General features: G+C 43.9%; 9 protein-coding genes and 2 long non-coding RNA genes across 23 annotated transcripts; 6 read left to right on the top strand and 5 right to left on the bottom strand.

Moving 5' to 3' along the window:
* Positions 1-13,857: 13,857 nt before the first annotated feature.
* LOC4338712 (ARM REPEAT PROTEIN INTERACTING WITH ABF2) lies at positions 13,858-22,711 on the top strand. The gene is made up of 19 exons (XM_015785078.3): positions 13,858-14,249; positions 14,380-14,546; positions 14,885-15,057; positions 15,150-15,270; positions 15,390-15,464; positions 17,139-17,233; positions 17,545-17,620; positions 17,904-18,011; positions 18,926-19,054; positions 19,203-19,271; positions 19,353-19,412; positions 19,499-19,622; positions 19,713-19,852; positions 21,188-21,251; positions 21,354-21,433; positions 21,575-21,639; positions 21,783-21,900; positions 21,974-22,098; positions 22,202-22,711. The coding sequence occupies exons 1-19, from the start codon at positions 13,892-13,894 to the stop codon at positions 22,290-22,292; spliced, it is 2,238 nt and encodes a 745-aa protein (XP_015640564.1). The 5' UTR covers positions 13,858-13,891; the 3' UTR covers positions 22,293-22,711.
* A 1,731-nt stretch (positions 22,712-24,442) lies between these two features.
* LOC4338711 (cyclin-P3-1-like) lies at positions 24,443-27,806 on the top strand. Of its 5 annotated transcripts, none has more exons than NM_001420486.1 (4): positions 25,572-25,779; positions 26,158-26,213; positions 26,620-27,047; positions 27,191-27,806. In NM_001420486.1, exons 3-4 carry the CDS (start codon positions 26,635-26,637, stop codon positions 27,486-27,488), a joined length of 711 nt encoding a protein of 236 aa, NP_001407415.1. In that variant the 5' UTR covers positions 25,572-25,779; positions 26,158-26,213; positions 26,620-26,634; the 3' UTR covers positions 27,489-27,806. The 5 variants fall into 5 exon arrangements, with proteins under 5 accessions (XP_066166342.1, NP_001407415.1, NP_001407414.1 ...); XM_015784984.3 differs by having other exon boundaries at positions 25,640-25,779; positions 26,158-26,209; positions 27,191-27,706; XM_015784983.3 differs by lacking the exon at positions 25,572-25,779 and adding an exon at positions 25,947-25,970 and having other exon boundaries at positions 27,191-27,706.
* Positions 27,807-27,966: 160 nt separating this feature from the next.
* Positions 27,967-32,198, bottom strand: LOC4338710 (kinesin-like protein KIN-14J). The gene is made up of 13 exons (XM_015784981.3): positions 32,021-32,198; positions 31,799-31,912; positions 31,603-31,685; positions 31,418-31,511; positions 31,002-31,331; positions 30,500-30,779; positions 30,237-30,398; positions 29,844-30,059; positions 29,698-29,735; positions 29,433-29,596; positions 29,247-29,360; positions 29,110-29,151; positions 27,967-29,013 (listed from the first exon to the last, which is right to left on the bottom strand). The coding sequence occupies exons 1-13, from the start codon at positions 32,100-32,102 to the stop codon at positions 28,210-28,212; spliced, it is 2,523 nt and encodes an 840-aa protein (XP_015640467.3). The 5' UTR covers positions 32,103-32,198; the 3' UTR covers positions 27,967-28,209.
* A 1,393-nt stretch (positions 32,199-33,591) lies between these two features.
* LOC9271739 (uncharacterized) lies at positions 33,592-37,923 on the bottom strand. Its single transcript, XM_015784565.3, has 7 exons — positions 37,551-37,923; positions 37,065-37,145; positions 36,473-36,507; positions 35,255-35,334; positions 34,834-34,917; positions 34,510-34,618; positions 33,592-33,887 (listed from the first exon to the last, which is right to left on the bottom strand). Exons 1-7 carry the CDS (start codon positions 37,833-37,835, stop codon positions 33,749-33,751), a joined length of 813 nt encoding a protein of 270 aa, XP_015640051.1. The 5' UTR covers positions 37,836-37,923; the 3' UTR covers positions 33,592-33,748.
* A 129-nt stretch (positions 37,924-38,052) lies between these two features.
* Positions 38,053-45,414, top strand: LOC4338708 (preprotein translocase subunit SCY2, chloroplastic). Of its 9 annotated transcripts, none has more exons than XM_015784562.3 (13): positions 38,053-38,606; positions 38,742-38,830; positions 39,057-39,136; positions 39,249-39,338; positions 39,451-39,542; positions 39,867-39,950; positions 41,191-41,332; positions 41,760-41,879; positions 41,951-42,080; positions 42,792-42,915; positions 43,018-43,124; positions 44,357-44,491; positions 44,561-45,414. In XM_015784562.3, exons 1-12 carry the CDS (start codon positions 38,126-38,128, stop codon positions 44,444-44,446), a joined length of 1,629 nt encoding a protein of 542 aa, XP_015640048.1. In that variant the 5' UTR covers positions 38,053-38,125; the 3' UTR covers positions 44,447-44,491; positions 44,561-45,414. The 9 variants fall into 9 exon arrangements, with proteins under 9 accessions (XP_015640048.1, XP_015640042.1, XP_015640049.1 ...); XM_015784556.3 differs by having other exon boundaries at positions 44,345-44,491; XM_015784563.3 differs by having other exon boundaries at positions 44,357-44,477; positions 44,561-45,277.
* Positions 45,415-45,927: 513 nt separating this feature from the next.
* LOC9266835 (probable E3 ubiquitin-protein ligase LUL4) lies at positions 45,928-50,642 on the top strand. Its single transcript, XM_015784172.3, has 4 exons — positions 45,928-46,715; positions 47,756-48,245; positions 48,357-48,484; positions 50,315-50,642. The coding sequence occupies exons 1-3, from the start codon at positions 46,252-46,254 to the stop codon at positions 48,468-48,470; spliced, it is 1,068 nt and encodes a 355-aa protein (XP_015639658.1). The 5' UTR covers positions 45,928-46,251; the 3' UTR covers positions 48,471-48,484; positions 50,315-50,642.
* A 287-nt stretch (positions 50,643-50,929) lies between these two features.
* On the bottom strand, positions 50,930-54,798 carry LOC9270962 (uncharacterized). The gene is made up of 4 exons (XR_010741606.1): positions 54,322-54,798; positions 53,970-54,047; positions 52,753-52,857; positions 50,930-51,296 (listed from the first exon to the last, which is right to left on the bottom strand). It is a non-coding gene; the product is annotated as an uncharacterized lncRNA (long non-coding RNA).
* Positions 54,799-59,875: 5,077 nt separating this feature from the next.
* On the top strand, positions 59,876-64,008 carry LOC4338706 (uncharacterized). The gene is made up of 2 exons (XM_015781813.3): positions 59,876-60,249; positions 63,162-64,008. The coding sequence occupies exons 1-2, from the start codon at positions 60,112-60,114 to the stop codon at positions 63,465-63,467; spliced, it is 444 nt and encodes a 147-aa protein (XP_015637299.1). The 5' UTR covers positions 59,876-60,111; the 3' UTR covers positions 63,468-64,008.
* A 13,654-nt stretch (positions 64,009-77,662) lies between these two features.
* LOC4338704 (uncharacterized) lies at positions 77,663-80,046 on the top strand. Its single transcript, XM_015782390.3, has one exon. The coding sequence runs from the start codon at positions 77,904-77,906 to the stop codon at positions 79,707-79,709; it is 1,806 nt and encodes a 601-aa protein (XP_015637876.1). The 5' UTR covers positions 77,663-77,903; the 3' UTR covers positions 79,710-80,046.
* Positions 80,047-82,829: 2,783 nt separating this feature from the next.
* LOC136356773 (uncharacterized) lies at positions 82,830-84,667 on the bottom strand. The gene is made up of 2 exons (XR_010741729.1): positions 83,999-84,667; positions 82,830-83,867 (listed from the first exon to the last, which is right to left on the bottom strand). It is a non-coding gene; the product is annotated as an uncharacterized lncRNA (long non-coding RNA).
* Positions 84,668-108,002: 23,335 nt separating this feature from the next.
* LOC136356672 (hexose carrier protein HEX6-like) lies at positions 108,003-108,607 on the bottom strand. The gene is made up of 3 exons (XM_066310915.1): positions 108,488-108,607; positions 108,255-108,380; positions 108,003-108,164 (listed from the first exon to the last, which is right to left on the bottom strand). The coding sequence occupies exons 1-3, from the start codon at positions 108,605-108,607 to the stop codon at positions 108,003-108,005; spliced, it is 408 nt and encodes a 135-aa protein (XP_066167012.1).
* Between the last annotated feature and the right edge of the window lie 4,396 nt (positions 108,608-113,003).

Raw genomic sequence — 113,003 nt, 5'->3', positions numbered from 1 at the left:
TAATATAGCCCTTTGTGGCATTGATTTATTTTTCGTTTGTGCTTTGATGAGTAGTGATATAAACTCGTAATTTACTTGCAGAATTGTTTTTCTTTAACATTGTGTTACTACTGTATTAGTTGGCTGAATGAGTATTTCGGTCTATATAACTATGTGGTGGCGGGTAAACAGGCAAGCCCGCAAACGATAGGCATGGGCAACATTCCCTACCTATCATGGATTATCGGGCACGCCCATGACCAAAAATATTATCAGAGGCACATGCATAGGTAACCACTACCCATGTCCGTTGTGCTTCATTGACATCCTTGTTCTAAGCTTCTCGACGGTCTCTTATATGTGCATCAAATACTAATGTCATTCCCTAATGTGGGTAAGTATCTGAAATGTTCTAGATGATTTCAATGCCATCACATATATATCCCTCATTTGTCAACCGAAAGTAGTTGATTAGTCGTGATGGAGCTCGATTAGTAGCAGTAAACCTCAATTTTGGTGTGTGAAAGCCGATCGGTGTAAGTGGAGGAGCCAAGGTGGCTGGCATGGAGGTTTATGAGAGGCCACCAAAATGGGAGTGAGGGATGAGGCAACCAATCTGAGTGGAGGAGATTGCCGAGACATGGACTAGCAAGCTTGAGGTCAAACAGTCAATTGATTGGGTGATTGGGTGATTGGGTGGGATTATGTTCCGGATGGTCACTACTAGAAAAAGCATTTTTGCCGATGTTGGGTATTTATTTTCGCAGTCAAACATGATCCTCGGAGCCAAATAGCCACCTACAAAAATGCAAACCGGGGTGAAACTCGTTGTCCACATGCAAAAATACCCTTCATTTTTGCAGGCAGACCTCTTATATGGTCCGCTTGCGAAAATAGACTTGGAACATAAATAGAACTGACCTAGGCCAGATTTTTTCTAAGTCCTTAATCTCCCTCACCTCTCCTCTCCCGTGTCCCTCCCCTTCCCCCTCCCCTCATCTCTCCTCCTCTCCCCGGCCACCGACCGGAGGCGGCGACGGCTCCCCTCCCCTCCTAGATCCGGCCAAAGGGAGGCTAGGGGAGGGCGGTGGCGGTGAGGCGTGGGGACGGCCACGGCACGGGGTGGTGACGGCAACACCCGGCGCGGCTCCCGTCCCCTCCACTCCTAGATCCGACCGAAGGGAGGCCGGGGGAGGGCGGCGGTGGCGGTTCCCCTCCCTCCCAGATCCGGCTGGAGGGAGGGAGAGGGCGGGGGGAGTGGTGGTGCCCCTCACCACTCCCCCTCCCTCCCAAAACCCTAACCCTAGATCGGCTGGAGGTGGGTAGGAGCACGGGTGAGGGATGGCGGCGGTTTTTTTTTTCGTCCAGAGGATTTTCGCAGGCGGGTGACTGAGCCGCCTGCGATACAGGCGGACCATTGCCCCGCCTAGAAAAATGATTTTTAGCCGTCTGAAAAAAATGACTTTTCTAGTAGTGGGTGTAATGTCAACTATGAAACCTTTAGTATCAACCATTGGCATATTTGAAACAAGATAAAAATATATACAATTGGTAGCTCTGAAATTCCTTCTAAATTATACTGGCATACCGTACATGTTCCATAACTAAGTGGTATAATTTATCTTATTAAAAAACATGTTGTTGAACATGTTCTGTACCAAACCTCGAAAACTTCAAACATCACTAGCTTTTGAGCTAAATCAAATGCATGCAAATCATGTCTTTGGAATTTTTTTTCATTGATGTGTTTATAATGCTCGATCTCTACTGGTAGTAGAACCAATCACCGTCCATTTTTTTATAATCCAATAAATCATATATATTTATACTATATATCACATCAATTATTGGTGGTATAATAGCTTTTTTACTGATAGTAGAACTCATAAAACAACGGTGGAGATTAGTTCAATTCTAGTGCGATACTATAATGCATTCAAAATTTGTTGCATATTGTAACGACTCGCCTCTCCCAGTCTTTTATGCACACTTTGTCCTCACTCGTGCGCACTCGGGAAGAATTTCCTGATCGGTCACCCATCCCGAAATCGCTCCAGGCCAAGCACGCTTAACCTCAGAGTTCTTTCGAGATCGGTTTCCGAAAAAAAAGTTGCAATTTATTGGTATGAGTATTCTATTAATCCTGTTAAGCCCTGGGTCAGGATGTCACAATCCATATATACCCAACTCGTCGTGAATATTCACCACCAGTGCTACGTTTCAAAGACTTAATGATACTACGCCTGATTCATAGTATATTGAGTCTCTCAAATGAGCACTATCCTAGAATCTAACAAACAAAGAACAACGAATTTTATTACATTCAGGAAATAATATTATATTATTGGATATAATACTAACAAAAACTTTTTCAAATGTATATTAATTTTTGTATGCCGATATTAAACTAAACCCGTGTTCTGTGGCTAACTATTACTTTATTTCCTATATGAAGTTAGTAGGTTAGTCTACATATAAGTTAGTTGGGTCTCCAACTAAGAAAGGACACGGAGTGCTAATAAGATGGATTACTAATGGAAACATATGGAAAAGAAATAGAGTAGACAAAGGTATTTAGTAAAAAAGGGAGATAATATATTAAGCAAGAATTATAATAAGATGGAATAAGAAGAGTAATTCATCCTTAATTTTCCTATAGTCAAGTATCTTCTACGTACTTAGGTCCTAAAATCTTACAATGCTCTGATACCACCTGTAGCGACCCTAGTATTCCACTTCCAAGGTAGAATACCGGTCTACGGCTCATTCCTTAGTAAGAACCAACTTACCAAGAACTGAGCACACCATAATAGCATAGCAGAAACAATTGTAGCGAAACCCAATAAAAAAACCATAAGAAATTAGTTTTTATCAAAATAATAACACTAACAGCACCTTGCTCTTCTAGATCTTCATCACCTTCAACTCTCAGTTGATGTAAAAATATGGAACGATTCTTTGCTTTGATCTTGATCAATCATGTAGAACATTTATCCACCTAATTGTTAGCTCACACTACAAGGAATAATATATAGGGGATAAGTACGAATGGTACTCAACAAGTCCAACTATAGCAATCCAAATAATATATGCCCATAATCCACCTGCATAATACATATATCTCCAAATCCCATAATCCAACAAGGAATTTTATGCATGTTCATAAAACAGTGTAGTAAAAGCTCATATTAAGTAAATATGAAATCTACTGCATTAAGGCACCACAGGTATTAGAACCTCCGATAGGTTCCTTTCCTGCCGCGTTTGCAGTTTCTACCCGAAACAGGGAGTGACATATCACAATTTCACAATTCATACACTCTGCAAAGGTGTGTCGCTGTACCCACATCTATAGTATGACCGACTGCTCCACCAGTCAATCCAATCCATCAGCATATTTATTTTAATCATAGAAATTATAATTTAATGCAATATGATACATATAGATTGCAATTACAAAAATATAACAAGAGATGTTCAAAGATGTTGGACTTGCCTGAGATACCCGAAATCGAAGAACGAATAAACCAATGTAGAACTCCAAGAGTAGATAACATTAAGGCTAGGCATATCATGTGCATCGCATTCATATAAACATTATCTTATTTAGTTGTGTTTTATTGTTTCTTTCAGTTGGGCATTTATCAAGTGGTATCAGAGCCGACTCTCGCGGTTTCACGGGCGCGTATGTCGCAGTTGCGCAGGCATGAGGCGCGTGGCTGGTGTGGACCTAGAGTGGTCACACAACATGGCACATGCGCTGGCACTAGATGCACGGACGTGGCCAAGAGGGGACGCTCCTGGCCTGGGTTGATCGACGGGGACGTCGATCTCTCTTGAGGCCCGTCGATCTCTCTTGAGGGGGTGAGGATTGTGACATCCCGGCCCGGGGCTTAACAGGATTAATAGAATACTCATATCAACAAGTTGTAACTTTTTTTCCGAAAACCGATCTCGGAAGAAAAGACTTGTGTTGGTCTGTGAGGGCAGTCTATGACCTATAAAAGCTATCAGATGTAAGCAGGCCTGGCCTGGGAGAGGCGGGTCGTTACACATATTATGAAACTTCTTTGGAAAATGGTGAAGATTATGCCGATATCCGAAACATTATGTTCTCATAACCGCCGGAGTAACTCAATAGTCAGCATATGTGCCACTTCGACTTAGGAGAACTTCATGCTCGTTTTCCGATCCTTTGGTGCTATAACTAGACACCAATTGGGTATGACATTTAAAGCTAGTAAGAATTTTGCTAAGCTAATAGTCTTGCTCTTCCATTCCAGTTTGATCATCACCTAATTAAGCAAACGGCGTAGAGACTAAGGGCAAAAAAAACTTCATTGTTCTGGAACTAATCCTCATTAGTTAGGATACTCCATCGCTTCGTGTCCCGTGGATTGCGTCATGCTTAAAATATTGCATGGCAATGCACCAATAAAAATTAATTTTGGTTGTGCATGCAGCGTATTTAATGATACCCATTTAATCTTGCATAAACAAATAAAGAGATGATTTTTAGATGATGATCATTTTGGAAAGATCTCAAAACTCTTAGTTGATGATCAAACTGGAATGAGGGAAGTACATAAGTAGCTACACTAGTACACTATTAGTCTATTACTAGCCAAGCTGGTACAAATATCAATACTTGCTTTGGGAGTTAAGTTTTCTTTGTGAATGTTGTTGGTTTTCTGGAGACCAATTCAATTTAAAAAGAAGTAATATAACTAATCAGTATATCACAATTTGTCCTATAATATAATTATCTATATGCGACCAATTCAATTCACAAATGCATCCCATTAATATAATTATCTATATGTCCTGACCCAAACTTTTAAAGTTTTTGGCAACCAAATACGTCTTAATCATTGTGTGACGTGAGTACATGCTATATTTAGGGGTGGATGTCGAGCTGGCTCAGCTCAGCTTGGCTCAAATCGGTCTAGCTCGTTAGGATAATGAGCTGAGCTCGGTTCGTTATCCTAACGAGTTAGAAACCCAGCTCGGCTCGACTCGTTGCCCAGCTCGAGCTGGCTTGTTTGGCTCATGAGCCAAAGAAGGAAGGGAAAGCACGAGGATGAGGAAGCACGACCACACGGGCGTCGGACGGCGAGCATGCGGTTGACTTGGCGATTTTGCGAGGTAGGAGGATTGGTGGCTTGGGGCGGCCGGAGGCAGGCAGAGGAGACGGTGTTGCGATCTTGCCGGTGGCTAGCAGACGAAGGGATGGCAGCTACTAATGGCGAGGATGCAAGGTGGAGTGGGGTGATCGACGGCGAGCAAGGGCGCAAGGCGAGGTGGCGCCACAGGCTGTGACTTCTGGGCGGTGATATTGACAGGATGAGAGCGATTGCGGTGCTACGTGAGAAGGAAAGAAATGAACGGGATTGAGGAGGCAGGGAGAGATTTTAGGGTTAGACTAGTGGGTTTGTTGGGCACCGATCTCTACTTGTGGGCTTGTGATCTTGTCTCGTTGGCCTTGTTGGACTTTTGGTGCTTGGCTTGGCCTAGTGTTTGTTTTGGGCCTTGGCTCGTTTGGCTCGTGAGCTGGCTGTTATAGCTAATGAGCTAAAAGATTGGCTTGGCTTGTTAACAAATCCAAACGAGCTGAGCCAAGCGCAAGCTAACGAGCCACGGGTTTTTCGTCCAGCCCTAGCTATATTGAATCCACACTTAAGTACTTGGTTTACTTATCCCAAGATGGGTGCTGGCCAGATAACTGGCTGGCTGTTCTTGATATGCCATCAAATGAGAAATTCCTGATCTCCCTTTTCCTTGCTATATGAAGTATGTTATTCTACCGGGTTAACTAGAAAAATAGTGCACGCACAAATCGTAAAACTGATACCAATGTCATAGCATGATATCATGGTGTAGGCTACTTGTAAGTTCGAAGCTTGGATTTCATTTTTGTTCTTACAAGTTATAAGACTTGATAACCCCGCGTGGAGTCATGGGGTAGCCACAAACCAATACAACAAGCTTTCATCTCAAGAAAAGAAGAGGAACAATGACGTAGGCACTCACTACTCAGGATTGATTTGAGAAGTCCAAATCACTGGCTCATATCAGATGAGGTGGTGGTATTTAGATTCTGATTTTGCAAAACAACCCACAACCTATATACCCCAATTCAGGTGCTCAGCCATCCTTGCCTTTGGATAGGGATCAGGTGCTCAGAATCTTTAAAAGAAAAACTGTTATCTAAAACTCAAGACCAAATTACATTACAAAAACGAATCTCGAGAACCAAAAAATGGGAATTGGTTAGTTGGTTTAGTATTAACCGAAAGCAGTCGGAATTTACAGGTTTTCAATCAGTTTTTGGTAAACCGGTGAGGGGCGATTTTTCATTTCTAGAATAAAAAGCAAACCATGGTATTTGGTCATGACCAAAATATGTGATGGTTTTAGGAGCAAAACACCATACAAATCACAACAATATTTTGGTAATTCTTCCCCTCTTTTAGGACTAACAATTAAATAGCACAGGATAGTAGCAAACAATAAATAACACACCAATTCGAAAGATTAGCATCAATGTAGCTGTTCTAATTTCCAACTTAACACCAAATCATCAAGATTAAAATAGCTACTTGGGTTTCTTTCCTCATTGCAGTTAACTGAGGATGATGACCAAAATAATTGAATTAATTTCGATTAGTGAAAAAGCCTGATCGAAAATTTTGGTCTCAGTCATTTTGGTTTTGATATTAATTGGATAGATTCGGTGTTTTGGTCTTAGTTTTTTTTTTCCAACCTTGGTTTTGGGTGTCCATATGCGGTAAGCTTATGTCGCGCGTGTTTCTGGCCCATCCCTCGCACGCGGCCCAAATCCTCACACGACAGCCCATCGTTTCCTTTTTATTCTTTTTTTTTTGCTTTTTTTCTCCCGAGAAGACCACGTGTCGTTAACGCATAGGTTTAAAATCAGAATAAAAAATAATTAACATCGTGATTAGTGCTATAACTAGTTAGGTAATTAGGTTGTATTAGGAAATGTGATTAGTATCGTGATTAGTTTAGATTTTTTTTCTCTATATTAGCGATTGGTTGTTTTATTTGACTTTCCAAATATAATTTAAGACTATATTCTAAATTTAAGACTTTCAACTCTAATTTAAAAACTTTCAACTTTTCATCCCAAATTTAAAAAACTTTCAACCCAGATTTAAAAATTTTAAACCCACAATTAAAACTTTCAACTCAGATTTGGAAACTTTCAACCCACATTTAAAACATTCAACCCATATTTGAAAACTTTCAACCCAGATTTGAAAACTTTCAAGTCAAAATTAAAAACTTTCAGTTCTACATTTGTAAAGAGGTGATTGAAAAAAATCAGAAATAAACGGCAAAAAAAAAGAGAACGCGCACGTCAAAATCGGGGAAAAAATATGCGAACAGAAAAAAGAAAGAAAAAGGGCGAAAAAAGAAAAGGGGCGGGGGGCTGCGTGCGCCAGCTAAATTGCTGGCGTGTACGCGCGCAGTAGCACCCCCGTCTATATGGTGAGTGGACTACTGAAAATAGTTGACAAATCGATAATACGTGTTGAGGTGTTTTTGAATCTATGAATTCCAGTCAAAATTGATAAGCCATTTTAGGAATTCCAAAGAGAAAACTTCCAAGATTGGTTAAGACATCCAAAAGATTCTGATTCCAACCACAACCCAAAGATTTAAAAGCTGTCGTAGTGAATTATGTCACTTAAATCAAAATTAATTTTCAATTTTGAAAACAAATTATTTTATTTTTTACTCTTAACTCAACTTTGCATTCAATAACTTAAAAAGAGCCCTATTTACAAGATAAGGGTGTGTTTGGTTGGACTTTTCAACTTGCTTTTGTTTTTGTAAAAGTCAAAAGCCAACAAAAGGGCCCAAAAGTCATAAGTGCTTTTGCTCCAAAACTGCTTTTAGGCTCCGTTCGTTACCTCCCTTTCCCAACCTCCTCCCTCGTTTTCCACACGCACGCTTTTCAAACTATTAAATGGTGTGTTTTTTTAAAAAATTTCTATACGAAAGTTGCTTAAAAAATCATATTAATCTATTTTTTTAAAAAAATTAGCAAATACTTAATTAATCATACAATAATAGGTGCTTTGTTTTGCGTACTGGGGAGGAGGGGCCAAACACAGCCTTAGTGCAGTACAAATCCAAAAGGACCCCCTACCCCTTCTTTCACGGGCTTTTGAGGGAAAAAAAAATACCCACCTTTGCCATGATGGAAAAAATGGTTCGATATTATTTTCCCCGTCTCCTCCTTCTCGCGAGTCGCGACTTCACAGGGCGAGTGTCGGCCGTCAGGCGCATCACCGCCGGCTCCCCTACGGCTGGCCGGCCGCCACCCGTCTGCCCCGCTCGGCGCCGCCCCCGCCCTTCCCCAACCGACGCCGGCGCCGCTCCCGCCCTTCCCCGACCGGCGCCGCCCCCCTTCCCCAACCGACACCGGCGCCGCTCCCGCCCTTCCCGGCGCCGCCGCCGCTTCGCTTGTTGGCCATGGAGGCCGGAGACGAAGATGGTGAGGTGGCCGACGGCGGCGGTATCACTGCTGCCTCCTCCTCCCGGCGTTGGCGCCCCTCAACCCGTCGGCCTCCCCGCCATCGCCGCACCTCCTCGCCGCCGCTCCTCACTGCTGCGTGTCCTCCTCCTCACCGAACCGCCGCCGCCGCTCCTCCTCGCCGAGCCGCCAAGCCACCGCCGCCGCCGAGGCTGACGCCGCCGCCGCTGCCATCTCCATCTCTCCCTCTTCTTTTTTTTTTCAATGTTTGTATCACATGTAGGGCTCACTTGTCAGCGGGACTAGTTATTTCAAAAGCCACAGCTGTTGAATCAAAACGAGTTTTTTAAAAAGCCACAGTCAATATTCCACAGCTACTTTTTAAAAAGCCACGGCTCAACCAAACACACCCTAAGTCATATAGGTACATACTGCTCCTGCACGTGCATCGGAGAAGAGCTAGAATTACTTGCCAGTACCCCCAACCATAGACATCCAACCAGAGGAGCAAGCAAATGCACTAAAATAACTGTGTGTTTGCTTTTGATTCATCTAGCCAAATTAACAACCAAAGAATGACAAGCATACGTTCTCTACTAGATAGCACATGACGTTCATCCCTCGACCCCCCCCCCCCCCCAATGTAGTTAGACCATAAATGCAAATATTATGCATTGATATGCAATTCAACAAAACTTTTGTAACATGTGTAAATTAAATCATGTGCGAATGTTTCTCCTTCCAAACTTGAGAGTGCAATATGTCAATATGATGGTACACTAAATATATTTATCACGGTGCCCTTACATTTCTATCGTAATATAGTGGAGCCATATGGGTGCTCATAAGACCCGCTTTGTTTAGGATTAGGTTTTAAATCAGCTTTTTGGCTTATATGATTTATAAGCCAGTAGATTTGAAATCCTAAGTTTAGTAGTGAAGTCATATTTTGATCTCACATAAGAAAAAAAAGTTCTCCAACCTAACTTTGGGCTTAGGTCCTCTTTGTTTAATTTTATAAGCTAACTTTTGAGTTGAAAAGTCTAGGCTTAAACAAACAAGTTTCTTTTTCATTTTTTTTAAGCCATAAGCCACTCTTACACAAACCAAAAGCTAAGTTGAAGAAGTTTTTTTTTTTTGCCTTATATGAGATAGAGATATAACTCCACCATTATACTTAGAACTTTAAATATATTGGCTTATAAATCATATAAGTTAATAAATGTAAGTAAAAAAAATTAGAGACCAACAGTATTAGAGTAGCTTATGGTTTTAAAAAACTGAATGAAAAAACCTAAACAAAGAGGGCATAAATATAAATATCATTTCATACTAATGGCTCATTTAGAGTGCATGATTTTATTATTTTTTAGCAATTGGTTTAATTCATATTAATTTCCTCTATAGAAAGAAGTATAACAAAAGGAGAGCCTAAAGAGGTGATAGGATCTAGTTACGAAGACGCGAGTATATACTCCATTTGTGTGCATACAAGTTACAGTTGAGATCGATTGCAAGCGTTTTTACAGCAACCATCGGCTAAAATGTTTGTTGGAATTAATAGAAGGGCTAAGGCCCATTTGAAGATTAATTCTTTGGAAAATCACAAAAATCCACCTTATGGGATGGCATGCATGTGGAGTTTAGTACCACCTTGCTTATTCTAGGAGAGGGGGACCTCCTTAAAAGGGAGAATGCCCTCCTAGCCACTTGAAGCATGTGTGGTGGAGAGAAGAGGGGGAACACATGCGCGCGCTCGCCTCGCCGGGCAGGCGGCGTGCGTGCACGGCGTACGCGTCGAATGGTCCGCAAAATTGGCTTCTCACCCTTGCGCAGCGTGGAGTCCGGATAAGTTACGCGCGACTTATCCGGTTCGGTTACGCGGAGTGGAGATCGTGCGGGCGCCCTGATCAAGCGACCTATCTCTATATAAACCGAGCCGCCGCCTTCACGCAAAATACACGAAATCAATCTAGGGTTTGCCTCCTCCTCTGTGTTGCGCCGTCGCTCGTGGACTACTCCATCCCGCTCGCCAGCGTGCACCGATCGCCGCCGCCTTCACGCAAAATACACGAAATCAATCTAGGGTTTGCCTCCTCCTCTGTGTTGCGCCGTCGCTCGTGGACTACTCCATCCCGCTCGCCAGCGTGCACCGACGATCGGGAGAGCAGGTCTCCGGAACCTCTGCCTTTGACGTCCTGCACCGGGAGAAGGCGGCACTAAGGTTTTTGGGAAGCGCTTCGCGCGACTGCTCCCTGTTCATCCGCGACGGCTCGCCTTCCTATCCGCTCACGTGCTGCGCGCCTTCGTCGACGCTCGCAACCGCGAGTAGTTCCTGCCGAGCAGCCGGTCTTTCCGCCACCTCGGTACGTGTTCAACATGTTGCGCATATTTGATCTGTTCATGTTTTACTACTTAGTTTACATATGTAGATCTAATGATGCGTTAATGCTAGTATACATATGTAATGTCATGATTTATTTATGGAATATATTAAATCATTATATGCCTATATTCTCAACAATGTCTACGTACTATCTAGATCTAGGGTAGTGTTTGATTGTAAGAATGGGATAAGGCGAACCTACTTTTAGGGGTGTTTGGTTTAGGGGTGGGTGCGATGGGTTGGTCCCAGGAGAGAAATATTCCTCTCAGATCCAGGACCAACCGATCCATAAAAAACTGGCGGACGAACTTGTCCCACCTGGGACGAGCGAACGGCGTCACCGCGCCATCCGCCACCTCCGCGAGCGCTACCGCCTCCGCCTCCACGAGCGCCACCTCCGCGAGCGCCGCCGCCTCGTCCGCGCCTGCCGCCGCCTCCGCCTCGTCCGCGAACGCCGCCGCCTCGTCCACGAGCACCGCCGCCGCTCTTCTTAGATCCGGGAGCCGCCGCGCCTCCACGACCGCCGCCACCTCTGCCTCGTCTGCGACCGCCGCCGCCGCTACCTCCACGAGCACCACCGCCGCTCCTCTCAGATCCGGACGTCGCCGAGCTCCTCCGCCCCTAGACGGCACTAACCGTGAGTATAAATCCATCCATCCCATCCCACCTCAATCCCTTCTACCAAACATATAAAACTATAGCCATCCCATACCATAAACTAAACAGACAATTGGAACCATTCCATCCCACAAAACTAGGATAGGTCTAACCCATCCCACTTCGTCCCCAAACCAAACACACCCTAGTTTTATGATTTCAACTTACCATCTTTCCATGCTAAAACTATTTCCAATAAATTAAAAGAAGATAAAAAAAGCCAATGAAAAATAAATAATTTATTACTACAGCATTTCACATTTTTCTATCACAGGGTAAAATTTTTCGGTTTTCCACGTCAAAATTAAATTTTGCAATAGTTTTTTCTCTATATTTACGATTTTTACATATTTATTTTTCCTAATCTATCTATTATATTATTAAAACAACTTTGAAAGAAGGCACCACATTCGCTGTGGGGGCTAGAAATTCTCACATTAATCGGAGAAAAAGAAAAGAAGAGTTCAAGTAGAACACAATTTAGAAATATATGAAATTCGGAATTAAAAATAAGTAATATTAGAAGAAGAGTCCATATAGAACCGAATACGGCATTAATTAAAATTCGTAATTAAAAATAAAATAAATTCTGAAATTAGAAATAAAAAGAGAGTTCAAGTATGAGTACAATTTAGAAATATCTGAAATTCGGAATTAAAAATAACTAATATCTAAAGAAGAGTACAAATAGAATCGTAAATTATCTGAAATTCGGAATTAAAAATAACTAATATATAAAGAAGAGTACAAATTGAACCGTTTACGACATTAATTAAAATTCAAAAATAAAAAAATAAACTTTGAAATTAGAAAAGAAAAAATAGAGAGTTCAAGTAGGATACAATTTAGAAATAACTGAAATTCGAAATTAAAAATAAGCAATATTAGAAGAAGAGTCCATATAAGAACCCGATACAAGATTAATTAAATTTGAAATAAAAAATAAAGTAAATTACAAAATTGTTAGAACAATAAAAATATAGAGTTCAACTAGGAATACAATTTTGAAACAACTAAAATTAAAAATAAAAAAAGGAATATTGAAATAATAGTCTATATAGAACACAATACGAGATTAATTAAAATTTAAAGTAAAAAATAAAATAAATTAATAAATTAGAGAAAACATAAAATTTCATTACAATTTATATGTAACTAAAATTTGTAATAAAAAAGAATATTGAAAGAAGAGACCATATAGAACACATGACAAGATTAATTAAAATTCGAAGTAACAAATAAAATAAATTTCAAAAATAGAAAAATAACTATAAGAGTCAAGTAGGAATACAATTTTAAAAAAATAACAGTGTGAAAGATATGGAATTTTCCAAACAAAAAAGTCTGTCTAGAACACAACAATGACAAATGAGAGAGAAATAATAGGGTTGTAAAAAAGTAGAGTGGTGGAGGTTGATGAGACATCTAAAACTATAAGTAAAATCCCAAATAGAATCTCAATGACCATTAAGAGGAAGGACGATGAGTAGGCCATTAAGTTGACGGGTCTTATAAAAGTAAAAAATAAACCCCAATGATAATTATGTTCGATTTTAAAATCTCAATGACAATAGAGAGGGGAGGCTGTGGGCCGGCCGTAGAGGAGTATAGCGGCAAGTTTGACGGGGCTTCTAGAAAATAAAAAATGAACCCAAATGATAATTAAGTTCGATTTTTAAAACCCCGGTGACAATAAAGAGAGGATACAACGGGTGGGTCGTAAAGGAGTACAGCGACGGTGTTTGACAGAACTTTTAAAAATTATAAAAATGACAACCAAAGAGACGATGAACTATAAAAACTACTACGTCCAATTTTTAAAGGTCTTAAGAAGGATGAATAAAAACAGTGGTAGATCTACAAATAAATAAAGGGGTAGCAATTGGCGTGAGTTTTAAAAATATACTATTAGAAACACTTGGACGATAAAGTTCGGTCTTTCAAAGTCCTAATACAACGAGTTAGCTATTTAACAAAATTTAAGTAAAATTATATGTAAAAAGTAAATAATTTGTATGGGTGCTAGCCGTGTAATTATGCGGTCCACTAGCTAGTTTTATGTAAAATGAGCTTGCTTGAAAATTCAGTAGATTCTAACCTACAAATCCATCGAACGACTAATAATAGGAAGGTGAGTGTTATCGTCAAAAATATAAAATACCGGAGTGTTCCAACGGCGAGGAAAGAGCAAATATTCTCACGGTAAAAACTTGTAGTAAGTGTTCGATTTTAACCGATCACGAAATAAAATTCCTCTTTCGCTCGGGCGCACACACTTTGCTTCCTCCCCTCCCTCTTCCTCAACCTCCGACAAGCCCCTCCCCCCCTCCCCCTCCCCCTCCCCCTCGCCGTCCAACCCCCCTCTAATGGAGGCGGAGCAGCAGCAGCAGCCGCCGCATCGCCCGCGCCGCAAGGGGCAGAAGAGGAAGTTGGAGGACGAGGCCGCGGCCTCCGCCTCGGCCGCGGCGGCGGCGGCGGCGGCCGCCGCCGCCGCCGCCACCGCAACCCCGTCGTCGCTCGGGAGCGCCGGCGCAGACGACGACAACGAGGAGGAGGAGGACGGCTCGGCCGGGCCGGAGATCTGCTGCCGCCACTCCCAGGCGGCGCTGGCCCGCGAGGTCCGCACGCAGGTCGACGCCCTCCACCGGTGCTTCTCCTGGCGCCACGCCGACCGCGCCGCCGCCAAGCGCGCCACCCACGTCCTCGCCGAGCTCGCCAAAAACGGTAAACGCTCCCCCCACCACCCCGAACCCTCGCCGCACCGCACCGCGCCGCGCCGATCCGTGGTTTTCCGCGCCAGGCTTCCGGGCCCGTTCAGCTGAGGCGGATCTGGATGTTGTGTTTTTCTTCGCAGAGGAGGTTGTGAACGTGATCGTAGAGGGCGGCGCCGTGCCCGCCCTGGTGTGCCACCTGAAGGAGCCGCCCGCGGTGGCGGTGTTGCAGGAGGAGCAGCAGCCTCGGCCGTTCGAGCACGAGGTCGAGAAGGGGGCTGCCTTCGCTCTCGGCCTCCTAGCAGTAAAGGTTCCCTGTTCGTGCCGTACTAGTTTTTATTCCCATTTCATTGCAATTATTGGTATTTCTTTCTCACCTGAGTTATCCAAATGTATCATTCCATAATAAAATTAAGAGTAGCTTTGGATATGCCATCGTCTGCCAAAATTTAACCCGAGAACAACTACTGAACAAGATAGTAACACCTAGGAATTCGTTTAGTAGTTTTTATGTATACATGTTCCCTATCTCCCTTTAAGCGATTCATGGAAACTGGTGTTTTTGAGCATGACCTCAGTAATATGTTTTTGATCTAAGTTACTTTTGAGAAATTTAGTCATTAATTACTTAATGTGTTTGCATAACAGCCTGAACATCAACAACTTATAGTTGACGCCGGTGCCTTACCACTGCTGGTGAATCTTCTAAAAAGGCACAAAAATGCTACAAACTTGCGGGCAGTTAACAGTGTTATCAGGAGAGCAGCTGATGCAATCACCAATCTAGCTCATGAAAATAGCAACATCAAAACTTGTGTCAGGTGTTTTTTCTATATTTTGTTGATAGTCTGATGCTCCTTCAACTAGGGAACTTTTTATTGCTTAATGATGTTTTTATATTGGTTTACTGCAGAATTGAAGGCGGAATTCCACCTCTTGTTGAATTGCTAGAATCACAGGATCTCAAGGTGCAGAGAGCAGCTGCAGGGGCCTTGCGGACGCTGGCTTTCAAAAACGATGAAAACAAAAGTCAGGTGAGATATCAAAATTTCAAAATAACGAGGCCAACATTATGATATATTTTAACACCATAATGGTGCAGTTACATCCATATTTACTCATACTATTTTGTGTAATTTTCCCCTTAATGCAGATTGTTGATTGCAATGCGTTGCCAACTTTGATATTAATGCTTCGATCAGAGGATGCTGCGATTCACTACGAAGCAGTAAGACACTAGGAATTTATTTTTTGTGAATTATGAACCACACTTCTCTGGGAACTCTTTTATGTTAAGGTTGATGCTGACTGATATGCATTGATTGATTATGCGGTTAGTGTTGCAAATTTTCTAGTTATCAGCAATCTTGAGCAGCAGTTATCCTAATGTGTTCTAGAACATAAATTTCGAAGTGCTCATCCTTCATGGCCAGGGCCACAAAAATCACTTTGTGTTCTCCCAGAACAAGCAAACCCTGTTTTCTTGTTTACTGCAACAATTTTTATTTAAAGTTCTTTTTGTTGAATTCGATTCAGGTTTTCTACTATATCGGCCTCCAAACAACATATGGCAACAAATAACAACAAAATCAATCAACTACTCCAAAATAACATAGGGGAACTGGCAGCTACAGTGCTACTACAGTCATGGGGAATTTGTAACAAGCGTGTGACCATTATTTTGAACCCTCTCTACAACTTAACATTGAATATAGAACTACGGGTAATGTGTTACATAGAGAACCATGGACTACTAAACTTGATTGCTTGAAATGAACCTAGTGCGCTAACATATTAAAGAGTATAAACTTGCATGACTTGGACAAAGCATAAACAAGCATGCTGAAAAGTGAAAACTTAGCATGAAATTGGTCAACCGAGCCAATTAGGTCCATCCGCAGGTTTAATGAAGGTAAAAATGTCATGTTAGGCTGTTGGACCGATAAAACAAATTTAATACAGAGGTATTGATGCTTAAGATCCATATCATAGTTAATCATGTCAGTTTTCTACTTTTCTGGCACTTGACTGGAGGATGGGCATATCTAACTAACTGGTTCTGTAAGCAATTTGAGGGGACCTGCCAATCTAAAATTGAAATTCAAGAGCTTTTGTTACAGAGATCAACAAATTTGATGGCCTATTGACCTATTCCACCGTTTTAGAATTATTAGTAGCCAAATACCCGTGCACAGTAACGATTTAGAATAATTTACCAGAAATTCTAAACTTGAAAAAAAAATCAGTTGAACATCAATCTCCAAATAATTCGATCACAAACCACATGTGCAAATAATATAATTATCGAGGGAATATTCTTCAACCAGTAAAAACATATATGTATGTATCTATGCAGAGCACCCACCCGTTGTACTGGTGTGGGATGGCAGAGCCACCACCACTACTACCATCATTAGCTTCTTTTGTAATAGTAGAGATAAGCATGGTGAAAAAACATCAATTACTGCAAACAGCCTAACAATGCTAGTTATACACTTCATTGTCTTACATAGTAACTTGATCCTGTGATATCCACATAGAACAAGTAAATCGCATGATTATGGTCTTGACACTGACTCTTCTCCATCAAGTATTTCTATCAGTACTATGTATATTCATATAGTTATACACTTCATTGTCTTACATAGGAGTAACTTGATCCTGTGATATCCACATAGAACAAGTAAATTGCATGATTATGGTCTCGACACTTCCTCTACTCTTCTCCATCAAGTATTTCTATCAGTATTATGTATATTCATATCATTTTGGCTTTTTTGCACCTTGCAAGGCTTCCTGTCTGTATGAAGTCTTCTATTGATACAACAAGCAAGTTATTGAACTACACTTATGTACTATCTTTTTATAATGCATGCCAATAAGTACTCTGTTCACATGTCAGGTTGGTGTCATTGGAAACTTGGTTCATTCATCCCCAAATATCAAGAAAGAGGTTCTCAATGCAGGGGCCCTGCAACCTGTAATTGGGTTATTAAGGTATGATCGTCATATGCAGTTTAGGATCATATTTTTAAACTATCTTTGAAAATAATTGAATGCATTAGAAATATTTTATGTATTTGTTGAACCCTATTGCTGATGACTCAAATGTAATATATTTTTTTAGCTCAGCATGAGAACTTTTAACATTTCCAATTACTATGGTAGTAACTGCTTGCTTCATGGTACACTCCATACAATTACTTTGAATTGTACGCATGTTTCTGAATGATAGTTAGCTTACACCTTTACTGCTTTAAATTGAGAATATTAAGTTGGCTATTATCTTATGGCTGTTCATTTTGCAGTTCCTGTTGTACGGAGAGTCAAAGAGAGGCTGCTTTGTTGCTAGGGCAGTTTGCTTCGGCTGATTCTGATTGCAAGGTACTTGCTTGTTCTTCGTTCATTTTTAGCTGGCTTGTTTCTAATTCTTTTCTGATGAGTTAATGCAGTGGAGGAGCAAAAAACAAGCTTAAATAAGTTTCCCTTGATATAATATTCTGGTGTGAAAGAGATGACTGTTCTGTTATGTTTTGCTACTTGCTAAATATTTTATGTGCACAATAGAAGGTTTAAGCATGGAATTCTAGAATATATGAATGAAAAGAAGCTGATGTTTTCTTACCTTTTCGTTGTTTAACATCCTGTGCATGTGTATTCCCTACAGGTCCATATTGTGCAAAGAGGTGCAGTCCGTCCGCTGATTGAAATGCTACAGTCAGCTGATGTCCAACTTAGAGAAATGTCTGCTTTTGCCCTTGGGAGGCTTGCCCAGGTTTGTTAGCTTGTTTTACTGTGTGTAGTTTAGGGACAAAACACTGAAAAAGAACAACACTGACATGCCACTTAGTAACTTTGCTCCTCTTAATTCTAACAATGGCAGCTGTATGTTAGGACACAATTATAACAATAATTTTGAAGAAATTATAATGAGTCTTCACTCTTGAATGAATAGATATAGGCTCCTTACCGTGTGTTCTTTTGTTATTCGTCGGCACAGTAGTGACTTAACAACAGTTTAGGTATAATATATCTGAATAGCTAAAGTATCCCAGCTCATTCTCCATACAGGCAAACTTTTCATACTAACTTTTGAGCACCTGAGAGTCGTGCCTTTCAAATGTTCATTGCGCAGAGTATCCACTATCCTGTGAAGAGTAACACTGGATATTTTCTAGACCTGAATCTGTGCATGTGGGAATGGTCCTATAGTGAGGGCAAGATCCCATTTGGTCATTGGCTGATTCTTGCATAGTGATGACTTGAAGTCACCCATGCAAATACATCTGTAGAACCGAGAGAATAATTTCTGTCACTTGATTATTTGATTATATTTATGCAAGGGACAATCCACATGCAATCATACTAACATCTTAGAATGGTGATACTAACATATTTTGGTCTTTGTAAGCCAAAAGCTCTGCATATACCCAGATATCGCTTCATGCGTAATGCACCAGTTGAAACATGTCAAAATGATCATCGATATAACATGTTGGATATATTATTCTTTTGCCTATCAATTCTACTTTGCTCTCAGCAGAGCACATTCTGTATGTTAGTGATGAAGTCAGATATCTGAGACACAGACCTAGTTATTTTCTTCTCAAAACCCTAGGCTGTAAAGATATTAAAGAACTTCTATAACATGCACCGGTCAATTCACAGAGAAGTTCATTTGTTTCCCAGGACACACATAACCAAGCAGGCATTGCATATAATGGTGGTTTGGTGCCTCTACTAAAGCTTCTAGACTCAAAAAATGGATCTCTGCAACATAATGCTGCATTTGCCCTTTACGGAGTTGCTGACAACGAGGTAAATAATGATTATTCAAGCAAATGGTAACCCATTTGTGGATAGCTTGTTTTCCACTAGTAGGCTAATGATTCGATTTCGGAAAAGGAAACGATCTCTTACTTTATTTTTTTTTTCAAAATAAATGACTATACTCTTCTTATTGTAGGACTATGTGTCCGACTTCATTAAAGTTGGAGGTGTACAAAAGTTGCAAGATGGAGAATTTATCGTGCAGGTATGCCAGCCATCATATTATTGTTGGATTACTTTCAATGTAACTTGCAAGTGAGTTTAATTACGTAATTTTAAATTTCAGGCCACAAAGGATTGTGTAGCTAAGACCCTTAAGAGGTTAGAGGAGAAGATAAATGGACGAGTAAGCTGTGCTCAGTGCCCACCAGATTTTGCTTTTCCATCGCCACATTCTAGCATTTAGCTTATTTTGTTCCTGTATGACCGCAGGTGTTAAAACACTTGCTTTATATGATGAGAGTAGGAGAAAAATCTGTGCAGAGGCGGGTTGCTCTGGCCCTGGCACACCTCTGTGCGCCTGAAGATCAAAGAACAATTTTTATTGATAATAATGGTATGAGCAATTTTAAATGCACCAAAATGTGCTCCTTTGTATTACTTTTGTGTAATGTTTACCATTGATTAAGTTATTAAATTAATTCAGGCCTTGAGTTGCTTCTTGATCTTCTGGTTTCGGTGAGCCTGAAGCATCAGCTAGATGGTTCAGTAGCACTATACAAATTGGCCAACAAAGCTGCAGCACTTTCTCCCATGGATGCTGCACCTCCATCTCCAACACCACAGGTAGAGAATTGGTTCTTAATTCAACCCAACCTTTCCTTGTTTATGCCAAAGGCTTTATGAGTTGATTGTGGTGTGCTATGTAAAAGGTTTTCAATGTGATATGGACTGAACTACGATGTGGTAATGCCCATGCATTGATTTTATTTTGTATAATCAATGCATTAAAAGGGTTTTTTTGTTAGAAATAAACAAAACAGTACATGTTTAGGGGAAATTTGTGTAATGCAACAAAACTAGCTAATTGTTGGCTGACAATCTTGTTTGATTAGTATTTTGACAGGAAATTGGAGGTGGATGTATAATAGCTGTAAATAAATATGCAACACAGATTCTTGGCTTCTTGGTTGTGCGAATTATGTGATAGCTGCGGAAAATTGTTGCAAAATATTAACTAAAGGAACAATCCTGTACATTCATCGCCAATATTTCATTAAGAAGCTTAGGGTTACTAGGATGTGAATATTAATAGCTAAGTTTAATGCTAGTTTTAAGTTGAAAAAAGAAACATTAGTTTACATAACTTATAACATACTGTAACATTTCAGTTGAACCACCCAACAGTTTTTCAAACTTGTACTATCTTAAGTTAATTTTGGAGCAGTCTATGATAATAGTTTTTTAAGACCTATGTGTTATTTGACTCGTCAGTAGCGGTAACATTGCCTTTAATCATGTTCTTGTTGCCTTACCTCGAAATTTCAAAGTTTTTATCATGATATTGGTGGTACAACTGTTGCCATGAAATTCTAGAAGTATGATTGACTGATATTCCCCATGGCTCATGTAAACTAAATAATAGAAACATCTGTCATAAATACTGATATAAATGGTGCTTCATCTCGCAAATTGCACAACAGCCTCGTCACACTTTCACACTTATTTATATACGTTTCATCCTAGTCAACACTATGCATGATTTCCCATTCATGTCTTTTAAGATGTGTGACCTTCAGGCCATCTGCTTTCTGAGCAAACCAAGCATTTATTTCCTTTGTTAGGCTTTTGTAGGACAAAACTTTTAGGAACTTTGTCAGACATGACCAAGTTGTTGCAAGATTTGAATTCACTCAGGCAGTATGTATGCATCTGTGCATTTCTATGGATTATTTTTATCCTCAGCCTTCAGAGCATAGCGCACATAGAATTCAGATATACTGCCATCTGAATTTATATGCCGGATAGTCTGTTCCTAATTAGCAGTCAGTCCTATTAATAAGGTGTTATCTCAGTAAAACCTAGTTTGTGCAATGCTGGATTCGAATATATCATTTGGAGCAATTGGTCCATCAACAGTGCTGGCAATCCCTGATACTTAATGTATTTTCTTCATTGTAGGTTTATCTTGGTGAGCAATATGTGAACAGTTCGACACTTTCAGATGTTACCTTCTTGGTGGAAGGTTGGTATTTTATCTGTGGACCCAGTTGTCACCAGAAAGTCACTTTAGATACTTCGATCTTTTCCATAGAATCCATGTAAATCATATTCCTGTTGTCTCCAGGAAAGCGCTTTTATGCACATAGAATTGCATTACTTGCTTCTTCGGATGCATTTCGTGCAATGTTTGATGGCGGATATAGGGTGAGTCTTGTGTAGCATTTCTTTTTTCGTTTGGTACATGTGGATTTGTTTCTTAGTGGAACAATTCTTGTTGAGGTATATTTTTTCATTTTTTAAAGAACCTCAATGTGTCTTGACTCGAATACTATTTTTCTTAACCAGGAAAAGGACGCGAGAGACATAGAAATTCCAAATATCAGATGGAATGTGTTTGAACTCATGATGAGGTAAGTCAGCTTTGAGTTCTCTTCCTCCTTGGCCATGGACGCTTTGCTTCTGTGCACATATCTGTAATTGTTATTATTCTTTTCTGGTTTGTGGGCAAATGCCTGCTAAACTAGAGTCTGAATATCCTATTTGGTATATGCAGATTTATCTATACAGGTTCAGTGGAAGTAACTAGCGATATCTCTCAGGATCTTCTTAGAGCTGCTGATCAGTATCTATTAGAAGGCCTCAAACGTCTGTGTGAATATACAATTGCGCAGGTAATTAGGATTGTTACCTGTATGCTATGCTCAAAATGCTGGCTTGGTCTTATTTAATATATCTGCCTTGCAGGATGTGAATGTAGACAACGTTTCTGACATGTATGACCTATCTGAAGCTTTTCATGCAATGTCACTCAGACATACATGTGTCCTATTTATCTTGGAGCAGTTTGAAAAGATTTGCGTCAAATCTGGGTACACTTCCTCACCTAGTGTCCTGTTCCTAGGTCCAAATGTTTGTGTTATGTAACTCATTTTAGGTAACAGAAATCATTTGCCATGCCATTTTGCAATGCAGGTCAAGCCAGCTGATCCAGCGTGTCATCCCAGAGCTCCGCAACTTCTTCGCTAAGGCGCTAAGGCCAAGCCACAGGAATGCGCAGCCATGAGTCCGTGCCCCTTCCACAATCCTTGACACCACCCACACATCTGACAGTCGCTTCGGGAGATCTTGTACAGCTAAAAGTTTCTTTTTCTGGCGTTGGACATTGGCATTCGATGGCACCAACAACATTGTAACATCCTTTTATTCGACTAAAACAGAGCCCAAATCATGGTAAGAGCATATGGCTTAGCCAGCCATGTCTCGGACCAGCCTAGGCTGGGATAGGTTTACTTCGTTTCGCCTTGGCATAGTCACCGAGTTTAGGGCCACTTTCCCAGTCCAGAGCTCCGTGTATGTCCGTCTCTTTGATGATGCAGAGGATAAGATCGATCTGTGTATTAGTGCTGTAGTTGCAATCAGTTTCGTCTCCTTCGTGTTGTTTAACAATGCAGAAATGCTAATCAGATTGGCGTTTTCTCCCAACTTGTCCCTCGTCATGGTCCATGTATATACTGATATGCAGTAGATGCATATGGATTGTATTGCGGTCCAGCCTGACGTCGGTAGACGGGGACAAATACGGTGGCAGGCGCCGCCATCTCGTCAGCGGCTTAATCGGTTGTCTTTGTCCCACTGGATATTCGGCGGAAGAATAGCCGGATTTATTTTTCTGCCCTGCTCTAATAATTTCTGTATCTCTATTTAAATTTGTTTGCTTCTGTGATCTTCTTGGAAATATTCTGACATAGAAACAATAATATCAGCCGATTGATATTTAGAACAATACTACTACTAGTATAGTAGTATCAACCAACTGACCAAGCCCCATAAGCAATGCGCAAATGGTGTCGTGTTGTCCACTAATGTTCCGTTAAGTAACTAACCTCTTCGCATGTCTGAATTCTGAGAACACTAAAATTTCGATGAACCAACCACCCAAGTTTTCTAGGTAAGCTACCACTTGAAATGCTCAAGTAGAAAAAATGCATGGGCATTGACTTCCAAACTTCAACTCTATATTACAACTTCTATAAAACGCTTTCTAAACTGTTACTCCCTCCGGTTTCATTTTAATTGACGCTTTGGACAATGACACGCTCTACGAGACATACCTTTGATCTTATTTTTCTATTATAATATATACAATAAATAAATGCATGTTTACTTTTATTATAGTGTTTTGAAAGACAAATCTATATATGTTTTTATAGTTTCTTTAAACTAAATATTTTTAAAGTTATTGATGTCAAAGTTATAAAAGTTTAACCTCAACCTTGTCCAAAACGTCAATTAATATAGAACCAGAGGGAGTAAACGTTATGTTTTGTATAAAAGTTCTATATCAAGTCTTTTCAAAACTAACAAATCTATTTTTAAAAATTATAATGGGTAATATGTAACTAATCATGCGCTATTGTTTTACGTAGGGCCAATATGCTACTTCAATATGAAGTTTCAATATGCTCTAGTGCAATAGGGCATGTACAGGGTTTGTGATTTCGGTGGAAGACAGAAATTATGACTTTCCGGACCAGGTTGAAAGCACAAACCATCTGGTTTTTTTTGTCAAATTCAAAAAAAAAGTCAAAGTGAATTTAAATTGTTGACTGGATTTATCTAGATTTTATCGGATTGTTTCTTTATCAACGGATTCTCCAAAATCTGATGAGGCCAGTTTTAGCAGTGTCGGGATTACGAACACTGGGCATGCATCCTATATTCTTGCCCAGTTTTTGTCCAAACAATTAGGGCAAGTACAAAGGTAAAGACCGGTATGGTCTCTACGTTAATTAGAGACTATCACGTTACAATAGTTAAGATAATACGGTCTCTAACTATTAATGTACCAAAATACTTTTTTACTAGTCATCTTTCATTTATTAGACTCAATGCAACAAAAAATTTCCTAATAAATGCTAAGAGTCGACTTTATATCGTTGTTATGCGTAGCAACCATCTTCCTCTTTCCTTCTTCCTCTCTCTTCCACGTCACCAAATGTCTGCATAGCAATAAAGAGAGACGGCTAATAAAGACCATTTTACGTGCCCTCATTACCATGCTTTTAATTTCCGCCTAAAAAAGGCATGCTTTCACTTTCGATGTAGTAACGTGATGTCGGCGTTGGCCCTACCACAAGTCGATCCCGGCTTGGATAATCTTTTCCTTTTCCGATTAGGATACCACTACGATTAGTCGACTATTACGAAGCTTTATGTGCAGAGCAGAGGGAACGCATCGGTTTCCAATTTCTCCTGCCGCTCTTCGCCTTCGTCTCGTATCCTCGTGAGCGCTTTTTTTTTATATATACCTCTCCACCATAAAAAAAAAAACACCAGCAGATCTGGCTAATGATAGGTACTAGTGATTAGTGAAAGCCCTAGCTGAGTGGCCGTTCCCCTAATAAACCTTGCGTGCTCCTTTGCCCACCCTCCACTGATCCTCTGTATCACCGGCAGGCGATATCGCATCATCACAACCAGGACAGTAACAAAGGTAGGAACAATGCGCCTTGCTTTCCACACTCGTTTTTGCAAGTTTGCAACGCATGAGTTTTATGGGAAGCGTATTAATTTTCGTGTGTATTGGCAAAAGGAATTCTCAATTTTGAGACGTGAATTTTGTTTCTTTCGCTTAAGAATATTTCTGATGTATTGAGTAGGGTAGAATATGCTCACTCCCTCGAAGATGGGTAGAATATGTATGGGTACGTCTTATAGAGGTGAATGTATTCATTATCAGATAAAAACTGCTCATGATCTATACCTTGGGATTGTACGAAAACCATTGATAAACTGACAAAAACCAATAAAATCCATACAAATCTCGCTAAAATTTTAAAATTTAGTTTGGATTTTTTTTTGAACTTAATCGAAAAACTAGGTGGTTTGTATTTTGATCTAGTCTGAGAATTCCGCCGGTTTCCATCGGTTTTATAAACCCCCGGTATGTATGTTAATACGAGAGTATGTGGTGGCCCCTGTTTCGAAAAAACCAATACTCATTACGTTTCTTTATGTCGTTGATTTTTATATGATTTTAACCATTTATCTTATTATATAAAAAATGTAATTATTGATTATTTTGTTATGATTCGCTTTAGTACTAAAAGTATTCTGAACATGATATATATTTTTATATATTTGCAAATTTTTGCATGTGTATATAAAAGTCAAATGCGTAAAAGAAAAGGGGAATACTACTACTTGGCAGGTTACTAGTAAGATGACGGTAGATTAGCAGGTTACAAGATAAAGAGAAGCCACGCTAATGTTACTATCAGTGTCAGCAGATGATGACATGCCATTATGCCATATGTTGGAGATAAAAATAAAAAGAAAAGAATTCTCCTCTCTCTCTCTCTCTCTCTCTCTCGCTCTGTTACATCCTGCATCTTTGCTCTTCCAGGTTTCAGCATCCAAGGAGCAGCAGCTTGCTTGCTCTTCCCAAAAGGAGGAAGAGTCGAAGAGTGCGAGAGGCCCGAGCGCAAGCCTGAAGCCTCAAAGGCAAATCCTCCCCCACAGACTACCACAAGCTGAAGCTCGAGCGAGCTGTACGAATCCATATGCATCCCTTCAACTCCCTCCCCTCTCTTCCCTTTCTCGATTAGTGTTAGATCTGAGCTTACAGAGCTATAGCTCAAATCTGCGGCATTTGGGTTTTAGATGCGATCCTGGCTTTCGTGTCTCTTCTTCCCAGTTCGTTGTATTCCTGCTTCTTTTAGTCGATTTCGGACCAATTTAGGTGCGTGCAAGAAGCAGAAGTTTTACCTGTTGGCGTGTGATTGGGCGAAGTTCTTGGAATAGATTTGGGCGCAGAGGCATCGCGCAGCTATTCCCTGCCAAATCTTTACCCGTTTCGTTTTTTTTTTACTGTGATTTGGATTTATAAATGAGGTAAATATACCAAACAGTAGGATTTTTTTTTTCAGGAAGTCAGGATGAGATCATGGGAGAGGCGAAAATAATCAATAATGTGCCAAAGTGGGTATGAAACCCGACTACTAGTAGTTGACATCGTTGATTAGTGATTACTATGAAACAGCTTCGTGCTGTTGCATTTTTTGTGCTACTTGGCCACATATTTCAGAGTTTGTCGACTTGGAAATTGCACTATGAGTATATTGCGTGTTATAGAAAGCTAATTGCCTATTTTATGGAAGCACTTGGAGACCTCGAAAATCTTTTGTTGTCTCTTCATCCTACGTATTCTTTTTTTGCAATTCCATGGCCTATGCAACTTAACTGGGTTATCGAAATCTCACATCCTTCATTTTTTTATGTTAATTTATAAAATGAGGCAAGTTTTTTTTTTTCATTAGTTGCATCTTGACCTTATGAACTTTTTGTTGAACTGAAAATTTGTTGGGTAACAACTTCATTATCTTTTGCAGTTCTAATGTCTGGATATGGGTATGGGGACATTCACAACTGATGAAAGCGACAAACATGAAGAGAGCTACCTGTCGTTGGGTTTGACAGTATCACAGTCAAAGAAAAACAACACTGAATACCCCAAGGTTCTGTTGCTTCTGGCGGCTTATCTTGATAGATCAGTTCAGAAGAATGAAGACTTACTAGATTCCAATAAGATAAAGGATTCAAGCACCATCTTTCATGGTCACAGGGCTCCAGATCTTAGTATAAAGCTTTATGCAGAGCGCATCTTCAAGTACTCAGAGTGCAGCCCATCTTGCTTTGTGTTGGCCCTCATCTACATGGAGAGATATCTACAGCAGCCACATGTGTACATGACGTCCCTTAGCGTTCATCGCTTGCTAATTACATCTGTGGTGGTTGCTGCCAAATTTACAGATGATGCGTAAGAATTCCCTTCATCTGCTATTCAGTTACATTATATATGCATCTGCTTTGTAGTACGCTGTAGCATGATCTACGCCTTTGATAAATCTTAGATATTACATACATTGCTTCCCAATAACTTTCTGAATACATTTCTTGCAGGTTTTTCAACAATGCATTCTATGCTAGAGTTGGGGGAATCAGCACAGTAGAGATGAACCGACTTGAGCTGGATTTGTTGTTCAATCTGGACTTCAGGCTGAAAGTGGATTTAGAGACGTTCGGAAGCTACTGCTTGCAATTGGAAAAAGAAACAATGGTTCTTGTAATAGATAGACCTATTCAACAAGTTCACGGCGTCAATAGCACTAAAGATTTGAGTCGCAACAGTAGCATTGACGAGTCTTGCAAGAGCGAGCTGATGCGGTACAGCAGTCAGGCTCTCCAAGGATGTAGCTGACCAACTTGATTTTACATCCTACATTTTTCACCAAGGGTTAGGACCACTAGAAATTCTTTCAAGAGTAAACAATTGTGCTTCAGATTGTGTTTAACTGTTCTGGAGCTTTTGGATGATAGGGCCCTTCTTTTTTTATTGTACCACTGTAATTCTTTTGAACCACGATGTTTGAATTTTCACCAGTTTATTGAAAGGCAACAAGTCTGAACATTATTCAATCTAACCAAGCTCAATACTGTAACATCATGATTTCAGTGATTATGTTGAATACTAACATCATGATTTCAGTACTACACAAGTAATATCTATGGATTATCTACACAGTTGATTATGTGATCTTTTACTCAGTACTGGCACATTTTGTGCAATGAACGAATGATAATAGTACTGATCAAGCATGATTCCAAAAATTCACACGCATAATTCCAACTTTCCAAGATCACTACCTAGTTGTAACAGATGGTCTGTACCAACCGGATTACTGCAACTGTAACGAATTTATACAATAAAAAAATATCAAGGAACACTAACATCAATCATTTTAAGAAAAGAACTGATGAATGGGTACAACCCTTATCACAGACATTTTATCAACACAAAGCCACGAGTACAGATGGATGGCTTTCAACGGGTTAAACAAAGTAATCGTCAACATTCCTACTCTGCATCACTGTTTGAACATCCAAACATTGGTCTTCAGTTCTGGTCTGGAAAAGGTACTTCAGAGGACAGACTTCCTCCTGTTGGTGTTGAACACGCGCTGCGCATTCCCTATTTTCGCCGCCATCATTTTCTCGCGCAGAGCTGGATTGAAGATGCCAGTACCAGAGAGCAGACTGCTTTTCACTGGAGCAGGTGAACCTAGGATCACTCTCTTCTGAACACTGAAGCATATTTTGCTGGCATTTCCTGAGCCAGATGCTAGCCGCAGCTTCTGCTGAGGTGACAAGGCGTTATTCCTTGAGTTGAACCTGGCCAGCGCTGGAGGGCTTCTGAACTTGCTACTGCTGAACTCGATTCTCCTCAATTGCCGTGCTTCTGGGGTGCCATCAACCTGTTTATGTGCAGCAGCTGCTAATGGTGTTGCTGGAATTGAATTAAATGTTGCAATTGATCTCCTTGGCATCTGAATATGGGACAGACGGGACACTGATCTCTTATCAGGAAATATGGACAGCTGTTCTCTCTGGGTTGGTAGTACCGCGAGTGAGGATCGCCTCTTGGGCTGCAGAGGTATGTGTCGAATCACAGGAGTCAGAGAAACTCGCCGTGCCTTGCCAGCAACAGCCTTGCTGGTATCAGCCCCAGAGGATCCTTTGTTCAACATGACAGGAATGTTCTCTTTATTTTGAATTGTGGGTGCTTTACTGAGCCTCAGTCTAAGAGGAGCCTTAGGTGGAATGTGATTGCCAATTCTTCCAAGAGGTGGTCTCTGCCTCATAGGAGCAAGTGGTGGCTTTGTTGATCTAGCTGTATCCCTGGCAGCCTTCTTCTCATTGGCTAATTCATTTTCTAGCTCTCTAACCTGTACAAAAGAAAATGTCACGCACAGATAAGAATATTCAAATGCATGCAGAATCTGGTCTCTGATGAATTAAACAGAAGTGGTTATCCTACTTACCCGCTGCTGATAAGTTTTGGACGTTTGTTCAGCCTCCCTTATCTGTTCACAATATTCGTCGGGTTATTTGCCAGCATTTTGTTTCATAAGATATGCAAGGCCATCCAAGAGAATAACAATGAATCTAGCCAACATACCTTCTCTTGAAGTGTCTTGATGACATTCTCTCGAGAAGCATACTTAAGCTGCGTCAGTTGCAAGCTTTCAAGTAACTTTGCATTTTCCTTCTCCTCATGACGAATTTTCTCTGTCTGAAATGATGTTTCCAGTTAGTATCAGTTAAGTTGCATCGTAATTTTTTAGTATTGAAAGAATCAAATTACCATCTGCTTGAGCTTAAAAGTTTCAGCTGGATCTGCTTGTTTACGAGCAGGGCCATGATCTATAGCTCTAACTCTACTAGCAAAGTTAAGTGAGCAGAGAGTCTCTCCCGAGTCTGCAGAACTTGGACTTATCTGCACGAACATGAGTGTCTTGCAATCCCCACCTGTACAAGCCAACCATCATGAGTAATCTATCTACTTGCTAATTTGCTAATTCAATAAAAGAATTTTTAAGAACAATTGGTACCAGAAAAATTGAACTTACCTAAAGAGCTTTGGAGCAGATGAGTCAACTTGGAATTTCTATTGACAGAAAAAGGTAAACAGTGGTGAGACTGAGATGAAGCTATAGTTCTTGAAGTAGCTGGACAATACAGATGTTTAATTCTAAAGATATTAAATATTACTGACCTATAAGGAATGTGTGCATTTTTTGAGGCAAGGGCAGAAATAACATCGCCCAAAGCAGAGAGCGACTTGTTTATGAACTGTGACTCCTTTAGCCTGTCCCCTTCTACTTCTGTTTTATTCACACGCTCACTTCCAGCTAGGTCGACCAACCAGATATGGCTCCTCCACTTTTGCCCTGTCACCAGATGCTCACTCCTGACGGTAACCTTAACCAAGCTGCATATAGAACAGAACCACAAATACCATCATCAAATTATCATTACAATAACGTTGTAGAAGCACACTTTTAATTGAGGATGATCTATTATCAACATTGAAAAATAGCAGCAAATTCTAATATATAAGTTAAATTACTTTAAAGGGATACTGTCAATGAAACACAAAAAGCCTCACCTATGAGAGCGGCTGCTTAGTTCATTGGCACTAGTTGCTCCAACCGATCTATTTTTAGCTCCAACTTTCAGTTTCTCCCAAACACCATCTATAGTATAAATTGGAGCTTCAATCAAACCAGCCACCTCTTGTGTTCCATCAGCAGTTTGCTTTATGTCCAATCTTTGCATAGAACAAGGATATTGTGTGTTAAAATTGAATAGATTAATTACAAATCAGTATTAAATGGATACTATCAAATAAATGGGACAAAGGAAATATACTTTCTTCCTGTTTGCTCAGAGCTTTCATCTAGAAGATCCCTGATTTTTTCATTATAGACTTCCAAAATGCTCACAGCAAATGTGTAGGCAACAGAAGAGCTTCTTTCTTCAGACAACCTGAATAATTCTTCCAATGCTCTGTAGTTAACACCCCTATCCTCTGGAATCCCTTCCATGGTGAAGGTTTTCCCAGTTCCAGTTTGTCCATATGCAAAGATGCATACGTTGAAACCGTCCATGACAGACCGCACAACAGGCAAGCTTTCAGCAAAGACAGTCTCTGAAAGAAAAACATTGATCATAGTGCATTAAAGAAACAGAATATGATTCATATCTTTCAACATATAATCATGTCCCAAGATGTGCCGTAAGAAACAGAGAAAATGTCTTCTGTTCAACCAAACTATGATTGCAGTATAATTATAGTATTTGACACGATGTTTTTTGTATCTTCCCACAAAATATGTAAATGGACTGTACAAAGAAAAGCAAATTATCATACCTTGATTGTCAGATGGTCCAAAAACATGATCAAACTTAAAAGCCTTCCTGTCTTTATCAGATGGAACAAACTGCAGCTCAGTCTCATGGGATGGATCGATCTGAACTATAGATGAACACCCATTGGAGATCTCAGCAGTGCTTAGAGGGCGGCATCGACAAAAAACCCTGATGTTACCCCTCAGTTCAATGAGCTCATTGTATAATCGTCGCCGTTCTGCACACTCATCTGCGTACTTCTTCTTCAAGCCATCGTACCTCGGCGCACACTCCTCGGCACACTTAGCCACCTGCTGCTTGTACCTCTCTAACAAGCTGTTATACTTTCCCCCTACAACACACATACCAATCATGACTCTAGATGCAGATAACCTCCATGAGCAAGGTAAAAAGTATATTTCATTGTGCAAGGTGTACCAAGAAAACGAAGAGCAGCGAGGCGGTCAGGGGTGTTTATCTGCTTCAGCTTCGGTGACGGGACAAGGGAATCATCCCCTTGGTCTCCAAATTCCTGCAAGAAATAGAACCCTACAAATCAGAAACAAAGCACGGAGTACAGAAAACCTAACAGATCTTTGAGCAAGAACACCAAAATTTCCCACCTCCAAGAAGCTGCGAAGAGCCTCCCCTTCACCTCCTGCAACCGCCGCCTGCTCCTCCTCAGCGCTCACCACCGGCTCCTCACCTGACATTTTGCCACCATGAGACAGAATACAAAACAAGCCCTCGCCGCACCATGAGACAAACAAAAATTAAGCCCTAATAATCGCTTATACGCTACAGGACAAGGCACCCAACCTTTCGGCGACGGCGGCGGCGCATGGTCCGGGTCGGCTCCGCCGCAGCAATCTGGGCTCGGGGGATCCACGTACTCCTCCACCTCCACGCGCTCAGCCCCTCCTCCTTCCTCACCTGCCAAAAAAAAGAGTCAGGACACACCTTGAGACACGAACCCACAAAAAACCCTAGCCCACCCATTCCTCCACCCGCCCCTCACGGAACCACGAAGCACGCGCGTACCTGGAGGATGCCGGGACGGAGAAGCCGCGGGCGCCGGGGAGGAGGGCGGCGGCGTCGAGGATGGGGCCGGATCTGCTTCCATCGCCGCGATCTGCTTCCGTCGCCGCGCTCGGGGTGGTGCGGAATTGGGGATTTGGTTGGGGGAGCGGAGGAGGAGACGAGGAGGAGTTTGGGGGAGAGGGGAAATGGGAGGAGCGGATTTGATTTTTGAACTTGCGGAGACGAGACGACCGTTTGAGGGTGCACCGGTGCAGCTCATTTCTGACTTGCCCGTTTCGTTCGGGAAGGGACGGCCGGATGGCTGCCGCGTCATACTAACCAACCTGCTGATGAGATCTACGGCATGGATCTGTCGGGCGAGTGATAGGTCATGTGGATTTGCTTTGCTCTTTAAAAAATAGAGCAACAGAAAAAAAAATGATTCAAATATGAATGCAAGCATAAAACAAATGTTTGCAAAACACAGAAAAAACATAGGAATAGACATTTGAATGGAATACAATAAATTTTCTAAAAGGTTGAAGCTCTTGCTAAATTTTCTCCAAAATTTATATAGGATTACTCTTCCATAGATTTTTTTTTATAAAAAAGATAGAATTTATTCCTTTGTTTCAAAGGTCTTTCATAGGAATATTTTAAAATAGTAACAATTAAATTGCAATGAGTAGAATCATATGCATTAATACCATGGAAAGAACATAAACCATTTTTACTTTTGACTACTTTGTTTGGTTTAAAATTATGTATTTTTTTATGACTTTCCTGACTACAATGACCCAATTTTTATTTTTGAAATGCCAACTTTAGTTTTTTTTCCTTCTGTTTTCTTATATGGTCTTCAAACAACAGGAACGATAAGCTTGATTAGACTGTTTTAATTTTTCATATTTCGATAAAATTCATATTTTAAATATTCTTTTATACATTTGAAAAAAATACATTTTAATTGTGAGTAAAAAAAAGGCATTACTTTGAGAGACGTGTGCTGAATGTGCACGACGAATGGTGAACTTATGTTGTTTTTGAAGAAGGATTGTTATCAGCATCAAAACGGACAACATGCAAGTTTTGATGAAAAACACTGGAATAGAAAATTCGGTTCAAAATATAACTGGTTGCAGGACGCCAGTACCAAATGTGTTCGAAGAAAAACGAAACGGAAGTTGAGCTCAGAAGGTTGTGGTTTGATTATATAATCTTTTCCATTTAGAGCTTGTATGGATAGGTAGAATTAGAAGGTTGTTTTGGTTTGATACCCTAACAAATTTTGGTGGTACCAAATCCTTAGCGAGTTAGGGTGTGTTTATTTCCTGAAAAAAGTTGAAAGTTTGAAAAAAAAGTTACGGGTGTAGGAAAGTTTTGTATGTGATGTGATGTGATGTGATGGAAAGTTAGAAGTTTGAGGTAGTTAGGGATGAACTAAACACGGCCGTAGTACAAGGTAGCGTAAAGTTTGGGTCAATTTGGAGTTTGGGTTAATTGCATCAAGAGACCAATATATGGGTAAAGGCCAAAGTTTTGGTAGGGGCAAAATTTAATGGTTTGTTTGGTTCCCTTCGGATTGGCAGGCATTTAGTCAATTTCGATCCCATTCTGAAGGGGTTGATGTTATTCCACCTATCCAAACAAGCCCTTAATAGTTGAAGCAAACAACTACCACTCACGGTTTGCCCTACAATAATATTTACATAATACATCTTAAACCCTCTAACTGTGCTATAGAGTGGATCACATCCAGTCAACATAATCAGAAGACGATTTTGTTTCTCTTTTCGGCTTCTTGTACCTGTTATTCTCAAACATTGCTTTTGATAAGAGAGAATCCAGAACTGCTGCTTCAGAGAGGTCGTATGGAGTCATCAACACACTGTGAACGTGTGAGAGAGAGATTAGCACGAGTGGCATCTTCATCAATAGGGAATGTATAGATAGTGTCCCTAATCATAGTGTGGGGAATGTATAGATAGTGTCCCTAATCATAGTGTGGCAAGTGCATTCTTACTAATACTCTATCAGGGTAAGTGCTTTGCGCTTTCGCTCATCTCTGATCAGGATCAAAACCTGAACGATAAGCTTTGCGCTTTCGCTCATTTGCCGACCTTCTTTCTTGTCAATTATTCCCTCCGGTCATTAACATATTTGACGTTTTTCACGCTAAAATTAGTGTTGAAAGCATCATATATTAATGACCGGAGGGAGTAGTTGGATCAATGCGGTTCTAAATTACATACAAAGATCTTTGTTTTTGTAATGGCTAAAACTTTAGTAAGGCCTAAGGAATTGCTAAAACATAGAATAGCCTGTTTCAATAATTAATTACTCAACTTTTTTATTCTATCATGGTAAATAACAGATAATTATAGACAAACTTCATGGTAAGTGAAACTACGCAATGCCCACAATGAGTAGAAATGATAAATGCTTCACAACTACTGTATTTCCCATGGCAATCAATATGGCTGTCTCAGTTCGCAGAGCTTAATATTTACCTTGCAAGAATTTCCTCCAAAATAGTACGTTGGCAGGGCGTGACATAGTATATGCACTTTCTTGGACACTGCCCAACAGCAAGTTGGACATTGTAGTCATCATAGTGACCTGAAACAAAGGTTAGATTAATTTCAAAGAGCACAAGAGAAACAACTTTGTTTTTTCGAAACAGAAAAGCAGATCTGCCTTTCCAATTTCTATTATCAGAAAAGCATGAAGCTCTTACAAATCCACTGCTTACAAGTTGCAACATTTGGCAGTAAACTAGGAACATACCAAGCACGCTCCCTCTCAGTTAAGCAAGGTGGCAATGATCAGCATACCTTGAGATGATGCATGTGCTGTACCAGTGTCATCGGCAAATGCAAACGCGTGAGGTGCCCTTTTAACACAAGAATACGGGCATCCTGCAAAAGATGCAATGGTTGTCTTTCTCAGATCAAGTTGCCAAAACATGTTTATGTAATTTACACCAAACCAACTTTATAAAACATACTACATTATAACTTTGTATATGTTAAGAAGTGAACATAATGTGCTCTGGTTACAATTGAATCGATACGGGTAAAAGGTGTTTCGTTCTGGCATATCAATTAACACATGTTTTCCCCTGAAACACCACTTAACAGCTATCAGAGTAATTGTGTACTTCAGACCTCATCCTTGACACCAACTGTGGTCAACAGCAGGGTAAAACAGAGTTTGGAAACCAACAAAATGAAAGAACATGAATTCAAAAGGTACCAGTGCCAATGCATAGAAGTTCATTCACAAATATGTCACAAGATGCGCACTCAGGTTCATCAAATGGATCAACATTATTCCTGCATCAGTGTAATACATGAACATGTCAGTTGGTCTTTCCCGCAATGTATGCAGGCAAGAGTTCTATTGTATCTTTTGAGACACCCATTGGGCCTCATGCCAACAGATGTTCATAATTATACCCCAATAGGAACAACCATGATCAATCAACCTTTCAATATGTACTATTGGACCATCTGCGTAACCACTATACTTTAGTAGTATTTATTCTTTTCTCATAAGTTATTCATAGGGAAAACCACTTCAAGCGTAGCATTATCCTGTTCATCTTCAACCAACCATTAAGCATGGGTTCCAGAATTCCACTAGATATGTAGTGTTCAATTATAAATAATGACAGTATTAATCATATTTCACTCACTACGGTCAGAATATATCTAGATCGCCATGATCAAAATCTTTAAGACCCAATCTACCATCCACTTTGAAGTTTATATGGGAAACCCCAAGTTAGGGTAGTCAGAGATACAAGAGTAGTGTAGCTACACAAAAAGCTAACCCTATCAGCATTGGAATTAAATTTGAAAATATACTGATCATTCATTTATTTTTTTCAGGAATATTCAGGATGCAAAATATTTTGCAAAAATATACCGTCGATCTCGCACAACCGTTGCGCGAAAATGATATGGGCGTGACGTCGCAGGCGGTATCGCACGGCTACAACACGAGACCGCGCGGTCTTGCGGAAGGGAGAAGCGAGACCGAACGGTCTCGCTGAAACAGACAGCGACACCGTCCCAACGCTCAAACGGTGACTAATGACCTAATTAACTATTAACTAATAATAATTAGTGATTAATTATTGTGATTAGCGATTAATTAATTAATCATGATAATTAATTACTAATTAGCCATTTTGAAATCTGGTATCGCTGATTGGTTCAGCGAGACCGAATTCTCTTCTATTCTGCGAGACTGCGCGGTCTCGCACTTTCCCAACACGATAACGCCCGCGATGTCACGTCACGTCACGTCATTTTCGCACAACGGTTGTGCGAGATCGACGGTATATTTCTGCAAAAAAAATTTGAATCCCGAATATTCTGAAAAAAAGGAATGAACAGTATATTTTCAAATTTAATTCATCAGCATTGAACCATATATTCATTACACAGCTATGGAAGTATTTTCTACCTTTCGATCATCATTCCTTGGTTACCAGATAATATCTGTACAACAAACAGATCAATGTAATAACAACGGCTTATAAATAGCAGGGGGAAAAGTTTAACCATCAAAAAAAATAATATGCATTAGGAAGATCAATCTGGCACTCATCCAGCTGTACACTAAAAATTTCAAAAGGTAACATTTTCAGAGACAATCAAAGACCACACGAACGCTGTCGGTTGTGATCGTTCCATGATGTTTACCTTTACCTTTACTCTCTCAGTTTCATATTATAAGTTGCTTTGACTTTTTCCTAAGCCAAACTTTTTTTAAGTTTGATCAAGTTTATTGAAAAATATAGCAACATCTACAACATCAAATTAGTCTCATTAAATCTTAAGATTGAGTATATTTTGATTGTATGTCGAAGATATCACCATGTGTTTTCTACAAACTTGGTTAAACTTAAAAAAAGTTTAACTAAGAAAAAAGCTAAAACGTCTTAATATGAAGACTAAGAAAAAAGCTAAAACGTCTTAATATGAAATGGATGGAGTAGTACTGCCAGCAACTCACGTCCACTTGCACAAAATACACATTTAGTTAGCACAATTACCTCATAGGCCTCAAGAACTCTTCTCATTATTAGATCTGCATTCTCTGTGTCCTTGCAAACATCTGGATGGAATTCCTTTACCTGTAACAGAAACTAACAATGTCAAGTCACTGGGGCCTAGTGTTGCAAGTTGTAACAGAACCTGTAGCTTGCGATTTAGGAAAAACACCATGCCTACGCGATTCAGATCAATTTTACAGTTTTTTTTGGGACATGACTTTGCACAGACACAATCTTAAGATATTGGAAAGGTTGTGTTGTTGTATACCCTCCTCCAAGACCAAACAGTAATATCAAGAATACAAGTTTACTATGATTGTCGTACTTTAACAATGGAGATGGGCTAGCTTCTTCGGATGTGAACCATCACTCCGGCTCAACAACAACAAAAGCTGATAAGGCACCCTTGAGAGTTACTAAGAATTGAGCACCTTGCACATAATAAGCAGCAAACAAGGCGAAGGGGGGGAGGGAGCGGTACACTACCCGGGCGCGGAAGGCCGCCTTGAGCTGCGCGGCGGTGTAGGAGGCCGAGGCGTCGAGTCCCAGAATCTGCAAAGGCGTAGCGAGCGGGTCCAGTATCCCCCTCCCCTCTCCTCCTCCTCCTCCTCCTCCGCCGCCGCCGCTTCGCGCCAGGACGCGCCGAAGCCGCCTCGCCGCGCCACGCCGCGGCGACGGCACCCCTCTCGTCCCGCCGTAGGACCAGCCGCCGCCATGGTCGCTGCGCGGCGCGAAGCAGGAGGCGGAGGCGGAGGCCACCGGAGCCGCCATGCGCGCGCGCGCGACACGTGCTCGGCTGCCTGTGCCGTGCTGCGACGTGCGTGCTCGGTCTGTGTGGCGTTCGTATGGTCACGGACTCACGGAGTAACGTGCTGCGCACGCGAGCATGACGATTCGGCACGAGGCCCACTGGGCCGTGCCAGGCCGGGCCGGGCCGGTGGCACACGGGCCCGCGAGAGAAACCACACCGACGTGAAGGCGTAGCACCGCCGGATTTTGCAATCCCATCGGCCGGCAGAGCGCGACGGCGGCAGCTCGGCCACCGCCGCGGCATCGCCGCCATGCCGCACTCACTCTCCCTCCTGCTCGCGCCCAGCCGCGCGCTCTCCCTCTCCTCCCCACCGCTCCGCCTCGCCCCAACGCACCCACCACTTCGCCTGCACCACGACGGCGGCCACCTCCTCGTGGGCACGACGAGGCGGCAGGCTCCCTCGCCTCGCCGCCGCCGTCTCCATGCCGCCAGGGCTTCCGCGCCGTCCGCCGCCGCGGCGTCCCCCGTAGGGCCTGCGGGCGAGGGTGGCGAGGTGGGGGGCAGGGCGAGGAAGGCGGCGGGGTACCGGAACAGGTTCCTGGACCTGGCGCGGCTGGGGGCCGTGGCGGAGAGCGCGGCGGAGGCGCTCTTCCGCAGCGAGATTCGCCGGCGGCTGGCCGTCACGGCCGTGCTCATCCTGCTCAGCCGCGTCGGCTACTTCGTCCCGCTTCCCGGGTTCGACCGACGGCTCATCCCCGATTCCTACCTCAGCTTTGCACCCCTTCCTGCAGGTCTCTTCCCTTTACAGTCCTCCGAGAATATTAGTTCGTGCTAGCTGTAGTGTATGAAAGTGCGCGGTCGTTTGATCATTTTGATGGCCTTGGTGAACTGTTTGAAGAATGTGCGGTGCTCTTTCGGTTGTGCAGATGACCTCGGTGATTTTTCATCCGAATTGAAGCTGTCATTTTTCCAGCTCGGAATCAGTCATCAGATTTCAGCATCTATTGTCATGCAGGTTCTATTTTATCCCTTGTTTGGTCCTGCTCTTTTGTTTTCCAATGGCAACGTATGTCTCAAGTAGCAGCAATCCGCTCAATAACCTGTTGCAAACTGAGCCTTAGTTCTTTTATTCTAGAGTGTGTTCGTTTTTGCTCTTTAAGAGCGTTTTGCATCAGTTGCTTCTAACGTCGTACTAAAGCTTTTCTCAGTATTTGGTGATAGTAACAAATTGTGATTTTTAGGTTCTCTGTCATGTTCTTCCATCACTTGAAAAACTACGAAAGGAAGGGTTAGATGGACATGAGAAGATCAAAGGCTATATGTGAGTCGAGTTCTCTTTCTTGAACTGAATTATTTGAAAAGGGGATCTTTTATTTTCTTTCTCAACATTCATCTACTTTTAAATTTTAAGTCTGGTTATTTTGATGTTCTAGTTGGTGGCTGTCGCTGGGTTTTGCACTTGTGGCGGCTTTTACAGTGTCATGCTACTCACTGCAATATTCTATATATGCTGCAAGTTACAGGTGACAGTATGTTAGCTCTATATGGAGAAAAAGCTTTACTAATAATAATTTGTTTGGACTGGAAGGATGCTCATCAGTATTTCTTTACCTATACCTTTTTTTAATCTTTCAGAGTTAAGCATGTAATGATAACAAGCCTTTTCCTTGTTCTTGGTGCAATGACAATGACATGGATCTGTGACACTATATCGGAATCTGGATTTGGTAATACTCTATATCATGTATATCGGAATCTTGGATTTGGTATTCTAGCATCATCTCTGCATGCTTTGATTATACTGTGTTAAAGCTGTATTCAATATGGCATATTATGCCATATCCAAACTTTAAGACTAAACTCAGCTGTTGGACATGAAAACATGCATGCTGGCATGATTTCTTTACCATATATCTCTATGATTGCGATTCACGTAAATGATCTTGTAAAGTAAAAGCATAAAATGATGGTTGTTATCCATTTAGTGCATATTTTCTTGTACTTGGTTGGAACTTTTGTTCTTATATTTTCTTCTATGTCTTTGCATCCAGGACATGGCTCTTCCTTGATTATCTGTGTGGGAATATTGACTGGTTATACAGACACACTCCACAAGATGTTAACTCAATTTTCAGGTAATCTTTCACGACACTAATTGCAACTTTTCAACTGCTAAGTTTTACTCCTTTGAGTTGGATGCGACCAGTAAATTCTAATGATAATGATGTGTATGTACTGAATTTATTATCCTTGCATCTTCTTATATCTCTTTGCGGAAGTTTTGTGGTAGGTGGAGTATTTCAAGGCACTTTTCCAAACTGCATTGTCATCTATGATGATCTTATACTTTGATTTTTTTTTATCTGCCTGTTTGGTGCCTCACATTGTGTTGCCAACCAAAACTCATTGTTGGATTGTAACTCCTTTAAAGGATTGAATTTCATTACAGCTTGGCATAACTGTTGCTCAAATAAATAAGAAGCAACATGGTCTGAGTAGAATGGATAATTCCATTATGCCACTCAAATTTTGCCAAACCAGGGATGTGCTGTTATCGTACAAGTACAATACTTTACCCTTTTATTTCATTGCAGACAAAATTCCATCAGTCAAATCATGCCCAGGATGTGCAAAGACTATTTTACCCCTTCTCTATCAGTTTCCTCTGTTTTCTATTGCACTTTTCCATAGCTGACTGGAGAGAACGACCTCATCTATCCTCCAATGACCAATGGCTAGTTTAGAGATATGTTAGTCATTATTCAGAGAAATTAAAAAATGAGAGCAAAGGGGTAAAATTTGATCAACAAGGGTAGAAAAGGGTAATGTTTTGGTACAGTACAGTCATATCTGGAGTTGGTTTTCAATGGGATATCTAGGCTCAGACATATTGTTAATGATATATATGGAATTATCCCTTTTCATCTTCTATTAAATCATTACAGGATGGTGAAATCTTATTTTGCACTTAAAAATCTTGGATGGTTGTGTCTGTTATAACCTCGTCAGTAGTGTTATCTTAGCTGATCTACCTGAGCTCCATTTCTCTAGCTGAGCATAACATAATATGCATCGTGCAATGTTAAGGTTTGTTTGCACGATCATTTGGGCACTAGCCAGTTCATGAAGATATAATGTTGACATTTTTGTCAGTAACGTGTATATACGAACTAGAATTTTAAGTCTTAAAACACTTCACCAGTTTCTACAATACAATAACTTGTTTACCAAGATGGATCAGATAAACATTTGGAGAAAAGAAACCGAAAATGTAACTCCTAATTTCTTTCGGTCATATACAGTATGTACACAGACAGCTGATATGCTGAGACTTCTAGTGTTATTTTCTTTTATTTGATATGCCTTTCGAAACAGGAAATTGGTACAGCTGTTGGCCCTACATCTTGGGGATAGCTGGGACTTTTATTTTGGTTACCATGGGAGCAGTACTGGTGACTGAAGGGTGTAGGAAGATAAAGCTTCAGTACTATGGATTTAAATTGGCTTCTGGTGCAAGGTAATGATAAAATCAACTCTACACTCATTTTTATTATCATGTACTTTTGAATGCTATTTTTGCATGGAGCACATAAGAACATTATCCACACAAGCTGCACATAAGAACCTTTCATGTTGCCCAAATGCCCAAACAGAATATACTTTATCACATTAACTGCAAACCTTTTGTTTGAAACATCTATTTATGTTATTTGAAAACTCCAGTTTGTTATATTCTGCTTAAGTTCTAATTTCTAAACAATTTAACAGCACCCTTCTACCGGTATTTTTAGCTGCAGCCTGGCATGGTTATATGGCTCAATGATATGGTTGGATGTGGATTGACCTAGCAAAGGCTACTCCATCATCACCTATTTGTGCTAATACTACGCTTTATGGTTTTCTCAATCCTTTTACTTATCTTATATTTGATCATTCTTTTGTAGGAGTGAGAGCTCCCCAGTTACAGAGGTAGAGCCATATATCCCTTTTAACATAAATCCAACTGGGATGCAGCCTTTGCTTACCACCTCATACTTATTAGCTTTTCCAAGCATTATGGCCAGGTAATTCATTGTGTTTATTTTTTGGGTATGTTTTGGTTAAAATTTCCATTCTGATTTTGGAATTTCTCCAGCATTTTTGGTACGCAATTTTGGGAAAGTTTGAAGGAAACGTTGAATCCAAAGACTTCAGTTGGTGGTGGTCCATGGGTTTATTATTTGACATATGCATTTCTTGTCTTCGTCTTCAATATTTTTGACATTGTAAGTTACTTTCTCATCTTAATAACTGTCTAACTATTTTATTTTTCAGGATACAGTCATTATACCAATATTCCTTCTATTATCTTGTGGTGATGTTCTCTTATAGTTGCTCGTGACCTTGTTTTGGTGCCTGCGGAACCTGGCTGACCCCCTTAGAGAATGCATTGTTTAAAAAATTCCGTAATGAATTGTGGATGTAGCACACAGAGTCCTTTAAACCTACAAAAAAAAAATTCAAATTGTCTAGATGTTGAGATACAGAAAGGACAAGCATACATCACGGTATTGTTCACCATGAAGTAGCAGTAGCCGTAAGACTTTTCCTTTTGTATCTTGACATGTAGGAAAAAACTTGAGTTTTATATTTTTCTTTACACAGAGCTACTCATGCTACATCCATGAATCATTTTGGAATTTTTTAATCATCGCTTATGTTGATTCATCAGATTTTTTTATGGGGGACAACGAATCCCCTGGGGACCAACAACTATGCATAATCTAACTGTTGAACCTAGTATCACATACAAAACTTTTCTTAACAATGCTCTTGTAGATCTTCAAAAACATGACAGATATTTGTGATGTAATTTTGATATCAGAACTCATGTTCTCAACATTTTCAGGAAGATAATATTCTTTTATTTTCTTTTCATGATTTTATTTGCACATGCCTTATCAAATATAGCTTAATCTACACATTATTCACTGCAGGCAAACTTGCCAAAAGAGATATCTGACTACCTGAATAAAATGAGTGCTAGAGTACCGAAGATAAAGCCTGGAAGAGCAACAGTAGAGTATCTTACAAAAATACAAACATCTACACGTTTCTGGGGTAGGTGGCCTTCACGAGAACTTGTAGCATGGCCAAACTTTCCTCTGTTTTGCTTTATGTTTTTTCTTATTTTTAAAAAGTGTTTCTTTCCTTGAATTCCAGGGGGTATATTGCTGAGCTTGTTGGCGACTTCCTCTTTATTACTTGACCGATATCTCAGGCAGATAAATGAGGGATTTTCTATAGGTTTCACGTCGGTGTTGATTATTGTGAGTGCATCTCAATTATATTCTTCATTATCATTTGTCACCATGAAGAAGATTGATGTTGAATTGCATTTTCAATCATATTCTTAGTTAACTATTTGCCACTTTTAAGATGTGGCAATTAAGGATTTGCCACTCGCAGTCTATGACATCTGGGTCCAGTGGCAAATCCTTAAGTGTCACTTGTAATAATGGCAAATAGTTAATTATCTCTTTTCATGGTGCTATTTTTTCCAAGTATTGGCCTTTTTACATGTGTTTTCTCTGAATATCTTCTAGGTGCCTGAATCTGAAATTCTAAATGAACTTAAACTTGGTCAAGTGACTAGGGATTTTAGCTGATTATGCACACTTCCAATGTTGACCTTCTGTATTTTGTTTTTTCAATGTTTCTGCCTTTTGATCTTCTTAAAAATATTGATAAAATCCAAATGGTGTATTAGATGATTTAGGGCTTAAGGCCTTTCGCTCTGTCAAGTTAAGCCCTCCTAGCTGTCCCCACAATGCATTCCTGCTCCCCACAGGCCCACACCCATAAAAAATGCCATTAGAATCTCTGTTTGATGTACTATTTGTTGTACTTATGGAGGAAGGCTGGGTGATTTTGACCTTTGAGAGATGAATATTATGTAATTAAATATTATGTTTATGCAGTTTAGCACATTATTGCAAGTTGTTCCATAATGCAGAGCCCACTGCTATGCATAATTTATAAATCTAGGATATATATTTAGAAAGTAAAAGCACACAATTTTTTTATTGAAAAGAACAAAACAACTGAAGATTTTGTTTCCTTAAAATCTTAAATGAAAAGCTTGAGCCTATGCAGTATAGGAATCATTTCCAGCCGTAATCATATTAGCAGTGAACTTGGCAAATGTGTTAGTTCTTTGCCACTAAATAATTAATATGCTTACCTGCCTATAGATAGTTACCGTACCGATGTGTTCTTCCATCCACAATTTCATTTTACATGGATAGCTCAAAGTTTGTGTTCATTTCCCTCTACATTGCATTTTCTTTTTATTATTTTTGTTTAAAAACAAAAATGCATATCAACTATAAAGAATTCTATTAGTGTGCTGCTTATTTTCTGCTGCTGCATTAGGTGTTCTAGCCCTTTTCTACCTTCATTTACTTATGGACATTAAATATTTTTTTTCTTTGATCAAATGGGACATGTGCGTGATGAACATGTGTTTGGATAATGAAACTATATGAAGATGATTGTTCAGGTGGGCTCAATCATCGAGCTGAGAAGGTCTTATCAAGCATACAATGTGATGCCAGCACTAAGCAAAGTTCTAAGGAGATATGGTGCCTGAGGTTATGTACGCCACATATTTGGTTATGATGGTATCATCCACAAGGTACTTCTTCCTTTGCTGCTAGTCTTTGTTAATATTAAGCTAAGCCTGCCTTTTTCCCCTTTGTTTTAGAAGAAGAGGGCCATTTCAAAAAAACTTCAGAGTTTACAGGCTTACAGCCGACTAGATGCTGTGACCTTGATTATTGTCAACAACTTGCAGTACGGTGCAGTAAGAAGAGTTCTATAACCCAGACCAATATTGTGCTTGGGTTGGGATGAGATTAGTATAGTTTGATATCAATCTTCTGTGGCATAAACTGGAACTGAAGAACCAAGGAGGATATTTTGTTACTCATGGCACAGCAACTATGAAGAGCGTGACCTACGAGGAGCTGTGTAATTGTGTTGTCTTTGGCCACTTCTGGAATGGTTGACGGCTTGATGCAATGCGAACGAAAATTTGGATCCAATCTCACCCAGCTGTATAATTTTCTGAAGATCAGATTGCCAAATTGCTGGCTAGCTGCATCACGCTTAGTAAATGGTGCGGTCAGAAGTCAGAACCTGAAGTCTGCAAAATTGCTGGTTTTGGGTTGATTGTTGGAACGTTCTACATCAGAGGCTGGCGGGTTGACCATCTGGACTTATCCGTGTAGCACAATGAAGATCAGCTGTCGTGCGTTTGCTGACCAGTAGTATCTCTCTGTAGGCTTATGTTTTTGTAAATATATGGCTTATTAACAGTAGAACTTCCACTCCTGTCCTGACTTCTCAAAGGCTGTTCTGTTCACTTTTCCAAAAAGCAGCTTCATATTTACAAAAGATAAAGAAGCACATTTTTCTTTTATTGACAAAGATATAGCTGAGCTGCATGCTGAAGAAACAGACGTATCATACAGGTCGAGCCTCCAATGTGACATTATTGCGCTCAATGGCGCGTTGTACCATTATCTACTACAGTACATCAGTACTAATGTCTTTCAACATTGAGTCTCAAACAGAAAACCTACTCACAATCACAGAATCACATCATAACATTATTGTGCTCAATGGCCCGTTGTGCCATTATCCTAAGTGACCCACATATTCAGGTAGAGGATTAGATGTAGGAGTAGTTAGGCATTTAGCTAATCTACTCCCTCCGTCCCTAATACAAGAGATTTTGATATTTTGCTTGCTATGTTTGACTATTCGTCTTATTTTAAAAAAAATAGAATTATTTTTTTTTATTTACTTTATTATCCAAAGTACTTTAAGCACAACTTTTCATTTTTTATATTTGCACATTTTTTTAATAAGATAAGTGGTCAAACAGCGCAAATAAAATCTCTTATATTATGGGACGGAGCGAGCAGTACAGTACGATGTAGTATTCTTTAACTCCATCATCACACTTTGGCCACCGGTCAATAACGACGAGCCGACGACAGTCAGGCACCAAAAAGAAAAGGAGAAAGAAAAAAAAAGAAAAAGCTCCATCTCTCTCCTTCCATCCGCAGTCCGCGCCACCACCACGGCACGGCGACATCACCACCCACCTCACCCTGCCGCTCCCGAGCGCGATCGCTCGTCGCGATCTCCGGAGAGAGGAGAGAAAAATTCGGAACGGCCCCCCCGACACACGCGAAACCGCCGCACCCCGCGCGAGTCAATCCTCCGTGTGGCCGAGTCCTCTTCCACCCCTCCCCTCGCGTCAACACCACCGCGCGCACGCGCTGCTCCTGCTCCCCCCACAACGCGACGCGCCTAAGCAAACCTCATCTTCTTCTTCTTCCTCGCTTCCTTCCTCCACCTCCACGCGGCGAATCCACCAGGTGTGCCATGGGTGGCTCGTCCTCCACCAGCCGGCGCCGCCGCGACGAGTACTACGCGGCCCGGCCCCCGCCGCCGCCGCACCACTACTACACCTACCCACCGCCCCCTCCTCCGCCGCCGCACCACCACCACCACCCGCCGCCACCGCCTCCCCCGCCGCACCACCACCACCAGCACCCCTACCGGCCTCCGCCGCCGCCGCACCACGCCACCTCGTCCTCCTCGTACTACTACCACCACCCGCCGCCCCCGCACGCCTACCACGGCCCGTGGCACCCCGCGCCGCGCCCGCCGCACCCGGAGCAGCCCGCGCTGACGGGGCCGCCGCCCGAGTTCGTGGATCACCAGCAGGCGCGGAAGGTGAAGAACGACGTCAACCTGCACAAGGACACCATCCGGCTCGTGCCCGACGTCACGGACCCCGACCGACGCCTCGTCGCCTTCACCTTCGACGCCGTGACCGACGGCAGGTGAGGCCGGGATCGTGGATTGGGGGGGGGGGGGGTCTTGAGCTCTGAAACAGCGATCGTGTCTCAAATTTCTTGGGAGTTGTTTTGAATTGTGTACCTAATTCTAGTTGAGAATTGAACTGTAGGATTTAGTTTATTTGAGACCCAAAAAAAAAGAGCAAATTCTTCCAGAGATTTTCAAAGCTAAAGCTGGAGCTGATGAGCTATGCGAAGTTGGGAAATCTCTTTTGATATATCAAATTCTAGATACCAAGCATCTTCCTGCTCTTTACTGTTAAATGGGAACCGGTCCTTCACTTTAATAATAAATATGAATCAGAGGAATAAGGATAAGAAGAGGAAACCTCAAGTAGTGTAATCCTAACCTGAAGCAAACCCCTAAAATCATTTAAAATTTAACAACCATAGTGAGAAGTTAGCTGCTCTATCATTATGTATGTCTGAAATATGCATCAGTTGCAGACTTAGCATTAGGTGTTCAACCTCGGTACCTATGTAATATTTTATTCAGGTTATTTTAACATTTCTATTTTGTACTACTGCACCACGTGGAGCATTTTACTGGAGTCTCAATTAAGCTTAAACTAGTTATTCCCTCCGTCCCAAAATATAAGTATTTTTGGACTATGACACGGTCTCCGATATGCTATTTTAATCAACAATATCTATAAAAGTAATATGTTTTAAATAAAATGAGTTGCATATTATGATAGTTTGTTTAATGATAAATCTAGTAACACCAATTTTATATGATTGATCTTTTTTATATTTTTGCTATTAATAGTCAAAGTTTAAAATGTTTGACTTGTCACTATGCTAAAAATGCTTATATTTTGGGATGGAGAGAGTATATAAAATTCATTTTCTAGGAAAGTTTTTGGACTGTTTTATGCTTATATTTTGGGATGGAGAGAGTATATAAAATTCATTTTCTAGGAAAGTTTTTGGACTGTTTTGATATCTGACCAAATCGTTTAGTCATTTTCCATCTATAGTTATTGTTTGGAGACCATAGTTAAACTTGCTCTTGTCCTTTGCAGCATAACTATTTATTACTTTGGCAAGGAAGGAAAAAACTGTACTTTCTCTTCAGTATATCCAGAATTACAAACACCTACAAAGATACCTTTCCAGAAAGGATTGGCTCAAAAGTTTGTCCAGACCTCTGGATCTGGTGTTGATTTGGGATTCTTTTCTCTGGATGAGCTTTCAAATCCTTCTGGAGAAGTATTCCCACTGGTAGTTTATGCAGAAGCTTGTCCACCTCCAGAGGAAAGTCACCAGCCTAACTCCACTAGGGCACAAATTACTCTTGCTGTTATAGAGAAGCATCACAATGACCTTCGAGTTAAAGTTGTCAAGCAAATGTTGTGGAGTGATGGCGAGAAGTATGAGCTACAAGAAATTTATGGGATTGTCAACTCGACTGAAGCTGATGTTCCCGACGCAGATGATAGTGATATGGGGAAAGAATGTGTCATCTGCTTGACAGAGCCAAGGGACACAGCTGTTTTTCCATGTAGGCATTTGGTAAGTACCTGATTCACCATAGTCTATGGCCTACATCTGTAGTTTTGCTTTTGCCAGATCTAACTTACATTGCCTTAAATTGGCTGATCTGATTGGTCCTGTGTTGCCCAGTGCATGTGCAGTGAATGTGCAAAAACTCTAAGGTTTCAAACAGATAAATGCCCCATATGCAGACAACCTGTTGAGAAATTAATGGAGATCAAAGTTAGAAGTCCCGAGCCATAAAGACACCTTCGCTGGTATGGTTTTTGCTTCATTTTATAATTTGTTGTATATAATCCTTTAAAATAGCATCTTCCTTCAAAGTTGATGTCTTTGTAGCAAGAAACTGTTGATTTCATCATTGCACACTTGAACTCTATGTGTTAATTTTTGTGGGCATAGAGAGAAAAGTGGTTTCTGTGAACCATCCTTTGCTTTCATTGAGCTAATTGTAAAATTGTACATACCTTTTTGTGGTGTTAACTGCCAAACTTTTAGTTTTCTTGACTTCATATGCTAGATTTGTGCTGTCCTTTTATATTTCACACTCACTAATTCCGAGCTCTGCCTTCTACATTTACTTGAATCTCGATGATTGCGATTGGTGTTCCAATCCAGTCTATCTGCAAGCATAGCCTGCTAACTCTTGAGGACAAACAGAAAGAACAAAGTGTACCTACAAGTTTCACCATAGCCAAGTTACCGTGTACTGATTCTTTTACCTGGGCATGAATCATGGAGTCATGGTAGGTGGTACACACATAGGATGGAAGGAAAACTGGCTTAGTGTGACCAAAGTATGCCAAATTACAGTTACTATGGGACAATAGAATTGCTAGTTTGATATTCCACTTGGGATCAGCTCCCCTGCTGACATTAGTGGGGAGAAAGTTGTCTGAAGCTCACTAGCAGGCTTAAACCCAGCTGATATGCTTTATGTATCTTTTGTTAGACCTGATGCATTACACATTTGTTTGAACTTCAAAAGTCTTCACCATCTAGCAGATCTGGGTGTTATGAATTTCTGATTGATGAAAGCAGTAATACTCAACATATAAATGGGAATGAATCAGGTGGAGCATTTTACATGTTTATTCACTCCATTAAAATGCTGATATGTCATATGTCCTAAGATGAGGATTTAACAACGAATTTTATTCCCAAGTGGTAACAAGTGCTTGTAAGATACAAACCATTCAAAAGGCGTTTAACTAGGACCATGGTTCTGTACAATGCTTGTTTAAACTTGGCTATCTTGGGAACTGAGCCTAGCTCAGTTGGTCGAGGTCGTGGATGTATGCCTAGACCACCCAGGTCCAAATCCTTGTCGAGGCGAATTTGGGTGCCTAACTGCCTATTTGTTCTTAATTAAGAAAACCAGATAGTTGCTCCTAGGTTGGTTGAGTTTTAAACTAGGCTGTCTTGTTCTTTCATAAGGTTCTTCATGCCTTTTTGTTGCCTACATGTTTATGCACTGAAAAATGATGATCTCTGTTTCCTTGATTTATAGTTCTTATTGGTTCATCCATTGGTATGATCTGAAATATAGTGGACTAGTGAATCTTTCAGTCTTTCAGTCAGTCAGTTACTAATTACCATACTGGCGCCCTAGTTAGAGTCAAGGGTATTCAGATGTATACCCAAGATTTTTGACAAAAAAGGATAGGTATATGTAGTATGTGATACGTATGTGTATGAAAAAAACAAAAAAGAGGCCATATTCAACCCAAGAAGCAAATAAGTGCCTGGATCCCTCCTCCCTCCTCTAATGGTCCAATTCACACAAGTCTGCTCAATTTGGCAATTCACACAACACCATATGCAGCTATCTAAAAAAAAACCCTTTATATTTTGATTTTGAATACATATACACATCTCAAAGGGAAGCAACTTATTAATGAATATAAATAGTTCGGTACAATCAAAGTATAACATCTTCCATATTTCACCAGTTTGGCGCATCCAATACTCTCAAGTACTACCTGGAATTCCAAAACTTTTACTAGCTCACATAATGCAGAAGTTGAATGATTTGCACATTGCAGAATTTTTTGGGTACCAATTGTTGTTTATGTTTTGCTTGCCAGTATGCTGCCCGTGTTGCGGATCCTCAAATAATGAGCTGGAATGGTGTATGAGAAGCTTCGATCTGGTCGTGATGCTTCTTTTTTGTTTCTGGCGAACTGCTGAAGGTGCCTTTGGAAATTTTGGCAAGTTTTCCCGGTGTACAGAACATGTAAATGGTACGGGGCATGTCCATTAACCACGATGTACAGTTCTCTAAGCTACGACTCTGAATTTGGGCATGCAAATGTGTAAGAATTGTGTCAATGTATGTTCGCCATCCTGGATACGCTCTTCCATTATGTTTTTTTGATGAAAAGCTCTTCCCTTGTGTTGCGGTCTGGAACAAAACATTCACGTATTCGCGTTATGCGTCTTCTCGTACTGTCCTATCGTACATCGCACACCTGTTATTTCCATTTAATTCAGAGAAGTCCCATGAGTAAATTATTTCGGGTCTTATTTGGGGCACTCCGTTTATGATCATAGCCACAATAACATCATAAACTAGGGTGGACCCCGCGCATTGCCGCGGGGCATAATAAACGAACACTGATTATTATGCAGTGTTAGTGAAACATTAAAATAAAAGGTACTTATGTAGATTTCAAAATATAAATGCAATCTCCAAGCTGATATGATAACAAAATGTAGTCTCATTAGTATGAATATGAATATATATGTTTCAATATTTCTGATGACAACAAAAATTATACTGAAAGTTCACTAAGCCATATAATATATGTAAAATACACTATTTTATTAGACAAGAGAATCGACGAGGGTGGTCAGTTGGTAATTCAAATAGTTAAGACTCACATAATAGGCATCGAAGGCATACAGATGAGACAAACGATTTATCTTGTAGCACAACTCCTTTAAGTCAAAAGTTATATAACAGAGCACACATGTGTCCTGATATGTCCTCTGGCAAAACACCTGGGCACCTGGCTGATGGAAACATGAAATACATGATGATCACTTTAGATAGCTTTTTGCCTTCTCCTGCTTATTCATTATAGCAACTTGCATTAGTACGATTACCAACAGGCTTAAGCATGATGGATAGCAGATAACTTTTAAGGAAAATATGTATATATGGGAAACATCCATGTATGAACAGTTGTTGAAGTGGTTGATCATATTGAATAAGAGAAAATAATATTATGTGACAGTTGATGAGATGGCAAGTGAGACTGTAAGGTACGTAAGTGTGTTATGAAGCATGTGGATGGAAAACCTAATGAATAGCATGCCATGAACCTGTAGCAAGATTAAATTAATAGGAGATGTGCATGATCAAATATGAGATAGTATTAAAAGCATTAGTCTTGAGAGAATCTAAATTAGATGCAGAACTTTTTGTACTACTTCACGAATGCAAGAATCTCCAAATACCACATTTCTATAGGTAACTTGTAAAATGCAGTAAAATTATTTTTACATTGAACTTGTTTACCAGTTGGTACACAAATATAAAACCGAACATAAATAAAAGCTATGAAGCAACCGTGGCTACCAGAAGGTATTAGAGGAAAGTTGAGTGTTAAGATCACATAACATGGATAAAAAATAATTGAACGTGATTGAGGAGCTGCTATATGATCTGGGTGGGGGAATCCTGATTTAGAATTGAAGCAACAATTTCCGGTGAATAAATGAACTGGGACAAGATAAGAATTAGTCTGTAAACGTGGTTTGAACAGATGGCAATAGGTTGAGCCAGTAATGATGATTGTGCAGAATAAATGGGAAGAAATGTCATACATGAGGAAAATAACAGGGCTGACAATAAGAAGAATATAAATTATACCAGCAGATTGAGCAAGTAATCTTCAACGTATAGAGTGTCTAGATGAAAAATGCGTGTGCCTTGAGATGCTGATCACTACAATAAACATTAATTGAAAAAACTATAACTAACGTGTAGATCTAGATAAAATGGCTATTCATATTGCAAGGATGCATGTATATTTGCGTGAAAAGGTCAAAACTGATCATGGATAGAATTTGTCAGAACAGTACAATATATTTCAAAAGAAATTTTATGGTTTATGCTATACAGACACTTCGTGTTCCTATTGTTAGAGAGGAAGAGTTTGACCAGTACAATGTCTGAACTACTAAAGCAGAGTTGATCACCATAGTATTTTCAGGAAGATTAGAAGAGAACATGTAGATGGAAAATGAACTATAGTATCCATATGGTCCATAGTGAGCAGACAGGAACCGCAACGAAGAAACATATGAAAAACTATTCAAAGAAACATCCATATGTGCATTTTGGTGATCATGTGCAATAAGTGTCTCTTTTCACGAGCATGTATTAATATAGAACATATTGAATCTAGTGTTCAGCGCTGATCAGGCAGACGAGTAAAATAAATTAGAGAAATAAGATCTACATGGAGTATGTATCAGCATAGCAGAAGAAATGAGGGATAAATAGTTATATCTTTACCTTAACAGTATGATATAATGCAAAATGTTTGCACTTACAAGCTGCATGCTCCTACAAGATCTAGAACACTGCAAAAAGATATAAGGAAGCACCAGATTAACAGCCCTGCAAAGTCGTGAAGAAAAGTAAATTTATTTTAGTAAGTACATGAGAGACAAAGAAACAGAATGGGGTTCAATTTAGCATTACTAATAAAAATGTAGAATGAAGGTGATATGTAAGAGAATGCATCGTAACCAATTTTGGCCACCTGGTGAATAAAAAGGTAAAATATCACAAGAGGGGAAGGCTATATAGATTATTTCACTAAAATGCGTCCACTTAAAAGCTATATGTTTCTGCATCATCTAGAATAATGTAAAGATGCGAGGAAACACGACATTAACATGCATGCAAAGTACTGAAGTAAAGTCAATATTGTAGTAAGCACATGAGGGGTAAAAAGAATACAATGAACTTAAATTTAGCACCAGTAATAAACTATAAAGTGGAAGGCCATACTTTAGGGAAAGGATTGTAACCAACAAAGATGATTATACTGTTGGAGTTGTGGTGGATCATTCATGTGCTGCCTGCTGGCCTAAATCATCAAAAATTTCTCTATAAACAACATTATGGGTGCTGTCTATATACTCAGGCGGGTTATTCTCAATCAAAACCCGTAGACCATCAGGTGAAGTCACACGTGAGAACGCAACATAGAGTTGCCCATGTGAAAGGACTGGGCTAGGAATATAGACACCCACTCCCTAAAACAACAATCATTCAATTCAATATACCTTTTTGGACTGTAAAAATCAGGGTGCAACATCAATAAAGCAAAGGGAATATATATATGCAACAGTCGGCTGGTAAATCGATTAATTAGACAGTGTTCAAGTTCAACGCGCTTTGGCAAAGGAACCAAAGAACAGTAAAATTGAATAAATGTTTAGCAACAGGTACACCGACGTGTAGTGCCTAAAATAAGTATAAAATGACCACACCAAAGGAGCAGAATAAATGTTTAGTAACAGGTACACCGACGTTTAGTGCCTAAAATAAGTATAAAATGACCACACCAAAGGAGCAGTTCAGGTAAAAAGGAGTGGAAAATCATGGCACACAGTAAGACATAGTGCGTGAAAACTGACAAAGTGAAATCATATTATTTTCTTTTAACCAGAGATTAGCACCCACTTGACAAACTGGTAAATAGTTGGTAAGATACAACTTACATACGAACCCTCGTATTTATATCTCTCAGTGTGTTCGTGATCTATGACAAAAACAAATTAAGTCCAGAAAGTGAGCACCTGCAAATCCAGGAATTGATGATGCCATTATGGTCATGTATGACTCACAACTATAAATTATCGAACAACCATATATAATATGAGGATCTTGACATTGACCCACCCATGCATCCACATGATATTTGAGCATGTTAATAGTGCAAGTGCATCAATTCATGCAGATAAATATAATTCTAATTTTACTTCTGACAAGGGTTTGGTTCCCCACCCAGCCACCCTACTATAGCAAGCATGAGGATCTAATGAAAGGAAAAGCTCTACAACAGGTGGTTACCTTCTGTCGATTTACTGCTTGCTCAAACATCTGTGATCCTAATCTCCAAGCAGCACTGAAGAGGAGAGGAAAGCTGAGCAACCGGACAGCAAGGTGGCGATGGCGCCGGCTGGTTCCGCGAGCTCGACGGGATGGAACGCCGCTGCAGCGCCGAGCAGTTCTGCGAGCTGGACGGCAAGGTGGCAATGGCGCCGGCCAGCTGCGCGAGCTCGACGGGGTGCAATACCGCGGGGGCGGCGCCGCTGAGCAGCCAGACAGAAAGGTGGCGATGGCGCCGGCTGGTTCCGCGAGGCCGACGGGATGGAACGCCGCTGCAGCGCCGAGCAGCTCTGCGAGCTGGACGGCAAGGTGGCAAGGGCGCCGGCCAGCCCCGCGAGCTCGACGGGGCGGAACACCGCGGTGGCGGCGCCAAGTAGCTTCGCGAGATGGAGCTCCGTGGGGAGGCAGCAGCGCCAATTAGATCTGCGAGGAAGCAGCGGGGAATTTGGGAGGAGGAAGCGATGGGGAATTTGGGAGGGCGAGGCGTGGGAGAGAGAGGGGATTGGGCCAGCCACCAGCAATGCTGCTGCCTGCAATGTCCGTGCGCTGGAGATGACGGATGGATTAAATCCATCGGTATAGATCGAACGGTCCATGTGGTGGCAAGAACTGTTGCACTGTAGCAGCTCTAGGAAGGCTGAGATTAACTCGAGTACTGCTGGTAGTGGGTTGCAAAAACAAAGGATTTAATATGATGTGAGCATATCATTCGTTGCTAGCTGCTCCAATGGCACGAATAAACATTATTTTTTGACATTATGTACCATGAGCAGATATTTCTGGTGGGGGTATGGTAGTGTGGGAGAAAATATATTGGAAATCACAACAGAAGAGTTAGTTTTGACTTCACTGCGTTGTCTTCATTTAGTTCCATTCCTTGTATTGCTTGGTGATTTGGCTTTCTGTATAAAAGATGTTTTTTGATGTATACTTATTTTAAGTTTCGGTATAAAAGATGTTTTATGATGTATAGTAATTATAAGCAACATTATCAGTTGATCTGTTCGACCATACTCCAGTATTATTTAGATCGTATTCTTGCTTCTTGAAAACGTCCCCAGAACATCTCCTGACTGACTCACTCCCTCCATGCCCCACTTCGGTGACTGAATGGAGCGCGCTGGTGTCTGCCACCCTGTTTCTCGCCAATGCCTCAACCAAAGCAACGTATGATAGCAATATAGCATAATCAATCAACTAATCTCAAGCCGGCCGTTTTGCCGGATTTGGATTGGACCAAGTGGCAGGGTTGGATATGAAGATAAACTGGAGCTATATACTCCCTCCGTTTTACAATGTAAAACTTTCTAGAATTGCCCACATTCATCTAGATTCATTAGCATCTATATGAATATGGACAATGCTAAAAAGTCTTATATTGTGAAACGGAAGAAGTATGAGGTAAAAAAAAATGACGAGTGAGGTGATAAAAATGAAACATCGAGAGACTTCCCGTGGCCGCAGCTTCCACCTGATCATTAGAACCGTTCCATGTCTGTGTACCTGAAACCCCATGTCGTAACTTGATTACTTGTTTTCATGTATTAACATAACGTATCATAGCTATTAAGCTAGCTTATATGAGCTGCTCATTGAAAATTTAACTTATATGCACAATTGTTAAAGAACATCGAATAAAAAATTATATATGATAATAGTAATTTTTTTCAATGTTGGGGGCATGAAATTATTTTTTAGAAAGGGCATGAAAATAACTGTATGCTGTGATTGTAATAGTTAAGTGCACGCGTTATACTTCTTTCGTATTTTAATGTATGACGTCATTGACTTTTCGACCAACGTTTAACCATTTTTTTTATTTAAAATTTTTGTACAAATATGAAAATATTTATGTCATGCTTAAAGAACATTTGATGACAAATCAAGTCATAATAAAATAAATGATAATTACATAAATTTTTTTGAATAAGACAAATGGTCAAACGTTGAACAAAAAGTCAACGGCGTTATATATTAAAATATGGAGGTAGTATGTCCCAAGAAGAGACCGGATTTATTTATGTTGTGAAAAAAGAGAAGAAAACTATGAACACATGTCTAGCTAATGGATGATAAATGAAACCAAGTTCGTGATAATTATTCAAGAACACAAACAAACGAATTAAAATTATTTTCTTAAAAATTAGGTATTGAGAAATTGATATTTTAAACTATCGTAAAACACATGTAAATATAATATACCATTAAAAATACTCCTTGCTTTCACAAAATACATTATTGACTTTAATTAAGGTGTTAATTTTGACGAACTGTACTTTTAATAATCAAATTTTATAACATTAGAGAATCATTGACTCTGATATGATTCGATAAAATTTCAACATTAAGATTACACACGGGCTATGAAAATAACGCGTCAACCAGCGTGCTTATTTTATAGTCTCAAATAACCTGAAACCAAGTCTCAGTAGGATCGATTTCAGCGCTCTTAATTTTGCATATCAACGATGGACGATGCCACCGTCGCCTAAAGCTGGGAAATCCCACCGGCCACCGCCTCTTTCTGCCGAGAAATTGGCTATTCTGCCACTGCCAAGAGTGAGTTTCGCCACAATGCCATTCCACGGAATGGCGTCGTTAAAATGTCACTGTCAAGACTGGGTTTACATTTGTTTTGCCATTTGAGCCATTTCATTCTATTTCCACCTGATTTCCCACCCGGGCTACCAAAATGCCCTTCGGTCTGCCACCAATGGCGACGCCGAGCTCACCATGGCGGAGGCCAAGGAGACCGGCCTCGTCACCGGCGCCTGCAACATGGCCATCGGCAAGTACTTCCGCTTCTGCTCCACCGCACCGGCCAGGCGGCCTTCCTACTCCTCCCTGCCGTCTCCCCCACCATCCCACCTACCTGTGCCTCCTCTTCTCCTGCTTCCTCTGCCGCTTCCCTGTCCGATGGCGAGGGTGACGGCGGCGTCATAGGGCCAGGGGGAGGCGGCGGCGCAGCTGGTGGGAGAGGAGTCGGCACGGTGGGGGAGGCGTTGGTGGTGGGGGCTGGTAGGCGGCCAACCGCCGCTAGCCGAGCTGGCCATGGCCGCCGCACCCACGGCCTTCCTCCTCTTCCCGGTCGTCTCCCCCACCGCCTCACCCACCCGCGCCTCCTCTTCTCCTGCTCCCCCTGCTGCTCGGGTCCTCGCCACCATGTACGCCTCGCGGCCTCCCGGTCCGATGGCGAGGGTGACGGTGCATCGCTGCGCGTCGGGGGCGGGGGCTGGTAGGCGGCGCAGCTGGCGGTGAGAGACAGCGGCGCGGCTGGCTGGGAGAGGCGGCGGCACGGTGGGGAACCGGGGAGGGGCGGCGCGGCGCGCACCTCCTCGCACAACGCCGCCTCTTTTATTCGCCGGAGAAGGAGAAAAACTGCAGGGGAGAGGGGGGGTATTTTGGTACATTGAAGTAGGAAAAATGGTGAAAATCTTGTGAAATGGCCAATATGGCAAAGCAACGGTTTGGCATCGGTTGGAAGTGGCATTTTAACAACGCCATTCTGCGGAATGGCATTGTGGCGAAACCCACACTTTAGAATGTCCAATTTCTCCTTTCTGCCTGCCTCCGCCGCCTCCTATTGGCTGAGTACCGCTTTACCTACTCCTCCTCCGTCCATCTCGACTTCTCGAGCAATCGGCAGCGACGGCGACAAGGGTGAGTGAAACAACGTCTCCCTCACCTCACCGCCGCCGCACTGGCAACACCCCGAGACGCTCTTCGCTCTTGCCACTGCGGCACGGCCGACCTCGGGCTTGGGCTATCGATCGGCGTAAACCCCCGCAAACAAAACCACCGCACCGCACGTCGCGCCCGGCGCTCGCGAGGCCGCGAAGCGCGCGCCGTACACAACAAAGCCCGTGCGCGCCGGGGCCCAGCCGAGCCAAGCCGCGGCGCCCACGGATCAACCGGCCGCTCCGCGCGACAGCCACACCGTGACACCGCCACGGATCACCACATACACGGAGTACTAGTCCTAGCTCTCGTGCTCCCGTCCAAAACGCGACGTCGCGATCAGCCCGTACCACAGGGCTCCCGTTCTCTCTCTCGAGCGACGAGCGGCTGCTGACGGCTGACCCCAGACGGCGGCGGAGGCGGCCCCCCACCGAGCGGGAGTAGGACGACGTGGAGCGCCCGCGTCCTCTCCCCGCCGCTCTCGCTCTCCCTAGTATATTTCGCTCATCCATCCAATCCCGTCGCCGGGTTTCCGGATAGGAACGGGCGCGCGCAGCCGACCTGGTGGTGGAGGCCCAGCCCACGACGGCAACCAACCGCTGCAGCTGCCCGCTGCCGCCCGTCCTGTGGCTGCTGTGCACAGCCTGCCTACCTGCAACTTGCTCTGCATGCGCCGGTGGTGCACCGCACCAACCCAGTTCAGAGTTCATCATCGCCAGCCAACCCGATGATGATCTAAACACGATTTCCAGGCGTACTTAGCACTGCAGTCTGTGCCGACGGACGGGCGGGCTGGACCGGACTTGACATGCACACATGGTGTTTTGCTGGGAACAAATCAGCGCAAATGCGACAGCCGCTGATGCAGGCAAAAGGGCGTTGGGGGTCCCAGCCTGAAAGGCAGGCAGGCGGTGCGCCCCCACCCTGGCGACCATGTGCATGGGCGCAGCGCAGCTCGGGGGGGGGGGGGGGGGGGGGAGGGGGAGGCGGTGCGGTGCAGTGCAGCGTAATCCGGCCCCAATCGCGGGGGTGTTTTCACGCCATGATGATGGCTTCGGTGGCCGACTCGGCGCCGGAGCAGCCTCATCCTCCTCCTGCGAACAAAGAGGATAAACACTCCATACGCTTTATTGTACCAATATCATCAGGTAATATCGCGCCTAAAATAGCGAAACCCCGGTCGCTTTCTTCGTCACGTTACCGCGGGAATCATCGTGTGGTCACGCCGTCGCATTCGTACAGTGCCTTGTGGCATATGTATATGCAGCGTGGTAGTAAAAGGTTTGTGCAGTGTGGTAATAAAACGGGTAGTAGTAGTAGTACTAGGGCCCCGGTTTGTTCTGTAAAGCAGCATGGTGTATGGTGTACGCTCAAGTTTGTAACAAAGGGCTCGCTGTGCCTTGAGATCTTTTGTTTAACCACCACCAAGGCTGGGGACTAATCCTTTTCGAGTAAACAGAAACCAGCTTCGATTCTGATACAATTCGTGAGAGAAAAAAGGACGGCTTTTTGCATCTTCTGATCCGGATCTCCCACGTCAAGATCAGACTATACCTGTGGCTCAAATCGGTCTAATCCGACAACGCTATCTGTGTCGGACCTTGGTACCGTACCCTTACCCCCTCCCTAATCGCAGAACCCAAATTGCGATAAGCTCTCAGCTCTACTGTACGCGCGCACGTCTCGGACACATCTCGTCGGGGGATTTCTCGTGGATGGGGAAATCCCGGAACTCTGACATGTGGGGTCCACCTGGCGAACTGCTCAGCGCGCTGCACATTCGTGGGGCCCACGACCTTTCCGAGTAGGGATTGGCCAACTGCTCCACGGGGCCCACGGCCAGCCACCCCAACCCCAAACTCTGATGACGGCTGGTGCGAGCTTATTAAAGCGGAACGTCTCCCCCTGAGGCCGCCATAGGCAAAGGCCAAGGCAAACGCAACGCCTCCTCCTCTGCTTCTTCCTCTGCTGCTACTGCTAGTGCTAATCCCTTCCTAGTTCCTGCTGCTCGTGCTCAAGCTCAAGCTCCGGTCTCCAACCTCGAGGTCAATCGCAGCAGGAGAGGAGAAAAGGATGGAGGTGGAGATGATGGAGGACGACGTGTTCTTCGCCGAGCTCAGCAAGCGGATATCGCTCCTCATCACGGACGACGACGAGGCGGCCGACTTCGGCGCCGCACGCTTCCCCGCCTCCGCCGCCGCGCCCATCCCGGTGAGCCTCCGTTGTTTTTTCTTGTATTCCTCTTCTGCCGCGTCGTCATCATATCATATCATTCATCAAGCATGCGTGTGCACGCGTGCATGTGAGCTAGCTAGTAGCGTTAGCTCGTTTCGGTTGGGGGCGTTGGGTTCTTCTTGCGGCTTCTCTCGCCTTCTCGCGGCTGTTGGTTTGGTAGTTGCAGCGCCTCCACGCACGTGGTTGCCCTTGCACACAACCAAACCGAACCAAATTGCATAACCAATCTTTAATTATTCTTTTTTTTTCCTTCGAAACACCGATCAAGCCTTTGTTCTTCGCCCCCCAATAGATTGACGAAATTTCAAAAATATGTATATATATATTCAAGAACAGGAGTGGCCAACTTATGAACAGGTGCTTTTGCTCTTCGCGTAGCTGGCTAAGCGTCAGCTGGTTTCATTAAACTCGGCTTCCTACCGCGCCATGTGCGCAGGTGCTACGTGCTGTCTGCTGTTGCCGTGCTGTGTTGTTGGTTAGGACTTAGCTGCACGGCACACTTTCGCTGGCTGCTAATTATGATCGACGGTATAGCTAGCTACTCCGTAGCTACTATACATGACACCGTTGCACGGTTGCATGTGCATATGCGTGTGCTTTGAGCTACCACTACTGCTCATGAGTCATAAGTGTGCATATGTGCACTTATGAGCTATATACTACGATATTCGTTCGTTCACTTGTGTATGTACGTCAGTGTGAGCCTGTAGTGTAAGTAAGAGGAGTAACAAACACCTTTCGTAGGAAATTGACCATTTACATATTGTGTTGCTGTTGCCAAATTCTCCTTGGGCCCCACAGACGCAAGCAAAGAATCATCATCAGTCGATAAGCCTTGAATCTAAAGTGCCTTTTAGCATTTCGTTTTGGAGGAATCGTACGATATTATGTTTTGTGAAATTCATGTTAAGTTGTCAGCAAACCCTGAGTACTAGGACAGATAGATAGCACGGAAATGGTTGTTTTTTTAGTGGTTATTGTTTTTATATTAAGTGCCATTTCCCAGCGAGATAGAGCACAATGGGCCAACTAAAATCTGCTCTAATCCAAATCGTTAGCCGCTGGAAGGGCCCCATGATGTGCACGGGTGTTATGCAGAGCCACAGCCATGTCTCTTTCACTGGCCATTCTTGAACTAGAAACTTGCAAGAAACGTCTTCCCATTGCCCGTGGCTGCAGACGATCCGCGTCGCTACATGTCACATTAGTTAGGTGTTTAATTAACTAGTATAGCGAGTAATAGCTAACTTAACAGCTTATTAATTAGCTCCAAACCTCCAGTTAAGCCCCCACTAATCGCTGCTTAACTAATTGTTATCTTGTCATATCCTCTGCTGCACGGTGCGTAATTGGTAGCTCCAAAAAATCCAGTTAAGCAATGCATACGGAGATGGTCGGTCGGCACTCTCCTCGCACGCATTGATAGCCAAAAGAATTTTAGTTGTTTTTAGGCCTGCACGCGATGCGACAAGCGCTCGATCGATCGATGTTGCTTGGTGCTCCAAGCTTCTAAGAGCACCCGCAATGGTAAATTAAGGTGTTCTCTATAAATCATGTACATATCAGGAATAGACTAGATTAATAGTAAACCACCTCAATAGTATGTCTACATGGGTATTTATAGCTCTCTCATGCATTGCCTCGTTTTTCTCTATAGACTATCTCTAAAAGCTAGTAGATAGCTTTGCTCTCTCTCTTCATTTAATATCTTCCAAGTAGGAAAATATGCTGATATAGATCTCTTATAGATAACCATTGTGGGTGCCCTAAGAGCAAGGATAATAGTATAGCTCATTTATTACTATTAGCTCATCTTAAAGCCAACATATATAATAGATTAGCTATAAGGTTGGCTATATTGTTCTTCTCTTCTCTCTATCTCTCACTTATGCATTTAATGTATTTGTCTTAGAGCTTGTAATAAGCTAGCTCCTGTATGAGAGCCCACACCTTTGATTTTTCGCTCTCTCTTTCCTCTACCTAAGTTTATAGTAGGCTTATAACTAACTATTATACTTGCTCTAATCCAATCGACGTTGCTTGCACACGACACCTCATCATGCGACCCGTACTGCATGTCTCTTTTGCTAAAATAATTACTCGTACATTTACATATAAGGCCAGTCACAATGGGGGTTTCACTGGTGTGTCATGCACATTTAATAGGGGTAAGACTGAATAAAAAATGATTATTTGCATGAAATGGGGATGAGAGAGAAGGAAAGAGTTTCATCCTGGTGAAACTCGTCAGCGTCGTTTCCAAGTCCTCGGTAACAGAGTGAAACCCCCGTTGAGGCCGATTCGTTTCATTCACCGGATCTCTTGCGTCCGCCTCCGCCGTGCGACCTCCGCATTCTCCCGCGCCGCGCCGGATTTTGGGTACAAATGATCCCAGCAACTTGTATCAATTAAATGCTTTGCTTAGTCTTGGAAACGTCAAAGTGAAACCCCTCCACTGTGGGGATTGTTTCATAAAAGATTTCATTTGAGAGAAGATGGTATAATATTTTGGGTAGCCGTGCAATGACACTAGCCATTGTGACTGGCCTAACTGCATGCATGATGCTGGTTTAATAATCCCATCTCATGCTCCGTGACAAGATCCCGGGGTGCTCACCAAATCTTTGCATGCACGCAAGTTGCCATGAGCTGCTCCTACTAGCTAGTTGCTGTTGTTGTTGATGTTGTTCCTACAGCTAGCTATTGGCCACTGGATTTTTAGTTTATACAGGAATAAATATAGATAAAGTGTTTTTTTTTCTTCTTCTTCTCCGCCATGATCGCATCACATCAATCGCATCGACCATATGCATGTGCGCCCCTACATCGCAGCAACGCCTCGACACTAACAGCTAGCCCATTTGGTTGGAATCACACAAAAACAACAGGGATTCTCGCTCGCCCATGTGCCGATGGGCGCGTCGATGGTGGCGCCACCGGCCTACACGTTGTACCACCACGCCGCCAGCTATAACAACGGCGGCGGCATGATCGGCGCCGGCGACAACGCCGCCGTCAGGGCGTGGCAGCAGCAGCAGCAGCAGCTGTGCGGCAGCAAGGGCACCGGCGTGTTCATCCCCCGGTCGTCGCCGGGATCCGTTCACCCCAAGAAAAAGGGCAAGAGCAAGGGCAACGTGCACAAGGCGGTACGGGGCCAAGCGGCGCCGGCGAAGAAACAATCCTCTCAAAAATGAAGAAAAAAAAGAAAGAGAAAAAAAACAGGCACAACTAACTCCAATTGCAGTGCTGAATTGTCAGTGGAATTAATTAAATTAATTATGTACTATACATAAATATGTATATATATATATACATATATATATATATATATACATATATATATACATATATATACATATATATATATACATATATATACATATATATATATATATATATATATATGCGCTAAATAACCAGTTGCTCCCACGGCCAACGTGTGATGGGAGCAACGGGGGCACCACCACGCCACCAGCAAGTTACTGCTAGGGTTGCTGTATGTGTATAATATAGTAAGCTGGTGTCCGTAAAGTGGTGCCATGGTTTTCTTTTTCTTTCTCTCTCTCCTTGGCTTTTAATAATTCAATTAATTATTTATTATTTTTTGTATTTCTTTTCTTTCTATCTCAACACTTTTGTAAGATGGAATATATAGATTGGTGTAGTAGTACTACTGTACTAGTACTAATTATAAGCAATTAAGGAATGGAATGGAGCCGGTGATGATTGGTGATACACTAGTTTTCTCTCCAGAAAGACAACACTGTGGTTGCATGATTGGTCCACGTTGGGTGTCTCGAACCGTGCGCGCCCTGCCAGCAGCCATCCCTTCTCCCCCCCGTTGGATCCTTCGCGGCGATGGAATCACGCAGGTCTTGGAACATGCGCGCAGATCTGGAATCTGCCGCTTTGCAGGCCAGTGCTCCTCCCCTGTGTTGGCTGGCAGTATGCATGCATGATGCACGTACTAGTACTACGTGCCACGCCACGGGACAAGGGATCAGGCCGGGGATTCGTGCGGGCGGTTGGATGCAGGCGCAGGCGGCTGCCTGCGCGAAGGGACAGGGGCTGACACGCGCCTGCCCATGGGTGGAGTACATGACGCGGGGATCCATGTGGTTTTCGGGCCTGGGGATTGGCGGATCACCCTGCGTGAGGCGGTGCGGTGCCGGCCGGAATTCGGGGGCGGGCGATCGCTGCGGTGGTCAAGGCATGGGGGCCGGGCGCGCGCGTGCAAAGCGGCGCGGGGGCGTCGGGTTGCACGTCAATGTGTGCAATGGACGGCACGGCTTTTGTGTTTGTGCACGGCTTTGTGTTTGTGCGCGTCCGTGCGTGGGAGGGAGTAGCCGTCGTAGCAGACAGGGTCACCACACGGGGACTGGGTGGCACTAGACATGGGGACAAACTTTCCGGCACGTACTACAGTAGCAGCGCTAGCTTTTCTCTGTACTACTGTACTAGTACGTGTGTAGACATGGGCTTCGATAGGTCGTCATCCTCCTCCGTGCGTGGCAGTGTCCGGACAGTCCCGTGATCAAGAAACAGTGAAATAGGAACAGTGCCTTGGGAATCATTGTCTAAGAAAGAACCTTTTAGATTTGCCTTCTTGTTTCAAATACCTAACAAGTTTTGAAGTATCCTGCCTGAAGTATTGTATTAGTACGAATTGCCCTTCAATTAAATATTAGACATTCTACATCATTAATTTTTAATACCGCACGAATTACTTCCCTACCAACTCTAAAATAGTTTTGGTCCTACATGGCAATTTAGTCAGCAAAAAAGAAATAATGGATGCTACTTGTCAGTTTTGTATCTTCTCTCGGTTACGACATGTGAGCCCTCCATTTTTTATATAGGAAAAAGTACGAATTACCCCTCTGAACTATCGCGGTCGTCTGAATTACCACCCCGAACCATAAAACCGGGCATTCTTCACCCTCAACTATACAAACCGGACAAATTACCCCCCTCGACCCAATCCGCGGTGGTTTTGGTCCACGTGGCGTACGCGTGGCAGTTCAGTCAGCACTCTATTTATAAAAAAATTGTGGGACCACATGTCATCTCCTCATCCTCTAATCCTCTATCTTCTATCTTTCACTCTTCCTCTCTCTCTCAAACGGGAGGACGCGCAGCGGCGTGCGGGGGACGACGTGGGCGGGCGGTGGCGGCGGCGCCGGGGAGGACGCGGCGGCGGGCGCGGCGGGCCGGGGAGGACGCGTGCACGCGGCAGCGGCGGGTGGGCGGTGGCGGCGGCGCCGGGGCGGACGCGGCGGCGGGCGGGAGGCGGGGGACGCGGCGGCGGGCGCGGTGGGCCGGGGAGGACGCGGCGGCGGGCGGGCGGTGGTGGAGCGCCGGGGAGGACACGGCAGCGCCGACGAGGGGGGATGAGAAGGACGACGACGAGGATGCAGCGCACGGCGGCGACGGGTGACGCGGAGGCGGGGGCGGCGGGGGATGACGAGGACGACGACGAGGATGGCGACGGAGGTGCGCCGCCCCCACTTTGCCCGTTGTCCCGACGGCGCCACACAGAGAGAGAGAGAGAGGGAGGGGGGAAGCAGCGCCGAGCGGCCGCCTCCTCATCCCCCGCCCCCGGCGCTCCGCCACCTCCTCGGCGCCGCCCGCCGCCGCCGCGTCCTCCCCCGGCGCCGCCGCCACCGCCCGCTCGTCGCCGCCGCGTGCCCGCGTCCTCCCCCGCACGCCGCCGCGTGTCCTCTCTTTTGAGAGAGCAAGAGTGAGAGAGAAGAGAGAGGATGAGTGGATGAGGAGATGACATGTGGGTCCCATAATTTTTTTTTATAATTAGAGTGCTGACTAGACTGCCACGCATACGCCACGTGGACCAAAACCACCGCGGGTTGGGTCGAGGGGGGTAATTTATCCGATTTGTATAGTTGAGGGTGAAGAATGCCCGGTTTTATGGTTCGGGGGGGTAATTCAGACGACCGCGATAGTTCAGGGGGGTAATTCGTACTATTTCCTTTTATATATATTTTATGCTGACTAGACTACCACATATAGTTTTGTATCTTCTCTCGGTCACAACATGTGGACCCTCCCCTTTTTTATATGTTATGCTGACTAGACCACCACGTGTGTATCATGTATGACCAAAATAGTTTCGAAGTTTGTTAGGGGTTGATTCGTCAGGTAAAAAAGTTGAGGATGAAATATGTCGGATTTTTAAATAGAGGAGGGTTAATTCGTCCTGTCACATAGTTTTGGAGGTAATTCGAACTTTTTCCACTACCAAAATACCAATTGACGGCAGCAATTGGACATTTTACTTCACATGAGTTTTTACACGAGTGCTGATGAAACGCACCAAATTCAAAATCGCTCACAAATGTGATAATGGAATATACCATGTCCGAAACAAACGTTCTAGTTTTTGCTGGAAGGCCGTGAGCAAGAAAAACGACAGCTGCGGACACCACGATCGACTGTCATTTGGCAGCGCGCAAGTTGGCAAAAAGAAAATTGTAGGAAATGTTCAGGGTGTGCACCTCAACCACGTGACAGCTGACGGTGCGAACCTTTAGCTGTGGAGCAGGGAACATTTCAAGTGGAGTAGAGTTGCACTATACAAAATAGCAACGACGAGCTGGAGGCATGATTTTGTCGGCTCAATACTGGATAATAAAATGGACAACAGCTTACAGCTTCATCTTGCGTGCCCTTCACTCGTTGGACCCTCTTTTATCTAGGCTTAGGTTAGGCCTCATTTGGAATTGAAAGACCAAATTTCTTGGTCCAATAGGCCCATCATGGTTGGTGTGTACCGGGATTTGGAAATAAGTTCACTTTAAGCCCCTCTTTTTGATGTCGAGTTTGAATCACGTCCTTCAACTGCGATTGAGATATAATGTGTCTCTCAACTCTTAAAACCTGTACAAATAAAATCCTAAGGTGGTATTATGCGCATGCCTGGTTTTGGCTGACGTGGTGCTGAGTCAGTGTGCGACCCAGGTAGCCTTACATGTCAGCAACCAGTCTTCTACTCCTCTCTCCACCTCTTCCCTTCTGCCTTCTCTTTCCCATATCATCTGAGGCCTCCCTCCAGGCGACGATCGATGTGGAGAAGTGCGGTAAGCAATGGGCAGCGGCCGGTAGGACAAGAGCTAGGCGGTGATGGTGTCACTGAGCTAGAACAATCGCCAGACTGGAAGACGACGGGTGATCCTGTTGTCCTCATCTGAGAGAGTGGAGGAAGAAGAGCTATGTCGTGTTCCTCAGGCTTCAGCCTCTCAAGGGGTGAAAGTGTGTGAGGACGGTGCAGGCGGGCTCGCCGAGGCAACAACGAAGTCGTGCAAAGCCAACACAAGGTGTGGTGGTGGACATCGCGGCTTCAAAGGAGATGAGGTAGAAGCTCACCATTATGACGGGGAAGGAGGGGAGGAAGAGGGCCGCGGTAGTGTAGGTGTGACACTCCCATGTTGACGAGCCTCTGTCCACTCCTTGAGTGTTCGCCTCTACTCCCCAAGCAGGTGCCCACTCTATGCCTCAAAAGATAGCGCCCCGCTTGAGCTCTTGGCCATCAAGATGGAGCCCGAGGATAGTCGTGCTCAGCTGTGGCAGCAGCCCAGGAGGATGGGACCGCGCGACACCCGACCTTGTTGAGTTCCCCCATTTCCGCTGCCATAGCCCAAGAAAACACGGACGGAGTTGGAGCTCACGTGTCCTCACACGTTCCCTTGTCCTTTGTCCTCACGTGTTGCCACTGCCTCTTTCTCCCTCATTTCACCACGTTGTTGCCATATCGATCTAGCCCTTAAAGCCAACGGCTTCTATCCTAGGATTGGTAGAGGAGTGGATGAGGGAGGTCGGCACGAGCTTGGTGTGGAGGGGAGCTCGGTACAAAGGAAGCTTGGTGTGGGGTGGCCACGAGCGCCGGTGAAGAGCTCGACACTAATGGCCATGATACGCTTGTCAATCTTAGGGCCGATGTAGATGGGGGCCGACACTAAGGAAGGATGATAGAAGGCCAATGAGCTTAGAAGAGAAGATGGGTAAGAGAGAAGAGAGGAGGAGAATATGGGTTATGACATATGAGTCCCACTTATTTATTTTATTTTCTCCAAACAATCCCGCAACATGTGGGTCCTACTAATGGTTTTAATTTTTATCTTCTTCTATTACTCCATCTACTTTTGATAGTCATATTTCCAAATCTGAAAAATTTATTTTTGATAGGCATATTTCAATCCAACAACTTATCATCTTAATAGCTTTCTTGTATTTAATGCGTGACTCTCTATTCTTCCACACAAGATTGGCTACATGGGCATCGAGAAATGTAAATATTAATGAATCGCTTGTTTACGAGGAATAACTAGTAGCATATATAAATGGATGATAAGTAGAATCACTTAACCTTGGTCTGTGTGTCAAGATGAAATATGACTATCAAAAGTAGATGGAGGGAGTACCACATAAGCGCTACATGGGATAAATACCAAGTCAAACAACACACGTCGGTGTCACGTCAATCAAAACCACTCACAATACTTCTGACGAACATAATTTACATCGGTTTTAGAAGTTGGATATGGAGAAACGCCCAGGGGTTTTCCGGCTAGCTTCACAAGATGGTCGGCTAGCCGTTCTGGGTTTGATGCCTTGCCCCTTCTATTTAATTGATATTAGGTTATTCCATAATATTCACGTTTCTAGAAGTTGGGTATGATCTATACTCGGTTTTGCGGCTGAAGGGATGTGATTTAAACTCAACTTGTAGTTGAGGAACGTGTAGTGGACATTTCCCCGGGATTTCAGCTCAGACTCCCAGCCGGTCCACATGGATAGGCCGGAATTTTGGCCTGGGATTTCAGCTCAGACTCCTAGCCCGTCCACATGTATAGGCCGGAATTTTGGCCTCCCGAACAGGGCCAGGGGTTGGCGACGACCTGACGGACTAAAAGTTCGTTCACGTGGGCTCCAAAGAACAAATGGGCTTATTTGAGGGAGTCAAATGGGCTTATTCCGCTTTAAAATGCCCCGAGAGCTTTTTGGGCGCAATAATTATCTGCCCAGTGTCAAGACGCTTGCTCTCCTAGTGAACAAAAGAAGGACGCCTGCTCTCTTCTGAGTTCTGAGAGATCTTTGTGTTGCCTTTTTTTTTTATTTGCAAAGAAGAGTTGGTCGCCTCTTCAACCGAATTTTCTTTTAGTTGTGGAATTTATCTAACATTCAACCAAGTTTCTAAGTATTTGTACTACCTTTTTACTACGAATCTAACAGAGGATCTGTATAGATTTGTTGTTCTAAAATAGACTTATTCTAGATTATTAGTTTGTAACATTTTAGCATGGAGAAAGTATAGGCCTGTTTAGATCGTCTAAAATGACAAAAGTTTTACCGTTTTGAATCACTTTTTAGCAAAATAGATCTAAACACTAGTAGTAAAAAGTAGGCAAATTGGCATTTGTCATTTGGGAGTCCATAGTAACAAATTTGGCAAAAAAGCATCAGGTTCCGTGCATGAGAGATGCATAAGCAATTAATGGCAAAACTTTATCATGCATCTAAACACAAATTTATAAAATTACAATGTCAAATCTTTTGCCACCAAAACTTTTATTAAAAAATTTACCGCAACAAATTGATCTAAAGAGGCCCTGGCCATGATCAGCTAGTTCAGCCCTGGCCTTGAGAAAGCCAGCTGAAACACAATCACATCCCAACAAAACGGACAGCTTGAGTTTTCTGTTAGGCAGGCGCCATGTGGAGTAACAGAGCGAAAGAGCAAGAAAACAAGACTACAAGAGGGAGATAGCTGTTCTCAAAAAAAGAAAAAAGAAAAAAGAGGGAGATAGCTGGGCGTCGATCAGTCGGTGATTTCTGTCGTATATCACGCAGCCAGATTTGCGACTTTAGGGTTGCTAGAACCCTAGCATTGGGCATTGCTTCGTTTGCTTGTCAACCTGCTTTCTGTCTTCCACGTTCAATCCCATCGTGCAAACTGGTTTGAAAGTGTTCCCACGTCATAAAGAACTTCCTCTCTTTCGTTTTTTCTTACTCACTGAAAATAACTAGCACTATTATTCCTTGTGAAGTGTAGTAATTGATTATATATAGTTATGGTAGATAGTAACACTGATTGCAAAGTATGATAGCCAGTGATAAATTAAAAAATAATAGCGAGGGATCCGAATAAACCAAACAAATCTATAATTACTTTTCTATCTACATATGTAAAAATAATTTAGTGATGGTTTCATGTAATCTCATATGATTTTTGCATCGGTAGTGAAGGCTTAAGTCCCGTCGCCCCCATGCTAATTCCGCCCTTGGCTATAGCCCATGAAGCGGCATATAGGCTCCGTTTGTTTCCACTTTAAAAAGTGGATTAAGTTTTGGATATTTGTGGCACGTTTTTCAAACTGCTAAACGGTGTGTTTTGTGTGAAAACTTTCTATATGAAAGTTGTTTTCTAAAATATTAGATTAATCTATTTTTCAAGTTTACAATAATTAAAACTGAATTAATTAAATATTATTATCATCTCATTCTACTTGAAATCTTTAAGATATTCAAATACCGCCGTAGTATAGCCAGAGTACTTCGGTTTACTTCTGCACACTATAGATCCATTACTGTAGCAATGTTCTGTTCCAATTCATCTAGGCCGTTAGTTGCAGATTCGGCGGTGAGGATGCCAGTTAAGGATCAAAATTCCTTACCTTGAGACAAAGAAATCATTGCCCATTATGAGGATGGAAAAGCTATCATTGGTAGCTGTCGATCAACTAACTGAGAGCACCATATTAATTGTACGATAGGAGGAATCATGCCATGGAGGAAATTATCTGGGGTCCACAAGGAGTAGGTCGCAAAGTTAACGTGCAATAAAGACGACATACAGGAAAACGGCATTACCAGTCCTACTAGCGTGTGAGTGGCACCCTCACTGCCACTTTTTAGTACGTTTTTACCAAAACTATCCGGCCATCTCCTCTAAAATGGTGGTAATCATGCCTGCAATTAAGAAAAGGAAAAGCTAATGACTTTCGATCGTTTGTCAAAAGTCTCAAAGAGCGAGGGAAAACAGTCTATTTGGATTTCTTTTTCTGAAAACTCTCACTGATGCCGCGGTACCTATATAATGGCATGTAAAGCCAACTATAAACATATTTTAAAAAGATAAAATAGAAGATATAAGAATACCGGGCTACAGATTTGTAGCCAGCTGTAGCACAAACTTTAAGACGCATGTGTGTATGATAGGTGAGACCAGATGTTGATTGTGTAGTATATGTTTATAGGTAATTTATTATATTATTAAAACAGCTTTGAAAGGAGGCACCACGTTCGCTATGGAGGCTAGAAATTCTCACATTAATCGAAGAAAAAGATAAAATCTACACCATTAGATTGTGATAGTCCTAAATTATAACGGTTGAGATTTAATAAGGCTACAAATAATTTTTGGGAACTAACCTCAATGCAGTAGAAGACTAAAAAGCTGCATGGGACTCGGCCGATCAATGTTTGTATCTGTCTACGTATACTAGGAAACATAAATTAATTAGGAGTAGGCTTTTGACGTATGGGTGTTGGTCCTGTTGAAGCCTGTAATCGGATTAGGACTCGGGCATACATATTTGGATGCATATGGCGCTAGAGCCTGTAATCTGTAATGAGAGTCATGCAAATTCACCATATATATACACCCATGCATTGATAGGAGAATAGGAACAACTAAGGATGTGTCTACAGCGAGACCGTTCTCTGTATGGTCATAACCAGCTACCTCAATCTCATATCTAGTTGCTAATAGTATACTTAAAAGTGCATGTATTTTTTTCTAATGGAATTTTTTCTTAGATTACTCATCCGATTTACGATCCGATTACACCATTGTGTTCATAACAATTAAATCTTTATAACAAGATCTTACATGACTATATTTTTATGAAAAAATAGAAATTACTTTTATAATATATCTAAATTACTTTTAGATTTCATTAAATTACTTCTTAGTCACAAAAGTAATTTAATAAAGTCTGAAAGTAATTTACCTATATTATGGAAGTAACTTAATACAAAAGTGAAATAACTTGTTACGACATTAAAAGAAATCTATACATTCTTGTTGTGAATTGTTTATTTTATAATTTTTAATCAATGACGTAATTTGTACTGATTAAATTTAATTTTTATATAGACTCATGTTTTTATCTCCATAATGGATTTACTTTTAATATCCTGATAAAGTTACTTTCTTTTTGTTCTACCTTACTTCTATAATATATGTAAATTACTTTTAGGCTTTATTAAATTTACTTTTATGGGTCTAAGAAGTAATTTAGTGAAATCTAAAAGTAATTTAGATATATTATAAGAGTAATTTCTATTTTATCATCAAAATATATTCATGTGAGATCTTGTTATAAAGATTCAATTCTTACGAATACAACGGTGTAATCGGATCGTAGATCGGATGATTAGTTTAAGAGAAAATTGTTTTTGAAGCTGGTGTAGCGTAGAGCATCACATGGCTTCCAATTTGAATTCCTCTAAATGATGCCACGTCCGTAAACCACCAAGTCATGTACGGAAGCACCAGCACTTGTGGGATCAGACGGCAGATGAACATGTAGCGCGATAAGGCAAAACAGAGAGGGCGCACGAATTAGATTTTGCCAACAACTAAACAGTACATACATATAGCATACCATATGCTGTATGCACAAGCCTAGCAGTAAAGGCCATATACATATGGCGGCACTGGCTTATGATTAATTAGGCAATCTAAATACAAAACGCCAGCGGCTAAAGATATGTGCGTAATTCAATATATACTTAATTAATAATTTCATAAAAGATGAGTCGTCGCAAGAAAGATAATTTTATGTCATAAGACCTTCACCTTCATGGCAGCTTCATCAGTCAGAAGTGCAATCTGATATATGTGCGCACTTTTGGGTAGAAGGGAAAAAATAATTGTAATTCGATAATAAGAATATTAAAAGAATATATCTGGAAAACAAGACAAGATTAATTAAAATTCGAAAATAATAAAATAAATTTCAACATTAGAAAAAATGTAATAGTTTATGCAGGAATACCATTTAGAAATAGCTAAAATTCATAATTAAAAATAAGAAATGTTGCAAGAAGATACCATCTTAAATGAAACATGAGATTGATTAATTAAAATTTGGAGTAAAAATAAAATAAATTCTGAAATTATAAAATAAAATTGAGATTTTAAGTAGGAATACAATTTATAAATAATAGAAAAATTTAGAATGAAAATTATCACATTAATATAATAAAAGGAAGAGTTAAAGTTCAAGTAGAAATACAATTTAGAAATAATTTAATCGGATAAAAATATATTTCGAAAGAATTGTATATCTAGAACACCACAAGAGATTACTTCAAATTCCAAATCAAAAGTAAAGTAAATTCCAAAATCAGAAAAATAAAAATGAGAGTTCGAATACAATTTACAAATTACTGAAATTCTGAATAAAAATGAGGAATATTAAAAGATGAGACCATATAAAACATAACTCGAGGCTACCTAAAATTCAAAATAACAAATAAAATAAATTCTATAAAATTATTAAGACGACAAGCCAAGAGGGGACAAAGGAGTAGAGAAATGATGGCTAGTGAAACTTCAAAACTATATAAAAGAAAAAAAAAACCCAACAATGATCATGTTTAATTTTTAAAATCCCAGCGATAATAAAGAGGAGTAACAATGTTCTGATTGTAAAGAGTAATGTGGCAGCTATTGAAGGGACATCTGAAAAATATAAAATAGAACCCCAATGACAATTAGCTTTGAAACTTTTTAATCTCAATAGCAATAAACAAAAGGGGTGGATGGCAGGTTGTAAAGGAGTGGGGTGGCGACAGTTGATGGGACGTCTAGAAACTTAAAAAAGGAACCACAACGATGATCAATTTCAATGTTTCAAATCCTAACGACAATAAAAAAAGTGGCAATGGACGCGTCGTAAAGAAGTAGTGTGGCGACGTTTTACGAAATTTCTAACAACTATAAAAGAAAACCTGGTGAGACAACTATAAAAAAATAAAATAAAGAATATTAAAAGAATAGTCCATATAGAACATAACTCGAGATTAACTAAAATTCAAAATAAAAATATAAAATAAAATCCAAAATTAGAAAAAGAAAAATAAGAGTTAAACTAGGAATACAATTTATAAATAACTAAAATTTGGATTTAAAATAAAGACCATTGGAAGAGATCACTTAGAACACATTACGAGATTAAGTAAAATTCAGAATAAAAATAAACTAAATTCCAAAAATAGAAAAAAATTATGAGAGTTCAAGTATGAATACAACCTACAAATAAAAAAAGTAATGGAATGAAAAATATGGAATTTAAAAAATAGTTTATCTAGAACACAACGATAACAAATGACAATAAAGAGATGAGAAGAAACAAACCCGTAAAGAATTAGAGTGGTGGCATTTGATAGGACATATAAAAACTATAAATAAAGCCCAAATAGAATCATAATGATGATTAAGAGGAGGGACAATGGGCATGCCATTAAGCATAATGGTCACGGCGGTTGACAGGTCTTCTAAAAAGTAAAAAGTAAACCCAAATAATACATGTTCGATTTTTCAAATTTCAATGAAAATAAAAATGGAAGGCAGCGGGCGGGTCGTAGAGGAGTACAGTGGCGAAGCCGCTGATGATTTCGCGAGACTTATAAAAAGTAAAAAATGAACCCCAATAATAATTATGTTTGATTTTTAAAATCCCAAAGAAAATAAAGAGAGTAGGCGGTAGGCAGGCTGTAGAAGTGTACAATGGTAGTGTTTGACAACACTTCTAAAAATTATGAAAACAAAACCCAATGAGATAATGAACTCTAAAACTACAAGGTTTAAATTTTAAAGCTTCTAAGGAAAATGAATAGAAACCGTGGCAAATTGAGCAACAAAGGAGTAAGGGGTAGCAACTGGTGTAACTTTTAAAAACTATAAAATAATATGGGATATTAAGGTTCGGTCTTTCAAAGTCTTAAGAAAACGAGATAGCTATTTAACAAATTTTATGTAAAATCATATGTAAAAAAAAATAATTTTACATGGGTGCTAGCCACGCAATTGCGCGGGCCACCTTGCTAGTTATTGTATGAATTGGCTATGAATTGGCTATTAAGTTGATTATAGATGATTTAGAGCCAACAGTTGACTATACTATTAAACTTGCTCTAACGGATTGTTTGTAAATCACTTCCAAGTTCCAGAATTTGCTAAGGGCTCCTTCGGAATGAATTTTAAATATAGAAATTTTCCTAGAAGGTTCTATGAATTGCAGGAATGGGCTCTAAAATTCCTGTAGGGTTAAGAGTGTGTTTAGTTCACGCCAAAATTAGAAGTTTGGTTGAAATTGGAACGATGTGACGGAAAAGTTGAAAGTTTGTGTCTGTAGGAAAGTTTTGATGTGATGGAAAAGTTGAAAGTTTGAAGAAAAATTTTGAAACTAAACTCGGCCTTGGTTCATTTCCTGTGCTTTTTATTCTCCTTACGAACGCAAGAATTTGAAAACAAATGAATAGAAAAAAACACATATTTATGTTTTTATTTGCTGTAGGATTCGGCTGGTTACGACTTATGACACTTTAATTACTAGTTTCATAGTTCTAAGAAAAATACTAGTTTCATCGAATAAGGGTGTTTACCATGCCAATTGTTTTTTCTCCTATCAATACATTTTCTCCTATGCCAAACGAGTCCGGCTTAATGCAGCACTTTTGGCGCATGACAATTGAAATATCATTCTATTGTATGTCATGACCGATTTCTTACCACTGTTTTGACATTTTTCAAAGAACAAATAGTGAAAAGCACGAATCGTATTAATAGAAGCTTTGCACAAGGCAATTCATCCTTTTTGTAGTGTTCGTCTGGTGGAAGCGTGGAGCCACCGCTGATGGCCATTAGGGAACTTCGACCGAATAGGGTGTTTTCTATGCCTAATGTTTTAGTGGATTTCCAAATTTTCTTGACCCACCCAATGCTCTACTCGCAAAGAAAAGTAGTAATACTCTCTTCATGCTAAAATATAAGATAAAATCAATTTTCTCCTTATATCCACACATTAACTAACACTTCTTCTTGTACTATAAATTTAATATGTTTTAAATCCTTTACCATTAAGCTTTCTAATCATATTGCTTATATGCATGGATGTAATCTAACCGGGAACATATCCTATGCACGTAAGCTTCACGTGCACACTCCAGCACATCAACTAGCATATGTCATAGAAAGTTCTAAAAAAACGGATACATATTTTCAATAATATTACACCAACGTATAAAATCTTATTTTCAAATATATTATATTTTAGCCGTAAAAAATGACATTTTTTAGCTAAAAATTGTCAGATTTTTCATTTTTTTATAGCTAAAATATAATGAATTTAAATGTGAGACTTTGCAGATATATGCAATACTATTTGGAGTATATGTTTAATTTTGCTAGAATTTTCTATGATATTTGTTATTTGGTGTGTATGGGAAATTTATGTGTATAGGATATGTTCCTTACTAAGAAAGTAATTAATTTTTTTCTAATATTTGTGTTAGCCGTTAGGGCTTGTTGAGATATGAGGATGAAGGGCGTACTCTCACCAAACTCGGCCTGCGCCAGGCGCCAGACAACTGCCAACCCCCATCAGCGCACCATACCACATTCACACCCATCACTGCGGAAACCGAACCACTCCCAAGTCCCAACCGAAAAAGACGGCAAAGCTCACCGCAAACACACCACCAACATCGCAAGATCATCGGTCTCGCGGTCTCGCCTCGCGCCAGCCCGACGAACCAACCAACCAACCAACTTTCTCCCACCGGCCACCGCGCGTCTCTTGCCACGACGGCCACCACTCACCGAAGAAGAAAGCTACGATCCCCAGTGATCGCGCGGGAATCGCGTCCGAAGACGAAAGCCGCGAACCGGGAGACAGGCAAAAGCGTCGCGCACTTGAGCTGAGCACCGATGGCAAAAGCGTTGAGGTGAGCCGCACCGAGTCAGGAGGGTCAAACGGATGGACTCGAGGAGGACGGACGCCTGGACATACGCGCGCGAGGGACCCCCCAGCAGCACATCTCTCCGTGCCGACTGCCGAGGCAGGGACAACGAACACCCACACACATACACACACAGATGCCCAACACCCGCCTAGAACGGCTAAAAAGGTGAAGATAGAAAAGAGGAGGGGAGGCACAGTGGCACGACGGATTCCGGCCTAGGATCCTCTGCGTCGCTTGCGAACGCAGGCGCTGTACATTCCCCTCGTCAAAAAAACCACCTAAACGCTTTTTTTTTTCGAGCTCTCTCGTGATGTAAAGCACATGCATTTTTCGGTGCAACAGAAAAGATCCATTTAACACGTCGTCTCGTCCCCCTTCTTCCTTCTCCCTCCAACGACTCGGTGTGTCGCGTTCGCTGCAAACCCCCCAAAAAAACGCAACGCACCGAGTAATCCGGCGCAGCAGCTCGCACAACCACAACCCCCCCTCCTCTCCTCTCCCCGCGCGACCAGCTCGAACGGATGCGAGGCCACGCCACGGGTCCCGAGTAGGGAACCCCCCCTTCCACGCCCCCCCCGGCAATGTCGGCGCACCACCCGCCGCACGGCATCGCCGCCGGGGACGCCAGGAAGGCCCACCACCTCGGCGGCGACCCCAAGAACCTGTCGTGGTGCGGCGTCGGCGTCGGCGACCACCATTTCCTCCCCAGGAAGCTCGTCGGGGGCGGCGGCCCCTCCGCGGCGAAGCTCGCGCTCGTGTCCTTCCTCGCTGTCATCCTCGTCCTCGCCGTCGACCTGTCCCTCACCGGCGCCGGGGCGAACCGGCGGCTGCGGCTCCAATACCTGCATTACATCGGCGACGGCGGCGGGGGTGGCGGTGGTGGCGGGGTTGGTGGCGGTGGCGAAGAGGCCAAGAACAACGAGCTTCCTTGGCTCTCAGTGCCGGACCCGTCCAACTTCACGGAGGAGCTCATCGACCGGTGGCTGACGCCCGGGGGGACTCCGTGCCGCGACTCCCGTACGGCGAACATCTCCATCCCTGTTCTTGACGACGCCGCGGCGGCGGGCGAGGTGACCACGCTGGGCTCCGCCGAGATCCACGAGTTCACGTTCTGGGCGCTCGACGACGCCGGCCAGCGGCGCTGCCTTGGCGGGGACTTCTTCGAGATCGATCTCGCCGGGGACGAGTGGAAGTCGCGGCCCCCCGTCGTGGACCACGGCGATGGCTCCTACTCCTTCCGCCTCCAGGTCGCGCCGCGCTTCGCCGAGGGGGATTTCCGCCTCACCATCATCCTCCTGTTCCGCAGCTTCGAGGGCCTCAAGTTCTCCTCCCTGAGGTTCAAGTACCACGCCGAGATGCGCCGGATTCCCCTCCTGTTCGGGCCGAGCAACTCCACGCGCTTCCTCCCGGCATTGGAGACCTGCCGCGCCGCGGACTTCGCGCGCGACGTGTGGTCCGGCCGCTGGACGCGCCTCGCCAAGAACGACAGCTGCGAGGAGGTGGACGACGCCGGCAGGTACCGGTGCCTGGAGCCGCAGCACCCATGCGAGGCGCCATGGTGCGCGGGGCCACTGGGCGCGCTGGAGAGCAACGGGTGGGTCTACTCGGCGCACTGCTCGTTCAGCCTCTTCACGGCCGACGCGGCGTGGCGGTGCCTGGACGGCAAGTGGCTCTTCTTCTGGGGCGACTCCAACCACGTCGACACCATCCGCAACCTCCTGACCTTCGTCCTCGGCGTCACGAACACGTCCGCCGTGACGCGCCGGTTCGACGCCGCGTTCACGAACCCCAGTGGCGGGCCGGGGACTGTGAGGATCACGAGCATTTTCAATGGCCACTGGAACATGAGCATGAACTATCTTGGTCTGCATTCCCTCCGGAACAAGGGGTTCCAGCGTCTTGTCCGTTCATACTTCTTGGCTGAGGACCGTGCCCCGGACATTGTCATCCTCAACTCTGGCCTGCACGACGGGTGCTACTGGACCAGCGTCCGCGCATATGTGCAGGCTGCTGAGTATGCTGCACAATTCTGGGCTGGAGTTATGGCTGAAGTGCGGTCGCGTGGGCATGCCGTGCCGAGGATGTTCTACCGAACGACCATCGCGACCGGCGGGTATGCTCGGGACCTGGCATTCAATCCTAGCAAGATGGAGGCGTTCAATGGGGTGCTCGTCGAGAAGTTGAGGCGTCATGGGGTGCTCACTGGTGGGTTGATCGACAACTTCGATATGACCTTCCCATGGCACTATGACAATCGTTGCAATGATGGTGTTCACTATGGGCGTGCACCGGCGAAGTTGTTATGGCGGGATGGCAAGGTCGGGCACCAGTATTTCGTGGACCTCATGCTGGGGCATGTGCTCCTCAATGCCATCTGCAATGGATGAAGGTTCTTGCTTCCATGCTCAGTAAGTTTGTGCGGCTCAATCGTGTACACTAGAGTAGGATCCTCAGGGAATTGAATTTGCTTAGATGAAATTACTGGCATTGAATCAATTCCAGTTCCTGATATCATGTGTACATCGGATATGGGGGTGGGGCCTTAGCTGAAGCATGTATAGTGAGACATCTGATCTTTCGGCTATGTTGTTGGTTGGGATTTACTCTAGTGGGCGAGGAAGATCGAGTTCGATCGGAGCTAGCTATGAGTGAAAATCAGGTACATGTAAATACATACCAAGGCTGCTTGAGGAGGCTTAATGGATATACGAATTTAGTAGGTTATATGGTATTGTTTGTTCCTATATACTAGTAACGTTCAGTTGCTTATTGTTATGTCTGTGGTTGCACCTTGCAAGTACCGAAATGGTACATTGTTGAGTGTCTTATGGTGTTCTTATAGATATATTCCAATTTGTTGTGTGGGATTGAAGCAATATCGCTGTGATGAGCAGAAAAGGGCAAGGTATGAGATAGTTTAATTGGTGTTTCCTTTTGAAGTTACGAGCTTGGTCAGAAGTGAGCCTACAAAACTTGTGTACTATATTCATTTCCAAATATCTGCCAAGTGAACAAATATGAGAATGTGGCATGAAGTATATAGAAAGAGGATTCAAGCAGTTCCCTAGTAGCAATATAACAATGTGGATGCAGTACTTATCTAGTTAAAATCAGTGCCTGCAAATACATGATAGGAAAGATTTCATATGAAAGTTTATTTCATATACAGCTTGAGTAGATCAGATTGAGTCTGTGTTTGTAATCTTCAGGTTCTTTGTTCTTTGTGTGTCTTGCAAGGTGGTAGTATGCAGGTAGAGAAAATGAGAAACGCTTCACTTTTGAGTGCCTTCGGGTGTTTCTACATTATTGGTGTTCCTTGAGTGAAGCAGCATCAAACATTTGTCGAACAGGATGACCTGATTTTTTAACAGGAATGGCCTCATGTTCAGAGTACTTCAAACATCAGATTTCGTTTCATATGTACAGTTTTGGTCAGATGTTGTGCCTGGAAATCAGGTTCGCTTTGTTACATCCCAATCAAGCGGTACACGCAATAATAGCCTAATGATCTGGTCTGGTAATCTAATCAAGCAGTGTGCAATCGCAACGAGAGAATCTGATTCGGGCGAGTGATGGCAAAGATGTTTAGCTGTTTGGAGCTCAGAGTACTGTACATACTACCTCAGAGCTACAGTCTCGGTCAGAGTCTGTGCCTGTAAAGCAGGCGTGCTTTGCGACATTCCCAATCTAGCTGTACACTGCTAACCACAATGTGCTAAAAAGGTAAGCTTAAGTAATAAATATATTCTTGAGACACACCTTATACATTGTGCAAGTTAGCAATAGGAAAAAATTTCTTATGATGCATCTTAAGCTTACATCTAGCCATAGTGAATAAACAAGTATTTTTTTCTTCCTACACATCCTCTCTCTCTCTCCCTACTATCTCAAAGAAGTTGGCAGCCATCTTAATTTTTTTATTTTGTAGTGGAACCCATGTTAAAAACCATATACATTGTGCATCATACCATAAGAAATGCTAACTATTTATGGGTCCCACCTTAAGATGTGTATATACATCATACATTGGCCTTGCCCATGATCAAGTAATCTAATCAACCATAAGAGCAAGTTTAATAATATAGCCCACTACTGGCTCCAAATCATTTATAGCCAATGTAATAGCCAATTCATACAATAGATACTTACTATACTATCAATAGCTGGTCCCACCTGTCATACACACATTATATCTTAGAGCCAGTGGCGAACCCAGAACAAAAATTACCGGGGGTCCTTGATATGCTTATAGGCTAATTTATGAGTGATATAATGCTTAATATGACCCTAAAACACCTAGAAATAGACAAGCTACCTGGTGTCCGGGGACACCGGGTAGATACACGTAGGTACGCCCCTGTTTGGAGCCCGTGCTGCAGCTGGCTATAGATCTGTAGCCCGTTAATCTTCTTTTTTTTTCTTTTATCTCTTTAAAATATATTTATAGCTGGCTTATAGCCTGTACCTGCTCTAAGTGTGCCATTGCAGGTGGGGAATCTGATGCTGAGCGACACAGCGAGTGAGCACACCGACTGCGAGCTAAGTTTGGTCAGGACTTGGACAGCTGTCCTCCCCTGCCTGATCCGCGCCGCGATTAGGCCGTGTCAAAGCGACAGGGCAACGTGGGGTGACACGTGAGATCTGGTGATGCCCACGCATCACACAACCTGATTTTTGCTTGGCGACAGGGTTGGTGGACGACACTCGTTGTTGAGAAATTTAATCACACACTGGGAATCGGTGGTTGGTTGGGGCGTCGATTCGGGTAGGCACGCGCTCACATCGCATGTGCGCGTTGTTGTGCGCTGCACCACATGCAACGGCTTGTAGGAGTATTATTGTATACATTTGTACGACAGTACGGACAAACGGTATATCGTTGGGAATGGGAGTGAACTGGTCAAATGTCAATACTCTACGTGCGTGCCATATTAAACTTATCATATTTACAGTGAATGGGAGTACTTTCATTTTTTTTTTCTTTCAGATAGGTGCTTTCAATTTCCTCACAGTAATGCTGCCGATAGGATGTACCTGTGCTTTGCTACAGAATTTATGGATGAGTATATATAAAATATTATCGAAATGATGAAACTTGAAATATTGAAAAAATAACGTGAGGAAGATGATTTGACACATACTTATTAATCTCTATAATATAATATTATAGATGATGTGTCATGCTTGCATGGGATTTAAAATAGGTTAGAATAGTAATGGCTAGTGAGTGAAGATGTGGTATGCTTGGATGTGATTTTAAATGGGCTAAAATAGTAATTACTAGTGGTGATGATATGGCATACTTGTATGTTGAGTTTTAGCTTATAATAATTGTTAGTGGGTATCAACTGATAGGAAAAAGTAAAGAATTAATATGTCACTTGCACTTCGCTGGTTAGAAAATTTTCCAAGAGACCTCACCACACTATGGGCAGTCACAGTGCAAGATGGCCCATTCCAGCGATGAATTTGGCCCAAAATCATATCTAGGTCACGCACCCCACAAGGAATAAATTCATCTGAGGTCCCTTAACTTGTCAACGAATCCGGTTTTCATCCTTCAACCGGAAAACCAGATACAATAGATCTCTCAACTATCAAAACCGGTGCAAACGAGGTCCCTCGGCGGTTTAGATTGCTGTTTTAGCTGACGTGGCGTCTACGTGGCTAATTTGACTCGGTCTTCATCTGATGTGGCATTGACGTGGCGCTTACGTGGCAATCCGATATGAAAAAAATAATAAAACCCATGGGACCCACATGTCAGCTTCACACACAAAATAATTAAAAAATAGTGGGACCCACGTGGGCCCCACATGTCATCTCTATCCTCATCACCTTTCATCTTCCCCTTCGGCCTTCACCCTTCTCTCTCTCGTGGATTGCATCGACCGGTGCCCACCGATGGATGGCGCCGGCGGCGAGACGGAACACGGCGGCCACGCCACCTCCTCCCCCGCACCCTCCTCGCCCGCACCGGACGCGACAAGAACCTGCCATGGAAGCTCGCGGCGTTCTCGTCACCACCACCACCGTTCTCGTCGCCGGAACCCGAGTACGAGGGGACGGAGTGGGAGCCCCTCCTCCGTCGGAGCACAAGGAGCTCGCCTCCTCCCTCACGGAGCTCATCGTTGGACCCAGCCGCCCCGCCATCGCCGATTCGCCGTTGACCAGGCCGAACCCGCCGCGCGACGTGCTGAAGACGGAGGACGAGCAGAGGCAGCGCATGGGGAGGCAGCGCCGTTGACCAGGCCGAACCCGCCGCCGGCTTGCCGCTCCTCCTCTCCCCGCCAACCCTCGGACTGCCACGGCCGTCCGTCGCCAAACGAGCCTTCCTCGCATATGCGCAGTACCGCTTGCTCGTGCCGAGGATCGCCGTGCCCCATCCCAGGCTTGACCACTCCCTGCCGCTGCCGCTCTTCTCGTCGGACCAGCGCGACGGGTCATCGCCGCCACGTAGCTTGTTCTTCTCCTTCTCCAGGGCGTTGCCTAGCGTGATGCCCTCGAGGACATCTCGCCGCTCTGCGTCTCCTCGTCAACTACGGCTAGCAGCAGCAGACATATAAGTAAAGCTCGCGGCAACCAATATCCAGACAGAGCCAAGCATATCGCAAATATAGCATCACAAGAGGGAATATTAATAGCTTCATTATACATATAAGTAAAATCCTTGCACCTATAACTTGCTCAATCAAGAAGCGAATTGAATATTTGAATCTGTTAATTGCATTTCCAACTCGCGGTCCGCCGGGACCTCGCCGGAGCCCTCCCGGAGGTCTAGGGCCCTCACGCCGCGGGCAGTGTGGAGGCAGCAGAGGCGACGAGGAGGTGCCTTCTTTCTTGGGATGGTCAGCCAGTCGGGGCGGCGGCAAAAGCTTGGGTTTTTTGAGGCGGCCGGGCGAGGGGAGGGGCAGCTCCGACCCAGATGTGATCTTCGAGGATGTCGGCGGTGGCGGTCGGGCGAGGAGGGAGGCGGCGTGTGGCGGCAAGGCGAGGAGGGAGGCGGCGCGCGGCGACCGAGCGAGGAGGGCAGCGCCGTTCAACTGGACATCGCGGGCGGAGCGGCCAACGGAGTGTAGCTGTCGCGCTCGCTGGCGACCTCCTCCTCTGCCTCTTCCTCCTCCGGCAACCTCCGCCGCCCGCGGCCTACCGCCGCTCCGCCCGTCCCTCCGCCGCTCCGTCCGCCGGCATGCTCCTGCCGCCGCCGCGAGGACGAGGGAGAGCGAAGAGGAGGAGAAAGGAGAGCCGAGAGGGACTTGTGGCTGACATTGGGGCCCACGTGAGCCCCACCATTCTTTTATTGATTTATGTGTGAGACTGACATGTGGGTCCCACGAAGTTTATTATTTTTCCAGATCAAATTGCCACGTATGCGCCACGTCAATGCCACATCAGATGAAGACTAAGTCAAATTTGCCACATAGGTGCCACGTCAGCCAAAACCACCGTCAAAACCACCGAGAGACCTCATCTGCACTGGTTTTGATAGTTGAGGGACCCGTTGTATCTGGTTTTGCGGTTAAAGAACGAAAATCGGATTCGTTGACAAGTTAAGGGACCTTTGATGAACTTATTCCCACCCCACAATGCAAGGAATGGTTCGTGACCCCACAGTTGCCTCTCGTGCTTATCCTCACGCGAGTCACACACCAATAGAAAAATCGCTTCCACTTCTCATCCCCGCGCCACGCCGCTTCTTCTCCTCATCCCCGCGCTGAGTCGCTCGAGTAGAGGATGAAGACGATGATGAGCTCAACCGACGCGAGTAGCCACCACCACATCTCCCCTCTCGCCTTGGGGGGCGGCATGGCCGCCGAGCACCAGGTGGCGCAGCCAACGAGCTCCGGGTGGCTCGGATCGAGAGGCGGCGCGGCCTGCAACCTCTTGGCGGCGCGGATTGAGAGGTGGCGCGGCCCGCGAGCTTCGGGCGGTGCGGATCGAGAGGCGGCGCTCCTCCAAGGTGCAACTGACGAGCTCTCCGGCCCCGCGCCGCTTTTCCTCCGCCGCGCCGTTTCTCCCTTCTCCCCATCCGCCGGCACATCGATGCATGGAGCCGGACGGGAGCGAGAATCGGAGCATCGGAGCGACGACCTCCATAGCGTAGGCGCGGAGGATGTTCCCTACGCGGTTGCGCCACGCGCTCTCCGGGAGTGGATTCTAATCCCTCGAGGGGATATCCCCTCGTATACCTTTTTCTTTCAAATTCAATGCAAATAGTTGTGATATATTCTGAAAAAAATTGACAATACAGAGTATAATGATACCTACTAGTCCACCAAAATTCATGTTCAAATTCGATCTACACATCGAGAAACAAAAAAGACAAATTTAGATATAAACAGTACGCTACTATTCATACGCTGAATTTGTCTTTTTTATATCTCGACGTGTGAGTTGAGTTTGGACTTAAGATTTTGTGGAGTTGCATATATGTGTTGTATGAATGTTGTCAAATTTTTCCAGAATTTTTCATAACCGTTTAGATGGTTTTTAAGCAAACGAGGGAACATTCCCTCAAGGGATTAGAATAGTTTCCCCGCGCTCTCCCTTTCACAAAGAAACTCGTCTCCCAGATATGGGGTGAGCGACCAAGCAGAGGACCATGCTTCGTCGCCACGTACGTGTGAGTCCGATGTGGCACGGAAGGTAATTCGCCACGTCCCTGCACTGTGAAGGCCCTAAGGCTGTGTTCGTTTGTATCGGTTGGGAAAGATCTCTTCTGGCACGGAAAACAGAGCAACTCATTGGTACGTGATTAATTAAGTATTAACTAGAAAAAAATTTAAAAAATGGATTAATATGATTTTTTAAAGTAACTTTCGTATAAACCTTTTTGAGAAAAAAAAACACACCGTTTAGCAGTTGGGAACCCTAAGAAACGAGCTCAGCATAATAATCCTATGGAATTAGGTTGCAAGACTATAATTATTAAGATTTTAGTAGGATCCATTCCAACGAATGATGTATATAAGAAAAAATTCTAAGGATTTAATTTCAACAATAATCCAAGAAAAAGTCCTCTAAATCGAATGAGCCCTAAACATAATCAGCAGAAATGTTGCTTTGATGGGGGCGAAGATCAATAAACATAATCAGGATGATACCTTTGCGGGTTGTACTTTGGCATGCAGACGCTGGCTGGGTCTTTGGTCTTATTGAGACACTGACTTAAGTAAAATGATTCTAAGATCAATGATATATGAGTCCATATGATATACTCCCTCCGTTTTATAATGTAAGACTTTCTAGCATTGTTCACATTCATATACTCCCTCCGTACTCGTAAAGGAAGTCGTTTTAGACAGCGACACGGTCTCCAAAACACAATTTTGATTTCTTGTTTCTATAAAAATATTTATTTAAAAGTGATATATGTATACTTTTATGAAAGTAGTTTTCAAGACAAATATATTCATATAATTGTTACATTTTTAAACTCAACAAATTGAGAGTTATTCATGATTTATATTCTCAAGGTTCGACTTAAACATTGTCCTAAACGACTTCTAATATGAGTATGGAAGGAGTAGATATTAATGAATCTATACACACATATATGTTTAGATTCATTAACATTTATATGAATATAAGCAGTGCTAAAAAGTCTTACATTATGAAACGGAGGAAGTAGCAAAGAGTATCTATATGATTTGCGGGAACGGTTCCCTCTGGCACGGAAAATAGAGCAGCGATTAGCGGGTGATTAATTAAGTATTTGATTTTTTTCAAAAATGAATTAATATGATTTTTTAAACAATTTTCATATAGAATTTTTTTTTTAAAAATGCACCGTTTAGCAGTTTGAAAAACATGCGCGCGGAAAATGAGCGAGGGAAGTTGGAAACTAGAGGTAACAAACGCAGCCATAAATATCTATATGTGAGTTCAAAGTCATGTGACACCACAAATATCAGAGGCTGCTTCTCATACGAGAGGGCCATTTTAGCCTAGAATTATAATCAGCACTCACCAAGGACTCTCTAGAGTATAACGGTGCTCTTAACTCTTAAGGGCATATTGGTCGTTACAAAACCGTAAGCAGAATTTGGCCGTGTTAGCTACTTAATTAGCTTACAGAGAGATTATAAAGGGAGAACAAATGAACAATAGCTTAGGCAAAACCGCAATTGATATGCCGTAGACATTTAGTAGAATGCAACAAATGTCGCCAATATATATAAATATAAATAAATAAATAAATAAATAAATATATATATATATATATATATATATATATATATATATATATATATATATATATATATATATATATATATATATATATATATATATATATATATATATATATATGTGTGTGTGTGTGTGTGTGTGTGTGTGTGTGTGTTATGTTTAGTTACCTTCAAACTCCCCAAAATTCCGTCACATCGAATGTTAGACACATGCATGCCTGAAACATTATATGTGGACGAAAAATAAACTAATTGCACAATTTACATGTAAATTGCGTAAATTGTGAGACGAATCTTTTGAGCCTAATTACGCCATGATTTGATAATATGGTGCTACAGTAAACATTTACTAATGACATATTAATTAGGCTTAATAAATTCGTCTCGCAGTTTACAGACAGAATATATAATTTATTTTGTTATTAGTCTATGTTTAATATTTTAAAGGTGTGTCCGTATACTTAAAAAAAATTTGGCTGTGGAACTAAACACAGACATAATAGAGATTTCTCTTAGATTAAGTACTACAAAGAAGATATTTTCTGGAGGTTAAAATTAATAGCTTCCCATAGGTGGGTGGAGCAGCCGACTAGAATAAAGTGATTGTAGAATCAGGATTTTCACGTGTGAGCCTCTGGTTGCACCGATTAGGGCAGTCCTAACCCTTCATCTAGGATGATGTCTATGGCATTAACTACATTGCCATGTAGGACTTTTAACTTATGTGACACTATATTAATTAAGAGAGAGAGAGAGTGAAGAGAGGAAGAATCTGGGTCTCATGCAAGACACAGCTTCAACACGAGAACCTATGCACTAGATACTATCAAGTTTTACATTGGGAGAGATTAGTGTCTTCATAATAGATGAAAAATAAATATGATTGGTAGAGAAGAGGGATGATGTATTTATTAATGGCCCACTTTAAGAAACCATGGGTTGTAGAGTGTAGTTTCTATTGTGATGTCTTATTGACATGGCACTATAGACACTATTTATGGACACTATGGGTTGAGATTGCCCTTATAGGTCCTTTTTAATAGGAAAAATATGTAGTAAACAAGAAGTGCATTTGGGGGAGAACAGAATGCAAACCAACGGAGTAGGGAGGAGAGCAAGTGGGGGGAGGGAGGGGAATACGACCTGTATGCTGGCCGAGGCAGCCGTCGACGCCCCGACATCGCTAGAGCTTGGAGCAGCCAATTTGGGGACGGATTTGGGGATGGATTTTGAATCGGAGCCTGTGCATTTAGGCAGTGGGTAGAGTGAGGGGGTTAAAGTGCTAAACGTCTGGATGAGGCGGGGTGCCTGTGCAACGTGGATAGATCACAAATGTACATTTCATATCCAACCGAAGTTTACTAGTTTACACTATAGATGTAGTTTCCACTACATATCTTCTCTTTTAACAGGGCAACGACTATTTACACAATAGGTCCATAAAAAATATTACATGTGAAAATAGCTCTATTTTCATATACGAACCTACTCATGAAAATTGATTTTCACATGCAGAATTGACCGGGGGAGTCCTATGCGCTTTCACAAGCGAATCTTCTTTTAAAGTAATGTAGGGGGTGTTTGTGAAAATGGTTTTTTATTTTTTTCGAACGGTCAGCCGTTGCCGACGTTTTATATAAAGAAGAAGGTGTCCCATTATAAGGAGAAAACGGGACCAAACCTTACAGTGCACAGTTAATTAAGGAAAACTGGGCAAAAACCACAACTACAACAAACACCAGGAAGTCTAAACTACCACGGCAACGAAGCAAGGTCAGCCAAGCACAACACTCAACAACGCTGCTCAACACAAGAACGGTAAAGCCAAACAGCAAGCAAGAAGGAAACAAAACTCCCCATCCTGGCAAAGACGTGACGCTATCGTCATCACACCATCACCCATGTGATTGGGCGACTCCGACTTCGCCAAGAAACACCAGGTCAGGACACCGACCCGACCCAAGCCGAAGCACAACTCAAAAGAGCTCATGTCATCGTTGCCACACGTCGCGCCCCGCCGATGCCACAGCTCCGACTTCATGACCCCTAGTCAATTGTGCATAGCCAGGACACACCGGCAAGCCTTGCAAACCCAAAAGCTCGCTACACACACCGAAACGAAAACAATTGACGTGGTCCAACTTAGGTCATCGTTGCCAAGCTTGCAATCATGCAGCAGCTCCGACTTCCCTAGAGGACGATAGCCAAACCACAACTGAAAACAAGCATAGCTTCGAGTTGTCATTGCCAAGCTCGTCGAACGTCTCGACGCAACAGCTCCAACTTTCCAAAAGCCATTCTCAGAATTCAATACAAGGCAAAGCTAAGAACTACCAAGGATATCCTCGACGATGCCTTCAAGAAGGACACGACACCAAATTGCGCTGCCATCGCCGGCTCAAGAATAAGCTAGGTTTTCACCCAGATAATCCAAACACTAATAGAACGAGGAGACCCAAGACACCTCCAAGAAGGGAATGGCACCCGCAGGCATCATCGTCCAGGCTTTCGCCTTGGTCTCCACCAAGCTATTAGTGCTAGGGCAGTCCCAGTGTCGACAATTGTGTGCCCGTCTGCTGGTGTGGTAGCAACCGTCCTAGCCCATCACTGCATGCCGAGGTGGCCTACATTCCAGCACCGCTGCCACCAAGTCCCTCCATGAAAAAGGAACCGCCACCAACACCAACCAAGCCGGCGAGCGGCCGGATCTGGGCGCGGATGCCCCAAATCAGGCATGTCTCTATGCTCGCTGCCGCCCAAGGCCAGGAAGGCCCCTAGACGCTTCGTCGTCGCCGCCGGAAGGGGTCCCGTCAGGGAGTAGCTCGCCGCTGACCGTGGGTCAGGGAGTACGCCTCCGCCTACCGGGGAGGAGTTCCCGTGCCGTTGCCGCTGTCCGCTGGCTGGGGAAGGCCCCAGTCATCGCGCGCCACCTGCCCGGCCGCCGCTCCAAACGCCGACGCGCCACCGCCCTACTGCTGCGGCGCTGGCACCCCCGCTGTGCCTGACCGCCTCCTCCGAGTAGGCCACACCACCGCCGCTACTCCCCGCCGCCTTGGCCACGCCACCCGTGGCCACCCCCGCCGGCACCGGACCGACGCGCCGCGACCTTCCTCGCGCCACCGCCGCGCCTGGGTTGCCGATGCGCCGGCCAGATCCGGCCTTAGGGGCGCCGGATCCGCCACCTCCCCATGCCGCCCCGCCGTCTCCGTCTCCGGTCGTGGTGGAAGACGTCGCCGGCTTCACCCCGTCCTCCCCGCGCCGAGGTGGGCGCCGCTGGGTTGATTTGGCCTTGCCGTCGCCTTCCCGGCTTGCCGCCGGCGAGCTCCGGCGGCGGCGAGGTGGGGGAGTGGGAGAGGTTGAGGCGGCGCGGGCGGCTAGGGTTTCGCCCCCGTGCCGCCCGCGCGAAAGCGACGCGGGGGGTGTCGGTATAGTCCCCAAGTCAAGTCCGAAAAATCATAGATTAGTGAATTAAATCATATCACGTAATATATTATACTCGATATTTGGTGATATATCATAGTTGGTTTTCATACCCCAGACAAACTCTCTCTACAACTTATCCTAATAGCGGATAGCCAGATGCGCTCACTAGTACGGATCCTTCCATCTGTGATGGCCCATAACAAGACTGGAATTTGCGGGCCGTCACAAGGAAGTAATCTCAATCGGGCTGAAGTTTCGCCCGATTGAGATATGGTCGCACAGCCATGGTATATCGGCATAAAACTAAAGCCCGTCACGGATGACACTTATCTGTGACGGGCCATAGTTGAGGCCCGATTGGGTTGAGGGTTCCATATCTCAATCGGGCCCTAAAAGAAGCCTGTGACAGGCACCAACTAGAGGCCCGATTGAGATAAGTTTAATGCCCGTCACAGATGACACTCTTATTTGACGGGCTTTATTAAGGCCCGATAGAGATTACTTGTATGCCCGTCACGGTTGATTGTTTTAGGGCCGTTACAGATATTTGTTGCACAGTATAAATACCCCCCACCACCTAGTGTAACTTTATCCCACTGTTCACTATTTTCGTGGGAGGCTGTAGGGGGCGATTTTTTGTATTTTTTCCAAGGAAAACAGAAATTAAATTCCCAAAAGTGATCAAAATGGATCAATCAAGTGAGTAATATTAATCATTAATTGAGCAATTTCATCACGTCTTATTTTTGCAATACTGACCTTATAAGATGTGCCTCTAATTTGTTTTTTTTTTATTTTGTAGCAATTGATCGAAGCTGGATGTATGCGAAAAATTTGAAACGTCATTCTGCGGAGTACAGAAAGGGCGTAATAAATTTTATGAACGCCGCGGAGGAGGATCGGAAAAGAAGAAACAATGATTACATGTGTTGTTCATGTGCAGATTGCAAGAATGAGAATATGTTTGACTGCGGAGAGGACGTACACGGTCATTTGATACAACGAGGATTCATGAAGGGCTATACATGTTGGGTGAAGCATGGAGAGCAGGAATCAGGAAGTGGAGCAGCAGCAGACAGAAGTGGTACGCATAATCAGGAAGATGAAGATAGCATGACATGTTTATACCTTCTCCATTGGGCGGTGAAATGGTTGATGTGGATCACGATCTGCTGCAAGACGTGTTACGTGACGTTGAGGACCCAACCCAGAATGAGAGAGATGGAATAAAGTTCAGCAGGTTTGTCAGTGATTCCGAGACGCCTCTGTACGCTGGATGCAAAGCAAAACACACTAAGTTGTCAGTTACCTTGGACTTAATGAAGCTGAAGGCAAGTAGTAGATGGACAGACAAGAGTTTCACAGATCTTTTAGGAATTTTGAAGGCTATGCTTCCTGCTGAGAACACATTGCCCGATACGACATACGAAGCAAAGCAGATTCTGTGTCCACTGGGGTTAGAGGTCCGTAGAATTCACGCTTGTCCAAACGACTACATATTGTACCACAAGCAATGTGCGGACTTGGATGCTTGTCCTGTCTGCAAAGCTTCTCGATACAAGTGAAAGAAAAGTGCTGACGAAGGAAATAAGTCAAAGAGGGGTGATCCAGCAAAGGTTGTGTGGTATCTACCTATCATTGATCGCTTCAAGAGAATCTTTGCCAACCCGAACGAAGCGAAGTTAGTACGTTGGCACGCCACGGAGAGAAGGAATGACGATATGCTTAGACACCCAGTGGATTCGATTGAATGGAGGAATATCGATCGAAAATACAAAGACTTTGCTGCCAACCCTAGAAACATGAGGATATGTCTGTGTACGGATGGCATGAATCCTTTCGGTGACATGAGTAGTACTCACAGCACTTGGCCATTTCTTATTGCGAACTATAACCTCATGCCATGGTTATGCTTTAAACGGAAATATATTATATTGTGCTTGTTAATCCAAGGTCCGAGGCAACCCGGCAATGATATCGATGTATTCCTGGAGCCTGTTATCGACGATCTGGAGATTCTTTGGAAAGAAGGTGTGGAAACTTGGGATGCATATGGTCAGGAGAACTTCAAGCTAAGAGTTCTATTGTTCTGCACCATTAATGACTACCCTGCACTCGGTAATCTTTCCGGACAAACTATAAAAGGAAAGAAGGCATGCTCCGATTGCAAGGAACATACAAGAAGCCGGTGGCTGAAGAAATCACGAAAGATGGTATACATGGGTCATCGGAGGTGGCTCCCACTACGTCACGCATTTAGAAGAAAGAAGAAAATTTTTAACGGTAAGAGAGAACTTCAGCTTGCTCCCAAAGATTTGTCTGGAGATGAGGTCCACAATATGGTCAAGGACATAAGCAATGAGTTTGGGAAGAAAAGAAAACGTAGCAAGACAAAGGAGAAGGGTATGTGGAATAAAAAATCCATATTTTGGCGGCCACCTTACTGGAAAGATCTTGATGTCCGTCATTGCATTGATCTCATGCATGTAGAAAAGAATGTGTGTGAGAGTTTGGTTGGCCTGATGTTGAATATTCCCGGGAAGACAAAGGACGGGTTGAACGCGCGCCATGATCTACAGGACATGAATAGTCGCAGTGAACTCCAGCCCATACGAGATGCAGAGACAGGTAGAGTGTACCTCCCTCCAGCCAGCCACACATTGTCAAAGGATGAGAAGATCGCAATGTTATCATGCTTGAAGGATATTAAAGTTCCATCGGGCTATTCAGCGAGGATAAGTAAGTATGTTAAATTGGACGATCTAAAACTTGTTGGAATGAAGTCTCACGATTGCCACGTGCTAATCACACAATCTTGCTAGTTGCTATCAGAGGCATTCTACCACCGAAAGTGCGTCACACGATCCAACGTCTGTGCACCTTCTTCAATGCAATTGGGCAGAAGGTTATAGATCCAGAAGATCTAGATGGGTTGCAGACCAATATTGTGAATACCCTCTGTCACCTGGAGATGTTTTTCCCCCTGTCTTTCTTTGATATAATGGTTCATCTCCCTGTTCATCTGGTGAAGCAAACAAAACTATGTGGCCCGGCTTTTCTAAGGGAAATGTGGCCGTTTGAAAGGTACATGGGAGTTCTGAAGTCGTACGTTCGTAACAGAGCTAAACCCGAGGGGAGCATCATTGAAGGTTACACGACTGAGGAGGCTATTGAGTTCTGTGTCAATTACATGTCCGATGCCGATCCTATCGGAGTTCCTGCGTCTCGTCATGAGGGAAGGTTGTCATGTGTTGGCACAATCGGAAGGAAAAGAATTAGGCCCGATCAAGCGTCATACGCGCAGGCTCATTACGCTGTGCTCCAGCATATGGCAGAAGTTGGCCCATATTTTGAGGAGCACTTAGCGAAAATCCAAGATGAGAACTTGGGGCGATCTGATGCATGGATTAACAGAGAACATAATTCTCGGTTCAACGAATGGTTCAAGAATCGTGTGACAATGTCCACGGATGTCCCAAATGAGACAGTACAGTTGTTGGGGATGTGACCGTCTTAGACCGTAGACACATGGCAAGGATACGATATAAATGGATACACATTTTACACCGTCAAAAAAGATGACAAAAGCACAGTGCAAAACAGTGGTGTCCGTATAGATGCATTCCAGTATCAAGTTGGGTCAAACACATACTACGGCCGCATTAAGGAGATCTGGGAGCTAAACTACGTCAAGTTCAAGGTTCCTTTGTTCCGCTGGTGTTGGGTGAATCTATGCACTGGTGTCAAAGCCGACAAGGAAGGTTTCACTTTAGTAGATCTATCAAAGGTGGGATACGCCGATGAACCATTTGTACTTGCGAAACAGGTCGAGCAGATATTATACATAAAAGACACTTCAAACAAGAAGATGCACATCGTGAGGGATGGAAAGCGCTGAATTGTAGGAGTTGACAACGTCGTCGATGAAGAAGAATACAACCATAATCTTCAGGTAAGAACTCACATTGACCTTGACGATGATCCCCAAGAGCCTGTGGCATATGCTCGTTCAGATCATACGGAAGGCATAGCCTTGTGACCGATGCATTTGTACTTATCTATTGTAATGAATGAAGTATTTTGTTTTATTGCAAAGACTTGATATGTGTAAAAGTTGTTTATTGCAAAGACTTGATATGTGTAAAAGTTGTAAACAACTACAACTTTTACACATATCAAGTCTTTGCAATAAAACAAAATACTTCATTCATTACAATAGATAAGTACAAATGCATCGGTCACAAGGTTATGCCTTCCGTATGGTAAACAACTTTTACACATATCAAGCCTTTTCAATAAAACAAAATACTTCATTCATTACAACAGATAAGTACAAATGCATCGGTCACAAGGTTATGCCTTCCGTATGATCTGAACGAGCATATGCCACAGGCTCTTGGGGATCATCGTCAGACTTTTACACATATCAAGTCTTTGCAATAAAACAAAATACTTCATTCATTACAATAGATAAGTACAAATGCATCGGTCATAAGGTTATGCCTTCTGTATGATCTGAACGAGCATATGCCACAGGCTCTTGGGGATCATCGTCAAGGTCAATGTGAGGTCTTACATGAAGATTATGGTTGTATTCTTCTTCATCGACGATGTTGTCAACTTCTACAATTCAGCGCTTTCCATCCCTCACGATGTGCATCTTCTTGTTTGAAGTGTCTTTTATGTATAATATCTGCTCGACCTGTTTCGCAAGTACAAATGGTTCATCGGCGTATTTCACCTTTGATAGATCTACTAAAGTGAAACCTTCCTTGTCAGCTTTGACACCAGTGCGTAGATTCACCCAACGCCAGCGGAACAAAGGAACCTTGAACTTGACGTAGTTTAGCTCCCAGATCTCCTCAATGCGGCCGTAGTATGTGTTTGACCCAACTTGATACTGGAATGCATCTATACGAACGCCGTTGTTTTGCACTGTGCTTTTGTCATCTTGTTTGACGGTGTATAATGTGTATTCATTTATATCGTATCCTTGCCATGTGTCTACGGTCCAAGACAGTCCCATCCCCAACAACTGTACTGTCTCATTTGGGACATCCGTGGACATTGTCACACGATTCTTGAACCATTCGTTGAACCGAGAATTATGTTCTCTGTTAATCCATGCATCAGATCTCCCCAAGTTCTCTTCTCAGATTTTCGCTAAGTGCTCCTCAAAGTATGGGCCAACTTCTGCCATATGCTGGAGCAAAGCGTAATGAGCTTGCGCGTACGATGCTTGATCGGGCCTAATTATTTTCCTTCCGATTGTGCCAACACATGACAACCTTCCCTCGTGACGAGATGCAGGAACTCCAATAGGATCGGCATCGGACATGTAATTGACACAGAACTCAATAACCTCCTCAGTCGTGTAACCTTCAATGTTTCTCAAATCGGATCGAAAATTTTTCTAAGTCCCGCTATAGTTTCCCGCCTCCTTAGAACCCTAGCGCCACCGTCGTCCTCCCTCACCAAGCCCGCCGCCGCCGCCGTCGTCCTTCCTCGCCGAGCTTGCCGCCGTCGCCACCGACGCCGAGGCCAAGGCCGTCGCCTCCCTCGCTGAGCCCGAGGCCGCCACCTCCACCGAGCCCGGCGCCGCCGCCACCGACCTCGGCGACGCCCTCCACCAAGCCCGGCGCCACCGCCATCGAGCCCGCCGCCTCCACCGACGCCGAGTCCGAGGCCGCCTCCTCCATCAAGCCCGGCGCCGCCGCCAACGACCCCGGCGACGCCATCGAGCCCGCCGCCACCGATTTTGGTCCTCATGTGAGTCATCCATCGCGCCGCCCTCTGCTAACTGTGAGTGAGACTTGTCGATGTTGGGATGAAATGTGGTTTATTTATTTTGGGATGAAATATGGTTTATTTATGTTGGGATAAAATGTGGTGCATCGATGAAATTATTGTGAAATGTGGTTAATTTTATTACTGTGAGATGTGCAATTTCGTTTATTTATACATGGTGCATTAATGAATTTAGTAAATAGATGAAATGTGGTTCGTTTTATTACTGTGAGATGTGCAATTTAGTTTATTTATATGTTTCATTTATTTATAAGTGACATTCAATTCATTGTAATAGATTGTAGCACTGAATTGTGTATTTTCGTTATTTTGAAACAAAAGTAGACGATGTCTCAGCAAGGCGAACCAATGTCGACGACAACTAGTGGGTCCTCAAGGGCACGTACTCCTAGGACATGGAACAAAATTCCTAAGGAACGGTTCCGCATAACAGTAGTGGACCAAGTAGGGTTGCCGACATCTCCAAGGAAAATATTGAGCCGATTTAGGTCTATCTGCGGGGTCATAGGGAGGCAGAAATTTAGTATTGTGCAAGATGACATCAAGCACGTGCCGGCCGCAGAGAAGGACATTGCTTGGCTAACGTTCAAGGAGAGCTTCGATTATCCTGCGGAGCATGAGGACCGTATCAGGCGGGCTGCTTTCTAGGTTATGGGCAATGCTTGGAAGAACTTCAAGACTAAGCTAGTCGGCGAGTTCGTCTACAACCCGGTGAATCCAGATCCAAGAGAGAAATTTCCTTGGATCACGGAACAGGTCTGGGAGGAATTCCATGCGAAGAAGTCGACCCCCGAGTCCAGAAGTAGAAGCGAGGCATATCTCTTGCATTAGACCAGGAACCAGTATCCGCACCGGCTTGGCACCGCCGGATATACCGGTAAGGAAGAGGAATGGCAGCATGAGGATGAAGAAGCGGAGGAATCGAACACGCCGCTCGTGTTTGGCAATATCCCACACCCTCGGGCTAGGAACTGGGCCAGGGCCAGGTACCAGAAGAATGATGATGGCACAATATTCGTGCCAAATGCAGAAGATCAACGAGTGTACAAAGCAATAGTAAGTGTCTAGTCAAACTAGATGTTCGCATTGTTTCCCATCGTGCAGTTTATTTAACCCCACTAAATTGTAATACAGAAGGAGTTGGTTGCCGAGCAACAAGCCTCGAAAGAGGCCTGCTCTCAAAGACGCGAGGACGACCTCCTCATGAAAGCGTTAGGCAACAAGGAACACCGTGGACGGACACGGGGCGTTGGGTCTTCCGTTCCCTAGAAGTATGGATTTCCAGACTACACATGGCAGTACAAGAAGTGGACTTCCAACAGGGCGGGGAAAGATGCACGCCTTGAAGCCAAGATTGAGGTCAGCAGTCATCTGTGACGGGCTCTAGTTTATGCCCGATTGAGATGAGTATCATCTGTGACGGGCTCTAGTTTTGGCCCGATAAAGGTTAGTAGTCATCTGTGACTGGCGCTAGTTGTGGCCCGATTGAGATAAGCAGTCATCTGTGACGGGCTCTAGTTTATGCCCGATTGAGATGAGTATCATCTGTGACGGGCTCTAGTTTTGGCCCGATAAAGGTTAGTAGTCATCTGTGACTGGCGCTAGTTGTGGCCCGATTGAGATAGGTCATCTACGATGAGCTATAGTTTGACTAGTTGTCTGGGTCAAAGGTATCGGTGACGGGCTTTACTTAGGGCCCGATTGAGATAGATTCATCCGTGACGGCCGTTTGCCCGATTGAGATAACTCTTGACATTAGTGACATCTAGCCTGTGACGGACGCTTTGCCCAATTGAGATGGGGCTTACCGCCCATTGAGATGAGGGTATCCGTTCTAGTGGCTACTATTTTTATTTCTGACTTGGAATTTGTTACCCAGATAACTTTGGTTTGAACTTTATTCTTTTCACGGTTGATGCAACGGAAAAAAAATCGTACAAGACTACAAGGCCAGAAGCGCAAGTTTATGCCGCTGTCGAGTCTAGAGGGCCCAGCAGTCTCATCTTTTTGCTTATGCTTATACTTATCAGCTATACTTTGAATTTTCAACTTCAAATTTAAACTGATTTTGAAGTTTTTTCATTGAAGTTTATTTTTCAGCCTTTGCTTTTATATTGCTAAGAACACGTTTATAAAAGCTTTATTTACAAATTATTCTGCGTTTGCAAATATACCGTTCGGTTTATTCCGCATATAAGCCAAACAATGGGGCTTGTACAGCCCGACTATCCCTATACCCAATTGGTGCACGTGTGAAGTGGTAGTTGTCAGGGTTATGGATACAACATACCTAATAGTAGTCGGCTACATCTCGGCAGGACCCACCACATACCATGTCCTATACGGAAACAACCTGCGGATATAGGAGGAGTTCCGGATAAGGAAAGACAACCAGAGTTCTACATGGAAACGACCAGGACTACTCGGATTGTATCCATATTGGTTTTCCTAGTTCTATTTGGACAAGGGGACATCTATGGGTATAAATACAAGGCCCCCTAGGAGGAGAGGGGACAGAGAATCAACAACCACCATGAGACAATCAACACCCAACACAATCAACATAGAAGCCTACATACGCCAAGACACGCCGCCGGATATCGACTTCAGGGATAGGCATAGCTATTCCCCTACGGTGTCTCCGGATACCGTCAGGAGATACGAAAGCGCTATCTCTGATCTCGCCGGGCACGGATTCGATGAGGAAGACTACCCTGTTGTCGACTACGAGTCAGACCTTCAGACCGACATGTCGACAACAGTTAGATAGGCTACCCACATATTGTACTGGTGTGATTATGGTGAATAAGAGCAATACCGGCTTCGGCCAACAGGATGTAGGGTTATTACCTGACAACTCAGGGGCCCGAACCTGTATAAAAATCCTCGTCTCTATCTTTTTTACCTCAGTCTCGCGTATATCCTAGCACCAACAATCCCCATACTGTCCAAATCCCGTAGTCGAAACATCAAACGTCGACAGTGGCGTGCCAGGTAGGGGGATTTTGGTGCTCTAGGATTTCGACGAGATGGGTTCAAAAGATGGATTCTCCAACAACAAGCTACTCGACGACTTCGGCTGTGGAGATCTAACCTGACCGGAGCATATCCCCCGACGAGATCGGAACCATCATCGTCAACAGTTTTTGATCTACTGAGATCATCCAATCCTCGAAGATGTCGCTACCGCCGCGGAGAACATCAAATCAATTTCCTAACACGACGTCGTCATCAAAATTCTCTGTCGTGTTACAACTGCATCGAATCCGACTATTTGGAGGCCAATTTTCAGATCATCTATTTGCATAGACATGACCTCTTCTCGGGTACGAAGAGCAGATAACTCACAAGAGAACTACAACTCGTCATCTCGCCTGTCTTGCCGTGGACAAGTCGGATCGACAGACGACGACGGTGCCCCGACATCAAGCTCAGGCGTGCAGCAGCAGGACAGCCGAAGCGAGCAAGAATCCAGCGGACTGCACTGCCATCTATACGTATACTAGCATGCATGTTGTGGGGCCCATGTAGGCCACCCGTACGTGCTAGTTACTGTGTGTCCAGAGGACGAATTCAAATCAGCTACCTAGGCTAATCAAGGTAATTAGTAGGTTAATTAACTTAATTGATCTACTAATTTCGTAGATACATCCGGCATGTATCTACAAAGGTACACAATATTTTCTATGCAAATATCATACCTATCCAGATTATACAGCATTGTCAGATCTATAATTTATTATGTTTACCTAGAGCATGTTCTTTATACAATATCTGTTGCACGAGTGTCCCCGATGTTAAATCGACTACGGTTTAACGCTGGGGCTCGCCCTATTTCCTTCCCTATAAATCATGCTCGTTTACGGTTTACATAATGCCTGATAATTACATCTGCTCGTTATATCCTGATAATATTAGAAGATCCATGCAGTTTTTGAGTACATACTCGATATTATCTGCTATGTCTTTCCTTCTAGAAAATAATTTTCAGGAACAACTGAGCACTCGAGTAGGTTGTGTTCGAGTACACTCCATTATCGAGAACATTCTTGACAAATGCGGAGTTATCGCACCCAACCTACCAACAAAGACCGACGACCTATCTCATAGCACCGGCCATGGCTGGACTACTCGAGAAAAGGTTGTTAACGGATAATTCCTCGCGAACGTTGTCGGCTTGATCACCCGACATGATTGCGAACGGACATCCGGATATGCTATAAGTTGGGTACGTGAGTTATGCTGGCCACATGAGATACACTTGCAATAAACCAACTCTAGCACTTCCATTGGTGTTCGAGAGATAATTCCGCTCGCTCACTGGTTCTCGCACCAGTACGCAGCAATCTCTCACACCGCAGCGTCCATTGGTGTTCGAGAGATAATTCCGCTCGCTCACTGGTTCTCGCACCAGTACGCAGCAATCTCTCCCACCGCCATTTCCATTGGTGTTCGAGAGATAATTCCGCTCGCTCATTGGTTCTCGCACCAGTACGCAGCAATCTCTCACACCGCAGCGTCCATTGGTGTTCGAGAGATAATTCCGCTCGCTCACTGGTTCTCGCACCAGTACGCAGCAATCTCTCACACCGTAACTTCCATTGGTGTTCGAGAGATAATTCTGCTCGCTCACTGGTTCTCGCACCAGTACTTAGCAATCTCGCGCACCTTAACTTCAGATGGTCAAGGTATGTCACGACCGGAATTAACCCAACGGGCATTCCTTACGTGCATGCATTATTCCTTGTCCCAGGAGTTAAGATACACCAAAAGTTGATACAATTCAGAGTTTAACAAGCGGAAGCGTAAATAGTTAATTTATTACATGGGCGGCGAAGGCCCAGCACACATGAAGACAAACGAAAAACAGCGGAAGACTAAGGCGACGACCACAGGCGCTTGACGGCAGGCACGAGCTAGACACCAAAGCCTTCATCTTCCAGGAACTCCTTTTCTGGGTTTGGGAAAAATTGAGCAAGACTGAGTACAACCACCGTACTCAACAAGACACACCCACAAGTGCAGAATAAATGCAAGGGAGTTATAATATAGGGGGTTAGGGTTTGCAGTAAACAGCATTAAAAGACACTTAGTTGCTCAAGCTATTTGTTAAACACGATCCTAGAGCTATACAATATTATTAATCAAGGCCGTGAACCCACACGAACCTGCCTTAACCCAAGGCCTACGATGATTCAGACCGAACTGGCAACCCGACCCTGGGTCCCAGCTCGTCCCAAGCCAACCCAGGCCAACCATTCCACATTTTAGTTGTTAAGAAGGTTTTAAGAATTTAAAACACTAACTTGGGTACATTGCTTGCCCATAACCGAGGGCGCGGCTATTCGAATAGGTTATACTCTGATCAGAGCTGTACATCTTTACCCACAAGACACATCTTCCTCACGTGTAACCACGTGCCACATACCATCACGGTATACGGACGAAAGACGTGACATAGTTCCCAACCCATCCTAGCCATAGACAAGAGTACCGAACCAGCCCCACCTACGGCCGGAACCTCCGGGACAGGTAGGCAGGACCGAGCCCCTAGCAGCAGGACACCAGCCCTGTGCCATGACATCTCGACTACCGGGCCGCAGCTCGTGTAGCCTTCATTTGTCCTAGAGATGTCCATCGACCCCCGACTTCGTCCATCTCCATCCGTGTACTTTTGTTTATAACCAAACTGAGCCACAAACTAAGCCTTACCCACTAGACATGTGGAAGTACGGTAGTGCTTTGCAACAGAGGCCCAAAGACCGGTCCTTATGTGGCCGAGGTGCTACTATCAAAACCATGCACCCCGAGCCCAGCCTAAAACCATTTTGAGGGTTTTGAATAGAGGGGGAGGTGTGAATCCAATTCCACAATAATCCAACCATTCCACAATGTCCAAGTGATATGAATATTCCCAAAGTCTAGAGTTATAAAACCACCTAATGTTGCCTAATTAAACAGCGAAGCATCTACCTAAATTCATACCAGTGGTACCATGAATAGAGTACCCACTAGTTGGGGTTTTGTTTATTCTAGGGTGAACAAGGTAATAATAACAATAGCAATAATAATAAGGTCATAACAAAGGTAAATAGGCATGGCTAAATAAAACAGTGATAACGCGGGAATTTAAGTAAAGCGGTAATGCAATAATTTAAATCAAAATAATTTTATAAACTGGGATTCAATATACTCAAGGATGATGTAACTTGCCTTGCTCGCTTTCCCAAACGTCTGCTTCAACCTCCACGAAAAGCGGATCTTCCGAAGCTGCAGCGTCTACACGACCAACGGAAAGGAAAAAGGCTTTTACTCTAACAAACTCCATATAACAAGCAGGAACAAAGCACAAAAATGGGTTCTTGACTTCTTAAGGAAAAATTAGAGACTTGAACGGTCCAATTCCGAGTTCAAATGACCAAGTTATGGCCATTTGAAGTTTATATGCTCTTTAAGTGAGTATTTGCGAATTTCTTCATTTGAAATTTAATTTAAAAAGGATTTATTGCGTCAGCCGAGGGGAGGGGACGCGCGGACTGGGTCCACGGGAGTGGGGCCCATGCGGCAGCCTCATGGTCCACGAGATATTGAACTATATGCCACTATTAGATGTGGCAATTAACTATTTGCCACTGGACCCACATGTCATAGACACATGTGGACCCACATGTCATTGAGATAGATGTGGCAAATAGTTAATTGCCAAATCTAAAAGTGGCAAATAGTTAAAAGCCCCCATGGTCCACGGTGGACCGGGCGCACCCGGGCTCACACCGGCCGGCGCCGTGGGCCCCACGCGTCAGCCTCACCCGAGGGCACGGGCGGCTGACGGCCGGGCCCCACGCGGCGGCCACACGGCACGCCCGGAGGCGCCACGACGGCGCAGCCGGCGGGAGGCGGCGCCTGCGCCCCTATGGTCTCCAGCGGCGGCCATAGGCACAGCGGAGCGGCGGCCGAGAGAGAGAGGAAGGGAAGCGGGAAAAGAGGTGGCGGTCCACGGCTCACCCCGGGTCGACGGCGACGACAAAGGAGGTGGCCGGAGCGGAGGAAGGCGGTGGCGCGGCTCGGGTGGACGGGGACGACGGCACTCCGGCGGTCGACGAGCTCGGCGAAGTGGTGGACGGGGTCGGCGGCGATGTGGCGAAGCCGGAGAAGGCGACGCCGAGGCGGGAGACGGTCCCGGCGAGCGGAGAGGGCCGGCCGGAGGTCGTCGGCGACGGAGGAGAGAGAGGGCGACGGTGCGAGCTTGTTTCCGGCGAGGAGAAGATGCGGCAAGTGGCGGAAACGGGCGAGGGAGGTGCGGGGAGGGTTTAAATAGGGTTGGGAGGGAGAGAGGGCAGCCGGCGGGGAAGGAAACCAGCGCGGGAGGTCCGGCCGCCATCAATGGCACCGGCGAGATTTGCGGGAGCAAATCCGGCCGTTTGAATGCGAGAGAGAGAGGGAAAAATGGGGGGAAAGGGGGAGGGGATCACGGGGAATAATTTCCCCCACTTAATTGCACGCGGGGACAGCGGGATGCGGCGGATTCGGCGGCGGCGGCGGCGCTTGGCGCGGGCGGGGCGGCGGGAGGACGGAGATGACGGGTGGGCCCCACCCGTCAGCGAGAGGTGGCGGGCGGGCCTACCCGTCAGCGGCGCGCGTGCCCGGAGAGGCCGAGTGGGCCGCGGGGGAGAGGAGATAGAGGGGAAGGGAGATGGGCCGAGCCGGCCCATTAGAGGGGAGAGGGGTTTTTAGGGTTTTTCTTTTTATAAAACCTTTTCAACTTTGTTTATTTCTTAATAATTATTATTTGTGCTCTGAAAATTCCACTAAAATTTATTTACACATTTTATTCCACTAAAGTTTATTTACACATTTTAGGCTTTTAGGAATTATACAAAAATCCTCCAAGCCTTATTTGACTTTTACTTTGCACATTTTAATTTTTGGAGGCTTTCATAAGGATTTTAATTATTCTAGGCATAATTTTAAAGAATATATTTTAGGGTCGTTTTGGGACGTGACAAGGTACGACTACGGTAGCGTAGCGGTCCTCGTACCACGACTCCAAATGATCGAGGGACACCTACTCACCGGTTCTCAACCAGTTGATCGTAGTGATATCTCGTACATCCACTTTCAGTGGTCGAGTTACGACTACTGCCTGGTCCTCGACCAGCGATGTAGCGTTTCTCCGACTACTTCCACTTTCAGTGGTCGAGTTACGACTACTGCCTGGTCCTCGACCAGCGATGTAGCGTCTCTCCGACTACTTCCACTTTCAGTGGTCGAGTTACGACTACTGCCTGGTCCTCGACCAGCGATGTAGCGTCTCTCCGACTACTTCCACTTTCAGTGGTCGAGTTACGACTACTGCCTGGTCCTCGACCAGCGATGTAGCGTCTCTCCCACCACTTCCACTTCAAGTGGTCAAGTTATGACTACTGCCTGGTTCTCGACCAGCGATGTAGCGTTTCTCCGGCTACTTCCACTTTCAGTGGTCGAGTTACGCCTACTGCCTGGTTCTCGACCAGCGATGTAGCGTCTCTCCAGCTACTTCCACTTTAAGTGGTCGAGTTACGACTACTGCCTGGTTCTCGACCAGCGGTGTAGCGTTTCTCCCACTATTTCCACTTTAAGTGGTCGAGTTACGACTACTGCCTGGTCCTCGACCAGCGATGTAGCGTTTCTCCTACTTTCCACTTTAAGTGGTCGAGTTACGACTACTGCCTGGTCCTCGACCAGCGGTGTAGCGTTTCTCCCACTTTCCACTTTAAGTGGTCGAGTTACGACTACTGCCTGGTCCTCGACCAACGATGTAGCGTTTCTCCCACTATTTCCACTTTAAGTGGTCAAGTTATGACTACTGCCTGGTCCTCGACCAGCGATGTAGCGTTTCTCCCACTATTTCCACTTTAAGTGGTCGAGTTACGACTACTACCTGGTCCTTGACCAGCGGTGTAGCGACTCTCCTACTACCTCTATTTCAACAAAGTTGATAGCAGGTACACAATATCGCCAAGTGTTTTACCCAGAGATCCCTTACCACAACGACACCTAGCGTTGAAATCTATCCTACTGTCCCTTTACGCCGTCTTGACAAGGCCTCCGAGGAACCTAAGGGATCTTCGACTGGGGACGCCCAGAGCCGATAAGGCCTTGTCGGATCCTGTAGAGACAAAAGACCATGTAAGATCTGGTCGTGTAAGAGTTCTCGCCGTGCGTATTAACCAAGCCATATAATCGGAAATTAACTTTCCAACTTCACGGCTGGGGGCTAGGATCAATGCTTATTCAACCAAGGCAGGTCAAGGGTCCAAGAGCCTTATCCTCCGAGAACGATTCTCCGACGACAAGGCTGGGGGCTAGGGAGAGTGTACGACTCTACAAACTGACTGATCGGAGTCGGTAAGAGAGAAGACGCTCATATAACAAAACATTGGTCTGTGCATTCAATTCATTAGTCTGTCATATTATAACATGTTACCCGTAGAGCGTTCGCTCGGGAGCTATTTCTATTTGATATTCTTTTCTGAATATTGATTTCAGGAAAATTCTATTCGACATTGACGAGGGCTCCATGTCTCTATGGTTCTACACCAAGATCGACTAAGGCGAGTACGACCAATGTTGACAAGGCTCCGTCGCAGACTCTACACCTTCTCAATTGCTCGAGAACGGTTGCTGGATCTCGACAAGGAATATGGAATGATGAGATGGTGTACCCGCCGAGATAAAATTTCTTGACTTCAATCCAAATTCTCGATTACAGCAAGACGGGAGACTTAGTCGTACGCTCTGTACTTTCTCGGTCGACATCAGAGATTGATTTAGACAAACCCTTTCGGTGCCCGCACGAGGCTGACAAAGGAAGTCTAACGTTATCTCTGAACTCACCGAGAACGGTCACGTGAGCACGACAACAGTTACTCCAGGATCTGCGGTTGAGAATATGAATTCGTTCATTTGCATTGAAGTCGGGGGCTACTGTTAGGGTTATGGATACCACATACCTAATAGTAGTCGACTACATCTCGGCAGGACCCACCACTTACTATGTCCTATACGGAAATAACCTGCGGATATAGGAGGAGTTCCGGATAAGGAAAGACAACCAGAGTTCTACATGGAAATAACCACGACTACTCGGATTGTATCCATATTGGTTTTCTTAGTTCTATTTGGACAAGGGGACATCTATGGGTATAAATACAAGGCCCCCTAGGAGGAGAGGGGACAGAGAATCAACAACCACCATGAGACAATCAACACCCAACACAATCAACATAGAAGACTACATACGCCAAGACACGCCGCCGGATATCGACTTCAGGGATAGGCATGGCTATTCCCCTACGGTGTCTCCGGATACCGTCAGGAGATACGAAAGCGCTATCTCTGATCTCGCCGGGCATGGATTCGAGGAGGAGGACTACCCTGTTGTCGACTACGAGTCAGACCTTCAGACCGACATGTCGACAACAGTTAGATAGGCTACCCACATATTGTACTGGTGTGATTATGGTGAATAAGAGCAATACCGGCTTCGGCCAACAGGATGTAGGGTTATTACCTGACAACTCAGGGGCTTGAACCTGTATAAAAATCCTCGTCTCCTTCTTTTTTACCTCAGTCTCGCGTATATCCTAGCACCAACGATCCCCATACTGTCCAAATACCGTAGTCGAAACATCAAACGTCGACAGCAGTGGGCCGTGTTTGGAACCGTAGCTCAGTAGAATGGGCTTCCTCCGTATCTTCGGCCGCGGACGCCACACAGAAGTAGGACTCCAGTTTAGAGTTTAGCCCATTCAGAGTTGGATCGCTTACCATAGTAGTCTGAGGGAAAAAGTACACCCAAGGTCCCTCAACTTGTCATCGAGTTACAAAATCGTCCTCAAACCATAAAACCGAATACAACGCATCTCTCAACTTATAAAACTAGTGCAAACTAGATCCCTCGACGGTTTTGACTCTGGTTTTATCCAACGTGGCAGCTGATTTAGCGTGGGACCCACGTGGGTCCCACGTGACAGCCTCTTCTTCCCCTCCCCTCTCCACCTCTCTTTCTATCTCCTCTTCTTTTCTCTCACTGGCAGCGCAGCCGGCGGGAGGGAGGAGGCTGGTGGGGGAGGCGGGAGTCCGGCGGCGGAGACTAGGCGATGACGGGCGACGAGGCGGCGATGGCGACAACACGGGAGCAGGAGGGCCTCCCCCACGTCACCGCCACCGCTGTCGTCAACAGCGCGGGCGCCAGATCCCACTGCCATGGCTCCTCGTCTACAGGATCAACCATAGGCCGTTCTCTCCCTGCGCCGCGGCAGCGTTCGCGGCGATGATCTCGTCCAGCTCGTCATCGACGGTGTCGACGCCTCTGATCTTCTGCAACAATGCCTTGACCTTGTCACGGTCCTTGCCTTGCTGGACGAGGCTGTTCGGCGTCTCCGGCAGAAAAACGGCGCCGACGGTGAGGAGCACGGCAGGGACGCCAGCCAGCGCCAGTGAGAGCCTCCATCCCTAGCTTCCCCTGACCTTCTCCACGGTGAAGTTCACAGTCGTGGCGGCGAGAGCTCCGAGACACAGGCTGAACTGGATGCCATTGCTGAATGCTCCCCGGTATCGCGCCACCGCTATTTCAGCCATGTAGAGTGGCACAGACTGCAAAATGTTTCAAGAACTTGCAAAATTCAAAAAACTTTGCACAATATATGTCCAGATGGCACATCAAGAATTCAAGAATAATTTGATTGTTTTAGTGTTGTGACCTGGGTGGTGAAGCCGAGGCCAACGCTGAGGAGAGCCCCGCTGAGGATGGCCATGGACACGTTGACAGAGGCGCCGCTGACCGCCGCACCGGCGATGTAGGCGAAGCCGCCGAGGATCATTGTCAGAGGGTGAACTCCTCTACCGGGGAACCGGGAGGCCTCCTTTTTAGTTTGGCCAGGGGTAGTGATTGAGATTCGAGGATTATGTGGTGGAGTGTGAATAAGAGGGGGTCAGCCTCCCGTGGAAAATAAGACAACGGTGGTTTATACAGGTTCGGGCCGCCGAGATGCGTAATACCCTACTACTGTGCTATGCTGATTGAGAGGGAGAGATTACAAGATCACCTTGTTGGAGCAGAAGGTGTTGATGATGAGGGGCAGGAGACTGCTCTAGTGAAAAAGGCTCCTCTCCTCTCTAAGTAGGTCTGCACCTCCTTTTATATCTCAAGAGGTTACAACATGGGCCCACCGAGTCTACTCTAGGAGGATAATCACATTAAGTGCATGTCTCATTACTTGCTTTGGAAGTCTCATGCCTTGTCACGGCGTGGGGCCCATCAAACCCATCTGGCTGACACAGGGGACACACATGTCAATCGACATTTAATGAGTGAGGACTTTTTGGGTCCTCACTTGCGCTGGGAAACGGGAACTCTACCCTAACCGGGTTAGGCAAACCGTCTTCGGCTGTGATGAGAGGCTAAGCTGCCTCCTATCAGCACAATGCGAGGGGGGCTGTCAAGCGGAACACCGCCTGACATGTTGCCAGCACGCAGGCGCACTACCCTGACCACATCGGTCATTAGACCGGTCACAGACCAGTCAGATGCACCACACGCCGCATTTAATGCGGTTAGGACCGCCTTAAATGCGGTTAGGAGGGGGCTTGGAGTGCCCGTTTGACACGACACACGCGGCACCGTTTGAAGGGGGTTGGGGTGGCCCGACCCCTGGGCACGTAGGGGGCGGCTGCCGCACAGCCTCGGGCCGACCCCCCCTCGGGGGGAAGACCACGTGGCTACCGGGGGCAGTCCCCTCCCCATAGTCTCGGTACCCCCGGACCCATACCGAAGACAATCATGGACGTGTGGCGGCCGCGGCTGGCCGTGACCACGACGCGAGGAGCACGGCGGTGAGCAGGCCGGGGATGTAGAGCGACGAGGTGAAGAGCGTCAACAGCTGGCTGTCAAACTTGCAGTAGTTGCTGACGCGGCGCACGCCGCCGCCGGAGCACTTCCGGGAAGAAGTTCCTCAGGAACGGCTCCATGGATGACACGCCGCCCGCGGTGCTGATGTCATAGCCGTAGATGGCACCGCCCATCGCCGCCGTGGCGCAGGACAGTGCCACGAACGCCGTGACCCTCCCGCCGCCGCTCCGCTGCAGCCCTTCCTCGTCCACGAATCCGGCGGCCGTAATGGCTGGCAGCTCAAGGCAAGCACTGTGTCTGAATTGAACCGAGCAAGCTAGTACTAGCTTGTTTGCTTGTGCTATTGATTTATTGCTTGACTTGCTCTGCTCTTATACCGTTCCAAAGATTCTGGCGGCTATGGCGTCAAAGCTCGATGTGACACATCCGTTTTGCTTGCTCATACATACATCCGTTTTCCATCCGACAACGACGACGAGCCGCCTCCTCGATGCCCCGCCGCGGCTTCGGCGCCGCACGCCGCCACTGCTTCCCAGCTCTTACTACGGCGGCGCGCCTCATCAGATGTCAGCCTCCTCCTACGACAGCACGGCGCCGCCGTCGCAGCGACTTCCTCGCCCCGGTGACCTCCTCCCCACCTTCGGCTGGCCTGCCTGGAGAAAAGAGTGTAAGAGAGAGAGAGAGGAGGAGGAAGAGAAACTCTGCTGATGTGGCACCTGTCACGTGGGGCCCACGTGGATCCCACGCTGATTCAGCTGCCATGTCGGACGAAACCGGGTCAAAACCGTCGAGAGATCTAGTTTGCATTGGTTTTGTAAGTTGGAGGATGTGTTGTATCCTGTTTTGCGATTGGAGAATGATTTTGTAACTCGATGACAAGTTGAGGGACCTTCGGTGTACTTTTTCCTTCCACAAATCATCCATCCTGCTCCATTTGTTGTAGGCCAAATGAAGGCCCAATGCGGGAGCGGGGAAAAGGCTCCACGGCCAACCCGTGAATCTTAGCCTAGGTTACATTTGGGCCACACAGAATCCCAGACCCTTAGATTAGGAATAAGTTCACTTTAGGTTCTTCCATTTATCACCGAGTCTGACATTCATCCCTTAACCGTAATACCAAATATAGCGCGTCCTTCCACTCCCAAAATTAGTGTCCAAGGCGGTATGGATGATAGTTTTGGTTGACGTGACGTTGATGTGGCACTGAAAGTGTAAAAAAACCATGGGACCCATATACCAGTGTTCGATTAAAAATAAAATAAAAAATCATCCTCTTCCTCCCAAAAATCCCGTCCCGCTGACGCTGCCGTGCGGCCCTAGGACCACTTCTTCCCATCCACCTCCCAATCTCCCCTCTCCTCCTTCCTCTACCCATGCATGGAGTGGAGGAGGTGTGACGACAGCCCCTCGTCGTCTCGGGTCAGCCTCTCCCCGTTGCCGTCCTCCCCCTCTTCTGCCCCCTTCATCTCCCCGCAGCCATCCTACCGCGAGGTGGTGCTACGGCCGGCACGTCGTTCCCCATGCCGCCTCCTTCCTCTACCCATGCATGGAGCGGAGGAGGTGTGACGACAACCCCTCGACGTCTCGGGTCAGCCTCTCCCCGTCGCCGTCCTCCCTCTCTTCTGGCCCCTCCATCTTCCCGCAGCCATCCTACCGCAAGTTGGTGCTACGACTGGCATGTCGTTCCCCCATGCCGCCGCTTCCCCTGGCTTGGGAGCAAGGGCGCTTCTGCCGGCGGTCATCTCTGAGGGGCACCGATGGGCGGGCCCACTTACACACACCACCCCACTTACACTTTATCCTCGCTTCGTGTAAAAGGGTCAACCCGAGAGTGGCATGGTTGGAGGGTTGAGGCCTTATAAGTTGGTTCCACTCGTGCTAAACTAGCAAGGTGGTACTAAACATGCGCACACAACTCACATGGGCCACACAGGCCAATCCCAATTGGGTTAGGATGTCACAAATGATATTCACTTTATTCAAACAAATATCAAACTATTACATAATATTAGAAAATATTAGAGGTCTAATTTGTAAAAGTGCAAAAGTAGTGGAGCCACCACCACCACCAGTGCCTTTTGTAGTAGTATAGATATTCTAGTTACACATAAAAATCATGATTTATTTTTTCCCCATATTTTTTGTATGATGAAAGAAAGAAATTATGATCATAATAATGAAGAAATAACGCTTGTTGATCATGCTACACTAACACATTCATGAAAAAACAAAAAAAACAACACACGGATGTTAAATATGGGGTGCACTCAAACACTCACATTTAGGGATGAAAACGGAGCGGATAGTTTCCGTCCACTCCGGACAAAAACGGATACGGATACCTTTCGGATCGGATAATTCTCGGATAGTTCGGATACATATATTTTCTCTCGGATACAAATACGGATATGGTATCGGGGTTTCCGTCGGATACGGATAATAATTTGGATATCCGGTGAACAATGCTATTCGGATATCCGCGGAAGCCATGAGACATACCCCATTTCTTTATAACTCTTTAACCTTTAATATGCCTTTATAGATTTAAATAGTAGTTTATCTCTTAACACTAGTCCATACTATTAATATTATTTAAATTTTAAAAAATATTTATAAATTATACTTTATTTTATATAAAATGAGTTAATTATGTATGTCGATATTTGTTTCTATTAGAAGTTGAGTTGGTTTTTGTGTTCTAAGAAAAAAATGTTTTCGTATTCTTGTCCGATCATATTCGATTCTTATTCGTATTCGAGATAATCTATATTTGTTTCCGTATTCGAGCTATCCGTATTCGTTTTCGTATCCGGTATCATATTCGATTCTTATTCGTATTCGAGATAATCTGTATTTGTTTCCGTATTCGAGCTATCCGTATTCGTTTTCGTATCCGGTAAAAGAATATGAAAACAAATATGGTACGAGCATTATCCGTTCGTATCCGCTCCGTTTTCATCCCTACTCACATTTACCCTCTACTCCTGCCCCACCCAATTACGTGTGATCCAGAATAAATGAGGCACACACATGTGCTTGACCCCACCTCTTCCTCCCGAGAACCCCCGCCCCACAACACACACGCATGCACACAAATACACACATGTGCGCGCTCCCACAAACACACACGCACACGTGCGCGCGCACACACACACACTCATCATCATCATCGTCCTATGATTACCGACACCTATAATGGGCCATGTCCTCGCAGATGTGCATTCTTAGTACCAGCTCTCAGAATACGTAGTGCAACTCATGAAGGGAGGATCGAGAGTGTAATACCCAAGCATGTTTAGTATGTTTCTGTTCATGTGTTGTCTTGTTCCGGCATAGGCCCGTTAGGCCCAAGTGTTTGTTGGTGGGAA

The sequence above is a fragment of the Oryza sativa genome, chromosome 5 (assembly GCF_034140825.1).
Source record: "Oryza sativa Japonica Group chromosome 5, ASM3414082v1".
Taxonomy (NCBI): domain Eukaryota; kingdom Viridiplantae; phylum Streptophyta; class Magnoliopsida; order Poales; family Poaceae; genus Oryza; species Oryza sativa.
The sequence above is the reverse complement of the archived record's forward strand: the minus strand, read 5'-3'. Positions and strand labels throughout refer to the sequence as shown.

What these genes read in the sequence shown, in the direction of transcription:
- LOC9266835 (XM_015784172.3), top strand. Translation starts at nt 46,252, where the DNA reads ATGGGTGGCTCGTCCTCCACCAGCCGGCGCCGCCGCGACGAGTACTAC. An exon ending in GACGCCGTGACCGACGGCAG is followed by an intron (nt 46,716 to 47,755) that starts GTGAGGCCGGGA and finishes TGTCCTTTGCAG; the next exon opens with CATAACTATTTATTACTTTG. An exon ending in TTTTTCCATGTAGGCATTTG is followed by an intron (nt 48,246 to 48,356) that starts GTAAGTACCTGA and finishes TGTGTTGCCCAG; the next exon opens with TGCATGTGCAGTGAATGTGC.
- LOC4338711 (NM_001420486.1), top strand. Translation starts at nt 26,635, where the DNA reads ATGGGTATGGGGACATTCACAACTGATGAAAGCGACAAACATGAAGAG. An exon ending in GCCAAATTTACAGATGATGC is followed by an intron (nt 27,048 to 27,190) that starts GTAAGAATTCCC and finishes CATTTCTTGCAG; the next exon opens with GTTTTTCAACAATGCATTCT.
- LOC9271739 (XM_015784565.3), bottom strand. Translation starts at nt 37,835, where the DNA reads ATGGCGGCTCCGGTGGCCTCCGCCTCCGCCTCCTGCTTCGCGCCGCGC. An exon ending in CAAGGAATGATGATCGAAAG is followed by an intron (nt 35,335 to 36,472) that starts GTAGAAAATACT and finishes ACACTGATGCAG; the next exon opens with GAATAATGTTGATCCATTTG. An exon ending in AGCACATGCATCATCTCAAG is followed by an intron (nt 34,619 to 34,833) that starts GTATGCTGATCA and finishes CCTTTGTTTCAG; the next exon opens with GTCACTATGATGACTACAAT.
- LOC136356672 (XM_066310915.1), bottom strand. Translation starts at nt 108,607, where the DNA reads ATGATCCTCGGCGGCTTCGCCTACATCGCCGGTGCGGCGGTCAGCGGC. An exon ending in GCCTCGGCTTCACCACCCAG is followed by an intron (nt 108,381 to 108,487) that starts GTCACAACACTA and finishes AACATTTTGCAG; the next exon opens with TCTGTGCCACTCTACATGGC. An exon ending in TGAACTTCACCGTGGAGAAG is followed by an intron (nt 108,165 to 108,254) that starts GTCAGGGGAAGC and finishes TTTCTGCCGGAG; the next exon opens with ACGCCGAACAGCCTCGTCCA.
- LOC4338708 (XM_015784556.3), top strand. Translation starts at nt 38,126, where the DNA reads ATGCCGCACTCACTCTCCCTCCTGCTCGCGCCCAGCCGCGCGCTCTCC. An exon ending in GATGTTAACTCAATTTTCAG is followed by an intron (nt 39,951 to 41,190) that starts GTAATCTTTCAC and finishes CTTTCGAAACAG; the next exon opens with GAAATTGGTACAGCTGTTGG. An exon ending in AAATTGGCTTCTGGTGCAAG is followed by an intron (nt 41,333 to 41,759) that starts GTAATGATAAAA and finishes ATTCTTTTGTAG; the next exon opens with GAGTGAGAGCTCCCCAGTTA.
- LOC4338704 (XM_015782390.3), top strand. Translation starts at nt 77,904, where the DNA reads ATGTCGGCGCACCACCCGCCGCACGGCATCGCCGCCGGGGACGCCAGG.
- LOC4338706 (XM_015781813.3), top strand. Translation starts at nt 60,112, where the DNA reads ATGGAGGTGGAGATGATGGAGGACGACGTGTTCTTCGCCGAGCTCAGC. An exon ending in CCGCCGCCGCGCCCATCCCG is followed by an intron (nt 60,250 to 63,161) that starts GTGAGCCTCCGT and finishes CAAAAACAACAG; the next exon opens with GGATTCTCGCTCGCCCATGT.
- LOC4338710 (XM_015784981.3), bottom strand. Translation starts at nt 32,102, where the DNA reads ATGGAAGCAGATCCGGCCCCATCCTCGACGCCGCCGCCCTCCTCCCCG. An exon ending in TGGACCATCTGACAATCAAG is followed by an intron (nt 30,780 to 31,001) that starts GTATGATAATTT and finishes TTTTTCTTTCAG; the next exon opens with AGACTGTCTTTGCTGAAAGC. An exon ending in TCTGAGCAAACAGGAAGAAA is followed by an intron (nt 30,399 to 30,499) that starts GTATATTTCCTT and finishes TTCTATGCAAAG; the next exon opens with ATTGGACATAAAGCAAACTG.
- LOC4338712 (XM_015785078.3), top strand. Translation starts at nt 13,892, where the DNA reads ATGGAGGCGGAGCAGCAGCAGCAGCCGCCGCATCGCCCGCGCCGCAAG. An exon ending in ACGGAGTTGCTGACAACGAG is followed by an intron (nt 19,055 to 19,202) that starts GTAAATAATGAT and finishes TTCTTATTGTAG; the next exon opens with GACTATGTGTCCGACTTCAT. An exon ending in CTCCATCTCCAACACCACAG is followed by an intron (nt 19,853 to 21,187) that starts GTAGAGAATTGG and finishes TCTTCATTGTAG; the next exon opens with GTTTATCTTGGTGAGCAATA.